We start from the raw sequence: 140234 nt of genomic DNA on the forward strand, positions 1-140234 counted from the left end.
GTTGCCCAGTCCAGGGCCTGGTACAGAATAGATGCTCAATAAATGCTTGAATGAATGGAATACGATCCAGAGATTGTTTGAAGAAAGATCTTAAAGCCTTCTAGGGTAGGCTTCTTTTCTTCTTCCGCTATTCTGGGGGAGGGGAGTGAGGAGGGGCTGGCAGAGGGAATCATAGAATCTGAAGTGTAAGTATGGGACAACTGAGGCCCATAGAGGGTAAGAAATAGGCCCAGGATCACACCGCAGCTTGGGGCAGTGCCCAGACAGCACGCAGCACTGATTCTCCTCCCAGTACCCAATTAGCCAGCCGAGAGCCCACTTCCCCAAGGCAACAAACCCACTCCAGGTAAGTGTGATGGCAACAACATCTTGCCTCCAGGAGGGTGGGGTGGACCTAGGCCAGGAGGCAGAGACCTTGGAGGAAGGTAAGGGTAGGCCCTCCGTCATCTCATTAAGGGATGCCTGCAAACAACAGGTGCTCGATAAATGCTCGGTGAGGGTTGGCTAGATGGAAAAGGAGGCAGGTGGTGGCAGCAGCTCAAGTGTTAATGGGATGACCAGCTCTCCCTCCTCTGGCAGGCTGAATGCAACTGAGAACACACATCATCTTGGAGGGGGATGGACCACCCGGGGCCCGCGGGTGTTTAGATTAGGGAAGATGAAGGATGCATCCGGGAACTCCAGCCTGGGTGGCAGACGGAGGTCAGCGGCCTGTTTGGGAGTCTGTCCAGAGCAGCCCACGCTCCTCTTCCTCTCCAGGGCAGCTGGTGATAAACTAGAAAAGGTCAGGGGCAGATTGCTCAGGGGAGCTTTCCCAGAACCGAGTTCTGGCTCCCCAGACAGCTGGAGGGATCTCCCCCCGACACTGCGCCCCGGGGCCCCTGCTATCTCCTGCTGTCCAGTGCTCAAGGGGCTTTTCCCGGTTGGGCATGATTCTGTTTGCTTCTGCCTGCTGCAGGCTAAAGACAGAGGCTCTGTATAGAGCCAGCGCTGCAGTGCTACCGCTCCAACAGGATGGCTGAGCTCTGGGATTTTAGTCTAGGGTTCACCGATGGCTTTGCAGGGGTCCACGAGCCCTGTCCTCCCATTTACAGGCAAACTTATATGTCTGTGCATTTTTTCTAGAAGGGCTCTGGCTTTCATCAGATTTTTCTCAAAGGAGGCTGTGACCCAAAAGATTTGGAGCTGATTCTGAACAACCTTATGTTACAGAAGGGGATCTGGACCTCAGGGTGGAGAAGAGACTGGCTCAAGGTCACATGGAAATTTAGCAGCAAGTTGGAAAGAAGAAGCCAAGACTCCAGACTGTATAATGCTATTTAAGGTCTGACTAAATGTCACCTCCTCCAGGAAACCTTCTCTGAACTCATCCCATCTTCCTCTGTGTTCCTTTGCACATACCTTGATGTGACACCCTATATCACAACTAGCCGCTTCAGTGGAATCTGTCCCTGCTAGGGTGAGACAGCCATGAGATCAGAGACTGTGTCTTATTCATCTTTGTGTGGTGTGGCTGGTGTGTATTACATAAGCATTGTCGTTTATTGAGTGCCTATTATGTGCCAAGGCACTTACATAATGCTCACTCCTCTTCACAGTTGTCCTGCAAGGTAGGTAATATTGTCCTCATTTTACAGGTAGAAAAAATCTCCTGGAGCTCAAAGGGGTTAAGTGGCTTGCCCAAGTTCCCACAGGGAGTGAGTGGCAGAGCTGGGATTTGAATCCCAAACCCTTTTGCATCACCCACATCACCATACTGCCATGGTGTCTGTTCAGCGACGAATGAATGGCAACCACCTGAGGATCTGGTGCAGCGTGGCCCTCATGGCCCCTCTCAGCTAGATTGTGGAGCATCTGGAAGTACAAAGCCCTGCTCCCCAGGCATCCTGGGAGAAAGGGATTCCAAGGAGGGGAAAGGAATCTGGCCTTCAAGGAGCTCACAATCCACTGGGGAGATACTCAGACACCAGTGGGGAAGCCAACAGAGGAAAAGCAATCCATCATGAACTCTTAAAAAGGTATTGTATGTATGTATGACATCCCTAGTAGAAGAATCCCAGGATTTTGTCTTCTGTGTGTTTCTGTCTTGCTTCCTTGAGGCCATGATACTAGCTGAGGTCATCAGTACAGTGAGTTGGGAAAAGATGATTCTGCCACTTTTCCAGATCTTTGAGTGACACGTCAAATCCGAGGCTGATCCCACTTATTTAACCTGTGTGTGAGTTTCACACTGACTTTCTTGCTCTGTGATCATCAGTGATTTCAAATTTGCTGATGTAGCCATGCTTCATCATCACAATTAGAAACCAGACGATGACTCTGGAGCATGACCTAAAGGAACTTGGAGTTTTTCTTTCTTCTCAGCATTGTTGATGCTCTTAAGAGCATTGGCCAGGATGTTCATGTGCACCATTATAGCAGCATGGGAGTACGGCAGAAAGAGATGACTCACTTTTTGTTCTCCTGTCCATCCATCTGTCCATCCAACCATCCAGCCAGCCAGCCATCCATTCATCTGTACAAGTACCCTCCCTCCCTCCCTTTCTCCTACCTACCCATCCCTCCATCCATCTATCCACTCATCTATCTGTCCATCTATCCATCCAAAAAATACCAGACCCAGCCCATGAGCCAGGCACTAGGCTATCTAACCCAAATAGCATGGTTCTTGCTCTCCTGTTTCTCAGAGTCTAGTGGGAGAGTGAGCTGTGAATCAAAGAATCACATAAAGTATGATTAAAAATTTGCAAGAGCCATGAAGAAGTTCAGGATATCATGAGGGCCTCTACCAGGGGTCCTACCAGGTCTAGGGAGTCAGGGAGGGCTTCTCAGAGGAGGTGACATTTCAGCTACTCCCTGAAGGATCCATAGTCTTAATGTGGCTAAGCCAGTGCGAAGAGGAGCAGGAATGTGCGAAGGCCCAGAGGTGGGAAAGAGCTTGGTGTGTTAAAGCAACAGAGAGGAGGCTGGAGTGGCCACTGAGAATGGATCAGGGGTGAGCGTGGGGCAAATCGAGGTGGCAGGGCCACCATGCAGAGTCTAGCATGGGTTTGGGATTTTTATCCTGAGAGCCATGGGGAGTTACTGAAGGGGATTTAATGCAATCTGAGTTGTGTCTGAAAGAGCCCGACAGTAACTAGACTTTATTGAGCACCTACTGTATGCCCAGTGCTGGGCTAAGTGCCCCAGAGGGGGAAGTGAAGATGTGGGAACCGTTTTCTCTGGGACACAGAACAGGATGGGTGACCCTGAAGACCATACCAAGGTCAGGTATAATCGGGCCATGAGTCCTGGGAGGCAGATGTCACCCCTGCCCTGCACCCCGAAGGGCCAAGTGAGTTCAGACTTTTCCGAATTCTTCTCTCCAGCTCCCTACATCCTGGTGCGTGGACCAGCTGTGACCTTTCCTACAGCAGCGGGGGGAAAGTTTAAGTGGGAAATAAGAAACAGAGCAAGAAAGATTGTTTGGGTGTCTTGGGGACTGAAACAGGGCCCCTGGAACTCAGAGCGTTCTGCTGAAAACAGGGGACTTCCTCCGGCTTGCAGGATGCAGGTGGGGTGGCGAGTGGTACAAGGTCATTTGCTGCCAGCCGAGAACCGGTGGTGGATTTAGAGAAACCCCAGAATGGTAACATACACAGCTGGCCCTGGTGGGTGAGGAGCGTCCACGGGCACAGCGGCCAGGGTGGGAGCTGCTCTGATGGCCACACGTCCAGGTCGTGGGGTTGCTGCCGGGTGAACACAGATCCCTGAGCCTCACCCTAACATTTGGATCCAGCGGGACTTGTGTGGGGCTTGATTATCTCTGAGTGAGACAAATGGCTTACCTTAGAGCTCTGGGCCTCACTCCGGATGCACAGGAGAATCTCCTGGGGAGTGGTTAAAAACTATGCATGTCCCAAGCCCCACCCTCAGGAACTCTGAGTTAGTTGGACCGGGGGTCCTGGCATCAGTAGTTTTTGGCCAGTGGTCCTTTCCTGGATTGGGGCGATTGAAACTGAGAGAGGGTTAAATCAGCCCAGGTAACTGGGCCGATAATACGTAGTATGAGCTCTCAGCTCTCGTTCTGGGCCATCCGCTTGTTCGTCCAATCAGAAGATGTTTATCGAGCATCTACTATGTGTCACACACTGATCTAGGCACTGGGAATACAATAATAAACAAAAGAGTCAAAAACCTCTGCCCTCCTGGTGCTGACATTCTAGTGGGGTGGAGGGCAGAGATAGACAGTAAACAAAGACGTAAGTAAAATACATAGTATATCAGAAAGTGTAAGTGCTGTGGAGAAAAATAAAACCTCCTTAACATTGCTGGTGGGGACGTGAATTGGTGCTACCGTGTTGGAAAACAGTCTGGCTTTATCTCCTAAAGCCGAGCATGTACGTATCCTACCACCCAGCAATCCTACTCCGAAGTAGGCACCGTGGGGAAATGCTGGCCCATCTATACCAGGAATCACCTGGAAGAATATTCATAGGGGCGCTGTCCACTAAGTGTCCAAAATTGGGAAACACCCACATGCCCATCTATGGGAGAGCAAATGAATAAATTCCCATGATGAAATATTACTCGGCAGTCAAAACACAGGAACTATAGCCACACATTGCAATGTGGATGGATCTCTGAGATAGAATAGCCAATGAAAAATGTCCCATTACATAAACACGATATCCTTCCTATCAAGTTAAAAGCAACTAAAAGCATACACACACATATGCAATAATAAACTATAAAGAGGAAACAAGGGAAGTATCACTATAGGATTCAGGATGAAGATTATGGTGAGGGGATTATCATGGGGCGGGGGGAACCATCTGGTTAGATGCAGGTTATTGTCAAGGCTATAGTTTTTGTTTCGAGTGGTGGTTTCACAGGTGTTTATTATATTATTAAATTTAATAATTAAATGCTGATGAGAGTAGGCTGTGAATCAAGGGTTATGATTACCCCCTCTTTATTTTTTGTGAACTTGGGTTAAAGATAAAAAAGCAAGCAAGCAGGAGGGGCTAGAGCACGCTGCTGGTGGGAGGTGGATTGCAATTTTCTTTCTTTTTTTGGCATGTGGGATCTTAGTTCCCCAACCAGGGATCGAACCCGCGCCCCTTACAGTGGAGCCCCTTGCAGTGGAAGTGCAGAATCTTAACCACTGGACCGTCAGGGAAGTCCCAGTTTGCAATTTTCAATCAGTTAATCAAGGAAGGCGCCACTGGGGTGACATCTGAGCCGAGACTTGAGGGAGGGGGTAGTGAACCACAGGAGAGACGTAGGGAAGGGTGTCCTAGGCAGAGGACAAAGCAGGTGCAAACGCCCTGAGGTGGGAGTGTGCTTGGCATGCTCTAGGCATGGCAGCGGGGTCCGTGGGCTGGAGGGAGGGAGTGTGGGCACTTGTCCTGCATGGAGGAGAGAATAAAGCAGGCTTCGGGGAGGGGACAGGGAGAATGGTCCAGGGTTCCCCAAAGAGCCCAGATCCTGGATCTGCTCTTCTCAGCAATTTGCCTTTCGATTTTTTTTCTTGGATTCCATGAGACACTTCAGTTTCCTTGAGGTAGTTTAACTGAGTTTCTATTACTTGCAACCCAGTGAGTCCTACTTGGTTAAATCACTGACCCTGTCTGGTCCAGAAGACCGTGGTGCGGGTTACTTCGGGAGAGGTTTCTCAAGAGATAAGTGCAAACTCGAGAGTGGATGCTGTGCAGTAGAAAACCACCCGGAGATGGGAGGAGACCCAGGCCAGCATCAGATACGGGGCATGGAATGGTGATTAGCCCATCCACCGAGTGCTTTTTAAGCATCAGGGATTTTATTAACTTCTTTCCAGCCTCCTGGGTATTAATATAGATTTTACAGGTGAGGAGACTGAGACCCAGGGAGGTTATGACATGCAAAGTGAGCAGCCGAGTGGGAAAACCCCATGTCTGTTTGACGGTGAAGCCCCTGCACCTGGGATACGAGGTTTCTGACTCTTTTCCATTGGTGTGTCCCCTCATCTTTGGGTAACTTGGGGGCAGGTGAGTCCTTGTCACTTCTCCCTCTTCTCCAGCCCCTGGGCAATCTGGAGGCCCGCGGGCAGCTAGGCGTGGTGGGCGCAGGCCATCCCAGGACCCGCTGTGTCTCCAGCACGGAGGGAGGGAAGGGACCCAGAGAAAGAACAGAGTTCAGAGTCGGCTGTGGCGGGCATGTGGCAGGGATGCGGTGCAGCTCTGGGGTTTATGCAAAGCTGGTCCATCTGAGGAAGGCGGGGAGCAGAGAGGAGCTCTGACTTTCTCCAGGATCCTAGTGCATTTTTTTCCCCCTCTAGAAACGGCCAGTTTCGTCCAGGGGAGGGAAGGGCGGGGAGGGCTGCGAATTGAAATGGAAGCATAGCGCCCCCTGGTGGCCTATTTTGGGTCATTGCTCTAATGCTGGAGGGATTTCCAGGTAATTCATTTTATTTTTGTCGTGGTAAAAACGCATAACATAAAATTTATCGCCTTAACCACTTGTAAGCATACAGCTCAGTAGTGTTAAGCATATTCAAATTGTTGTTCAACCAATCTTCAGAACGTTTTCATCTCATAAAACTGAAATTCTATACCCATTAAACAACTCCCCATTCCTCCCTCCCCCCAGGCCCTGGCAATCACCTTTTTACTTTGTCTCTATGAATTTGACTGCTCTAGGGACCTCCTATAAATGGCCTCATACAGTATTTGTCTTTCTGTGATTGGCTTATTTCACTTAGCATAACTTCCCCAGGATTCTTTCATACTGTAGCCTGTGTCAGAATCTCCTTCCTTTTTAAGGCTGAGTAATATTCCACTGTATGTACACACCACATTTTGTTTGCTTCCACCTCTTGGTTATTGTAAATAGTACTGCCATGAACAAGCGTGTGCAAATATCTGAGATCAAACTTTCAATTCTTTCCAATTTATACCCGGAAGTGGAATTGCTGGATCATACGTGCTATGGACTGACTTGTGTCTCCTTCCCCTCCCCCAATGCATTTGCTGAAGCCCTAACCCCACAATGTGACTCTATTTGGAGACATGGCTTTTAGGAGGTAATTAAGGTTGAACAAGGTCATATTGGGGTCCTGATCTGATAGGACTGGCGGCCTTATAAAAAGAGGAAGAGACAGAGTTCTCTCTCTCTTTTCCCGGTCTTCATTCACACATTGAGGAAAGGCCATGAGGCCACAGCGAGAAAACGGTCTTTTTTTTTTTTTTGTGGTACGCGGGTCTCTCACTGTTGTGGCCTCTTCCGTTGCGGAGCACAGGCTCCGGACGCGCAGGCTCAGCGGCCACGGCTCACGGGCCCAGCTGCTCCGTGGCATGTGGGATCTTCCTGGACCAGAGCACGAACCCGCGTCCCCTGCATCGGCAGGCGGACTCTCAACCACTGCGCCACCAGGGAAAGTGGTCATTTACAAGCCAGGAAGAGAGCTCTCACCAGAACCTCACCAAACTGGCACCCTGATCTTAGATTTCCAGGCATACATTTCTGTTGTTTAAGCCCCCCAGTCTATGGTATTTTGTTATGGCAGCCTGGACTGACTATTACAGTTTGGTAAATCTACTTTCAGTTTTTGAGGAAGCGCTGTATTGTTTTCCACCGCAGCTGCACCATTTTACACTTCCACCAACAGTGCAAAAGGGTTCCAATTTCTCTGCATTCTCCCCAACACTTGTTATTTCCTATTTTGTTGATAGTAACCATCCTCATGGGTGTTCCAGGTAATTTTCCTCCTGACCATTCAGTGAAGGCTTACGTGTGCCCAGTACCGGACCAAGTGGGTTCCATGTTTGCTGTCATTTAATCCTCATGTTAGCAAGTGAAAGTGTTAGCATCGTCCACATTTACAGATGAGGAAACTGAGGCACAGAGGTTGAAGGGACAAGTAACTAACTTTAATGTCACCAGCCAGTAATATTTACATCAAGGCCTCAAACTTAGTTGTGTGTCTCTCTACAGCCCAGGATCTTGACAGCAATCCTATTCATCTTGGTGATGATGGTGGTGATGATGACAGCTAGTGGTCACAGAGCATTATGCCTGTGCCAGGTGCTGTCCTCCACTTTTTAACATATATTTTAACCCATTTAAGTTTTACAACAATACTATGAGATATATTACTATCCCCATTTAACAGATGGTGAAACAGAAAACTCAAGTTGCATGCTCAATGTCAGATGGCCACTAAATAGTGGCCAGGATTTGAAGCCAGTGTCCTATTCTGCCTTCCTATGGGCACACATAGCTTCCAGCAAATCCTGTTTATGAAAATCCAAATCCTCCCAGAGTAAAAATGAGGGAAGGAGTATTTGCTGTAATAAAAGCATCACTACCACAACTCTCCCTCCTGGTGTGTATGTGATGCTGTACAGTTTGCAAAGGATTCTCACGGCTCAGAGGGATTAATCCTCATGCCACCTTTGTTGAAAAAGGACTGGTTTTGAGTATGAAAGTGGCCGTGACTGATCTGAGATCATCTCTGGGTTTCTGGGAGCTGGTACTCCAACCCTGGGCTCCCAAGGAAAGCTCAGGCATTTGTAACAAACAAATCAAGTTTGTACCTGGCTCCCTTTTTCTTTTTTGTTTAAATTTTTATTTTAAATTCATTTTGGGGGGCTTCCCTGGTGGCACAGTGGTTAAGAATCCACTTGCAAATGCAGGGGACACGGGTTCGAGCCCTGGTCCGGGAAGATCCCACATGCCGCGGAGCAACTAAGCCCGTGAGCCACAACTACTGAGCCTGCGCTCTAGAGCCCGCGAGCCACAACTACTGAGCCCGTGTGCCACAACTACTGAAGCCCGCACGCCTAGAGCCTGTGCTCTGCAACAAGAGAAGCCACCGCAATGAGAAGCCCGCGCACTGCAACGAAGAGTAGCCCTTGCTCACTGCAACTAGAGAAAGCCCATGTGCAGCAACGAAGACCCAATGCAGCCAAAAATAAATAAATAGATTAAAAGAAAATTATTTTAAAAAATTCATTTTGAACTTAAAGAGAAGTTGCAAAGAATTCAATGAATTATTGTATATCCTTCACTCAGAGTCTTCAAATATTACCATTTTACCGTATTTACTTTCTTTATCTCTCACTCTCCAGTTGATTGGATGAGGCCCACCCTCATTACAGAAAGTAATCTGCTTTACTCAAAGTCTTCCAATTTAAATGCTAATCACGTCTAAAAATACCTTCACAGCAACATCTCAACTGGTGTATAACCAAACATGTGGGCACTATAGCCAGGCCAAGGGAACACATAAAATTACCCATCCCAGCTATCAAGTTTCTTTCATCCTTCTGCTTTTCTGTCCTAGATGTGTTGACATTTCAGCCTTAGCATTGTCACCTCAAGGTTACAAGATGGCTGCTGAACTCCAGAAATCACAATCTCAGACAACAATACTGTCCAGAGCAGTGGAAGTCTTTTCTTTGCCCATCTCTCTCTTAATAGACAGTCTGGGAATAGACTGGAAGACAGTCTTCCCAGAATCCGTTAGCAGACTTCTCTCTAGGTTTAATTGGACCGAATAAGGTCACATGTCCACCTCTAGACCAATCACTGGAAAGGGGACACAGGATGCCAGAATTGGCTTAGACCAATCAAGACTCATCCCCTGGGACCAGGTGGATGAATTTGGGTAGCAAGGGAAAATAGAGGAATTACTGCTGGGTAGGCAACCAACAGTGCTGGTGTGTGCTCGATGCTCATAAACGCTAAGGAGTGAACCAATGGATGATTTAAACTTGGTAGAGGCAAGAGTCCGATGAAGGAAACCAAGTGTGTAGAGAGTTGGCTTGGGTCTCCTTTGCAAGCTTAGCGTTCATGGCTTGCCCAGTGCCCTTGACGATGAACAGGCTATCTGGGAGACCCTAGCTGGTCAGGTAGACAGGGCAGCCCAGTTGCAGAGGAAGAAGTGGCCACCACCAGCCTTTGTCCTCTCTGATGTGACAATCTGGTTCCGTCCCATGGCCTCCCAGCCTGGGCTCTGGCCAACCCTCTGACACCGGGACAGCCATCTGCTGTTCTAGAAGCTGACTCTGCAGGCGGGAGACCGTGGAGATTTCCCCAGCAGGGAGTAGGGGTGGAAGGAGAGAGGGAAGAGAGGGAGCTCTCAACCCCAAAGTTAACAGCCAGTAAGAGAGGTCAAGGGTGGGGACACGGCTCGGGTCCAGGGCTCAGGGGACACAGGTTCGTGCCCCGGTCCAGGAAGGTCCCACATGCTGCGGAGCAGCTGGGCCCGTGAGCCGTGGCCGCTGAGCCTGCGCATCCGGAGCCTGTGCTCTGCAACGGGAGAGGCCACAGCAGTAAAAAAAAAAAAAGAGAGAGAGGTCAAGGGTATCCTGAACGGGGTTGGAAAATTCAATCCTCATTTATAGGATACTCTCCAAGCCTTTTCACATTTACCGTCTTAAGTATCCCCACAGGCAAGGGAGACAGATATCATTCTTCTCATTATATGGATGAGGTCCTGGAGGTCCAGAAAGTCAAAAAGCCTTGCCCAATGCATTTCCTATTGCTGCTGTAACAAATGACCACAGACTTAGTGGCTTTAAACAATACAAATTTATTATCTTACAGTTCAGGAGGTCAGAAATCCTAAAGTCAAGGTGTTGACAGGACTGCGTTCATTCTGAAGGCTTCAAGGGAGAGTCTGTTTCTGTACCTTTTTCGGCTTCTAAAGGCCACTGTGTTCCTTGGCTTGTGGCCCCTTCCTCCATCTTCAAGGCCAGCAGTGTAGCATCTTCCAATCACGCCGCCTTTCCTCACTCTGACCTCCTGCCTCCCTCTTCTAAGGATGCTTGCGATTGCATTGGGCCCACCATCTGGATAATCCAGGACAATCTCCTCATGTCAATCACATCTGCAGAGTTCTTTTGCCTTGTGCGCTAACATATTTGTCACTTGTGGGGATCAGGATGTGGACATCTTTGGAAAGACATTATTCAACCTATCGTGGTTACCCAGCTGAGGAGAGACCGAGAACTTCTGAGCCCCTACATTGTTCCTTTGCCCTTCTCCTCAGCAGTTTCACTGTGGCTGCAGTCACTGACAGATCCTGTTTGTGCCTTGCACACCCCAGTGGCAGCATTTCAGTGGATCCTGCATTTGCCTTTTTTTTTTTTTTTTTTTTTCGGTACGCGGGCCTCTCACTGCCTTGGCCTCTCCCGTTGCGGAGCACAGGCTCCGGACGCGCAGGCTCAACGGCCATGGCTCATGGGCCCAGCTGCTCCGCAGCATGTGGGATCTTCCCAGACTGGGGCATGAACCCGCGTCCCCTGCATCGGCAGGCGGACTCTCAACCACTGCGCCACCAGGGAAGCCCCTAAAGATCATTTTAACATCTTTATTCATGAATTGTCTGTTCATAGTTTTCGTCCATTTTTCTATCTGGTTTTCACATTTTCCCCTCAAATTTAAAGGGTTATTCATATATTAGTGAGAATGGCCCTTTATCCATGATACATGTTATAAATATCTTCTCCCAGTTTGTCACTTGTCTTTTGACTTCGCTTATGGTGTTTTCGACATGCAAAAGTTATGAAAGTTTTATGTAGTCAAATGTACTAATCTTTTATTGCATTTGGATTTTGAGTCATAGTTAGAGGCCTTTTTTTTCCACACACAAGTTATGGAGGAATTCACCCATACATATACATCTAGGAATTGCAGTTTCATGTTTTACACCTAGATGCTCATCATTTAGGAGTTTATTCTTTTTTTAAAAAATAAATTTATTTATTTATTTTTGGCTGCGTTGGGTCTTCGTTGCTGCACGCAGGCTTTCTCTAGTTGCGGCAAGTGGGGACTATTCTTCGTTGTGGTGCGCGGGCTTCTCATTGCGGTGGCTTCTCTTGCTGTGGAGCACGGGCTCTATGTGCGTGGGCTTCGGTAGCTGTGGCTCGCAGGCTCTGGAGCACAGGCTCAGTAGTTGTGGCGCACGGGCTTAAGTTGCTCCGCGGCACGTGGGATCTTCCCAGACTAGGGCTCGAACCCATGTCCCCTGCATTGGCAGGTGGATTCTTAACCACTGCACCACCCAGGGAAGTCCCAGGAGTTTATTCTTGTGTGTTGTGTGAGGAGTGGATACTGGAGTCAAAAGAAAAGAAAAACAGAGAAAGTATTTTTGGGACAACTGGTAAAATTCGAATAAAGACCCTGTATTAGACAATAGTATTAAGTAAATGGTAAATGTCCTGAGTGTTATAATGGTACTGTGGTTATGAAGGATAATGTCTTTTATCTTATATGACCACCTGCAGTCTTTAGGGTTGATACGTCACTGTCTTCAATTAACTCTCAAATGGTTGAGCAAAATTACATATAAGTATGAAGAGACACTTAATAAAATGTGACAAAATATTAGCAATTGATGACAGGCATATGGATATTTATTATCCTTTACTATTCTTGCAACTTTTCTTGAGGTTCAAACTTTTGAAAAATAAAAAGCCAGGAGGAAGCGTGCCACTGCAAGGTTTGAGTAGGCTGACGAGGGCGCCGGGCCCCTTTAAGATGGCCCCGTCCCTTACGTCCCGCCCCCGGGCCCCGCCCACCCGGAAGGGCTCGGCCCAAGTCCCGCCCTTCCACCGCCTACCTCCTTTTCCAGCCAGCCCTGGCCCGGTCCTCCGCAGCGGAGTGTAGTCACGTGAGCCGGGCTGCGGCGCCCCGCTCCGCACCGTCATGGTGGACCCGATGTATGGATGCCCGGGCGGCCGCCTGGCCCGGGCGCTAACGCGGGCACTGGCGCTGGCCCTGCTGGTCGGGCTGTTCCTGAGCGGCCTGACCGGCGCGATCCCGACCCCGAGGGGTCACCGGGGACCGGGGAGGCCGGTCCCACCCGCCTCCCGCTGCCGTTCGGTGCTCCTGGACCCTGAGACGGGCCAGCTGCGCCTGGTAGATGGCCGCCACCCTGACGCCGTGGCCTGGGCCAACCTTACCAACGCCATCCGCGAGACCGGGTAAGGGTTGGCCCGATCTCGCGCGGACCAGCCGGGGGAGGGAGTTGCGTGGGCGCCGGACCTCGCCTGCCCCTAGGACCAGCCTCTTGCCGGTGACAGAGTCCCATCCTTGTCTCCCTGGGGGTTAGTGTCCCACCTCTGAGGCTGCGGCACCGTAGTTGGGTGGGGCTGATGCAGCATCCCTCAGCTCACGGGGACCAGTCCTTTGCCTTCAGCCAGGGATGACAGTACCTCTGTTTCCCTAGTGATACAGTAACTCTTATCCCCACGTAGGCTGGCACTCTCCCCCTCAACCCTCATCTCACCCCCATGACCAGAGGGGTGGTAATGGCTCTCCAGGAGAGATTCTAACTTCCCCATGGGTGCCAGCCCCCCTGCCTTCTTTCCAGAACCAGAGCAGCAGGATTGAGCTTGGATTCCAGGCCAGTCTGAAATCAGAGGGTCCCTAAATTCACAAAGACCCAGACTGTATCATTGCTTGGCCTCTGCTCCTTGCTTCCCTTCTCTCTCCTGGTCCAGGGGAAAGTCGCTTGGCCAGATACTTAGTATGGAGTCAAGCACTCCATCTTTGGCCATCACCGTCTCTATCCTTATCACCGGGACCCAGGCTGTCATTCTGTTGTATGGCTCTTACCTAACTGCTCTGACTGTCTGGGCTCTCATTTCCCCATCTGTGGCTTGGATTTTGATGATGTGCTCTGGCTGGGAAGTTGGGTGGTGTCCCTCTCAGGCCTTGTACCAGGGCTGGTGCCCATTCATTCATTCACTCACCTGGTGCTCTTGGCTATGGGGACACAGAGCTGAGGGGGTCCCCATTCAGTCAGGGAGACAGTGCCAGGAGGGAAAATCCTGGGAGTGGGGAACATCTGCCTCAAAGCCTTGTCAGCAAGGCCCAGACCCTGGATCCACTCTGTGTTGGGGAATCTTGGGGAACCCTGTGTCCCCCCCACCCCCTCCCCCACCTGCACTATCCCATCCTGGGGTCATCCCAGTGCTTAGAATACATTACCCCCTCCAGCAGGCAGGGCTTCTCCCACTGCTGCCCCCATCCATTTGGCTGGCTTGCATTCATTTCTGCAGGTGTTGGGGTGACATAGGACACTGTGGACACCCCCGTTCTGGTGCTTTGTGGCACTTGGGAGTATATTAGATAGATAGACCAGAGATTGTGGGGAGAGGATTTGCTGCAGACACAGGAGCTGGGTGCGGCTAATCTGGGAAGGCTCCCAGGGAGAGGAAACCACAGAGTGGGCTGGCGTCTGTGGAAGGAATCAGAACTCTGTGGCGACGTGACTCTGGAATCTGGTGACCCAGTCTCTGCTGACTCATATGTTTTGGGCCCCCGCTTAGCAGAGCTAAGAGAGATGACAGTCTCTGGATGCTAGGGAGGAGGCACAGAGGTAAGGCTCAGCATGGGGAGGGGCTTTGGCCCCAGCACTTCCCCGCTAGGCTGTGTTGCTGTCAATTATGGAAAACAGAGAAGTGGGGAGAGGGCTCCCCTGCTTGTGCTGGATGGAAAGTTCTTCCAGGCTCAGCTCTGGCGCTGTGTGACCTTGGGCAAATCACTTCATCTCTCTGAGCCTGTTTCCTTCCTGAAGGTGGAGCTCGAAGTGAAATTCGGGGGATCACAGAAAGCACCTCTGTTTATTTACTAAAGGAAGGAGTGAATGAAAGAGAAAGGAGCGCGTGTCTTCTGCCCCCATTTTGCAGGTGGGGAAACTGAGAAGTGAGCCCTGGTCTCTTCCACACTTCTTGCTCTCACTTCACTGTTCCAGCATCTTTTCTGTCCAGTCTGCCCCTTTCCCTGTGGGTTTGACAGCATTTGGGACTATGATGTAGGGAAAACTGTATGGGAAGCCCCCATTTTATAAGCAGGGATACGGAGGCCCTCAAAGACACCCTCTTGAGAACTCAGGAGTGAGATGTAAGAAAGACATCTGGGGTGTCCTGGCGCCCGAGCAGCAAAATCGCTGATTTGCAGGTGACTGTCTTATTTTTTGGAGGGTGGAAATCATGGTTTGACTCTTCTGTTCACCTAGAATTGGGATCCTTCCTCCTTTCTGGCTCCCAGATTTCACCAGATCCTGGGATTGTCAGGATAACTTGCATGTCTCCTTCCCCCATAATCTTTCCTCTTACTTGTGCTGTATATGACTCTGTACTGACACTCCCCGTGGAGCCTGAAACATTTAGGATTTAATGCTAGGGGATCAGAGATGCACCCAGAGGCAGCGCCTGCGCCAGCCTCGCTCTGGTCTTGGTCCTGGGGAGGCCGAACCCTCCAACCTTACCTTTTCCTCCTTTTCTGACCTGATGCCCCCCAACAAGCTGATTGACCTAAATAGCCTTCGAGCTGGGAGAGGAAGTGAATACCAATAAGAGGGAACTAACCTATAAGGAAACTGGGAAACAACCCAAATCTACCACCCAACAGGCAGAAGCCCAGTCCAGTAAAATAGATAAATACCACCCAACCATTTCTTTATCTATTTTTTTTGTATTTTATTTAATTTATTTTTTATACAGCAGGTTCTTATTAGTCATCCATTTTATACACATCAGTGTATACATGTCAATCCCAATCTCCCAGTTCATCCCCCCCCCCCCCCCCCCCCCCCCCGCCGCTTTCCCCCCTTGGTGTCCATACGTTTCTTCTCTACATCTGTGTCTCAATTTCTGCCCTGCAAACCGGTTCATCTGTACCATTTTTCTAGGTTCCACATATATGCGTTAATATACGATATTTGTTTTTCTCTTTCTGACTTACTTCACTCTGTATGACAGAATATAGGTCCATCCACGTCTCTACAAATGACCCAGTTTCATTTCTTTTTATGGCTGAGTAATATTCCATTGTATATATGTACCACGTCTTCTTTATCCAGTCATCTGTCGATGGGCATTTAGGTTGCTTCCATGACCTGGCTGTTGTAAATAGTGCTGCAGTGAACATTGGGGTGCATGTGTCTTTTTGAATTATGGTTTTCTCTGGGTATGTGCCCAGTAGTGGGATTGCTGGGTCATATGGTAGTTCTATTTTTAATTTTTTAAGGAACCTCCATACTGTTCTCCATAGTAGCTATATCAATTTACATTCCCACCAACAGTGCAAGAGGGTTCCCTTTTCTCCACACCCTCTCCAGCATTTGTTGTTTGTAGATTTTCCATGATGCCCATTCTAACTGGTGCGAGGTGATACCTCATTGTAGTTTTGATTTGCATTTCTCTAATAATTAGTGATGTTGAGCAGCTTTTCATGTGCTTCTTGGCCATCTGTATGTCTTCTTTGGAGAAATGTCTGTTTAGGTCTTCTGCCCATTTTTGGATTGGGTTGTTTGTTTTTTTAATACTGAGCTGCATGAGCTGTTTTTATATTTTGGAGATAAATCCTTTGTCTGTTGATTGGTTTCCAAATATTTTCTCCCATTCTGAGGGTTGTCTTTTTGTCTTGTTTATGGTTTCCTTTGCTGTGCAAAAGCTTTGAAGTTTCATTAGGTCCCGTTTGTTTATTTTTGTTTCTATTTCCATTACTCTAGGAGGTGGATCAAAAAAAGATCTTGCTGTGATTTATGTCAAAGTGTGTTCTTCCTATGTTTTCCTCTAATAGTTTTATAGTGTCCGGTCTTACATTTAGGTCTCTAGTCCATTTTGAGTTTATTTTTGTGTATGGTGTTAGGGAGTGTTCTAATTTCATTCTTTTACATGTAGTTGTCCAGTTTTCCCAGCGCCACTTATTAAAGAGACTGTCTTTTATCCACTGTATATCTTTGCCTCCTTTGTCATAGACTAGTTGACCATAGGTCTGTGGGTTTATCTCTGGGCTTTCTATCTTGTTCCACTGATCTATATTTCTGTTTTTGTGCCAGTACCATATTGTTTTGATGACTGTAGCTTTGTAGTATAGTCTGAAGTCAGGGAGTCTGATTCCTCCAGCTCTGCTTTTTTCCCTCAAGACTGCTTTGGCTATTTGAGGTCTTTTGTGTCTCCATACAAATTTTAGGATTTTTTGTTCTAGTTCTGTAAAAAATGCCATTGGTAATTTGATAGGGATTGAATTGAATCTGTAGATTGCTTTGGGTAGTATAGTCATTTTCACAATATTCATTCTTCTAATCCAAGAACATGGTATATCTCTCCATCTGTTGGTATCATCTTTAATTTCTTTCATCAGTGTCTTATAGTTTTCTGCATACAGGTCTTTTGTCTCCCTAGGTAGGTTTATTCCTAGGTATTTTATTCTTTTTGTTGCAATGGTAAATGGGAGTGTTTCCATAATTTCTGTTTCAGATTTTTCATCATTAGTGTATAGGAATGCAAGAGATTTCTGTGCATTAATTTTGTATCCTGCAACTTTACCAGATTCATTGATTAGCTCCAGTAGTTTTCTGGTGTATCTTTAGCATTCTCTATGTATAGTATCATGTCATCTGCAAACAGTGACAGTTTTACTTCTTCTTTTCCAATTTGTATTCCTTTTATTTCTTTTTCTTCTCTGATTGCCATGGCTAGGACTTCCAAAATTATGTTGAATAATAGTGGTGAGAGTGGACATCCTTGTCTTGTTCCTGATCTTAGAGGAAATGCTTTCAGTTTTTCACCATTGAGAATGATGTTTACTGTGGGTTTGTCGTATATGGCCTTTATTATGTTGAGGTAGTTTCCCTGTATGCCCACTTTCTGGAGAGTTTTTATCATAAATGGGTGTTGAATTCTGTCAAAAGCTTTTTCTGCACCTATTGAGATAATCATATGGTTTTTATTCTTCAATTTGTTAATACCATGTATCACATTGATTGATTTGCATATATTGAAGAATCCTTGCATTCCTGGGATAAACCCCACTTGATCATGGTGTATGATCCTTTTAATGTGCTGTTGGATTCTGTTTGCTAGTATTTTGTTGGGGATTTTTGTATCTATATTCATCAGTGTTATCTGTCTGTAATTTTCTTTTTTTCTGATACCTTTGTCTGGTTTTGGAATCAGGGTGATGGTGGCCTCATAGAATGAGTTTGGGAATGTTCCTTCCTCTGCAATTTTTGGAAGAGTTTGAGAAGGATGGGTGTTAGCTCTTCTCTTCTCTCTTTAATTTTTTAAAAAAAAATTTATTGGAGTATAGCTGATTTACAATTTTGTATTAGTTTCAGATGTACAGCAAAGTGAATCAGTTATACATATATCTACTTTTTTTTTTTTAGATTCTTCTCCCACGTAGCCCATTACAGAGTATTGAGTAGAGTTCCCTGTGCTATACAGCAGGTTCTTATTAGTTATCCAACTGTTTCTTTGAAAAGTCACAAAAGATAAACTTACACCATCAAGAATGGAAAAGGAGTGATAGCCACAGATGAGGTGGTACATCCCGCATAGTAGCGGGTGTCCAGGCCACACTATACACTGAAGGGACAATGATGGTGAGGGGAGATTTGTGACCCCTTGCTCATCTCACAAGAATGGTCTGGCTTTTTCCAAACATGGCCTCTTCATTAGATCCTGGAGTCATCTCAGAGGTATTAGCTGTCCCTGACGTAAAACCACAGTGTGGCCCATACACCTTCCAGAAAAAAAAAAAAAAAAATTGGGGGAAATAGATTCAGTGCAGCCGACTTTTAATTTTTGCCAAGCAAGTGCATTAAAAACAAACCAGAACAATATTTATTGATCTCTGCCCATTTCATCTAATAAAAGATGAGCTATTTTAGAACCAAACAAGCAGGAAGGACATGATCTCTGAATGAAGAACCGTCTAATGGGGACATTTTGCTTTAGAACACATTCTTTCCAGTGGTTTGGTTTTTTGTTTTGTTTTGGCCAGGGACTGGGGTAGAGTCTCCCAAAGTTGTCAGCCAGCACAGCAGTGAGGGATTCCAGAAGCCATTTGCTGATGTCCAAGCCTTCCCGTTTTACAGACGGGGAAGCTGAGGCTGGGAGAGCGTGGAGATGTGGTATGAGGCAGGGTTTCAGGTTTAACATCAGAGAGATCTAGGTTCAGATCTCTGCCCGGACACTTCCTACAGGTGGCTGTCGGCAGCTGCCTCACCCCACTGGGATGAGGATGGCGCCAGCCTTGCAGGGGCCTGGAAGAACATCATTTGATTAGGGCTTAGGGCCCGAGGCAACAGAGGGATCTTCAGAGATCAGCCAGAGGGGCTCTAGCACTGAAATTCCCTCATGAATGGGAATCTCTCTCTTTCCAAGGTATTCTGGAAAGATAGGCAGACACCTACATAGCCAGGTTTTCTGAGAACTCGAGCAAAGTGCACAAACTCCATCCAAACCGAATCACCCCAATCGCCCTTTGGAATAAGGCGGTTCAGAGAGGAATGCAGAAGGCACTCTCTCCAACAAGGGCAGTGACGAATTCCATATTTACCGTACTGTGGCCTGGCTGGGGGTGGGGGTGGTCGGGGGGGAATTGTCACTCTCCACTCATCCTTTTCCTTTCTGTCCAGCTTGAAAGAGTCACACTGCTCTCTTTTAAATCTTTGTAATTATTACACAAGTGCTTAACTTTCCATGGTAAGAAAGTTTAGAAAGGTGAGTTGGAATGTGGGAGGTAAACTGCGCTCCCCACTCTTTCTTTTTATATATAACCACTGTTAGTTCTTTCTTCTAGAATTTTCTGTGCATAAACAGGCCTAAACGTACATACATACATACATGTGTACACGTACTGGTATGTGTGTGCGTGTAATGTTTTTGTACATGGGGTTATCCTGAGTCTACCGTTTGTCCTTCTCTAATCTTATTTTTTTTAAAAAAACTTTGTGTCTGACATCTCATCAGCACACGGCGGTCTGCCACATGGTTCTAGAAGCCCACCGCATATATGGATAGATTATTGTATCAGGCCCCTAACATTGGATGTTTTGGGAGGGTCCTGTTTTCCTCAGCTCTAGTCAAAAATGCTGCTGTGAGCTCTATTTACAATAGCCAGGACATGGAAGCAACCGAAGTGTCCATCAACAGATGAATGGATAAAGAAGATGTGGCACATATATACAATGGAATATTACTCAGCCATAAAAAGGAACGAAACTGAGTTATTTGTAGTGAGGTGGATGGACCTAGAGGCTGTCATACAGAGTGAAGTAAGTCAGAAAGAGAAAAACAAATACCGTATGCTAACACATATATATGGAATATTAAAAAAAATGGTCATGAAGAACCTAGGGGCAAGATGGGAATAAAGATGCAGACTTACTAGAGAATGGACTTGAGGATACGAGGAAGGGGAAGGGTAAGCTGGGACAATGTGAGAGAGTGGCATGGACATATATACACTACGAAATGTAACATAGATAGCTGGTGGGAAGCAGCCGCATAGCACAGGGAGATTAGCTCGGTGCTTTGTGACCACCTAGAGGGGTGGGATAGGGAGGGTGGGAGGACGGAAGATGCAAGAGGGAAGAGATATGGGGACATATTTATATGTATAACTAATTCACTTTGTTATAAAGCAGAAACTAACACACCATTGTAAAGCAATTATACTCTAATAAAGATGTTAAAAAAAAAAATGCTGCTGTGAACAAGGATGCTCACACACATCCGTGAGGGCTGTGTGAGCACCGGTCCCAGGGTGAGTTCCTAGCTGCTGCCTGTCTTCAGGGCCTCAGCACTGTGGCCTTGACTGCGCCTGCTCCCTGCAGAAGGAGAGCTTTTAAGCAGTCGCTGTCTGGAAGGCCACTGGCCTCTCAGTTATAACCAGGACTTGGCATCTGAACAGCCTTTTTGGTTTTATGTAAATTGTGTATGTTCTCCCTTGATTCCCCCGCTTTTTTTTTTTTTTTAATCACAAGGGGAACTACATTCTGTACCCTGTTTTAAATTTCTTCCCATCACCAAGTCTACTGGATTGCTCCAAACCTCCCCTCTCAGGTTCATGATGAGACACATTTACTGAGTATAAAACGTGAGTTCTCTTCTGGCGCCTGCCATGGAAACCCTCTGAAGTGGGAATCGCTTTGCCCATTTTACAGGTGAGGAAACTGAGGCCCAGAGAGCTTAAGCAATTTGCCCAAAGGTACACAGTTGATAAGAGAGAGACCTGGGGATTCAAACGATGCCTGAGGGACCCACAATCCCAGACTCTCTTTGTCCTCCACTCTCCTTGAAATTCAAGACCTTTATTCTAGTCTCTTGTGTTTTTCTGTCCATAACTGTGATTATATTTGAGTCATTAGCCGGAAGTTCATGGCTCTTAGATTTGTTTGATAAGAACTAACTCCTTCACCTTCAAGGACAAAACAATCCCCCACAAAACTCAGTTAAGGTAGAGCCTCAGAGCACATCATGCTCTGTGATGTTAGTCTCAGCTCTGTTGGGCAACTGACTTCACCTCTCTGAGCCTCGGGTCCCACAACTGTAAATTGGGAGAATCAACCTCATGTCATAGGGTCTTTGGGAGAATTTAGAGAGAGAAGTAGACATGTGATGTGCTTAGCACTGGGGGCTATTGTTATCCACCGTAGCAGGGCCTCATTATCAGTCCCCACAGCTCCATTTTATCTTGTAGCTCAAGTTCTTTGCTTTGGAACTCTCAGAGCTCAGGCTTCCTTCTTTTACTTTCCCTCTCCTCCCCCTCAACCCCCCTTCTCCCTGCAAGCTCCTACTTAAACTTCAAAACCTGGAGCAGCTGTCACCTCTTCTGTGAAGCTTTCCTAGATTTCACTCAGTAGCAGCAGGAGCGTACCTCCTCAGGGTACTTTATTCCTTTTCTCGTCATAGCAGTTACATATATTCATTCTTGTATACCCTCGGTGTCTGGTACCCAGTAGGTGCTCAAAGAAGCTTGATTGCTGAAACTATCGGGTGTGAGTATTTTGATAGTCATTTCCTCTCCTGTGTCTTCTCTAGGGCAGAGCTGTGCCTGTCCTGGAGCTCTTTGGTGACTTTTTAGCCAAATTCCTGTGAGACAGTCCTGGCTGAGCCTGGCTCTCCGTGTTGTGTAGCCTCTTAAAGGTCTCATTAGTGTCTTCTGTTGCCCTCATTTTCTTAATAGAAATTGCCTTGCAAGTGTTTTCCTTAGTTACAGAGTCACCTGGGTGAATATTCTTTGTGTACTTGGAGCAAGGATGACATCCAGAACCATAAAGGAAAGACTGACAGGACAAAACTGAAAACTACCATATGGCAAAAACAAAAGCAAAAATCAATTAAAATACAGGTATTTTCAATATTAGTGACAAGCCAAGGGCTAACATGTATATAGAGAATTTCACCAACCAATAAGAAAAGGTGATGGGAATTCCCTGGTGGTCTAGTGGTTAGGATTTGGTGCTTCCACAGCCGTGGCCAAGGTTCAATCCCTGGTTGGGGAACTGAGATCCCGCAAGCCACGGTGCAGCCAAAAAATAATAGTAATAATAAGATGAAAAAAACCACGGTAGAGAAAAATGAGTAAAGGACATGAACCAAAGAACTATAAATGACCAATAAGAAATAGGAAAATATATGTAACTTAACTCATTAAAGGATTATAATTACGTGATTGAATTTTTCAACTGTCACCTTAGTAAGGATGAAAAAGATTGATCTTAAGCAGGGAAGTGCACAGACAGGAGTTCGTATGTTGTAGAAATGCAGTATATACCCCAGGCATCACCTGGGAGCTGGCTTTACCCCAGACCTCCTGATCAGAATCTGCTTCCTGGGAGCCAGCCTGCCTGGAGTTGAATCCTAGCTTTGCCCTTTCTTAGCTCTGTGACCTCTGGTATATCAGCTAGTACTAGGCAACAGTGCTGCGTAACAAACTGCCCCCAAACTCAGTGGCTTGGAATGACAGCCGTTTATGCTCATGGATCCTTGGAGCAGTTGGGGCAGCTCTGCTTCATGCTGCAGTTCTGCAGACCTGGTCAGCAACATGTGTCTCTCATATTCTTGGGACCAGCGAGCTGGCCGGGCATGTTTCTCTCGTGGCCATAGCAGGGACACAAGTTGGAACACGGGAGGCCCTTTGAAGGCTAATCTCATAACTGAGACAAGTCACTTCTACCGCATTCCATCGGCCAGAGCAAGTCATATGACATGACTGAGCCCTAATCAAGGGGACAGGGAAGGACATTTGGCCAGTGGTGGGAGGGATGTAAAGCCACCCAGCAAAAGGCATGGACGTGGGGGGAAGAGGCTGTGATGCCATCTACCACTGCAGGTACGTAACTCTGCTTGAACTACTTCCCCTTCTGTACGATGGAGACAGTAACGGTGCCTGCCTTGCAGGACTGTGGGATTGTCATGAGGACTAGTACATGAGTTAATAGATACGGAAGTGACTAGAACAGTGCCTGGCTCAGAAGAAACCCTCAGTAGATATTAGCTGGTATTATCCTGGGGGAGGGGCGGAGAATGAAGGTTAGTACAGCCCTGGGGGAGGCTGTTTGTCAGTATCTATTCAAATTAAAAATGCATGTGTCCTTTGACCTAGCAGTTCCTCTTTTAGGGATTTAGCCTGACACGTGCAGAGACAGACCGACCGACATTCATGTGAATGGCAGTTCGTCACTGCGTTGTTTTCTATGGTTTAAAACTGCAGACAGGTGCATGCCGAGCTGAGGGCCCGTTTCACGCTCGCCCCCTCGCTGACCAAGTGTCCCCTCTCCTACCCCTGCAGGTGGGCCTTTCTGGAGCTGCACACGAACGGCCAGTACAACGATAGCCTGCAGGCCTACGCAGCGGGCGTGGTGGAGGCCGCGGTGTCCGAGGAGGTAAGGGCCAGACGCGCGCCAGACGCAGGACCCCGGGGTTTCCCCCGCCCATCAAGTGTGTTCCCCAGGGAGCTTTGGAGGGTTCTGAGATATGTGTAGAGGGGGCTCTCCCACCCCCAGCCTTCCCTCTAGTTGGGGAGAAAAGGCTCACATGTATTTGTTAAAAATTTACACTGGGTGCTATTTGATGCATATAAAAACTACACAACACATTCCAAGTTACGAAGCTTAGTAATAAAATGAACACCCACCCAAACTAAACCCTGGAATGTTTCTAAAACCATTGAAGCCCCCTCTCAACTCCATTCCCCTGCCTCTCCTACCCCAGAGACACCCACCACACTACATGTGGTGGCTGTCATTCCCTTTCATTCATTCATTCATTTATATTGAGATAGAATTCACATGCCATAAAATTCACCATTTTATAATGTACAGTTCAGTGGCTTTTAGTATATTCATAAGGTTGCACAACCACTACCACTATCTGATTCCAGAACATTCTCATCACCCCAGAGAGAAACCCCATACCTGTTAGCAGTCACCTCCCTTTTTCCCCACTCCACCCAGCCCCTGGCAACCGCTCATCTACTTTCTGTCTCTACGGATTTGCTTGTTCTGAACAGTTCCTATGAAAGGAATCAGCCAATATGTGGTCTTTTGTGGCTGGCTTCTTTAACTTGTTTCCAGGGTTCCTCCATGTTCTGGTGTATGTTAGTACGTTATTCCCTTTTATGGCCGAATAATATTGCATTGTAGGGATAGACTATTTTCTTTATCCTTTCATCAGTGGGTGGACATTTGAGTTATTTCCACTCCCTTCCTTTGGTTAAACTAGTTTTACTACATGTGATGAAGCCTTAAACAACATATTATTTTGCATTACCTGCTTTTGGGCTTTTTAAAAGTGATAATCACAGATTTCAGAAGGCAGACCGCATCAGGAGTGGGTGAGGCCGCGGTGGGCTGGCCACGCTCCCACACTGTGCGTGAAGGTGTGACACCCACGTTGGAATGTAATTTGGCGTTAACTTGTAGAGTTGAATACACACATGCCTTAGGACCCAGGGGCCCCACTCCTTAGGTGTGTACCCTAGAGGTGACCCAAGGGGTTCAAAGCAGCCCCGAGGCAAACACACTCAAACGCCACTGGTGGGTGCACGGGTAACCGGATTGCAGTAGTGTCACACAGTGCAGGATCATAGAGCAGTGAAAATGAACGAGCAGAGTGGATGGGTGTGAGATGCATGGTGGTGAGAGGGACAGAGCACATCACAGGAGACGGTGTACAGTGTGACAGCGTTTAATAAACTCCCTCTCCTCATTCTGACATCCAGCTGCAGTTTGAGATGCCCTCCTGGGACCTCGGTGTCTGGGGAGGTGTCAGACACTGGGTCAGGCCGCGTGTTTTGGGTGCTTGGTGGTATTTGAGACGAGATTCCATCTCTCAAGGGCCCCGTAGCCTGAGCCAGGAACACTGAGGCAAGGCCCGACGTGGTTCTCATGTGAGGAAGCCCAGACACACGTGCCAAGGGCTTTGCCCACGTTACCTCTCTGAGCTTGCACACCAGCCCCCGAGGGAGGCTCTCCGTCTGTTGGGGTGACGGGGACGATGGGCTCATATGGTCTTTCACCCCCCAGCAGGCTGGCCCAGCTTGTTCATGTGACATCGGGGTGGGGAGGTGGGGAAGGCCTCTTGAGGGCTGGTGGAACTGCCACAGGATTCTCTTGCCACGTTCACTGCTGTGTCCTCAGTGCTCAGGACAGGACATAGTAGGTGCTCAAAAAAAAAAAAAGGTAGTTGAGTGACTGAATACATGTATAGATGGGGGTGGCGGTCCCCAGTAACAGAGGAGGCGTAATCTAGGACAGACTGTGAGTGCTGACGGCTTTCAGAGGAGGGAGGCATCCAGAGGCGTTGGGCCCTGGTGGGGGTGAGAGCTGGCTGGGTGAGAGAAGCCAGCGTGAGCAGAGGTGCGGAGGTGTCCTCACCAGAGCTCCTCAACTCTTTGGAGACCTGGATAGGCGTGAGGACTCTGAGCCCGAGTGGGGGCCAGTGGGGTCCTCAGGGAAGAGCGCAGCCCTGCTGCCCCGCCCCTGTCCTCGCCCACCCTACAGCTCATCTATATGCACTGGATGAACACGGTGGTGAATTACTGCGGCCCCTTCGAGTATGAAGTCAGTTACTGCGAGAGGCTCAAGAAATTCCTGGAGGCCAACCTGGAGTGGATGCAGAAGGAGATGGAGTTGAACAATGGCTCTGCTTACTGGCACCAGGTGGGCATGGCCCCCATGCTCAGAGGGCTGGGGCAGCAGGCTGGGTCTGCTCTGGGGACCTGCTACCACTGCAGCTGCTACTGTTCCAGCTGGCCAACCTATCTGTCCCCTGCCCCTCTTAGCCAGCCCTTCCTCCCTCCCTCCCACATCCATCCATCCATCTACCTACCCATCCTCTACTCATCCATCTACTCATCCATCTACTCATCCATCCAGTCTTCCCTCCCTCCCTCCCTCCATGTCCATCCTTCCCTTTCTCCCTCCCATACATCCGTCTGTCCATCCAGCCACCCACCCCTCCATCCATCTACCCATTCATCCATCCATCTATTCATCCATCCATCCATCCATCTAGTTTTTCAGCACATTCGTCCACCCACCCACGAGTCTATCCATCTTTCACTCTCTTCTTCCCATTTATTCATCTGTCACCAACCTGCCCATCCTAGCTTAGTGGTCAGATATTCTATCCACCCGCCTTGTTGATGTACCCCATTTGGTTGCCTGTCTCTCTCTCTCTGTTCATCATCTACCTGTCTGTCCATCTACCCTCCCATCTACCTGCCTAGCCATCTTCCTGATGGACCAAATTCTCTGCTTCATTCCACCTCTTCCTTCTGGCCAGAGCCTAGGCACCTCTCAGTCTGTCCATCTGTTGGTCCATCCCCTCTGCTCTGTCTCTGCTGCTCGTACATCTCGCCAGGGGCTGCCCAGTTCCCCAGGGTGATGCCCACACTCCTTAATGTGGCCTCAACACCCCCCTGCACCCTCTCCCTCCCCAGCCTCATCTACTGGCCTTCTCAATCTGTGCTCCAGCCTCACTGGCCTCCTCCCAGTTCCTTGAACAAGATGTTACCTCTTCACTCAGGACTTTAAAGTGTGCTGTTCCTTCTGCCTGGAACACTTTTCCTTCTCCCCCTCTGCCTGGCTCACCCCCACCATTCCTCACCTCCACGTCCCCTCCCTGCACTTCTTTGTAGCCCTCTTGTGAGGCATTCAGATTCTGTCTTCAACTGGACTTGGGCCCCATGAGGACAAGGCAAGGACCACATCTGCCTTGTCCACTGTGGTATCCCCAGTACCTAGCACAGGGGCTGGCACATAGTAGGCACTTTAGAAGTGAAGGTTTGTTGAGTATTTACAGATGAAGGAGTGAATCCATCTGGTCCCATCCATCTACTTCAGCACCTGCCTGAACATCTATCCTTCTCTTCACCCTCCTGTCCATCTAGATGATTGCCTTTCTCTCTGTTCTTCTCTCGTTTAACTCAGTAGCCACCATCCATCCATCCATCCATCTGTCCTTTCGTCTATCCATCTTACGGATGCTTGCTAAGTGCCTGGTGTATGCCCCGCACAGGCCAAGGCCCGGTGGGGGACACAGTGATGTACTCCATGGTTACAGAACAATGACAGTGACAGTGGGGAGAAGTCAACCACATGACACAAGTTTGCTGAGCCAGCAGCACAGCCAGTAAACCTCAGAACAGGGAGCAGCCAGCAGTGGGCCAGGGCAGGCTGGGAGGCTTCCTGGAGGAGGTGGATTTGAGTTGGGTTCTTAAGTGGGGTGATTTGGGGTTGCCACAGGATGGAGACGTATAGTTAAATGATGGCAGGAGGGTGCTTGGCATGGAGGGGTGGGTGGTGGTTATGGGGGGGGGTCAGGGTTGCCTGGAGCCTAGAGGGTGCACCTGAGCCTCCCTTGCTGAAGCCCCTCCCATTGCAGAAGGCATGAGCCTGGGGGAGAGGCCTCACCCTCCCTCTGCCCCCTGCCCCCTGCCCCCTCCCCCTCCCCCTAGGTGCGGCTGACCCTCCTGCAGCTGAAAGGCCTAGAGGACAGCTATGAAGGCAGTGTGACCTTTCCAACTGGGAAGTTCACCGTCAAACCCTTGGGGTTCCTGTAAGTGCCACCCCCAGAGTGGACAGGGCAGGGGGAAGTGCCGCACACCTATAGTCAGACAGACCTGGGTTCCAATACCAGCCCTGCCACTTCCTGGCTACATGGCCTCGGACCGGTCGCCCAACCTCCCAGTGCCTCAGCTTTCTCTTCTGTGAAATGGGTATGTAATGGCACTCCCAGCAGGCATGGTAACCCTCCGGCACTCTGACCCTCCTCAGCCTGTTGCAGATCTCTGGGGACCTCGAAGACTTAGAGCTGGCCCTGAATAAGACCAAGACCAAGCATGCTACGGGCTCTGGCTCCTGCTCTGCCCTCATCAAGCTGCTGCCTGGCCAGAGTGACCTCCTGGTCGCCCACAACACCTGGCACTCCTACCAGTACATGCTGCGCATCATGAAAAAGTACTGGTTCCAGTTCAGAGAAGGGCCCCAAGGTGGGTAGATGTGGGTGGGTCTGTGTGTGAGCATGTATGTGGGTACACAGTGGGCATAGTACTGGGAGGTGTGGGCCTCAGCCCCGTATACACTGGGGTCACCATAAGGCCACTCTAAGAGTTCATGTTATTTTTAACATGTCTATTTCCTTTTAATTTTTATCTCACAAGGTGTATCAGTAAGCTACTGCTGTGTAACAAATCACCCCAAACTTAAAACAACAAAGGTTTAAAACATAGCCATTTATTTTTGCTCACATGTCCATTGGTCTGCTGGGTGGTTTTGTTATTCTGGGACAAGCCTGCTGATTGTGGCTGGCCTCACTGATGCTTCTGTAGTCAGCTGGGGTGAGCTGGCTGCCCTAGGATGGCCTCGTCTGCACGTCTGGGGGTTGGCTGTCATCTGGGAGGATGTGACAGCTGGGCCACATGGTCTTTCATCCTCCCACAGGCTAGCTTAGGCTTGTTCATGTGACATCTGGGCAGGCAAGTGTGGAAGGCCTCTCGAGGGCTGATTGAAACTGGCACAGCATTCTGTTGCTCAAAGCAAGTCAAGTGACCCGTGCAGATTCAAGAAGTGGGGAAATAGACCCGACCATGTGATGTAAGGAACTGCAGAGTCACATTGCAGATGACGTGGATACAAGCATGGGGAGAGTTACAGCCATTTTTGCAAACAGCTACACAGGAATGGATGAATACGTTCTTCTTGTCAAATGTGAAAACCTTGCCACTAAGGCCCAAGTGCCAGATAGTGTGCCCGTCATTCCTGGCCCCAGTGTTAAGTCTAGAGGTAGCCACTGCCAGATGTTTGCAGTGCCTCCTTCTTGGCCCAACTTAAAAAAATTAATGTTGCCAGGAGGTGGCGAGAGGGTGGGGAAACGTATACCCTCATTCACTGCTAACGGGAGTGGGATCTGGCACGGCCACTTTGAAGAGGAGCCCAGCTGGCGTCTAACAGAATTTAAAATCTGTCTCGCCTGTGATCCAGCAGCCCTCTGGCTCAGATCTGTCCCTGGAGAAACATTTCTATTTCTGCAAGGGGATTGTGTACGTGGCTGTCAGCTGCATTAGTGGTTCGGAAACAACCTAATGCCCATTAATTTAAATTTCTAAATTGACATTTGTACAGAAAAGTGTGCGCCTCATAAGTGTACAGCTGGAATTTTTGCATGTTGAACACACACCTGTGTGTGTAGCATCCAGACAGAGAAACAACATTCCCAGCCCCCAGAAGCTTCCTTCCTGTCCCTTTCCAGGCAGTGTCCCCAGCCCGTAGTGACTTCTCACAGCCTGGATTAGGTTCGATGGATTTGGAATGTTTTGCGAATGGAATCACGCAGCATGAGCTTGTTTGCACCTGGCTTCTTTCACTCAGTGTAACGTCTGTGAGTTTCATCCACGTTGTCCTCTGTAGCTGCAGATCTGTCGTTCCCATTGCTGTGTATCCACTATCATCTTAATATCTGAAAAACCTACATAAGTCATACATGTATGTTATAGAAAATTGGAAAATGCGGCAAAACACACATACACACAATGAAAGTCACTGGAACACCCCACATCCCACGAGAGGTCATTTCTGCAAACACTTGGTTATGTTTTTTCAGACTTTTAAAAAACGTACCTCACTTTTCCATTTGTTTTCAATATTTTTATTATACTATTTATATGTAAATACATCCTCACTGGCACAGATTCCAGCAACAGAGATGAAGAAAGACATCTCCCTTGATCCCTTCGTCCCAAATTCCAGATCTCTCCTAAGAGGAGAGCACTGATGCCATTTTGGTTTGGATCTATCTAGATTTGGGGGGATGCATTTATATGTGTGTATATATGGACCTTTTAAAAATTAATAGACTTTATTTCTTAGAAAAATTTTACATTGACATAAATTGAGTAGACAGTACAGAGTGTTCCCATATATCCCCCTTCCCGCTTTCCCCTGTTACTAGCCTCTTGCATTAGTGTGGTTCATTTGTTGCAATTGATGAACCAATATTGATACATTATTGTCAACTGAAGTCCATGGTTTACATTTGAGTTCACTCTTTGTAGAGTTTTATGGATTTTTGATGAACGCTCAATGACATGTATCCGCCATTACAGTATTTACAGAATAGTTGCACAGCCCTAAAAAGTTTGCTTTCTGGGTTTTTAAAAAAAAACATAAATGAGATCATGCTATATGGGTTGTTTGCCACTTGTTCCTCTTGCTCCACGGCTGGCCTTGGAGAGCTTTTGATATTGTCATGTTCGGTCCACCTTTTAACAGCTGGACGTTAAATTTTTTTTTTTTTTTTGCGGTACGCGGGCCTCTCACTGTTGTGGCCTCTCCCGTTGCGGAGCAGAGGCTCCGGACGCGCAGGCTCAGGGGCCATGGCTCACGGGCCCAGCTGCTCCGCGGCATGTGGGGTCTTTCTGGACCGGGGCACGAACCCATGTCCCCTGCATCAGCAGGCGGACTCCCAACCACTGCACCACCAGGGAAGCCCTGGACGTTAAATTTTAATTAGTCCCCAGTTGAGGATGTGGGCCATTTCCAGGTCTTTGCTCTTCCTCCCTTCCTTCCTCCCTCCCTCCCTCCCTCCCTTCTTTCTTCTTAAAAAATATTTATTTCTTTATTTGGCCACACCGTGAGGCTTGTCCGGTGAGAGCAAGGAGTCCCAACCACTGGACTGCCAGGGAATTCCCAGGTCTTTGCTGTTTCAAACAGTACTACAGCAAGCAAGTGGGCCCCCAGATGTGTTTCCTGGTGGAAACGCTGGGTTAAAAGATGAGTATAATTAAAATTTTAGTTTCTAGATAGATAACAGCCAAATTGCCTCAAAAAATGGTTGGGCCAATTTACACTCCCACCGCCATTCTGTGAATATGTTGTCTTTCCCCACAGCCTTGCTAGCACTGGGTATTATCGTTCACTTCACATTTTTTTGCCATTCTGCTGGGTGATAAATGATGTCCCGGACTAAGTTTGTTCTGTTTTTTTTTTTAATTCACTTTATTGATGGATAGCTTAAATACACATTTAGAGCATATAATTTGATGGGTTTGGACAAACATGCAGTCACGTAAACACCATTCCATAAAGATATAGAACATTTCCATCACCCTAGAAAGTTCCCTGTGACCTTTTCAGTTAGCCTCCACCCCTCTCCCCAGGCAACCACTCTTCTGATTTCTTTCCCATGAGGTTAGATTTGCCTGTTCTAGAACTTCATATAAACCTGCACTAATTTTTAAAAATTTTCTAAGGGAATTCCCTGGCGGTCCAGTGGTTAGGACTCTGCACTTCCACTGCAGGGGGCACAGGTTTGATCCCTGGTCAGGGAACTAAGATCCTGCGTACCTCACAGTGCAGCCAAAAAAAAAAAAAAAAAAAGGTTTTTTTTCTAGTTTTATTTATTTATTTAATTGAGGTGAAATTCACATAACAAAATTAACTGTTTTAAAGTGAACAATTCAGTGGCATTTAGTACATTCACAGTGTTGTGCAACTGCCACTCAGTCTAGTTCCAAAACGTTTTCATCACCAAGAGAGGAAACCCTGTACCCACTGAGTAATCACTCCCTTTTCCCCCTCCTCCCAGCCCCTGGCAACCACTACTTCCTATCTCTGTAGATTTACCTGTTCTGGACATCCCATAAAAATGGAAAGATACAATGGTGGTTTTCTTACGACTAGCTTCTTTGACTCAGCGTCATAATTTCAAGGCCTCTCCATGTCGTAGCAGCTGTTAGCACTTCATTCCTTTTTCCGACTGCCTAATATTTCGCTGCGTGGCGATACTACAGTTTGTTTATCCATCCATCTATTGATGGATATTTGTGTTATTTCTTTTTGTATTCTAGACTAATTTTCAATAATTAAAACAAATTAATCAAGTCATACATGTTCACTGTAGGAAGTTAGAAAATAGAGCACAAGGAAGGAATAAAAATCACTTGTAACCCACCCTGCCACCAGCCCCTGAAAAACCACCATTGGTGTTGGTTGTTTTCCCTTCCAGTTTTAGCTGTTCATTGATGACTTTGCCCTTTTTACTTTTATCTATTCATCAGTTATATAGAAATAGCTCCTTTGGTCCATCCCCTCATCCCTAGTGGCCCTCATCCCCACCCCAGAACACTTTGTACCGAAAGTCCATCCCTTGACAAGTGCTGGTCTGGTTACGCAGTAACCTTGATTGTAGGCCTACTGGGTACCCACTGTTGTGCTAGAAACTACCTCCACGATCTTATAAATTAAATCTTTACAACTGCCCTGTGTGGGATGAAGGATTATTATTCCCAGTTTGCAGATAAGGAAACTGAGGCTCAGAAAGGCTAAGTAACTTGACATAAATCAAACAGTTGATAAGGGCCTGAACCGGGATTCTGCCCAGGTCTCCTCCCCGCAAAGCCTGTGCTCTCATCTGATCCATCCATCTCACTTCCAGGAAATAAAATCTTGAGGAAGTGTCTGCACTCCTCTGTTCATTGCAGTATTCACCATAGCTGAGATATGGAAACAACGTAAATGTCCATAGCCAGACAAATGGATAAAGAAAATGTACACGTACACACACACACACACACACACACACACACACACACACACACAATGGAGTATTATTCAACTGAAAAAAGCAGGAAATCCTGCCATTTGCGACAACATGGGTGAACCTGGAGGCCATTATGCTAAGTGAAATAAGTCAGAGAAAGACAAATACTGTATGATCTCACTTTCATGTAGAATCTAAAAAAGTTGAACTCGAGGCAATTCCCCGGCGGTCTGGTGGTTAGGACTCTGTGCTTTCACTGCTGCGGGCCCGGGTTCAGTTCCTGGTTGGAGAATTAAGATCCCGCAAGCTGCGTGGTACGGCCAAAAAAAAAAAAAAAAGTTGAACTGTTATAAGCAGAGCGTAGAATGGTGGTTGCAGGCGGCTGGGGGGAGGGGGAAATGGGGAGATGCTGGTCAGAGAGTACCATCTCCCAGTCAGAAGACAAGTGAATTCTGGCGTCTAAAGCACCGCATGGTGGCTGTAGTTAACAACCCTGTATTGTATACTTGAAACTTGCCAAGAGAGTGGAACTTCAGTGTTTTCACCACACACACAGCAGAGGTAACGATGTGAAGTGATGGCTGTGTAAATTAGCTTGACTGTGACCATCCTTTCACAGCATCTACGCCTATCCAAACATCACAGTGTGCGCCTTAAACACAGACAATTTTTGTTTGTCAGTTATACCTCAGTAAAGCAGGGGATAAACCCTCCCCCCACCCCCCAAAAAAACAAAGTCCGTGCTCTCAGACTTCCTGGGTATTTGCTCTGTGAATTAGCTTTTTCACAATAGGTTTTTGCAATTAAAAAAAAAAAGAAAGCAAGCCAAAAAAAGGTACAGTAATCAAGACAATTATATATATATATATATATGTATATGTATGTATGTATATATATTGCTACTAGCTTTTACACAAATGGCCTGGTTTGCTGATTCTCAGAAAGAATGGAGTAGGGGCTTTCTCTGAAGCCTGCTGTTCCACCTGGAGACTCCCAAGTCTTGCTGGGAGGGGGAGTGGGGTTCTCCGTATGTGCTTGTCTGACCAGGCCCCCTCCCCCCCCCCCCCCCCCCCCCGGGCTCACTCTCCCGCCTGCAGAGCAATCTACCCGGGCTCCCGGCAACAGGGTGATCTTCTCATCCTACCCTGGTACCATTTTCTCCTGTGATGACTTCTACATCCTGGGCAGCGGGCTGGTGAGTCATCCTCTGGTGTCACTTTTCTCCCCGGGGCAGCTTTGCACCCAGCAGCTTAGGCACAGCAGGGGGACGCAGACTCCCCCATTCCCGCATCACCACCACCCCAGGGCCGAGGCCAGGAAGCGCTTGTAAAATGTCGCTCCCCAGGTCACGCCCGGGCCACCAGACCCTGCAGCTGGCCTGGGACTCTGTATTGTCCTGCAGCTCCTCAGAAATCCCTGGTTTGGGCCCTTTTGAAATATCCGTGGCCCCAGTGACCTCATTTTGTGTTTATGTATTTAGGACAAGCCATCTCTCTCCCTACCATGACTCTGCTCTTTCTGCCTTCCCTTTTGCTTTCCACAAAACCCCCTCTAAACCTGGCTGGGTTTTCTGAATAAATGTTGTTTACAATGTGTTGTTTTTATCGGTTTTCCTGGCTGGGCTCCAAACTCATTTAGAAATCTGTTCCTGGCACCCCTCTAGACACAGCAAGCCCTGTAGTCGCCAGGGTAACACTGCAGAGGAGAAAAAACATCACTTAAAAAAAAAAATCCTAGATGCAGAAGATGCCAATTCTGGGGAGGGGAGAGGAAGGGGCTCTTTTTCTTCTATTACTTTGTGAGAGGAGCGTGGGATTTAGTTCCCTTAAATGTGGGAAGAAGCATGAAAGGGGCCAGGCAGTGGGTGAGGGGACCCCCTTGCTGCGGTCTGGGGTGGGGAAAGCAGGAGTGAAGCCTGGGGAAGGACAGTTGAAATAGTTTCATCCAGTTACAAAAAGTGTCCGGGAAGGAAATTTACCTTCCATCTGGGTTCTTAACTATTTTTACGCCACAGACTCCTTTGGCGGTCTGGGGAGCCGTGAACCCCTTCTCAGAATAATGCTTTTAAATGCACAAGCCAACATATATGGGATTATAAAGGAAACCAAGTGTATCGACATGCATTTATCGAAATATTATATAAGTAAACTTTTAATGTAATATACAAGTATACCTCGTTTTATTGAACTTTGCAAATATTGCAGATTTTACAAATTGAAGGTTTGTAACAACCCTGCATCGGGCAAGTCTGTCAGCACCATTTTTCTAACGACATTTGCTCATTTTGTGTCTCTGTGTCACATGCTGGTAATTCTCACAATATTTTAAGGTTTTCATTATTATATTCATCATGGTCATCTGTGATCAGTGATCTTTGATGTGACTATTGTAATTGATTTTTTGTTTTGTATTTTTTTTTTCTATTTTTAAATTGAGGTATGTACATTGGGTTTTAAGACATAATACTATTGCACACTTAATAGACTATAGTATAGTGGAATCATAACTCTTATATGCACTGGGAAATCAGAAAATCCACGTGACTTGCTTTCTTGTGGTATTCGCTTCATTGCAGTGGTCCGGAACAGAACCCGCGATCTCTCTCGGGTCCGCCTGTATGTGCTGCTTTACTAGCACGTTAAATAAGAAACTCCAGGAACTTCCCTGGTGGTCCAGTGGTTAAGATTCCGTGCTCCCAGTGGAGGGGGCACAGGTTCGATCCCTGGTCGGGGAACTAAGATCCCTCATGCCACAAGGTGTGGCCAAAAACAGAAAGAAACTCCAGTCGCAGGTGGGCTACCTGCCATAATTTACAAATAGTGAGGAGCATAAACGATATCTTGAGATGTGTGCAATCCTGTCCTGTGGTGGGAAAACATCTGTGATTTCTGTTGGTGACGATCTCAGTTACCGCTAATAACACTGTCATGTGTCACCTCATTAGCAGTGGAAGGAGATGCTGCATTTCGGTTTGACATTAGTGGAAATAAAGATGTAATGTTTCCCCACCCAAGTCTGCAGACTCCCCGAGCACTGCCCCAGGTTGAGAACAACCCCTGGCGCAGAGAGAGGAAACTGCCCTCCAGGGCTTCTGAGGCCATGCGGGTCTGAATCCTGGCGATGACGTGGGACACTAGAGGGATGAGGGTACAAGTGTGGAGGGAGTAGAGAAGCTCTTCCTACCTGGGCATCGCTATTGAGAGGCTTGCTTTGCACATTCCTCTTTGAAACATCATATTTATGGCTACTGCTGTCTCTTAGTTGTTTTCCAGCTTCGTATAAAAAAGGAAGAAGCATGCTAATATCCTGCTGTAGGGGAGCAAGCCCCGATTTAAGAGTTGGAAGTCTGACGGTCAAATCTTGGCCCATCCACGTAGCGGCCATGACCTTTTGGCAAGTCTTTTAGCTTCTCCAGGCCTCAGTTTACCTTTCAAGAAGAAGGGGGCTTAATAGCAGTGCTGTGTTTTCCCCCGGAGGGCTGTAAGAGTTGATGGAGATTGTCCATCAGGCTACCAACCCCAAGCCTCCCAGCTTTCCCTGCAGAACTGCAGGGAAGGGGTAGAGATGGGATGCTATCTCTCTGGGGGAAAGAGTTGACCCACTTGGTAGGGGGAGTGGGTCCCGTAGGAGCAACACCCTGGGCTCTCTTAGGGGCTGTTTCCCAGGGCAAAGGTGGATGCGTGATCTCGATCACGAACCCCCTCAATGCTCATCCAAAGAACTAGTGAGGAACACGCACCTAAGCCAGGACATGAAGTTTTAAAAAACGAGTCAACAGATTTGAACCACGATTGATGCGGCGCTGCCACTTGGTGACACCATGCCCCGGTTGTGAGTTAGGGGGCCCTTTCGTGCAGCGCCCCCTCGGCTCTCCCACAGGTGACCCTGGAGACCACCATCGGCAACCGGAACTCGGCCCTGTGGAAGTACGTGCAACCCGAGGGCTGTGTGCTGGAGTGGATGCGAAATGTTGTGGCCAATCGCCTGGCCTTGGATGGGGACTCCTGGGCCGATATCTTCAAGAGGTTCAATAGTGGCACGTGAGTGGGCTTCTGGAACTGCGGCCGTCCCACCCAACCTCCCCGCTAATGCTCAGACCCTGGGAGACCTGATGTGGCACGAGGGCCACACACCCCACACCCTCTGCTGAGTCCTGTCCTTGTTTTATACGTGGGGAAACAGGCACGGGGAAGGAAAGGATTTGCCCCCCTCTTGCAGGCTTCTCCACCCAGGGAAAAGCTCCCAGAGGAAGGACAGGAAGACACTTGGAACTTGAGAGCTCTGGGGACAGTGGAGAGGGCCGTCTGAGGAGATGGACATGGGTGGATGGGGGCCCCATGAGCCAGAGACGCGGGAACTGGATAGGGCAGGGTCTTAGAACATTGCGCAGAATTGACCTTGGTTCCAGTAAGCACTAGGGAGCCATAGACTCCTCTGGAGCAGGTGAGCAGCATGATGAGAGAAAAGCCTGAGGACACCTGGTCAAGCTAAAGTGTCCGGGTGACGGTCGGATGGCCGGACGCGCCCAGACCACCCCGGCCCCATGATTCCTGACTGTGTGTGGCCCTGGGGGCAGGGGGAGGCCGGGGCGGTGACCCCAGGGTCTGTTCAGCCCTCCTTCCTTGGGCATGGCAGGTACAACAACCAGTGGATGATCGTGGACTACAAGGCATTTGTCCCCGGCGGGCCCAGCCCTGGGAGAAGGGTGCTTACTATCCTGGAGCAGATCCCGTGAGTACCCGGAAAGGGGCAGGGCGTTCCAGCAGAGGGAACTGCCAAGGCAGAGGCCTGGAGGCAGCTGAATCGTGTGTGGGAGGGGAAACCTCAGGAAGGCAATACTGGAGGAGAAGGCAGCCCCTGATTGCTAACGATTGGGGACATAAACTAGCTCCAGGCAATGGGGAGCCAGCGAGGGTCCTTGAGCAGGGCAGCACCCACAGGAGCCCCCTTTCTCACCACTCCTGCCTCGTGTCCCTTCCCGGTCGCAGGGGCATGGTGGTGGTGGCTGACAGGACCTCGGAACTCTACCAGAAGACCTACTGGGCCAGCTACAATATCCCGTATGTCCCCCCTTCCTGGTATTCCCCACCCTTGGCTCAGCTCTCCGTGCTGGGGAGGGGTGCTTCCCAGGTGATTCTTTAACTCCACAAAGAAACCCACCCTTCCCCCTTTTTCTCCAGGAAAGCCCTGACGGTCTTAGGGTACAGTTGTGAGGTCGGCATCCGTTCGGCCTCCCAGTCCGCACCCACCCACCGCAGGGTGGTAGGGGGCGGCCTGGCTCAGGTGCCGACCCCTGCCGTGGCTCTCCAGCTGGCGCTGCTTTAACTGGGCTGCACAGCCAGCACCTCTTGACCCTCACTGTGCTTTACCTGGGTCATCCCCTTTGATCCGTACAGCCACGGTGCGTGGTAGCCACTGCTCCTATTCCCATTTCACAGATGATGAAACTGAGGCCTTGAGAAAGTACCTGACTCGCCCAAGGTTCCATAGGTGGCCAACGGTGAAGTCAGGATTTGAACCCATGCCTCTTGGACCCCAGAGCCCTAGCTTGGCCACCCCACCAAGCCACCCCACAGCACAAACAAAAGACATGATTATTGCTATCCCGACTGTTGTGGTTGTTGGTGTTAATGTCGTGGCACGACCGCCCCCTTCCCCTCCCTGGCCACGGTCACGGCCAGGTGAAGTCAGTGGAGGTCGTGAGTGACCATCCTCGTTCCCAGCAGGTCCTTTGAGTCTGTGTTCAATGCCAGTGGGCTTCCGGCCCTGGTGGCCCACTTTGGGGACTGGTTCTCCTACGACGGGAGCCCCCGGGCCCAGATCTTCCGGCGGAACCAGTCCCTGGTACACGACCTGAATTCCATGATCCGGCTTATGAGGTACATGGGGGACCATGAGCCCAGAGTCACGTGGTGGGGCTTTGTCGTAACTCATTTCAAGTTCCCGCCAAGCCCGGGGGGGCGGCAGGGGTGGGGTGCAACTGTGTAGCAGCCAAGACGGCAGAACCGGGGCAGCGCTCAGCTGAGCCCTGCTGCCGCCCTCATGTCGTGGGTGAGGATGACGGACAGCCGTGGAGTGACCGCCCTGTGCCGGGCTCCGCGCTTGGGACTGGGAAACGGGCACAGAACGTGTCCCCACTGTCCTTGGGGAGCACCCTGTCCTTTGGGGGATGCAGAAATCCCTCCCGTACTCACACTGATGTGGACGTGTAACGAGAACCGTCTGAGCTCCAGGAAATGCTATGAAGGGACAAAACGGGGCCTCTAGCCTGGCCTGGGATGGGGGCCCAGAGGGATTCCCGGAGGGAGGGATGGCAGAGCCGAGGCTGAGTGATACCTGTGGAGTGACCAGCTGAAGGGGGAGGTGGTGGCTGAAGCCCAGGCGGTGGGAGGGAGCTGAGCACACTGAAAGCAGGCGGCTGGGTTAGGGGCTGCCACTAGCAGTCTGGCCTCCCCCGCTCCCCGCACGACTGAGGTTTCCTCTCTTTCCACATCCAGGTACAACGACTTCCTGCATGACCCCCTGTCATTGTGCAAAGTTTGCAACCCCAAGCCCAACGGGGAGAATGCCGTCTCGGCCCGCTCTGACCTCAACCCAGCCAATGGCTCCTACCCCTTCCAGGCCCTGCACCAGCGCTCGCATGGGGGCATCGACGTGAAGGTGCCGGGCCTGGGGCTGTGGATGGGGTCCAAGTTGGGGCAGGGAGCAGCAGAGACTCCCAGGTTGGGACAACTCAACGACCTGCCCTCCCCTCTACCCCCAGGTGACCAGCACGGCACTGGCCAAGGCCTTGCGTCTCCTGGCGGTCAGCGGCCCCACGTGGGACCAGCTGCCCCCGTTCCAGTGGAGCAGCTCGCCCTTCAGCAGCCTGCTGCACATGGGCCAGCCCGACCTCTGGAAGTTCTCACCCATCGAGGTCTGGTGGGACTGAGGCTCCATCTCTACTCTGCTGACCCCAGCAGGGCCACCCGACTGGCTGCCACCCTGCCCTCCTGCCTGGCCCCCCGCCCCGGTCCCCCGTGTGAGCGTTGCCACTGTGCCCAGGTTGGGGACCTGGGTCGGCCAGGTTCACTCTCGTCTGGGTGGCCTCCTGGGTGGGGAACGGAACCCGATGGGACCCAGGACTGACTCTGTCCCCCTAAGTGGGTGATGCCATCCCCGTCTCCCTCTGCCTCTCTGCGTCTCTCTCTCTCCCCCTGCTTTTCACTCTTTTCCAGCCTTGGGCCCCCTCCTCATGCCGCCCCTTCCTGAGGGCGGGAGCCGGATCCTGGGACCAGGTTCCGGGGCCCCTAGTGGGGCCGGCAGGAGAGGCCTGTTCCAGTGCCTGCTTCCCAGTGCTGTTTCTAACGGCGGCTCTGGAGCTCCAGCCCCTGAGACCCAGGCGTTGCCTCTGGTTGGCATCTCTCCTCCCAGCTCCCGACCCCAGCCCCACTCTGCTCCGTCTGGGAAGTAGCTCCCCTGTTTCTCCTCCTGGACAGCCCCCTTGAGGACAGGAACTTGAAACCAAACAAGAACCAAAGTTTCTGGCCACTTGTGGGTGGAAGGGCCTGAGTGTCCTTCTCTCTCTGGGGGCAGGCAGGAGTGTCAGCCCCCTGCTCCAGCCTCGGCCCGTGCCCCCTCAAACCCAGGCCTGCCCCTGGCCTCAGGGCATTGCCCACAGGTCCCCTGCTACAGGAACCAAATTGCAGGCTGTGCTGCCATTAAAAAGAGAGGCCATGGCCCCCGTGCTGTGCTTCTTGGGGCAGTGGGGCAGGCTGGGTTGGCGCCCTCTCTCTTCTCAGGTTTGGGTTCTGACCATTCACCTATGCATCCTCCTGTCCATCCTTCTGTCTGTCCATCTATACCTTCATTCACCTGCCAACCCACCCACCCCTTGTCCATCTGCAGTCATCCATCCATCTATCCTTCCATTTTCCAATCTTCCATCCGTCCATCCGTCATCCAGATACTGACCCATCTACCCATTCATCCATCCATCCATATCTATCCCAGCATCCGTCTATCCATGTGTTTATTGAACACCTACTTTGTTCTGGGTCCTGTTCTAGGGCTCTCTTAACCACCAAGACCTTCCCAAATCCTACTGGTGGGGCGGGGACAGATCAACACAACACAGAGTCCCTCCCCACCTGATCTTACCCAAAGCCTACAGTGGAGACTCGCACAATGCGATGTGCTTCGGGAGAGGAAAGCACACAACCCGGGAGTCCGAGGCCTGGGTTCGAATCCTGTCTCCACCTCCTACTAGTTATGGGACTTAACCTCTCTGAGCCTCGGTCACCTCATCTGTAAAATAGATATAACCACGTGAGCAGCATTTTCCCACGCGTGTGTCTGCACGTTTGGTGGGAGGAGGGTGAGGATTTGCTGCAAAGGTGGCTGTGACGTAGCCCACACGGGGCCTCACACACGCAACGTTCATTCATTAGCGAGAATTTATAGAATGCTTAGAACATTCCAGGCACTGTTATAAGGTCCTGGAGATACCTCACAACAACAGGTATTCCCCCCCCCCAAAAAATCCCTGCTCTTGTGACATTTACATTGGGGAGGTAGATAGTGAAAATAGACATACAGCGTGTAAGATGCTGGTAAGTGCTCTGGAGAAAGTAAAGCGCAGTTGAGGGCCGGGGATGGGTTTGCTATTTCTTTTTTTTTTTTTGGCCTCGCTGTGTGGCTTGTGGGATCTTCGTTCCCTGACCAGGGATCTAACCTGTGCCCCCTGCAGTGGAAGCACGGAGCCCTAACCACTGGACCGCCAGGGAAGTTTGCTGTTTCTCACCATAGCTTTACAATTCTTGTTATCTGGGAATTGACAACTTGTGGTTCTAAAAAGTAACTTTTCTGCCGGTACATTTCCCAGCTCCCTTAAGAGTGTTGTCTTTCCCAGGTCTCTTGAGCTCACAACAGCCCTGTTAGGCGGGGTAGGCCGGGATGTTCACATGTGAGGATGCAGACTTGGAGAAGGGAAGTGACGTGCCTGAAATCTCAAGTCTTGGGCCCTTCAGAACTAGGACGGGGGCGCAGGTCTGCAGACTCTCCCACAGGACACAGCTCTCCCTCCCCACCTCCTTGTGATGGCGCAGGCCCCAGCAGGACAAAGGTCACCACCCCCCACCACCGTGCGCCGGCCACTGGATCTTCCCAGCCACTCCTGAGGCTGAGGCTTTTATGAGGCCCACTTGGCAGATACAGTCAGTGGCTCAGGCTGGCGGAACTCAAACAGGGCCACTCTCTAGGAAGGGGCAACCCTTGTCTATTCCCTAGAACGACTCTGGTCCCTCTTGCGGCTTTTCAGGAGTTAAGGGTAGGCGTGAAGCTAAGGTGACTGAACAGAGAATGCGGGGCCATGCAGATGGTCCCCCACTGAGCTTCAGCTGATCCAGTAAAGGCAGAACCCACCTTCGCAGGGGCAGCCTGAAAGGCAGTTTCCCTCAGCACCGTTGCCCTGGGGGTTTCCCACAATCTTCAGCTTCAAGATGGCAGCCGCAGGCTCATCTGTGACTTCTGCCCTCCCCTGCAGGACAAGGGTCTGGCCAGCTGGTTGACCCTGGCCCACAGCGGCTCCTCCTTTAGTGGGCAGAGATGTCTGCCTCCCTTCTTTGGGGGTTTTGTACCTGATTCAGGCGGGACAGTGGAAGCTGGAGACTACTGGGGCTGATGATTTCCCATCCCTGCCTGCCCTTTCCTGCTGTCCTCTCTCCTGGGTTTTTAAAGTACATGTGCTGTCCCTTCTGGCTGGAAATCGGCATGTAGGCCTGTCGCTGGGATGGGTTTTCCCTGAAATTTCACAGCACCTGCTCTTTGTCAAGGCATGCAAGCCCATGTGGATCTGTGTGGTATCCCAAAGGGTTAGGTTGGTTCTCAAACTTCACTTTGGACTTGGGGGTCCACTAGTGTCCCAGGGGCTGCTATAGGTAGTGCAGGGGTGTTCCTGAGTGGCTATGCGGGACTCCCTTCAGGACCTCCAGGCAGCCCCGGCAGTTCCTCTTCTGTCCGTTTATAGGCTGGCTTCAGTAATGTGCTGTCCTTGGAAGAGAGGGTTTGTGTTTGAGAGGGTTTGCTTGACGTTGACCAGACATGGGTGTCCAGTGTCAGTTTACAAACCCCCACGAATGGGGGGCTCACTACTCCGCTCCCAGTGGTTCTGTGATAAAATCATTCTGTTATCAGGAAGGACTTCTGAACAGAATGAGGTTGGACTCTTCTGCCTCCACTGGAGGCCCGCATCCCATCCCAAACCCCTGGTGTTCAGCACAGCTCCCCCTCACCTGCTCCCTGCCATGCAGGGATGCCCCCTCCCGGCACACAAGCCCAGCGGGAGTTGGGATCCTGGCCTCCAAGTGGGAGCCCGGGGTTCCCAGGGGTGGGGGTGGGGTGGAGGATGTAATGGTGCTCAGTGTTGAGAGCTGGGGGTGACAGCAGGCATGGTGGGGTGGGAGGGAGGGAGGGAGGAAGACAGCCATGTTGGAAAAACTCAAAGGAGCTTCATTTCAATAAATAATGCTTTTCTTCTTCAATGAAAGTTTGCACATTAGAAAAGTGAGTAAGGATGGACTTTGGGCTTTCTGGGAGGAGAGACAAGATGGTTCTTCCACCCTGGACTGTGGCCCTGTCCACCTTCCCAGGGAGAGGTTACCACAGCTGCAGAAGATGATGCTGGGGCGTCTGCATCAGGGGACATCTCATCTTGAGGAGGCCCCGCTGCTGTGGTTCCTGTCCCTCCTGCCCACCCTCTCTGGGTACCTGGTCTATCCCACGTGGGCAGTTGTCACCCTAGCAGGGGTGGATAAGAGTGGGGGGCGGGGAGAAACCACAGAGCAGTCACACAGATACCAAAGAGGGCAGTTCACAGCCTTGCTAGCTGCTTCCCTTCCGGGCCTTCTGCACAGTGTTCTCATGAGAATGAGGTTACCGGCTGGCCCGGGCCACAGGCTCCCAACAGACACGAGAATAATATTTCACAAGTCACTGGATAAAACTCCAGCCCTTCCAGGGGTCTCCCGGGTAGGGGAGGCGTCCTCACTGGGGCAGCCCGCTCTTCATGCCCAGCTGTTTCTTGAGCTCCGGCAGCTGGGCCAGGCTAATGTTGCTGCCCCCACAAACGATGACCACGAGGGAGGACAGTGGGGTACAGAGCTTCCCCTCTCCTTGCAGCTTCTGAACCACGTTGCTGTAGATGGCGGCCAGGGCTGCCCCACAGGCGGGCTCCACCAGGATCTTCTCCTCATCTGCCAGAGGAGGGGGATGGTGAGGGTAGAGCCAGAGTTCCGCAGGGTGCAAGGGAACAGTCGGGCCACTGGTAAAGCATAAGCCACTCAGCTCTCAGCCCTGGGCACAGACTCTGGTCCAGGACCAACCCCACCTGCCATCATTACCCTACACTGAACTTCCAAGGTCTGAGCCAGGGCTGAGTTTCATCATCAGTGCTAACACTGAAAAGATGATTGTAATTTCCTGAGCACCGTGTTGAGGATTCTGAGGAATCATCTGAGCAAGAATGCCAGGGTTGATTAGCCAAACTAACTGTGAGTATAGGAGAATTAAGTGGCAGCTTAAGTGTGTGTGTGTGTGTGTGTATGTTTGTCATCCCTGTCCCAGGATGAACCCGGTAAGAGTCCAACTTAGTTACAGACCCACCTCTGAATCCAACACTGAGGCCCATAGTTTCCTTTGTTACCCTGGCTACCAGGAAACTCAGAGCCAACATTTTAAATACTTCGTTATTTTTCCTTGCTGTTATGTTATCAGACTTACTTCTTCATTTGTCCCTCTGGTCTTTCTATTTTTACCACCGCATTGCATTAACTTCCATTAATGGGAAATTCCAGGGAGGGACGGGAGACAGAACTGTGAATGGGATCCCTTGGCACGCCCAGTGGACAGCCACTTAGGTCCCGAATCAGCAGGTCGGGTCTTGAAAGGACTTGGCACATACCCACAAACTTCTCAACAGCGGCCACAGCCTCCTGGTCCGAGACAACTTCAGAGAAAATGGGGTGTTCCTGAAACACCTTCATAGCCTGTGCTGTCACAGTGGTCACGCCCAGGGCTTTGGCAACACTGGGAGAGGCAAGGATGGAGAAGCGGGGGAAGAGATAGGAGAGAGGAGGGAGGCAGACCATGTGACTACCTTCTGGCCAATGAGAGGTAAATGGAAGTATCGTGTCTTTAAAGGGAGGGGGCATAGCTTCTGCCCTGACTTCTTCCTGCTAGATGGAGTATGGGTGTGATAGCTGGCACTTAAGCAGCTATTTTGGGCCATAAGTCTACATGATAAGGATTATGGAGAACAAACTCAAGGATCCTGGGCCCCTGGCTTCGTGGAGTTGCCCCTGGACTGCCTACCTCCAGATTTTTTTTATATATGAGAGGAGATAAAGTTCAATTTTGTTTAAGCCATTGTTATTTTGGGCTCCTGTATAATGCGGCCAAACCTAATCCTAATCAAACACCATCTGTCAAAAGTCTGGGGCTTGGATAAGAACTCCTTGGGACCAGGAGCTGTGTTTATTCACCACTGTCTCCCCAGGATCAGCCAGTGTCTTGCACATATTAGGGGCTCAGTAAATGGTTGGTAAATTAGTGAGGTGTGTAAAACCCTGCCACAGAGGAACCCAATAAGTGATTAATCTTAGACTTTTCATGCAAGGAAGTGTGATGTTCATGGTACAGAGTCACACAGACTTGGGTTTGGTCCCAGCCGTACCACTCACTGGCTGTGTGACTCTGGGCAAGTGACCAAAGCCTCAGTTTCTTCACCTATAAAATGGGACTGGCATCGGGATCTGCCTCACAGCCAGCACCGAGGGGGGAGCTCCCCAACGCTCATGGAACATAGTGGCAGCACCCCTGCCTACTTACCTGGTGATCTGGGGCAGGGTGACAAGTTTGCCGGCCTTGGTGGAAGCGTGGAAGCTGTTGGCTCCGATGGTCTCCATGGTGATGATGGGCACGTCTCCCCAGCCCACCTCCACCAGCCCCTGGGCCACTCCGCACAACAGCCCTCCACCCCCCACCGCCAGCACGATGGCCCCCGGCTTTGCGCTCATCGTCTCCTTCAGCTCCTTCACGATAGAAGAGTGGCCTTCCCTGGAGGAGGGGGGTGGCAGGTCAGGGCTGGGCTTCCTGGAGACCCCAGGCAGCCCTGAAGATGCCACTTACCCTCTGTATTTGCCCTCATCCCAGGCGGCTAATGGGCCTCGGGGCTGGTCACCTCGTCCCCGACTCTGCCCTGATTTCCAGCTGGCAGAAACTGCATCTCTACCTGAGGGCTTTCTCTGACCACTGGAGCACTATGACTGTGGCAGCTGGCGGTGCCAGGAGACGAAACCCCCTGAGAGCAGCCCTCAACCAACTATGGGAATTAAGAATTACGGGAGTCGATGCACAGACGCCCCAGCATCATCTTCTGCAGGTGTGGTAACTCTGGTTCATGTTCCACACTGGCTTCCAGGGGCCCCCGAGGGACTGAGCGCCAGCTGCCCACAGTGGTCACTGGCCCATCAGTGCTTTTTATTGGCTTCCCTCCTCACTCCTCTAATGAGTCACCTCCCAAGTCAACTGCTTTCCCTGAAATCTTTGTCTCGGGGTCTGATTCTGGGGGACCCGATCGCACACACCTGTGTATCTGAGCCCATGTGTTTGCTCACGGTCAAGGAGAATGGGCATTGGTGCACGTGTGTGTGGGCACCAGCTGCCACGCCTGTGCGTGTGCTTCTACATGGTGATGTGCACACACGTGTACACCGCTGTGTGTGATGGTGTGCATCATGGCAGGTGTCTACTCGGTGGGGTGGTGGGGTGGTCACTACCCACCCCGGGTGACCCTGGGCTCCACGTACCAGATGAGGGGGTCATCGAAGGGAGGGACGTAGATCCAGCCTGAGTTGTTTTTCGTCAGGGCCTTGGCCACCTTGACAGCCTCATCCAATGTCTGCAAGATCACAGAGGAGGCGGGAGGGGTGAGGGGCTGGGGGACCTGGCCCTGCTACCAGGTGCCCTCCGTGGCCCCTGCCCCAGGTTGGCACTCACCTCACCCACCACCTTGACCATGGCGCCCTCATTCTTGAGCCGCTGGATGGTGAGGGCGGGCGTGGTGCTGGGCACGACAATCGTGGCGGGAATGCCCAGCTTCCTGGCCGCATAGGCAGCTGCCATGCCTGCGTTGCCTGCTGCCAGGGGTGGGGGGTGGAAAGTGTTAGTGGGACTCCCTGACCTCCAGGCTCTGAACCCTCCCTGGGTGGCTGCTGGCCTCCAGCTGGAATTCTAAATTGGGACTTCTGCAGATGTTTGCAGGGCCCAGAGAGGTGGAGCCCCTGGCCCCAGGACACACAGCAGAGGACAGGAGGAGGCGTGCAGGCCACTTACCCGAGGAACAGACAAAGTGTTCACAGCCTCGCTCAGCCCACTGTAGAGACAAAGAGGGAGGGGATCAGGCCGTACATCTTCCCTCCCCAAAGAGACTGGCTCAGGGAAGGGTGAGGGAGAGTCAGGCCACTGATGGCTCTGGGATCAGTCCACAAGGGGACCCTCTGCACTGGCACCCCTGAACCAGAGGAGGCGTTAATGGTGGGTGCTCAGGCCTTGCGGGGAAGTTGCAGGGCCTAGCCTGTAGCTTCTAGGATTTCACACGGCACTGGCCCTGGCCTGTCCAGAAAGAGGACCTGCTGCACTCTCCCGGATGATGCAGAGCCCGTGCTGTACCGTCTTGCAGAAGTGTCCGATGCCCCGGATTTTGAAGGAGCCGGAGGGCTGGGCACTGTCTATCTTGAGATAGACGGTGGTACCAGCCACTTTGGACAGGGTCATGCTGTCACGGACGGGGGTCTTCACGTGCAGGGGTTCGCCTGACATCATTGCTGGGAGAAAGGAAGGAAACCCAGAGGGTCAGGGGAGCTGGCCCTGGTGGCAGCTGCTGCCATTCAGTAGGCGTGTGGCTGGGAGGGACCTTGTCCCTAACTTCCCAGGAGGCCAAGGACAAGGCCCAGATTATAGCAACCTGGAGACCTGAGCTCAAATCTCAACTCGGCCACCTACTTGACATGGGACAAGGAATCTCCCTTCAGCCTCAGCTGCCTCATCTGTAAAATGGGCATAAGGGTCATCTGCCCCCCACCTTGCCCACCCCAAGACACACATACGCTATGCTGGGAAGCTACGAACATCAGAAATAACATCCAGGGAATTCCCTGGTGGTCCAGGGGTTAGTACACCTCGCTCTCATTGTCGAGGGCGTGGGTTCGATCCCTGGTCAGGGAACTAAGATCCCACAAGCTGCATGGCGCGGTGAAAAAGAAAAAAAAAAAAGAAAGAAAGAAAGAACATCCAGACTTTGTAACTTTTGAAGAGCATGAGGTGGAAATAGATTTGCAGGTGCTGATGCAGAGTGAGCCACAGGATGGCTAAGTGGCTGAAGCAGGGGCGGGATATCAGATCTAGTCTGTGCAGGGACACACGCACACACACACAATCCACATGCTCCTGTGTGCACAGAACATCTCAGCAAACACACAAGAAACCAGTCAGGGTGGGGACCTCTGAGGAGAACTGGCACTCGGCATCCCCTTATGTACAATTTGAATGTTTTGCCATGTGCATATATATTACTTATTTAAATATGCATTTTTATTTTAAAAATTATTTATTTATTTATTTATGGCTGCATTGGGTCTTCGTTGCTGCGTGTGGGCTTTTTCTAGTTGCGGCGAGCCAGGGCTACTCTTCATTGTGGCACGCGGGGCTTCTCATTGTAGTGGCTTCTCTTGTGGAGCACGGGCTCTAGGGCACGTGGGCTTCAGTAGCTGTGGCTCGCGGGCTCTAGAGTGCAAGCTCAGTAGTTGTGGCGCAAGGGCTTAGCTGCTCCGCAGCATGTCGGATCTTCCCAGACCAGGGATCGAACCCGTGTCCCCTGCATTGGCAGGTGGATTCTTAACCACTGCGCCACCAGGGAAGTCCAAAATATGCATTTTTTAAAAACTAACCTTCAGAAAGCCCTGTACCCAGTTAGGGGAAGCTTTTTATTTTTTTAAATTTTTATTTATTTATTTATTTTTGCAGTACATGGGCCTCTCACTGTTGTGGCCTCTCCCGTTGCGGAGCAACAGGCTCCGGACGCGCAGGCCCAGCGGCCATGGCTTATGGGCCCAGCCGCTCCGTGGCACGTGGGATCTTCCTGGACCGGTACACGAACCCGTGTCCCCTGCATCGGCAGGCGGACTCCCAACCACTGCGCCACCAGGGAAGCCCTATTGTTATTTTTTATAATAATTATTATATTATTTAATAATCACTTCTAAAGTGATTACCATGTGCCAGACACTGTCTTAAGCTTTACAGATATTAACTCACTTAATCCTTTTAACAGTCCTAGGAGGTGTCATTATTCTCCAGTTCTGGTGAGGAAACGGACTCTGACTCTGTTTTTCAGGTTGACCACATGTACCTCTTATGATGCGACATTGACACTTTTCTAGATGGGAGGTGGGGTGGGGTCTATGCTTCCTCCTCTTGAACTGGGTCGGAGGTGGGAGGGGCGCTGTGGCTGCAGTGGAAGTGACGCTATGTGACGTCCAAGCAGTGAGGTGCTGGTGAATATTTAACTGTGGCTTCTCCGAAGGAAAAGAAAGTCCTGATTTCTAGTGTGTGGCTCTAGCCCAGTGTGGCTCTCAAGGCTGGTCCATGTAAGGTGACCCAGCTTCCACCTGGCTGGTAAGCTCCCTGTCCTAACCCAGATGCCATGATGGGCGCAAGCCCAGGCCGCACGCGGAGGCCACAGGTAGGTGTCGCGCCCGACAGTTCCAGCTGAGATTCCAGCTGATGGCCAGACATGGGGTCTGACTTAGGGATGACTCTAGCCCAGCTACCGTCATCACACTGCAGCCCCCAGGTGAGACCCAAGTGGGAACTGCCTAGCTGAGTCCAGTCAAACCCCAGAGTCATGACAGGTAAAGAATGGTCTGCTGCTGTTTTCAGTCACTCACCTTGGGGCAGTTTGTCACAGCAATAGAGGCTGGAGTATTGACTTGCCCAAGGTCACACAACTAGGGAGTAGGGGAGGCAGGACTTTTTTTTTTTATTTTTGGCCATGCCGCGTGGCTTGTGGGATCTTAGTTACCCAACCAGGGAATGAACCTGTGCCTTTGGCTGTGAAAGCGTGGAATCCTAACCACTGGACTGCCAGAGAATTCCTAAGTGGGGAAGACAGGATTTGAACCAGGCAGCCTAGGCCCAGAGCCAGGCTCTCTCCAGGACACATGGGTGTGGCTCAGGGTCTCCTGTCTGCACGGATTCTGGGTGACTGAGAAACTAAGGTGGCCCAGATTCTGACCACGCCCCCTTTCCATCCTGCCTCTCCTGCTGAGTCACAGGGGAAACTGATTCTCCCCAGCTTGATCGGAGCCAGAATTGATCAGCGGGTGGTTGAACAGCCTATTTGCTCCTCCCCTTCCCCCCACCCCAGAAGGCCAGGCAAGGGTGGCTACCCCCTCCCATCCCCCCACTACATTTCCAGTGACTCCACTGGTCCAGCCCCTGGACCTGGGTACTCCTGGCCCAGGCATCCCCCCTCCTGGAATGGTCCAGATATGCCTGGCTTGGAAGAAAAGTGGGGGATGGCATTCTGACCACCCCAGCAGCGTTAGCACCCCCCAAATATGGGCCTCCCATGTCTGTCTGAATTAACTGACATTCAGGGCCTGGGGGGGGGGCCCAAACACACACCACCTCTCCCCTAGATCTGCTGAATAAAAGTCAGAAACAGGAGGCACTCCAAACCAGGGGCATCCCCACATCTGTTTGAATTAACTTTTAGTTCCTGGAGGTTATTCCTCAAACAATGGCATTCTTGTTCTGGTTGACTGGACCTTAAGGTCTTATGCAGGTCTTATGCAGGTAGCCAAGTCCTGGCCTCAGGGAGCCCTCCTGGTGGGGGTGGGGGAGGCACCCACCCCTTTCAGGTGGATTCGGAACACCCGCCCCCAACCCGTCTCCCACTGTGCCATCGGATGCCCGCAGGTGAGGGGGCAGGGTCCCTCCAGCACAGTGCCCTGTGGAAAGGGGGCGTCTGTAAACTGCACTGGGCAGCCATTCCCACCTGCTAAGACTTCAAAAAAGGAGGCTGAGCCAGGTGCAGAGGAGGGAGAGGGCGCGGGAAGCTGTTGTCTGCCTACCTGTCACCCGGCAGTCAGAAGTTACAGTCTCACGTGACTCACAGTACGAGCTCAGTAAAAATGAACTATTATTATACATGGACTGAACACTTTAAGTGCACTATCTCATTTCACCCTCACAACAACCTTAAGAGGAAGGTTCTGTTATTATTACCCCCACTTTACAGATGAGGAAACTGAGGCACGGAGCTGGCAGTGCACCCAGACAGTCTGGCTTCAAAGCATGGGTTTTTATGCTCAACTGACTCTACCTCCCCCTCTTCCCCTGGGAAAACCCAGGCTGGCCGCAGGCACTCCAGTCGCAGGGATGGAGCTGAGGATGGATGGGGCCGCTTACCGGGCAAAGGCGATGAGCTGGCGGCTGCACAAAGCGTGCGAGCAAGGGAGGGATAGATTGGAGATGGTCTAGATGGGTAGACGGCCCACGGACAGATGAAGTGCAGAACAGGTAGAGAGTGTCTTCAGAATCGTCCCGGGGCTAACGGGTCCGGGCTTTATCCCCCCAGGCGCCTCCGGGCAGCCAATGGGGCCCCAGGACAGGCCACACCCCCTCCAGGCCCCGCCCCCTGGCCCAAGGCCGGGGGCTTCCAGGAGGGGAACCAGCAGCTAGCGGCGCCTCTCTCTGGCAGCTGCTTCTGTCTTTTTCCCAGTCCCGCTAGCCACCTCCCCTTCCCCATCCACAACCTCACTTGCAAATGAGGACAAATACCTACTTCCCTAGGGATTTTAGGAGGCTGCTGGAGGAGGGTGTGCGATAACGCACTTAAAGTCGCTAGCGCGCGTGCTTGGCAGTTAGTAGGCACCCAAGAAACAAACAGTGGAGAAAGTGGATACTATTATCATCCCGTCTTACAGAAAGGGAAACTGAGGCACACAGTAAGAGGGATGAGCTGGCACTTGAACGCAGCAGTCTGACTCCCAAAACTGCAATCTAAACACAGTTTTTAAAATTGCCGTCCCCTGTCATCCTTTATGACCCCTTTGTCCTAAAGGGGCAGACAGCCTTATGGGTAAGACCCAGGAGGGTCAGGGTTCAAATCCTGGCTCTGCCCTTTACTAGCTGCGTGGCCCTAGGCAAGTCACTTTGGCTCCTGGGGGCTCTGTTTGCTCATCTGTAAAATGGGGATGATAATGGTACCTCCCTCCTAGGATTAGATGACATGATAACGTATGTATGTATGGAATTGAGTGTGAGTGTTCAGTAAGTGCTGGCAGCCATCACCATCATCCTCACCATCATCTTCATCATCACAGAAGTGGAAGGTCTTGCCTCCCTGCCCCATGCCAAGCCTCGGATCTGTCGCTGGCTGTCTGCAGGGGTCTGCATCCCCACAGGGGTGGTGCGCGCGCGTGTGCGCGCGCGCGCGCACACACACACACACACACACACACACACACACACACACAGAGTCGGCTTTCTCCCTGGCCCCTTCAACAAAGCTTTCTTGTCCAACTGGCCAGGAAAAGAATATCGATGAGACAGAGGGCAGAGAGGGCACAGACAGACCACACAGCCATCCCCCTCCATGCGACAAGCTGTCCCCCTCTGACTATCCACAGGCCATCCCTGTAAGGCCAGCAGGTCCGGGGAAGGGCCCAGGGAGCCAGACGGAACCCCCACCAAAGTGGCTGATGCAACCGACACCTGACATTGCCACACCACTCGGCCCTGATCTTCCCACTCCCCGAGGGGCGGAACCAAGGGCTCTGAGACTGATGCAACCGACACCTGACATTGCCACAACACCCGAGAGATTACCAAAAAAGGGCTGCTTCACACAGCAAGCACCTCCCCTGCGTCCACCCCTATAAATTTTGTTCGCGCCCACACCCGGGCGCGACTTCTCTGGCCCCTTTCTCTCGGACCAGTGAACCTCGCCCGGGAGCGTTCCCAAATAAAGCTTGCTTAAGCTCGCCTCCATTTTTTGGTGCCGTTCCTTACAATCCCGAGCCCCCCTTCCTAGTGGGACATCCACAGCTGTGTGTTGGGGATCCAGGGTGGCGGAGCTGAAGGGATGTGAGCATCAGGAAGCTCACGTGTAGCCACAGCCTCCTGGTGTGCATCTGAGTGTATACAGCTGGCGCTCACTTTGCCCGAGTATCTGCTTGTGCCTGATTCCATGTCAAGTGTTTCCTATGTGGGTTTTCACTTAACCCTCAGACAGCTAGGGGAGTGGGCATTTTGAATCCCACCTCACAGGTAAGGAAACAGGCTCAGAGGTGAAGTAAAACTGCCCAAGGTCACCCAGGAGGCAGGGATGAAATGAGTCAACTGAAATAAAACCGCACAAGGTGAGAGCTGTGAGTTTCAGTTTTATTTGGGAGCTTACTGAGGACAGTAGCCCGGGCAGGAGACATCCTCCCAGATCGCTCTAAGGAGCTGCTCCAAAGAGGTGGGGGCGGGGGGGGGGGCGCGGAGAGGTCAATACATATAAGATATGGTGAAGGGGGTGCACGCAATCCAGCAAACATCTCGGTACAGCGTTGCTGCTATTCACCAGGAACAGACATCTCCGTTAATGACTTTAGTGCTTTTCTAGGTATGAGAAGATACAAGAAATTGGGTTCCTAAAAATTTTTCCTGAAAATATCCAACTGTCTGAAGGCCTGTTCTGCCAATTTTCCCAGAGCACAGAGCGCCTCATTCCTGATCACAGCCCTGAACTCCTTTTGGGCAGGGTGTGTTGAAGGTCAGAGATTGCAGTGGCTAGCGACGTCACTCTTGTAGAACCAGGTGACCAGTGATATTTTTTAGTTGTCAAGTGCAAATTCAGGAATTCTGAGTCCTTCATGGATACAAGGCTGATGGAGGGGTTGGAGGTGGGGGTCAGGGAGGGCATCTGGCCCAGCCTGGTCACAGTCAGAAGTCCCAGATTTAGGCTTTTGATGCTGCCTCCACACGGGGGATTAAGCTCCATTCCAGTGGAACAGCACCCTGACTGGGCGGTGGGAAGCTGCAAGTGGTGGAAACAAGGTGATTAATTCGTTCTTTTGACCTCTGTGTATTGGTCCATTAATTTCAACAAGAATGGATCACGGCTGTGATTTGAAAAACACCAAATTAAGAAAATCAATCCTATAAGAACCAAAAAGAGAGGAAAAGACAAAATATATATCATTTTTGATATACCGTCTGGGCATTTAAAAAAAAAGTAACTTTACTGGGACTTCCTGTGCTTCCAATGCAGGGGGCATATGGGTTCCATCCTTGGTCGGGAACTGCATACCATACTGCACAGTGCAGCCAAAAAAAAAAAAAAGTAACTTTATTGAGATATAATTCACAAGGCATACAATTCACCCATTTACAGAGTATCAGCTTTAGAACATTTTCATCATCCCACAAAGAAACCCCCGACCCAATAACAATCACTTCTCCTTCTCCCCCCTCCCTCCAGCCCCTGGCAACGATCAATCTGCTTTCTGTCTTTATGAATTCTTCTATCTGGACATTTCATATAAATGGGATAATATACTATGTGGCCTTCTGTGTCTGGCTTCTTTCACTGAGTATTCTGTCTTCAAGGTTCAACCACATTGTAGCATGTGTCAGTGCTTCCTTCCTTTTTATTGTTATTTATTAATTTTAATTTTTTTTTTTAAATTCAAGATCCATTTGTTCTCTAGTTCTGCCCACACCCTCCTTGAAAGGGCGTTGAATCCTTCCGTTCACTTTAACACCTTGTGCTGAAAACACGTGTTCCGAGGTTTCGACTATGAGATCCACATTCTTAAAGCACTAATTCTTAAACCTCATCTAGATTTCTCCCCTTGGATGGGAGGAGATGACCCAAACACAGCGAAGAACAGCTAGGACTGTGGGCTCTGCTCGCCCAGAAGACCTTGTGGCTTCCCTGACCACCCGGCTGGAGCCAGGATTAGGGCCCTGAGACGAGGGGCACCTGCTGGGCTGCTGCCCCCGCCTCCTGTCCTGTTCACTAGGCTGGCTGTCACCTCTAGTTTCCCTGGAGTTCGGGCATTCCGGACGGTCTCTGCTCATACTTCTGTGACACGCCTGCTGCCTCAGCATCGCTGATCCACACCAAGGGGGAAAGGCACACAGAACTGCTTTTCAGCACACCAACGTTCCACACAGAAGTTAAGCCTGCAGGTTCTTTGTCATCAGAGGACATTTTCAAGGCCATGACTTTCCCGGGCTCTCCACTGCTCTTGCCGGCAGACGGGATGCGCGTGCCCGTGGTGCTGAGTGGGCGCACCCCCCCGGCTCCACTCCGGTTCACTCTCCTGGAGAACTGAGGGTGGTGCCCTGGGCTCGTCAGCAGGCTCTACCCTGAACCCAGTCCTAGAGTGACAAGAGCCACACCTGCAGGTCTGTTCCACTGACCAGCTGCACAGGACCGAGCTGAGCCACGGACCTTGGTCTGGATTGTGTTGGCTGGTCGTTCTTGCCTAGGTTCACAGGCCAACAGCCGCTGCCCTCCCTTTCCTGCTCATCACCGCACCAGCGGCTCACTCCTACCTGCTGCCGTCACACGCCTGCCAACCTCGTGTTCGGGGGCCAGCCAAGAACTGAGACCCCAGCAGGCCCCCAGTTCCCAGCAGGCAAACTCCCCATTAAACTACTGCTGCCTAGCGGTGTTCTCGAGGCTTCAGAGCCGGGAGAGTGCGGAGAGCTGCTGGAGGGTCTTAGGGGGAGGCTGGCCGCTGTCATTGTACAAACCTCAGAGAGATCAGTTCATGCCCATGACTCTAGCATCCAAGGCGTGTCCGTTTCCAGATAGCAAGTGAGTCAGTTTCCTGACAGAACCAAGTTCAAATCCAACTTTTGCCATGAACTTGCTTTAACGGGTAGTAGTATCCACCCCTTAGATTTGTCGTGAGGATTTAATGACTTAATTGATGTAAAGTTGTAAGGACAGTTGTAAGCCCAGCATATACCAAGATATTTGCAGGGGGTTTCAGTCTCAGAACACAAACCGCATGTGCACCAAATGAAGACTTTTTTATTTTCCTCTAACTCTGCTTAATTTTTATTTCAAGCAGGTAAATAATTGGAGACCATGAGGGGTTTTCCCTCCCCCCTCCCCACTAGGGGTGGCAGTGACATTCCAGGGCTGAGTCAACACAAGATGGGGTGGGGATGCTGCCTGGTCCTCACTTGTCTGACCCCCGCCCCAGCTTGCTGGGGGGGCCCTTCCTCATTCCCTGCCATGTGAATCCTTGTCCCATAGTCTGGGGGCCACGGGCAACCATTCCAGAGAAAGGTTGGAGACTCAAGGTATCTTCACTCCCCTCCCTGTTTTGGCCACTGCCTTAAACTTTCTCTTATCTCCATTCCCTGAGGCAAAGTGCACGGCCCCTCTTCCAGCAGCGGAGTGTGGAGTAGATGCCTATCAACTGTACATCTGCAGGAAAGTTTGAATAAGTCGTTAAACTTTGGTAGCTTGAAACTATCCGCTGGAGCCTATTGATACCATGAAAATCAACAAACGTTACAAATGAGGACTCCTTCCTTCTTTCCTTCCTTCCTTCTTTTCCTTTTTCTCTTTCTCTCTCTTTCTCTGTCTCTCTCTGATTTGCCTCTTTGTCTCTCAATGTCTCTCTTTCTTTGTCTCTGTCTCTCTGTGTTTGTCTCTGTCTCTCTGTTACTCTCTGTCTCTCACTGTCTGTCTCCTCCCCGGGAGAGGGAAGTGAGGGGGAGGGAGTGATAAGTTAATATTCTCAAAATATTATTCCTCCATGATACATGCCTCTGCTATGCATTTCCCCTGATTATACAGAAAAATAACTCTGGCAAAAGGGAAAAACTTGTTACTGCGGATCCCGGACTGGCTCTTGTTCATTGCCTCCTCTTTACTGAATGGTTGCAGTCAGTTTCTTTTCCAGCTTTTTCTCTGTCATCGGCTAGCTTCTCAACACCTGCATCCATGCAGTGGGCCTGTTTCTCCCTCCGTTTTAAAACATAGGACTTTAGTCAGTTAAGCGTGCTTTGAATGAGAATGAAAAAAAAAAAAAGCACCTCGTTATTTAAGCACCCTCTGAGGAGAATCTTTCTGCAAAGCAAAGAATCCTCTTGTAAGAAATATTGTTATTTTCCACTACTTTTGCAGGTTTGGGTATAGGGACTTAAAAAAAAAAAACCTTTTTATTTTAGAATAGTTTTAGATTTACAGAAATGGAAATCTAAAACTGCATAGATAGTACAGAGTGTTCCTATATACCCCACACCCAGTTTCCCCTATTATTAATTTACATTAACACGGTACATTTGTCACAATTATTGAACCACTGTCGATATATTATTATTCAATGAAGTCCATATTTTACTCAGAGTTCCTTAGTTTCTCCCTGACGTCATTTTTCGGTTCCAGGATCCCATCCAGGACGGCACGTTACATTGAGCCATCCTGTCTCCTTAGGTTCTTCTTGGCTGTGACAGTTTCTCAGACTTCCCTTGTTTTTGATGACCTTGACAGATTTGAACAGAACTGTCGTGGATTTTATGTTTTTTCTCATGAGTGGAAGGACGGGGGTTATAGGATTTGGGGAGGAAGACCATGGAGGCGATATCTCATCCCATCCCATTAAGACCATGCCGACTCCCAACATGACTCATCGCTGTGGATGCTGACCTCGATCACCTGGCCCAGGTGCTGGTTGTCAGGTGTCCCCCCTGTAACGTTCCTCTTTCTTCCAGGTGTGGAGTGTTTCTGAGTTGCGTCCATGTGTATGGCGCACAGATCCCATATTTACTTGGGGGACTTCCTGTCCCTGTGTTGTGGTTGTCCTTCTGTCTGCATGTCACTTGGATCTGTCTGTCTCAGTGGGGGAATCATTACACAAAGCCCAAGGACTGACTAACACGCTTTCCCCTCCCCTGGTGACAGTAACGCCTCTCGTGTTGGGTCCACACTGCCTCCTAGACAGATTCTCTAGCTCATGCTCTCCAGTATGGTAGCCCCTGGCCACCTCTGGTTATTTACATTAAAGTAAAATTTTTATTGAAGTACAGTTGATTTACAATATTGTGTTAATCTCTCTTGTACAGCGAAGTGATTCAGTTATACATATATATATACATTCTTTTCTATTATGGTTTATCACAAGATATTGAACATAGTTCCCTGTGCTATACAGTAGGACCTTGTTGTTTATCCATCCTAAGGTTATTTACATATCGATTAAACAAAATTAAACAAAAGTTACAATTCAGTTCCTCAGTTGCAGAATCACAATTCAAGAGCTCGGTATGCATGGGTGGTGAACGGCTACCATATTGCACAGCGGAGATTACGGACCATTTTCATGCCATGTTTCCATGATGGCCCCCGCCTCCTTGCCCCACTCCGCCCTCATCCCCACCTCTCCCATTTCCCCAGGACAAATGATGTTATCAGTATTGTTCTCCATGAACCTACAGGTATTGATGCAGTCATAGACTGGTGTATCAGGAACTTTTTGTTCTTGTTGTCTTTTTAAAAGCAACATTGTTGTTTGTTTAAAAAAAAAGTCATCACACCCCTGTTTGAGGAAAGCATCCTAAGAAGTTGTTTGGAAAATCTGGGATTTTTGAAGAATGCACTAATCATTCCATCTCTAGACCACTGTTCTAATCTACAGATCCTGGACTTGAGCTGCAGCATCTAGATTTCCAGTCTCCAGCCACCCTGCTCACTTCAGACTGGCTTCTACTGCCAATCCTAATTGGCAAGAGCCAATTCCTTAATATCTACCCTGCTGCTACTGTCTGTCTTGAATTCAGTGCGTTTTATGTACTGACCAACTCCTAGGTCTCAGGTGTGAATTCACAGGGAGCTTCTATCAGTAACAGAGGACCACTCAGTTCAGTCCTGGGTTTTTCCTCCAATCGCATGGCTTGTCCCTACACTTGTGCTATTAAATGTATACAAGTGTATCGAGTTGTACCACCTCCTATATTGTGCAATATTTAATACACTGCACTCTTAAAGCTGGCTATCCATTTATCTTTATTTCAAAAATCTGAACATAGGGCCAGAACTGTTCCCCTTTTTCCTCTGGGCCCCGTTTTCCCCATCCACTATAAGGATGGCTTAGATGGCCCTGACAAATTCTTTCAGCTCAGATATCATGGCTGTGAATTTGTAAGTCTCTTGGGACAAGAACACCTATGTTGGAAGTGGGATCCCTCAGTGATTGGTCCCATGGGCTATTTGCTGGGCAAGTGACTTAACCTTTCTGTGCCAGCTTCTCCCTTAATAACTGACTCCTTTCCTTATCAGGGCAAGAGGAGAGAGGGAAAGTTCCTCTGCACAGGGTTTCAAACTCAAAGAACTCCAGGAACCAGGCAGGAGCCTTCTGGGTCTTAGGGATGCAATAGAGAAAGATGGGGACAGTGGCAAATAGAACAGTCCCCCACGGGATAGCTCTACAGAGGACAGAGTGAATCAGCTCCAGCCAGCAAAAACGTGGCCCCCTCGTTTGAGACCCTCTCTGCTCTAGAATGATTGATCACCTTGGCAAGGGTCTGAGACATTAGCTAAGAGGTATTGGGTGTTAGAAGATCCAGGGCAAATCCCAGCTGGGCTACTCAGCAGCTAGACTGGATGCTTGACTGCATGAACTCCAGTCCTTTTACCTGTTAATGGAACTGAACCTCTGTGCCTTGGAAAGTGTATGACGCAGAGCCCAGAGTTAACCTGCAAATTCAGAGGGCCAGTTAACTGTGTCCAAGACTCCATCCCTCCCCTTTACGCAGTTCCCTTGCCCTGGGAACAAGAAGGCCAGCTGGGGGTGAAGATGGTGAAATGAAGCTTAATGAATAATCCGGGAGACTGGCCAGGGTGTTTGGCAGCCTGAGGTGTCAGGGACAGGGCCTGGCTAACAAATGTGGATCTGGGAGGGGATGGGTCAGTGACTTGGACCCCTCTCCAGCCTCATCTGCTCTCTGATGCAGCCGCTCTGGCTTCCCCACTCCATCCTCTTCCAGGTCAGGAGCTCTGAGTCTAAGCCCTGGCTCTGCCCCTGCTGTGTGACCTCAGGAAAATGACCTAGCCTTTCTGAGCCAAATCTGATTCCACAATGTGGAGTTCATTACAATACCTACCTCCCCCAGGGTGTTGTAAGCGTCCTGTGATAGAACGATGTCATGTTCCCAAACTTCGTACATTCACGTGCTGCCTTTGCAATTTTTGCCACACTGTTGTGTCACACCTTTTATAATACTGATAAAGCAACACTAGCAGCAGCAGCAGCAAACACAGGATACTTCCTACTGTTCTAAATAGTTTACATCTGTTAATTTTTTTTTTTTGTTTTGGCCGCACTGTGCAACATGGGGGATGGTTCTCTGACCAGGGATCGAACCCGTGCCCCATGCATGGGGAGCGCAGAGTCTTAACCACTGGGCTGCCAGCGAAGTCCCCATCTGTTAACTCTTTTGATCCTCACATAAACTCCACTAGGGAAGCAGTATTTTTTTTTTCTACGCACCAAATGGAAATTCAGTATTATAATCAAAACTTCAAAGTCTTCCTCCCATACTGCTTTAATGTAAGGAAAAATAGCTTTTAATTTAATTTAATTTTTGGACAGGAAAGTAGTATCTATTGGTGGGCATGAGTAAGGAGAGGACAGTGCCAAGGCTCTCATGAATGCAGGACCTGCCATTTGTCCAGGGGGCCACGATTAGGGATGTATTCGACCCCACAGTCATCTGGGATAAGCCACTTTTCTGCCACCATGTTTTCAAATTCATCTGCTTAAACTTCGTAAATCCCCACTCCTTGGATATGTGAATCTTCTGGGGGCCAGGGAACTTGAACTCAGCCTGTGTAGGGCCTCAATCACATGCTCCTTGCTCTGCAGCTCGGTGAGGATGAACATTATGACTTGGCCAATGTGGACCCTGGCCACTGTGCCCTGGGGCTTTCCAAAGGCACCGCGCATACCTGTCTGGAGCCTAGATTGGGGACCGCATGCCGGACATGAATGTCCACTGGAAAGGGCTGTCTCCAAGGTCCCTTAGGGCAACCCATACAGGCAACAGGCTGCATACACTACTGGGGAAGTAGTATTTTATCCCCATCTTACACTTGAGGAACCAACGCACAGAGAGGTTAAGTAACCTACCCAAGCCACAGCCAGTAAGTGCAAAGCTGGTATTTGTACTAGAGGCTGGCTTCAGGGTCTGTGTTCTAATTGTTACTGCCTCTTCATGCCAGAAACTTACTGCTACTATTTAATATTAAAAAAAGAAAAAAACCTCCATTTTTAAACTTTAATACATGCCTTAGCTTCTTCCTAAGCAATAACATCCATAAAATTATGTGTATTATTTTATATGCACACACACACACACACACACACACACACACACACACACACACACAGAGGATATAAATACCCAACTAGTAAAAAACCTTTGGGAATCTCTCATCAACACAAAAGGGCTGGCATACAGTAGGCGTGCAATAAATGCAGCCATCATGCTTCTTGTCCAAACCTGAACTATATGCTAAGGCCCCACTCCTCCAGGAAGCCCTCCCTGATCACACCCACCCTCAGCTGCCCTATGGGGACCTTCTGCTCTCTGTTCTCCTAGGGGGTGTTAGGGTTGTCACTGAATTAGTGACTTCCTCTCCCCTCCAGGCTGGGGGCCACCTCAGGGCATGAACTGGGTTTATCACCTCTGTGTCCCCAGTGCCCAGGCCAGGACAGGACACCTGTCAAGGATGGTGTTTGTTTAATGTGAGGATGGGGATGAAACTGCTAAAGTCCTCATCAAGGATCATGACCAAGCAGTTCCTCTTGACCCCAAGTGGCCAGGAGTTAATCATCAAACCCGGGGAGGTCACACACAGGTCAAGAAGGGCACAGACCATCTGGGCTGCCAGGTGCTGCCTGGACCTCACCTCCCATTTGATATATAGGGAAACTGAGGCCCCCCCCAAATTAATGTGACCAGCTCAGATTCACCCAGTGAGATGCTGATAGAGACAAGACATGAATGTGATCACGTCATTCCCCTGCCTAAAGCCTTCCATGGCTCCCTAGTGCCCCTGGGGTGAGGTCCAGACTCTGGATTGGCACAGGCATCCAGTGGACTCTGGTCCTTGCCCACCTCCTCAGCCCCAAACCCACATGCTGTCCCATCCTTGCCTTTTCTCTTCGAGTCCTCCTGCACATGTCTCTGTTCCTGGAACACCCCATGTTTTTCAGTTTCAGACCTTTGCTTTCCCTGTTCCTGATTCCTGACCCCTCTCAGTCTCCTCCTCCAGGAAGCCTTCCCAGCCTTCAAGGGCCAGGTGAGGTACCTGCTCTGGGCGCCCACAGCCCTACCCCACCTCTTCTTGCCAACATCTGACAGCATTGATCATAGCTGCTCTTCAGTGGTATCTTGGGGCTTCTTGAGGGCAGCGGACATGCTGTCTTGTTTGAAGCTAAAGGTCCCAGGACTTGACACATAGTTGGTGTCCAATAAATATTCTTTGAGTGAATGAATCGGTTGTCAGAGTCATTCATTTGAACAATAAATAATTGTTTGAGTCCCAATGTTGGGTATAAAATATCACAGATGAGGAGGAGCTTCAGAAGAAAACATGCCTTTCTCATGTGACAGATAATAATTGTTCCTTTATTCTTGTTTTCTTGTCTCAGACCTAAGTTGACCTTGACAGTGGTCCAGGGGAAGTGGCTTGGCATTTGGTACAAGCACTGGGCTTGGAGGTGTCTATGTCACAGCAAAGGTGGTCCAGGGTGAGAGCTAAAGGGTGCCCCTCGCTGGCTGGGTGGCCTTGGCTGAGTGAGTCCCCCTCTCTGGGCCTCAGTTTCTTCGTCTGTGAAATGGGACCAGGTAATCACATGTCTCGGACAGCAAACCGGGAGGCAATGAAGGCTGATCTTGTCCCCTTTCTCCTTCAGTGGGGAGCTGTCCCTTTAATACAGGAGGAGGGGCCAAGGCCACAGGAAGCTGCAGGAAGCTGGCAGAGCCAGTGCCCAGGCAGGCTGGTGGGCAGTGGGCTGGGGCTGAGCTGGTCTGGGGACTGTTGAGAAGGAAGGTAAGGGGGTCTGGGGCCCAAATAGGGCCCTGGGGCTCTACGTACATTTGTGAATGTGAGTAGAGGCTAGTCTGGAAAGTTCTGGGGCCAAGTTCCAGCTGAGTGGACAGAAAGTGGGAGGGTGAGACTGTCCGAAGTCCTCCCAGGAACATGGGTTCAGCTCAGGGTGCTTGTGGCCCGTCTGCCTTGGACTAGAAGGCTAGGGATCTGGGACCCTGAGGATCGCGGAGCATGTCCTGATCCCAGTGGGGTGGGGCTGACATTCTGCCAGCCAAGGGGTGGCTGAGGTTTCCCAGCCCCGGCACCAGAGATCTGACTGTTGAGCGTCACCAGGTGGCCTCTGGGGAAAAGCGTGAGGGACAAGGGAGGTGGAAGAGGTAGTCAGTTGGTCTTTTACCCCAATTCATAGGAGTAGCAGGTGCCCTCCTGGGCGTCTGGGCTTGATAAGGCTGTTGGCAACTTGGGGTTCATTCATTTGACTGACGCCTGCTGTCCTCTTCTGGGCAGTCGGTATAACCAAGAGGGCTGGGGGCGCCTGGGGACTGGACAGGAGCATTTAGCTCCTAAGGACAACCGAAAGCTAAGTACTAAATGCTCACCCCTTTAATGATAATAATGCTAATATAAAAGAGAAAGTAAAGCATGGTGGGTAAGAACACAGATGCCAAAGTGCACTGCCTGAGTTTGAATCCTGGCCATGCCATTTCTAGCTGTGTGACCTTGGACAAGTTACTTAACCTCTCTGGGCCTCAGTTTCATTGTCTATAAAGTGGAGTTAATAATTGAACCTATCTCAGGGTCATTGTAATGATTATACGAGATAAAATATAAGGTGGTTGGTATAGTGCCTGGCTCAAAGTAAGTCCCATATAATTATTAGCTATTATTATATGTGAAGCAGAGTTGATGCCTTTACTTTGTGGTCTCACGTAATCATCACAATGATCCTGTGATGCACAAGCTCTTCTCCCAGTTTGTTGTGTGGTTAGTTCCTTTTCATTTTTCAGGTTTCAGTTTTAATGGTCACCTCCTCCAAAAGGCCTTTCCTGACCTCCTGACCCAAAGTAGGTCCCCTGTTCTTCTCTTCAAGACTCCGTATATGCCTGTTTCCCTTTTAGCAGTTCTCACCATTTCTGATTATTTGTTTGTCTGTACAGTTATTTGTTGAATGTCGATCCCCTTCTGAGATTATAAGTCACCTCCAGGAGTAGATATCTGTCTGGTTCACCATGGTGTCCCCAGTTCCTAGGTCAGGACCTACACCTTGGAAGCATTCTAGAGTAACAATGAGCCCACCAGCACTGTTAGAAGACCCCAATGAGATAATGCCTCCAGAAGACTCAGTCAGTTTCTGGTAATTGGATTCCACAAAGGATAGCTATTATTATTATTACTATTATTATTAATCTGCCCCAAAACCTGTGAGTTGGGATGTTATTATTCCCATTTTACAGAAGGGGAAATAGGCACACAGAGGTTGAGACACTTGTCTGGGTCACACAGCCAAGAAGTCATAGCTAGTTTCTAACTTTGGTCTCTGATTGACCCCAAAGCTCACATTCTTGGGCTCTGGGGCTGAGGTGAGGCCCAGGGCTGGGTATGAGGGATTTGGGTGACCCGTGGGCTACCCTCCCCCAATGCCATGCCCCACTTAAGAATTGTCCTGGATGGAACTGGGTGGAGGTGGTTCAGGCTTTGCCATGCCTGGGGAACCCCAGGGCCATCCCAACAAAGGCCCAGAGTCAAATCCAGGGACAGGAGACCTGGAAACCTCTGAAGCGGGGAGCCCAGCTCTTGACTAAGCAAGGGTGGACGAGAAGCTTGGGCTTGTGGTGGGCGGGGGAGGTTGCAGCGCTCCGCCTAGTGGCAAATAATGGAACTGCAGCCCCACTATTGGGCGGCCCAATGCTTTTCTGCGCCAGAAAAAAAAAAGGGAGGTGAGTGGGAGGGCAGAGCGTTTGCTCCTTAAAAAAAAATCCTTCTATTGTTCTCCCTTCTAATGTCCTCCCTCTCTGCTTCTCGCCCTTACACACTGGTTCATTCACTCACTCACTCATCCGCACTTTGGCTTAAAACTTCCCAGCGGCTTCCCATAGCAAGTAGAATTAGAATAATATCCCAACTCTTCACCGTGGGCTGGAACGCCCTCCCCAACATCCCTGACCACCTCTCCTTGCTCGCCTCCTACTCTCACCTCCACCAGTCCCTTCTCTCAGCACCAGGAACGCTCTAAGTTCATTTCCTTCAAGGCGGTGGTTGTACCTGCTGTTCCCCCTACAGAACGCTTTTCCCTTGCTTCTCTTCTTGTCATTCATCTCAAAGTTCCCCCTTTGAGAACTTGCAGGTCAAAAGAAAGTAAATTACCTCTCAGCCAACCAAAAATGCACAAAACCCTAAACCATCACCAACAGCAAGACGGGTGGTTTATTACATTTAATAAGATGATTGGAAATTTGAACACTTAGCAGATATTTGATGATATTAAGAAATCATTTTAATATTTTTAGACGTGATAATGGCGTTGTGATTACATTAAAAAAATAAACATCAGTGAGGCATAATTTCCATAAAATAAAATTAGCTTACTCAAGGTTAGAATTTGAAGAGTTTGGACAAATGTATACTGTTCTGAAACTGTGGCTACAATGTTTCAAAAGAGTTCTTTGCTTTTAGAGCTACATGCTGAAATATTTACAGAAGAAATAATATGGGAGGAAATTTATAATAATCATAAAGGAGGAAAAAATAATAATACAGCAAGGAGGATTAGGCACAGATATGGAGAAAACAAGGCAGGCCACGCGTTGATGATTGTTGAAACTAAGTGATGGCTACACGGGAGCTCCGTCAGACAGTTCTTGACACTTTTGCTGTGTTTAAATTTTCCATAATACAAGTTTCTTTCCTGGGAGACGGCTTTGCTGACCACCCTTGCTAAAATAATACCCTCCCCTCTAGGTCACTCCTGTTTGAAATTCTGTGGTTCTGTCTCCCCAGCTAGACCGTGAGCTCCGGCAAAGCAGGGGCTGCCTCTGACGTGTCCCCTGCTGGGACCCAAAACCTGGAACCGCCTGGCACATAGTAGGTGCTCAGTAATGTCTTTTGAATGAATAATGAATGGTGAATGAATGAATTCTCCCACTCTCATTCATTCATCACCACTATTGGCCACGTTCTCCATCCCCAGCACTGTGAGCAGCCCCAGTTACAGAAGAAAAGAGCCCCTAGTCCAAACCTCCTTGTCCAGCTGGTGAAACTGAGGCCCAGAGAGGCGCGGATACTTCCCTGGAGCCTCACAGCTTGGCAGCCATATGGCACTAAGGGCGCCAAGCGGAGGAGCTTCTCCCTCTCCCCGTTCCCTATTCTGGTCACAGGGACTCTTGGCTGGAGCTGCCTGGGCTATGATGTTTGCGCCCTCCTGCAGGCCCTCTAGGTGGCTGCTGGCATGGAGGGCCCTCTGGCGGAGTGTGCCGAGGGTGAGCACTTCCACATCGTCACGCCTCTGCTGGAGAGCTGGGCACTGTCCCAGGTGGTGGGCATGCCTGTCTTCCTCAAGTATGAGAATGTACAGCCGACTGGCTCCTTCAAGATCCGTGGCATTGGACGTTTCTGCCAGGAGGTGAGGGTGTGTGGGCGGGAGGGGAGAGTGAGGTTGTACGGATGGAAGGGGACAGCTGTGGGCAGGACGAGGGGTGGGGAGAGTTGGCCTCCATGACACCTGCTTGGGTCAGCCCCCACCCACATACCTTGTCTTCCCAGGTGGCCAAAAAGGGATGCAGACACCTGGTGTGCTCCTCAGGTGAGCCCACCCCTTTCTACTTCATGCGGGTCCTCAGGGCTGGGTTGGGGGAGGAGGACCTGGCTGGAGCAGCAGTAGATGTCCAGGGCTTGGCCTCTTTTTTTTTTTTTTTTTTTTTTTTTTTGTGGTACGCGGGCCTCTCACTGTTGTGGCCTCTCCCGTTGCGGAGCACAGGCACCGGACGCGCAGGCTCAGCGGCCATGGCTCACGGGCCCAGCCGTTCCGCGGCATGTGGGATCTTCCTGGACCGGGGCATGAACCCGCGTCCCCTGCATCGGCAGGTGGACTCTCAACCACTGCGTCACCAGGGAAGCCCCTCTTTCTTTCTTTTTTTTTTAATAAATTTATTTGTTTGTTTTATTTTGGCTGCACGTGGGCCTTCTCTAGTTGCGGCGAGCGGGGGCTACTCTTCGTTGCGGTGCGCGGGCTTCTCATTGCGGTGGCTTCTCTTGTCGCAGAGCACGGGCTCTAGGCGCCCGGGCTTCCGTAGTTGTGGCACGTGGGCCTCAGTAGTTGCAGCATGTGGGCTCAGTAGTTGTGGCTTGCGGGCTCTAGAGCACAGTCTCAGTAGTTGTGGTGCACGGGCTTAGCCGCTCCACGGCATGTGGGATCTTCCCGGACCAGGGCTCGAACCCGTGTCCCCTGCATTGGCAGGCGGACTCCCAACCACTGCGCCACCAGGGAAGTCCTTGGCCTCTTCTTAAAGGTCCAGTCTCATCAAGGTTATGGTCAGATGGCTGCTTTGTATGTCCTCTCCCAGCCCCCTTCCCATCATTCAAGCCTCCTGGTAGTAAGTGATAAAACCGCAATCATGCGGGTTTAAGTTACAGGCTCCAAGAATTGAAGAATTCTTGGGATAATTGGCTTTCAGGCACAGCTGGACCCAGGAGCTCTCCTCTGTATCTCTCCTTTTCTTGGCTTGTCGTTCCTCTGTACTAACTTTACTCTCATATAGACCACATGGTAGCAAGATGGCCATCCGGAGTTTTAGGCTTGCCTCCTACCATCCTACCAACCCTGGTGAAAAGGGAGTACCCCTTCCCAATGGCCTCATCAATCCATGAATTGTTTTTTTTGGCCCAGCTTGTCCCGTGTACTCATCCCTGAACCAATCATGGTTCAGGTGAGTGCATTCTCTGATTGGCTCCACATAGATCATGTGTCCACCTCTGGGGCCAATGGTGGGGCATATAAGTGTCGGGAAGGCGGGACTCCCAAAGGGGAACGGAGGGGGTGGGAGAGCAGTGTGTCAACAGGCTAATGCAAATGCCCACAGCGCCCCCTTCTACTGCCTCCACAGGGGGTAACGCAGGCATCGCTGCCGCTTACGCTGCTCGGAAGCTGGGCATCCCAGCCACCATTGTGCTCCCCGAGGGCACCTCTCTGCAGGTGGTTAGCAGGCTGCAGGGGGAGGGGGCCGAAGTTCAGCTGACGGGAAAGGTAAGGACCTCAAGAAGGGGAGACCAGCTGAAGGGAGCTGTTCCCCCTTTACTCTCACCTCAGCCCCAAGAGATCCTGTTTCCTTTTCCGTTTTGTGAGCTATGCCTGGGACCCAGTCATCCCCGAGGATGGCTGAGCTGAGGGGTGAGTGGGATGTGTTGTATATTAAGGGCTGGGATCTGTCAACTTGCCTCTCCCCACCTCGAGGAGACTTTTCCTGTGTGATCCCAAGAGAAGCAGGAGGCTGGTGGTTACCAGGAGTGTATCTGTCTCCCTGCACCCTCACTAACACTTGGTACTATCCACTTAAAATTTTTGCCTTTCAATAAGACAAAAAGTATAAAGAAAGATGGTGACAGCATCATCCCCCATTCTGAGGCCACCCCGAAATGAAAGGATATTCATCTGATAAGGATATCATTGGTTCACTTTGTTACCCAAGAAACAGAGACCCAAACATGTCATCCTTCCCCCCTCCTGGGAAGAAGAAGAAAAAAAATCCATCCATCCATCCATCCATCCATCCATCATCCCTGGAAAACAGGCTTTTAAAAACCATCAAGGTTAAAACTAAAAGCCATATCATGGTACCCAAAAGCTGGTCTGCAAATACTTAGTGTATACAGTTTCCTTCCTTCCTGCCTGCTTTTCTGTCTTCCTTTCTCCTTCCTTCCTTCATATATTCATCCATCCATTCATTCACTCACTCATGCATTCAACATCCTTCCGTCCATCACCCTTTCTCCCTCCCTCTGCCTTCTTTTCCACCCCTCCATCCGTCCATCATCCATCCAACAGATATTCATTGAGCACAGACCATGTGCCTGCACTATGTTAGGCAGTGCTAAGAATACAGAGGTAATAAGACGTGGGCTCTCCTCTTACAAAGCCCCAAATATTGTTGGGGAGACTCGCAGGTAACCAGATGATGAGAATAGAACACGATGGGTCCTGCCTGCATTGTAGAAAGCACATGGCATCCATTTGTCCCCTTGGAAGCCTCTGCCTTTGTCCCAGGAGGCTGCTGGGTCCACACCAGCTCTGGTCTCACCCTCGGGGGTCTCCTCAGCCCACTGGCCCCTGGAGCCATCCAGGAGACCTCAGGCTCTGCTCCAACCGCCATAGCCGTCTGACTCCCGTCTTCTGAGGGCCTCGGTTTCTCTTTAGGTCTGGGACGAGGCCAATCTAAGGGCACAAGAGTTGGCCAAGAAGGACGGCTGGGTGAACGTCCACCCGTTTGACCACCCCCTGATATGGTAAGGCTGGTGCCCCTCTCCCCATGGAACTCAGCACTGAGAGACCCTCGTTGAGTCAGGGTCCTCTCACTGGACAGAGGGGAAACTGAGGCCCCAAGAGGAGAAGAGGCTTGGCAGCCAGGCACATGGAGGTCCAGACCCCACCTCTGCCACTTGTGACCTGTATGACTCTGCAAAGCATCTCACCACCCGTGCCTCAGTTTCCACGTGTGTAAAATGGAAGTGCTAATAATAAATCCCCTTGACTGAGTGTGTACTTTGGGACACATTCCATCCGTTTAGTCTTCCCCAAAGCCCTAGACATGGTTTTTTTAATGTCCATTTTACAGGTGAGGAAACTGAGGCACAGAGGGGTCAAGCTCCTTGCTGAAGATTACACAGCTAGTAAGTGGCCGAGACCTTGGGTCCCAGGTCCAGGACTTGAGTTGGGCTGGTTCTGAGTGTTACTCTGGTCTCCCCTTAACCAGACACAAGAACGCTGCCTCTTTCCAGCGTTGTGGAATGGATTAAATGGATTGAGAATGTGCCTGGGAGGTTGATGAAAGGCGGAAAGAATGAGTGAATGAATAACCTGAGTGGATGAAAGCTGAGTGAACTAAGCGTGGCAGGATCTCCCCTCCACGTGCCACGGGTGGGGAGGCGGATGGCGACGCGGGGAGTTTGTGTGGTTGTGAGCCTGTGGGACTGGGGCCTCCCTCACCCCTGCTCCTCTCTCCTGCTCCCTTATCCTGCAGGGAAGGCCACGGGAGCCTGGTGCGGGAGCTGAAGGCAGTGCTGGGGACCCCACCGGGTGCCCTGGTGCTGGCAGTGGGGGGCGGAGGCCTCCTGGCCGGGGTGTCAGCTGGTCTGGCGGAGGTGGGCTGGCAGCACGTGCCCATAATTGCCATGGAGACCCAAGGGGCACACTGTTTCAATGCGGCCGTTAAGGCAGGCAGGCTGGTGACACTGCCGGACATCACCAGGTAGGCATAGGCTGGGGGCATTTGTGGGGCGCTAGGCTGCCCTAGGACCTCCCAGTCCCACTTAGTGGAAGTGGGGCACTCAAGGGGGTCACCTTTTTTTTTAATTAAAAAAAGTTTTTTTTTTGCCACACCATGGCATGCGGGATCTTAGTTTCCTGACCAGGGATCGAACCCATGTCCCCTGCAGTGGAAGCACAGAGTCTTAACCACTGGACCACCAGGGAAGTCCCCTCAAGGGGGGGGTCTCCTTAATCCTGCATGGCTGAGCTATAGGACTTTTCATTCCCCGCTTAAACCCATCAGTGTGTTCCCTACGCTCTCAGGCCCCAATCAGACTCCTCCCCATCCCACTTCAGCCGCTGGCCTGTCTTCCTGTCCCTTGAAGGGGTCATGCTCTTTCCTCCCGCCATGCCTTTGCACGGGCTGTGTCCTCGGCCCAGAAGTCCTAGGGTTCCCTCTTCTTCTTCTGGCTGTTTTCTCTCCCCTCAGAGAGATTCTCCCCACAACCCTGTCATCGGAGTTTCCCCTCCCAAGTTCTCCCTCATAGTGTCTACCTACAGTGGGCATTTATTTACTTGTTCTTGTGTTTCCTTACTCACTGCTGTCTCCCCTCCCAGACTTGGTTCTTGATAACAGCAATAACGATAATTGCAACCAACACTTCTGTAGAACTCACTATCTGTCAGGCTCTATTCTAAGCACTTGAAATGTTTTAGCTCATCGTCTGCGACAACGTCGTGAGCCTATGGTTATAAGCTATCGTTATCAGCTATTGTTATTAGCCCAGTTTTTCAGATGAGGACACTGAGGCTCAGGGAGGCGAAGTGACTTTTCCAAGGTCACACAGCTAGTTTAGAGCCAGGGTTTGAAACCAGGCAGCCTGGTACCAGAGTCCGTACTCTGGGCCACTTAGGGCTCAGAGCCAGTTCTTATGAGCTCAGCAAAGCCTCTCCCAGGCCTGAAACACTGCCTAGCTCAGGGAAATACCAGCAGGTAGGTGATCCCAAGCACGGAGGTAAAGAGCGTGGACTCTGGAGCCAGACTACCTGAATTTGAGCCCACATTCTGCTATTGACTAGCTGTGTGTCCTAGAGCAAGTTACTCAACCTCTGTGAACTTCAGTTTCCTGACCTATAAAATGGAACTCATACATTTCTAACTCCAAGGGACAGCATAAGGATTAAGACAGAAAATCCAGGGATTTCCCTGGCGGTCCAGTGGTTACAGCTCCGTGCTTCCACTGCAGGGGCTCGGGTGCGATCCCTGGTTGGGGAACTAAGATCCCACATGCTGCACGGCACAACCAACCAACCAACCAACCAACCAAACAAAACCCCTGTCGGGAAATCCGAGCATCCAGCACCTTGGAAACATTCAGTGAATATTAGCTATAGCATAGACATGGTAACTGGTTATTCATGAATAAAATGAAAAAATCATTTTCTAGGCTTGGCTTTCTGGGGTCTGTGCAAGAACAACACAGTCACGGCTGCAGAGCCAGAGGGGGTGATGTGCATTCACCAGCTGTTCACGGGACACACAATTTCTGAGTGCTGCCTCTGAGCCAGGCGCTGCTCGAGACTCTTGAAATGCTGGGCCCCCGGCCCATTGCAGGATGGGAGGGGGGCCCGGGGCTGGGGAGGGTTGGGGCTGTGCGGGGAGTAGACTTGAGTCCCCAGCTCTTCTCCGCACCCCTGCCCTCCCTGCCCCACCTGCCCGCTCCTGCAGTGTAGCCAAGTGCCTGGGTGCCAGGACGGCGGCTGCACAGGCCCTGGCATGTACGAAGGAGTTCAAGGTCTTCTCTGAGGTGGTGGAGGATGTTGAGGCCGTGAGCGCTGTGCAGCGGTTCCTGGGTGAGTAAGCACTGCCCCCCACCCGGGCTCAGAAACCAGCAAAGTCCCTGGATCCCCTGGAGAGGGTGTGCTCTCTCTTGCCTGTATCCTCAGTGCCTATCGCAGGGCTGGGTATACAGTAATCATGTAGTAAGTGCACGTTGAGTGGATGGAAAGGGTGGGGGTGAAGAAGGGGTGTGTCCTGCTGTCTCTAGCCTCCGGACTTCTGCACCCACTCTTCTTCCCTCTTGCTGCCCATCCTGGCCCTGCTCCCTATTGGTTTCATGTAACTAAGGGCTACTCAGCTATCATGGCACCTCCTCCAGGAAGCCTCCTCTGATCTCTCACCCCCACCCCACCTGGGTTGAAGACTTCCTATGCACCAATCCCAACAGTCTCATAACTGCCAGATTCTTATCCAACTACATCCCTAGACTGTGAACTCTATGAGGGCGGGGGCTGGTGTGTCTTGTTCATTGTTGTGTCCCCAGGGCCTTCCTAGCACTGGGCCTGGCAGGGAGGGGGCGCTCAATAAATATTTGTTGAGTGAATGGATGAATGTATGAGTGAGTGGAAAGGTGGATAATGAATAGGTGGGTGGGTGGGTGGATAGACGGTTGGATTGATGGGCAGTGGATTGACAAATGACATGGATGAAATGGATGGAAGGATGGGTGGACACATTGATTAATGGACACATTGATGGATGGACAGACAGACAGTCAAATGATGGATAGGGGATGAATGGATGGATGGATGAATGGATGGATGGATAAAACAATGATTGATAGATACACTGATAGATGGACAGACAGACAGTCTAATGATGGATAGAGGGAGGGATGGATGGATGGAGAGATGAAAGGCAGATGGATGGAGGGATAGATGGTCAGATTGATGGATGGAGAGAGAGTCAGACAAATGATGGATTGCGAGATGGGTGCCTGGATGGCTGGCTTCATGGAATTGCAGTGCCCAGAGCCTGCTGAGCACTAACTGGTTCTTCCTCCCTTTTCCACCCTCCACCCCTGTTCCCCTGCTCTGGGCAGATGATGAGCGAATGTTGGTGGAGCCTGCCTGCGGGGCAGCCTTAGCCGCCATCTACTCAGGCCTCCTGGGGAGGCTCCAGGCTGAGGGCCGCCTGCACCCTTCCCCGGCCTCAGTCGTGGTCATCGTGTGTGGAGGCAACAACATTGACAGTGGAGAGCTACAGGCTCTGAAAGCCCAGCTGGGCCAGGGCTGAGGGCTCCTGGTTTAGGAGGGCCGGCTGGTCCCCAGTGATCCCCAAGAGGCTCCTGGACACCCCTGGAGGGGGTTGCTGGCTGAGGGGCCTCTGTGCTCATGGATGGCAGTGGCAGCTGCCCTGTGCTGCTACGCTGGCTGCCTCCTGCAGGAAGCCCTCCTGAACTGCTCCCTTTGGCTTCCCTGCAGCTCTGGCCAATAAACCCTTTCTGAGTTGGGCCTGTAACTCCAGCAGGTCCATTTTTTCCGCCTCCATGAACTCAGAGAAGGCACACAGCAGCCTGATGCCAGCGCTCTGATGAAGTGACTCTCTTCACATGACACAGCTTGTGCAACAAAGCCAAGAATTCAGAACTCCGGTTCCTGAGGGAATCCGGCCATGCTGAGCTCCTAACCGGGCTTCCCTTCCCTGGCGGACCTGCTCAGGAAGGGGAGGGGGACATTCTGTCACTTCTCAGGCCTGGGCTGGAAGGACAATATTACCAATCTTTATCAAGTGCTTGTCATGGGCCAGAAATGCTTCTAAGAACTTTCTATTCCTTGGCTTCTTTAACGTTCACAAAGGCACTATGAAGTAGAAACCATTATTATCGTCCCTGTTCTACAGATGGGGACACTGAGGCATGGAAAGGTGACATAACTCACTCGAGGTCACACAGGCTGGAATGTAGCCCGGCCAGTTTCAAACCCTGTGATTTTCGACATGACTCTGTATTTCTTGGACCTCTGCCTTCTTTGTGTGGTGGGACATTGGAGAAGGAGGTAGGGCCTCCAGGTCGGTCTGGACACAAGGAGGGTGGACACTGGTCCTGAAACTGGGCACCTGCAGCCCCTGGGAAGGATCTCTTCGGAAACCGAGAGAAAAGTAGAATCCTTTGTGGCCACCAGGGGGCAGCAAACTGTCTCCAATGGGGAAGCCCGGCTCCAGGCAGGTGAGACCTGCCCCCAGGGTCTTCCTTGACTCTACCCAGCCGGGGAGTGCTGAGGTCCCAGAGGCGAATGGGCCCATACAGTCTGGGCATGGGGGGAGCCCAGCGCTGCAGGAAACAAGGCTCAGAGAGGGTGGGGGCCACCCTGTGTCACAGCCCATGGCAGAACCCAGCTTCCGGCTCCCGCTGAGGGGCTGCCTCATGAGGGCTGTGTGACCTTGGGCAAGTGCCTTCTCCTCTCTGGGCCTCAGGCTGCCCCTCTGTGCTGGAGGAGGCCCACTTGCTGCTTCCCACCTCCTTTCCTGTGGCCAAACTCTTCCCTCCACCAGGTGTCTCCTCCTTCTCTCAGGCTGAGGATTTGAGAGCAGCAGTGGCCTCCCTCTGCGTCTCCCGCTGCTTCGGTTTCATCCTCCCTTTGACCGTAGACGTCGACCTCGGTTGCCAAGGTTGTCCCTCCAGAAGGCTCCAGGACCCAGCCCTATGTCCTTGTGGGTTCCTGGAATAGACACTGAGCGCTCCAGAGCGGGACACAGCCAGGCTTGAGCCTGAACTTTGCTCCTACTCACTACCACAGTGACCTTGAGTAAATGATGGTCTGGTTCAGTACCTCAGTGTTCTAATTAGTAAAATGGGTTGTTTGCAGATTCCGCCTAGGACCCGGCACAGGTGTCGTCTTTCAGTAACTGCTAGTTCTTACCATTTCCTGAGTGTTCCTCCTGCAACAGTGAGGGGTGCAGAGGAGCTAGTAGTTATTCTTGTGTTGAGCACCTACTGTGTGCTTCGGGTCTCAGCAGTCATTTCAGTTAATCCTGCAGTAACCTATGTGGTAGATACTATTATAATCTTCATGTTTGCAAATGAGGAAACTGAGGCACAGAGCAGTCAAGCACTTACTCCAAGTCACACAGCTGAACTGGAACACTGCTATGTAAACACCTGGGCTTGTGCCTCTAACCACGACTGCTCTCCTACCACCTTTCCTTTGCTTAAGCCATGCCTCCTGCATGCCATGCCCTCTATGCTTCTAAATCCTACACATTCTTCGAAGCTCAGTGTAAAGGCAGCCTCCTCCCTGAAGCCCCTGGGATTGCTTCAGCCAGAGACCGTCTCCCCAACCCCACACTCCTCCAGGTGAGTGGCAGAGCCCGTCTCCACTCCAGGTGCTCCGTCTCCCACTCAGGCTTCCTGTCCTTGGCTGCACTCTTGGGAGACCTTTCAGCTGCCATTTGCTCCTCTCCTGGTCTCGGCAAGCTTGAGATAAGAACCCGAGGGGCCTGTTGACCCTGTTCAGATAACACATGTCAATTACCTTGGAGTAGCCCTTCCTGGTTGACATCCAAGGAATGCCAAGGGCAGGGCGGAGGCACAGGGAGAGAGCAGGACGTGGATGGTTGAAGCTGAGGTGATGGTTGTTATGACCTGATGTAGCAGGATGGGCACTGGAGCTGAGAAACTATTGCCATTCTGCCTTTGCTCTCCTGGACCACTCAGTGGGGGAAATGGGGAGCCTACGAAGAGCGTCCTGGGAGCACGAGATTTTCTGTATTGGTCCAGGGCTCTGTGGAGAGCACTGAACACTGGGTCACCAGGTGTGTGTACCTGCCTGAGATACACCCAGCTTCCCCATCCCAGCTGGGGCCCCTCTCCTGGGAGGGGGGCCCTTTGGTTCCCTGTGGGTCCTACCAGCCGAGGTTCCCTCTGTCTTCTCATCAGGCGGACTGTAAAACCCCTGCCTCCAGAGGCTGCCTCCGTCCAGTCCTTCACTCCAGCCTTAAGCCAAGGTGACGGTTGAAATCCAGCCTTTGGTTGGCAAAGGGGGTGTTTTTACCCCAGAGCTGGCCCCAGGCATGGCAGGGGCATGGGAAGGCGGACCAGGGTTATGCCACTGCTGCTCTCCTTTCTCCAGCCTGGGCAAGAGCCCAGTACAAAGCAGATACGTGCTCCAGTACCTTCAGAGAAGGGTCTGACCCTCAGTTGTGGACACGATGACTCAGACTGGCTTTATGTCCCAAGTCATCTGTGCATGGCTGTGTGCTTTTGTACCTGTGGGCATGCATGTATGTTTGTGTCCATGTGTGGGAGAGTGCATGCACTCATGTATTTATGAGGCAACACTTGCAATTCATTGAAGGATTTCCCTCAAACCGTGTAGAGCTTCACATTTTTGCACTTGGGACTTATAATCCAGTCACTAGCCAGGCATCAAACTCAGATGTATACGATGAAGCAGGTTGGGGGCTAGACATGAGGGAGTGGTGGGGATTGGAGCAAACGGGGAAGCTCATATTCTGCCTAAAGGAGGTGGCCACTGCTCAAGTTTATCCAATAGCAGGTCCAGCATAACAGATCCCCTAATTGCTTGGTGTTAGCTCAGATTCAAAGCAATTTAGGAAAAGCCTGCATATTTATAAAAAGGCTCTGGACAGGTCCTGCAGGGAAGGAGGAGGAACCTGTGACCCCAACCTCAGCCAATCCAAGCACTGCATTCTCTCTGGCCATGGTGACTGGTTCAGGGCAGGCCCAGGAGCCAAACTGTCCAATCAGAGCAGCTCTCAGGATGTGAGCTGGGAATTGTTTGGCAAATTCTGGAGACATGTTTGATTGCCACAACTGGGTTGGGGGAGCGTGCCCCTGGCACTAGGTGGATGAGGTCCAGGGAAGTTGCCCGACACCCTACAATGCACAGGATGGCCCCCACGGCAAGGAGTAACTGGACCTTAGAGCAGTAGAGCCGAGGTTGGGAAACCCTGCGTTAGGCAAATCTCATCTCTTCTGGGCCTTTTTCTTGGGAGGGCGGAGGTGTCTCTGGATTATTTCTATTTGTGTATTCCTGGGAGATGGCATGCTGTTTTAATTGTTATCACTTTATCAAGCAACTACTCAATGCCTGGGAGGATTCCCTGTCTTACACATGAAGAAAGGGATGCTGAGAGAGAGGCAGAACCCAGGCCCACTCCAGAGTCAAGGACCCTAATTACCATAACAGCCAGAGTAGCCAGGGGTTCCACAGTGGAGGAAGGGAGGCAGGTGGAACCACGGTCCGCCCCCTGTAGAACCTGGTTCGCTGAGCTGTGATGACGGGCAGGTAGTGAACCCAATGAGGCAACGCATCTCACCAAGTCCCTAAACCCGCTGGACTGCTTTTTTTTTAAAAAAAAAATTATTTGTTTATTTATTTATTTGGCAAGCCGGGTCTTAGCTGCGACTTGCCAGCTCCTTAGTTGTGGCAGGCGGGCTCCTTAATTGTGGCATGCGAACTCTTAGTTGCAGCATGTGGGATCTACTTCCCTGACCAGGGATTAAACCCGGGCCCCCTGCATTGGGAGCGTGGAGTCTTAACCACTGTGCCACCAGGGAAGTCCCTGGACTGCTTTGAGGAAGAAACTTATGGAAAATTTAAATGATCCCACCAATACCTCACCAGGGCAGCGGCTGAATTTACGGAATCCATTTACAGAAGCTCTTTATATGAAGCTGGGGTTATTGATCCTAGTTTATAGCAGAAGAAACAGGTTTAGAGAAGCAGCGCCAGGAGCCTCCAGTCACACAGCGGGTTGATCTGTTTCCTAAGTGTCTTAACCTTTTGGTTAGCTGAGATAGGATGGTTAAGAAAGCTTCTTTGAAAAGGTGACATTTGAGCTGAGGACTGAAGGAAATGAAGGTGTATGTGGGGGTGTATGGGGGAAGAGCAGAGGGAACAGCATGTGCAAAGGTCCTGAGGTGGGAGCCTGTGAGGAGGCCACTGTGAATGCAGAGGGAAGGGCAAGGGAGAGAAAGTAGATGATGGTGGAAGATGGACAGGGAGGTAAGGAGTGTGCATGGGTGGAGGGAAGGGCCACCAGATCACGAACAGCCTTGCGGGCTGTGGTCAGTACTTTGGTGTTTACTCTGAGGACGATGAAGAGCCCTAGGGGAGTGGAGCATGAGATCATATCCCTGCCTCCCGTCTCCCTCCGCTCTGTCCCCAGCCTCGATCTTCATCTCCTGTTCTGAGAAACCTTCGCTTACGATTGGTGTTCGCCTCACCACCGACTCGAATCTCCTGCATCAGGTGGGTGCAGCCATGCCCCCCAGCTGCTGAGAGTGTTGGCTGCTGACGGCCCACAGCTGCCCCCTTCTCCAGAGAACAGCCAGTGGGAGCCACTGTGTTTAGAGATGCAGTCTCTCCGGCAACCTCAAGGTGGGGGCAGCTCTGTGGTCCCATCCACAGAGCAGAGCTCCCCGTGGGATGAGGCTGAGACCCGATTCCGCCTGAACCCTCCCCTCCTCCTGTTCACCTCCCATCCCCTTCTACTCTTGATAAATCACGTGCCAAGAACCCCCATCTCAGGCTCTGCTGGTGGAAAACCCAACGTAAATGGACCCTCTCCCCCTGCCCCCATCCCACTGGCTTCTCCCTTCCCCAGTGTTTGTGCTTTTTAAACTCCACCAAAAATGTCACGGGCAGGTTTCTTGCCTGGTTTCCAAACTCCCTGATAAATTCCACTGGCTGGGCAACCCCAGGAGAGGTTTTCTGGAGCAAGGAACCCCATAAATCACCCTGCTGCCATTCCGGCATGGGCAATATCTTATGTAAAAAGGTGTTTCCTGGGAGCGCCACGGGCAGGAGAATCCTATTACAAGCCGCCCCATTAATTATGAAGAGTCAAGTCGACCCTTTGCTGTGATTTTTTATCTTAAGTCCGAAAACTGATTGCCTTCACCAATCCTTCCCCTTCCAAAAAAAACCCTAAAGAATAAAATAAATGTTTGAAGAATAAATACCAAAGTTTCTCCTTTTAGGGGAGAACCAGCAGAGAGACAGAGAGAGAGGGAGAGAGAAAGTGGTGGGAAAGGGTCTTTTTTCTTCCTTTTAAGGTAAAAGTTATTGAGAACTCAGCCTGTGCAGGGCATATTCAATTTTCCGGACTCCTTCACCCCAGGAAGTGGGTGCTGTCATTCGTCCCATGTTACAGATGAGGGAAACTGAGGCTTGCCTGAAGTTACGTGCTAACCCTTTCTTCTGAGGTGGTAAGGTGGGCAGAGAATGGACCAGGCTGGGTATTTGAAGACCTGGGTTCAAAGCCTACCTCCGCTTCTTACTAGCTAGGACCCTGAGGAGATGAATTAACCTCTCTGAGCCTCAAAATTCTTCTCCTGCAAAATGAGGAATAAAGCCGGGAAGGCTTCCAGGGAGAAGACATGCGACCGCAAACACAGAGGGCAGAAGCTGGGCATGTCCCTTGCCCGGGTGACTAGCAACCTCCCCACTGGCTTTCCTGCCACCAGTTTTGAGGCTGTCCTCACTCCCATCCCCAACCTATATCGCACTCAGCGGACAGAATAGATTTTTGGTTTGTTTTTTTTGGATTTTTTTCAGCCGCACCGTGCAGCACGTGGGATCTTAGTTCCCCGACCAGGGATCGAACACGTGCCCCCTGCAGTGGAAGCTCAGAGTCCTAACCACTGGACCACCAGAATAGTCTTAAGCCCAAGGCAGAGCGTCACCCCTTCTGCTGAAACCCTCCCGTGCCCCTGGCTGCATTTCAGATAAAGGTCTGGCCCCTCACCTAGGCCCACAGGGTCCCATGTCATCTGGCTTTTGTGGACCTTTGGGGTCTCAGCCCCTCCTTCTTTCCCCCAGCTCCTGACTCCCTGAATTGCAGCCACACCAGCGTTTTTCTCTTCCTAGAACTCACCAAGCTTGATCCTGTCTCAGGGCCATTGTCAGTATTGTTCCCTTTGCCTGCCACACCCTTCCAGAGCTCAGCAAAGTTGGCAACTTCTCATTCAGGACTCAAGTGTCACCTCCTCAGAGAGGCCCTCCTGACCCACTGCCTGCCACTCAGGGCCAGGACGAGGGTGAGGCGAGCAAGGGACTCACTTTGGGAGGAAAATGGAAGGGGTGCCGCAAAACTCGAAATCAATTTACAAAAAGGAAGAAAAAAACCTCAGAAATCAAGAAAAAGATTGTAATAAAACAACTTTAAAATGAAAATTAAGGCAACAGAAATTCATGGTGAAAAACATAGGGACATTTTACATAAAGGTAGGATCTCATCTTGCACTTGGATGTCTCATGCCCCCTGAATGGCAGATCTGTCGGATCCTGTCTTTATTTAAAATGTTGCCGTTTTGTTCATTACGGATTATTTTGCATTAATTTTGAGTTTTCAAAATATTATATAAAAGTACTATTTATCTTGACTCCTAAGTTTTTGGTGTGCACCCCCTTTAAATTTTGCACTCGAGTACCCCAGTTGCCTCACCCTAGCCCAGCCTGGCTGACTGCCTGTTTTAACACCCAGTTATTCCCAATCTCACCACCTTCTTTTCTTACCACTATTTGGAATGACCAAGTATTTTCTCCCTTGGTTACTGTCTGTCTCCCCCACTAAAATATCATCTCAGTGAGGGCTGGGATCAAGTCTGTCCTATTCACATCTGTACCCCAGAGCCCAGAAGAGCGCCCAATGCATACTATTTCAACTAATATTTGCTGAATGACCGAGTGAATGAATGAAGAGCAGATTCAGGAAGGCAGGTAGAGGTCTGGATAACTTGATGGCAGGGTCTTCATTCCATGTCCCATCCCCATTTTTCAGACGAGGAAGCTGAGGTCCAGAGAGGGTGAGTAACCTAATCATAGTCACACAGCACAGCCACATCAAAGCCGGTCCAAAACTGAAAATCCCATGGGACTGTGAGTTCATCAGAGAGAAGTCTCCAGTGACCTGGAGTGGGCCTTTAGGGACCAACTCTCTCTGAGTGCACACATTCCTGAAATATCTCCAGACCCATCTTGCCACCTAGGGTTGTGCCAGGTCCATGCATCATCTTTACTATTACCTAATTCACACGTTTCTTGAAACCTTAAATGCTGTTTAGAAAGGGAACAGGTATCACCACTCTAAATGGAGAAACGGTATCACTTCCCAGAATTAGATACATGTAGCAATATATAAAAGGATAAACAAAACGATGCCATTACATGTAGCTAGCTTCTGTCCCGCCGAGACTCCACGCCTGCCTGTGTAAGCCAGGGTTAGCAAGCTAGCACCAGAGACTCTCCCTAAAACGATCAGAAGGGCTGACCAAGAACCGAAAAGACAGTGACTTGTTCATGAGGCATCAGGCACCTGTGACAATGCCTGCTTCCTCCCGTGGGTCCGTGTCCCACACTGTTGGTTAAACAATAGCGTGGCAGCATCGCACAATGATACTGATTTTGATCTCAGGGACCCGCAAAGGCATGTGAGGCAAACTCTTCCTCCAGCAATTTCTGCCATTGGGAAGCAGCGACAGCCCGAGTGCCTGCAGCAGGTATGAGCAGAGGTTCCCACGCTCTCCGTTAGGTACCAGGATTTCTTTTTAAGCAAGGTTTGGATGTCCTGTAGGTCCCCGAATATAGTAAAATTGCATTCCTTTTCCCCCCATATTTTTAAAATGAGCTGAACCATAACATAAAACTGATCCTTTTAAAGTGAACAATACGGAGACATTTGTTACATTCACGGTGTTGTGAAACCACCTCCTCTATCCAGTTCCAAGATATCTTCGTCACCCAAAAGGACACCCTGCACCCATTAAGCCATCACCATACCTCCCTTCTCCCCAGCCCCTGGCAACCACCAATCTGCTTTCCGTCTCTATGGATTTATCTGTCCTGGACATTTCATACAAATGGAATCATACAATATATGGTCCTTTTGCAACTGCCTTCTTTCACTTAGCATCATGTTTTCAAGGTTCACCCACGTCTTAACCTGTACCAGTACTTCCTTCCTTTTTATGGCTGAATAATATTCCATGTAGGGACATGCCACATTTTCCCTTTTCATCCATTGGTGGTGCATTTCTTTTTAAAGAGATTGCCAGGGAATTCCCTGGTGGCCCAGTGGTTAGGTCTCCACGCTCTCACTGCCGAGGGCCCAGGTTCAATCCTTGGTCGGGGAACTAAGATCCCATATCCCACGAGCCACAGAGTGCGGCCAAAAAATAAAAAGAAACAGATTGCCAGATTATTCTTCATTAGCCCTTGATCTCTTACTATTCTTATCTCTACAAGTCCTATAATTTTCCATTAGATAACACTGATATCTTGAGGTATGTTGTGGAAAGTAATAAATTGCATCTCTGTCCAAATGGGCTGTGAAGTTAGTCCTGGATTTAGAATATGTTTTAAGCATTTCTTCAAAGAAGAAAATGGGATCATGATAACAGTAGCTACAGCATCCGATACACAGCCATTGTTATTATCCCTGTATTATTATTATTTCATTCAGTGTTTATTAGTCAATGGTATGCTCCGTGCCAAGCACTGTGTTTAGACCATAACATATGAAGACTTATTTAGCCCTTGTGATGACTCTTTTTTTCTTTTTAATATTTGTTTATATGGCTGTGCTGGGTCTCAGTTGCGGCATGTGAGATCTTAGTTGCAGCATGTGAACTCTTAGTTGTGGCATGTGGGATCTAGTTCCCTGACCAGGGATCGAACCCAGGCCCCCCGCATTCGGAGCACGGAGCTTTAGCCACTGGACCACCAGGGAAGTCCCAACCCTTGTGATGACCCTTGAAGTTAGATCTTATTGTGCCCTTTTTATAGATGGCAAAGCTGAGGCTCAGAGAGGTTGAGTGCCCGCAATCAAGTCACATACATTTCCTGGTCTCAAGTTGCTCACAGCCTGGGAATCAGGACACAGACACAGTGTGGGTTTGAGGTGTTATAATGGAAGAAGCAGTGGACACAGTGCTACGGGTGCCTAGGTGGGTGACACTGGTTTGGCCGGCTGCTTCACCTTCACTCGGTATGACCGTGGAAGCGGGGTCCCTGCTGCTTCTGAGCAAGGAGAATTTACACCATAAGGTTTTCCTCCAGTGAAAAAGGGATTATTGAGAACCTGCGTGTGTTTCTAAGCTAATGCTTCGAAAAACCGAATGTGCACCCTCGTCTCCTGGGGCTTGTGCCTCTTTGGCTCTGAAGTTCTGGGGTGGGGCCTGAGATGCCGCATTTCACTGCTGTTGATACGCGGACCATACTTTGAGTAGTATCAAGGGGCTGGAGATTTGAATTCAGATCCCAACTTTTGCTGTAAACTTTCTCAGGGAACTTAGGCTAGTCTTTTGCCGTCTCTGAGCCTCAGTTTATTTCCCTGGTCAATGGGGGCATTGCCCTCCATCTGGAACATTCTCTGAGGCATAAAAATAGGAGTGGTATCATCACTTTCTGCGTGCTTGCCTGAAAGCATGGACGCCTGCTGGGGTGAGAGGTTTCCTCCCAGACCCCTGGAGCCCATCAGCAGGTGCTGGGGGTGGTCCTGAGCTCCGGCACACGGTGCAGAAAGAGGAGGCTGGAGGCGGCAAGGCCCCGGAGAAGCAGTGGGAGAGGTTTCCGTTCATCACAGAAATGGCCCATTTGCAATGATCGGTTGCCCAGGTGTTAATAACGCTAATGGCATAGGAAGGGTAAACTCGGTCACTTGGCCGAGCAGGAGAAATATTCAGAGAAGTGCTCGGGTTTCCATAAATCAGCCGGATGCAGCGCTACGAGGGAGACAGGACTTAAAATTCTGGTCAGGAGATGGGTATTCTCATAATCCGAGCTAGAGAGGTAATTTATTCTGTTTATATCTTTTTACTGCACGACAAGGCTTGGGAGCAGGAACCCTCCACAGCCATTCTGCATTTTAAATATTAGTCCTAAGCACAGTGGGTCAGATCTCAGGCTCGGGCTCCGTGAGGTGTTCATTTCAGCGCAGGAGGACAGAGGTGGGGGCGGGGCAGAGCATGCATGCCGGGGGCTGGAATACATGTGGCTTCACTGTCCAGTGCTGGCCAGAATTACAGCCTCGGGGCAGCAAGGGGGAGGCGATGTCCCCCTTTTCCCAGAGCTGGAAGGCGCAGCCAGGGGCTGGCTAACCTCCTTACCTGCACAGCTCACAGTATTTTTTGTCCTCTCGGAGATCTTTTATTTTTAAATGATAATAAATACAGGCAATGAGGAGATAGAGGAGATGAACAGATACATTAATGTAGGAGGAAAGGGACGAGGACGGGGGAGAGAGAAAGAAACAAGGACAAACGTGGAGAAGCTGGAAGTCCTCTGTCTTTTGACCTTGGCAATTTTCACTGAGCCCTTTGCCCTTCTGACTGGCTTTGTTTAACCCCGGAAGGGCTTTTAAACAAAATCCAGTGAGGTTGCTACCAGGAAGAATTAGCATTCATTAGAGTCTTTCTTGAAGCTCTTTTTACGGCAGCTGGAGCACATTGCTTTCATTTCATTCATTCGTTCATTCATTCATTCATTCGTTCATGTAGTCGTTAGACACAGAATTAGGTCTTACCTGTGCCGGGCAACGTCCTGGGTCCAGGGACAAGGTGGGCTCTGGAAGCAGAAGCTCTTGATTCAAAACTACTCCATGTCTGTGTGACCCCAGGCAGCTCATGAGTCTCAGTCTCCTCATCTGTAAAATGGGGATAACGACACTCATCCTGAAGGGGCGCTGTGAGGACCATATTAGACTCTGGACGAGACGATTTCAGGCAGAGGTCCTGCAAGTTTGGGAGACTTCAGAAGCAACGGGGGAGCTTGACAAATGTGAAGCATCTTGGGCACCATGCCAGAGAGCAATTCCAGCCATGAGCCAGGGGGCCCAGGGATACGTATTTTTAGCAAGCTTCATCTTCTGACCACACTTTGAGAAAATGGTTGTTGGTGTGTAGGGACAAATGTCCCTTTCCAACTCTCTTCCTTCTCCACTCAGCCTTCCTTAGGAACTGCCTCCCTAATTAAGTGCACCCAAGACCATGACAGTGACACCTGCAGGGTCACTGCTGCAGGGTGGAGTAGGGGTGGGATTTCTCCTCCCAGAGCCCCTGGGCCCAGCAGGCACTAGGGGAGCTGAAATGAGCTCACAGGAGTGGGGGTGGATTTGAGCTGATTTTGACAAGCGTCCCCTTCTCTCTCCCCTTGTCATCGTCCAAGGAAGCTGGTGTGTGTGTGTGTGTGTGTGTGTGTGTGTGTGTGTGTGTGTGGCAGAGGGTGGGGATGAGGATTGAATCCAAGACCTATATTTCCTAAACCTTGCCCACGGGTTAAATTGCATCTCTCCAATGTGGATGAAATGCCATTGTGAGCCCATTTCACGGTGGAGCAAACTGAGGCTCAAAAAGGTGATGCAGTGACCAGCCAGATAGTCTCCCAGACCCCAGGGCCCTTGTTCTGTTCTTCCCTCATCCCACTCTTAGGTGACCTCTGCTCCCAACCCTCCTAACTAACAAACACGCAGAGGAAGAGCCCCTGGGGAATTAGTCTCAAGTCCAGATCGTGACGCCAGAGATCACATCCCTCCTGGACTCTGGTTTCCGAAGCCACCCTCCTAGATCCTGATAGGGCCACCCCAGGGTTATTCCAGGATCCCCTGACACAAGAGTGGGCCTCTCCCATGCCTGGTGCCCTCAGAGTTGTGAGCGTGCCAAGGGCAAGTCTATGCTCTGTGTCTATGTGTGCACGATCTCTACTCTCAAAAAGAAAAAAAAAAAAAAAAAGACTGGAAGGAAACGCATCCACTACTTTACTTGAGATTCTGGGTGACTGCCTTTTCTTCCTCTTGCTTATCTGAAATTTCTAGATTTTCCACAAGGAGCAAGTAGCATTTGTCTGATAGAGATAAATATGCTATAAGGAACGAAAAGGAAAAGCCAGGTCACCTCGAATGAATTCTTGTGATGTCCACACAAAAGAAGGACAGATGAGGAAAACTCTTAGCATGTGCCCATTGGTGGTTCACTACCCACCAGTTCCTTGTCCCCCCTCTTTTCCTGCTGCTGCTAAAATGGGCAAGCTCCCCCCACCCTAAGCTTGGGCGAAAAGGCATCTAAACGCGGGACACTCTTCCATCTATTTTTCTCTCCTCATCTGCTTTTCTCATCTTACAGTGTTTGAGCAGAAAGGAAATGAGGCATAGGAAGCCCTCCCTCCAGTCCCCACTTTTGAAAGTAGGGAAACTGAGGCAGAGAGAGGGAGAGACTTGTCTTTAGGGAGTGGCCTCAGGCCCATTAAGTCTCCTGGAGGACCCCCTTCCGTCATGCTGGTTTACCGAAGGGCACACGCAGGCACTGCATAAGAACTGCAGGGCAAACAGCCTTGCTCTCCCTGGGGGCATTTTCTGTCCTAATACAGCCTTGCAGATAACTAGCACTGGACCTACCAGCCTGTTTTTTTGTTTGTTTGGTTTTGTTTCTGCTACCTGGAATTACATGGGGGTGCAATTAGGAGTGAAGCTAGAATTCTTCTGGGGACAAACAAATCACACATCCATTCAGTCATCAAATATTTTGAAGGCCTCCTATGTGCCAGGCTGGCTTGTGTTAGATCGGGGTATTAGGTACAGGGGGAGATGCTATTGGTGCATAGTAGCAGTCCAAAAAAAAAAAGAAAAGAAAAAACATGACAGGCACCTTCCTTACCTGGTAATAGCCAAAAGACCCCCCTGCCACCCTTCTAGATGAGGAGAGGTCTTTGCACCCATCAAGTCTGTTTTATGTCAGAAACAGGAACCAGAATAGTTCCATTCACTCTGAGTGACTGAAGACAGGGGCACAACAAACAAACGAAACAAGGAAAGAAAGAAAGAAAACCACACAGCACGGAGGGAAAAAGAATTTTTTTTATTAATCTTTCTTTTTAAAAAAGTTGATTTTTTGTGGGTTTTTTTTTAGGTAAACCTCTTTCTGCTTCCCCTCCCTCATTCTGCCCACCCTCCTCTTAAAAATATAAAATGTCCAACCCCAGATAACTAGTGTACAATAAATAAACAGTAAACACAAAAACATACTTTATTTGTTTCTTCTTTATACAAAATAAGGAAACTAGAAGCGTTCAACTTCCAAAAAAGTATAATACTGTACATCCTGACCACCCAGCCTCCAGGACCCGGGCACGGAGGGTGGTCTGTGGGCCAGGGCCCAAGAAATCTTGGCGCCTTGCCCAGGGGGAGCGCAGGGTGAGCGAGTGTTTGAGTCTGGCCTGGACCCCCGGGGTCAGAATCAATGTCAAAGGAAGGAAGAGGTGGGGGTCTGGCCCTGGGGCGCCGATGTCCGCCCCCCGCCCCTTCCTAGAGAAGCTGACCGTGATCCTCAAGATTGGCCACCAGGGGGCGTCAACGCGCAGGTGGATCTGTCTTCCTCCCAGTGACACCCTCATCCAAGCGTGTTTCTCACTCTCTCTCTCCATCTTTTCTCTCTCTCTGGCTGGCGCTCTCTCCATCTTCTCTCTAACTCATTTTGCTCCCTTTCTTCTCTTCGATCTCTCTTTTTCTTATTTTTTTTTTAAGAGGGGAAAGCAGAGTGAGAAATAAGATTACAAAATGCCACTCGGATTGCAAGGAGGGGGAAAAAATTGTCTCTGTCCCTTGGCTTCAGCCCTCTCTTGGTCCAAAGAGGTGCGGGGTGGTGCTGGGGGTTCGGGGGAAGTCTAGAGCGTGCTTGAAATCTCTTGACCCTCCGTATTCACTTTGGTCCCAAGAAATTGCTCGCGGCTGCCGAGGAGCGCTGGCGGAGGGCAGGGGGTTCCCGGAGAGTCCCAGGGGTGGATGCAGATGCGGGGGTCGGTACCCCTCCGCGCCCAGCCGAGAAGCAGCTGCCGGTTGAGTTCGGACTCGAGAGAGAGCCCCCGAGGGCGCCCCGCGCCGCGGCCGCGTCGGGCGCTTTGGTTTCGGGAGGCTGCGTCCCGGGCGCGGGGGTGGGGGGGGGCGTGGGGGGGGGGGGGACGGCCGGGCGGGGCCCCAGGGCCGAGCGCGGGGGGCAGGGGGCGGCCCGGCCCGACGGCCTTACCACACGGCGGCCTCGTTGAGCTCGGGGTTGGGGTGCGACAGGGGTCCGCTGTAGCCGCTGGTGCCGCTCATGGGGAAGGGTGGGCTGGGGCCGCCGCTGAACACCTCGCCGGGCATGGGGTGCAGCGCGCCCGGCAGGCCCGGCTCGGGGCTCGGCGTGTCCGGGTGCGAGATCATGTCGGTGAACCTGGGGTTGTCGGCGGCGTGCGGGCCGGCGAGCGGCGGCTCCAGCGCGCCCAGCGGCGTCGAGCCGGGCCCCGAGGCGGCCAGGAAGCTCGAGTCGGCCGGGGACTGCGCCTGCGACGGCGGGCCGTGCGCGAAGAAGTCGTAGTTGCCTCCCGGCGCGTAGTAATCGCCCTGGTAGTCTGCGGACGGGACGGGGCGGGAGAGGGGAGAGTGAGAGATGCGAGATCGCCGAGGGACTCGAGGGACCCGGCGGAAGAGACTCGGGGGAGGGAACCCGGGGAGACGAAGGCCAGAGACGTGGGACGTGGTGGGGGCCACCGGGACAGGACGTTAACGGGGGACCGCGCGACACTGATTCGAGGTTAGAGAAAGACCCGTGGAGAGGCCTGCGGCGACCAAGGGAGGCCGGAGGGGCGGAGGACCAGCCCCGGAGCTCGTGCTGGGCAGAGAGACAACCAGAAGTACGGAAAGGCTACACTCAGGGGCCAGAAGAGGCTCAGAGACGATGAGGAACACACAGAGAGGTTCCTTGACAAAGAGAGACGGAGGGGAGACAGCGGTGGCGGGAGGCGCAACACAGTGACGATTCCTGACAGTGACTTAGAGTTGGTGAGAGATACACAGAGAGCGAGAGTCACGATGACTGCCAGATAAGGAGACAGGGAGAGATCGGCAGAGGACAGGGTGAAAGGGGGTTGGAGAGGGGATGCAGCAGGGAGCCCCCAGACTCATAGTCGGTGTCAAGGCAAGAAAAGCGCCTCAGTCACCGAACCCACGGCTGAGCCGGAGACCCGGCTTTATTCGACTAAGGTAGAGACAGTCTAGGCGACGCAAAGAGAAAGATGAGACGGCCGTGTGGTTAGAGACACGGGAAAAACCCGGCAAGAGACCCAGGAACGAGACGGAAGGTCGGGAGAGACAGAGGCGCCCAGAGACGCGCGAGATGAGTCAGAGAGATGGCCAGAGACGCTGGGGCTGAGAGGCCGGCGAGAGGAGTAGGGCGGGGATGCAGGGGCGACGGACGGAGACCAGAACGCGAAGGGACTGAGATCGGCCCGAGACCCCGTCGGGAAGAAGCACGGCCGGAGCACCGAGGGGCTGGCGAGTCGGGCCCCGGCCGCGGAACCCTGGACTCGGAGCGCGCAAGGCGGCCTCAGCGCCCTCTCCTTCTCCCCCTGCGCCCCGCCGACCTGGCGCGGCCCCGTGCCCCGCGTCCGTCCCGGTGAACGTGGGACTCCGACCGTTTGTCCTGGCCTCGCCTGGCCTGGAACGGAGGAAGTTGAGGCCCAGACACTCGGGAGAGGGGAAGAGGATGAGAACACTCGCCGGGCCACGTCTAGAGTTCCCTGTGCCTCGGGTCCTCCAGGCTGACCCCGGGCGGGTTTGCCAGGACCCCAAGGTTTTGGAGTATTTGGGGACATGGAGCTCTTTTGATAAAGTGATGATAGCTATGGGCTCTCTCTCCGGAAAAATGCACAAACGCGAATTTTGCCCACAAATTCAGGGAGCACAGGGGCTCCAGATGACAGGCTCGCCCATTCTCAACAAAGTGTTTCTGCATCAACCGTGTGACCTCCTCCTAGAGCCCCCTTTCCTGAAGTCCTTCCGCATAGCATCTTCCCCTCCCCCTGGGTCGGCCCTGAAGGAGTGGGGTGTGGGAAGCCAGGAAAGGAGCACCGTGTAGCCCGCACTCGTGACAATAACCCGCTTTGTACGGCGGGAAAACCGGTGCGCCCGGAAGCTGGGGTCTCCTCTGCAAACCCACGCCTCCTGCTTAGTGTTGGGGGTCTGTCACCCGGGCGAGTTCTGGACGCCCCCTGCCGCCCCCTTCCCTCTCCAACCCCCCCCTGACATCAGTCCAAATGGGGAGTGTCCGGAGGCGGGCTTGGAGACGGTTTAGGCCACAGCTAAAACGGTCGCCAATTACTTTTTAAAAACCACTCGTTCCATTCTCCCCGTAAGGGAAGAGAAAGGTTGGAAGCGGCGAATTTGGGGCCCCTAAGGGACGGGGATGGGGGACGGCCACGGCGCCTAGCAAGCCGGCTAGCCAGGGAGGGCCTCGGCCCCCGCGCGGAGCGCGCCGCCTCCGCCCATATGGCGGCCGGGCCGGAGGTAATTGGAACAAACGCCGTCTGAAAAGCGCACAAAAGCCGCAGCTGGGGCTTTGTCCGCGCTCCCACGGGGAGCCGCCGGCCCCGCCGCCCGGCCCCTTTCTCGCCCGCTGCCGGCCGCCGACGCCGGGATCTCCCAGCACGGATTAGGAGGGGCTGCCTCCCTGGGATTGGGGGGTCCGCCCCCCCCATTCCGGGGAAAGAGGGGTCCGCGTGTCCAGGCCGTCACCCCATCCAGCAGCCACACGGGTAGAGGAGGCGGTGGGATTGGTGAGAGGCACACTGGTCCTGGGGGAAACCTTGGTTAATTATCCAGGCGGGGAAAAATTCCGGACTGGTACAGCCCCGCCAGCCTCCCTGCGCCGGGCGGAGATTTTGCGCTCAAGGAGCCAAAGATAGGTGAAGAGAGTTGGTGAGTAGAGGCCCCAGGACAAGTCCACCATCCCAGCTGCCTCTGGTGTCTGTAGCCCCCCAACCTGGGCCCTGCCATCTCTGTCTCTCCCGAAAAAGCACATCACCACATTTCATCCACAATTTCTGGGGCCCCTGGCCAGGCCAGAAGATCTAACCTCCCAGGCCTGCGGATGTACCAAGGCGAGTTATAGGGTTCTCTTCTTTTCCCTTCTGGGTCTGCCTGGGCACCTGGCTCCTGGCCCTCCACATTGCCACCTCTCCCCAAACTGGGCTACTAGCCTCTGCCCCTCCTCCCCCAGGCTGGGTGGCACTGAGCACAGATTCCCCTCAGGCAGAGGCGTTCCTGGGGGCTCCCCAAATCCAGAGGCTCTGGAATAGAAGGGGAAGGTGCCTTCCTAGAGTCCACAAGTCTGAAATGTGTAGGATGGTGATTCAGTGCAGTAGTGCCCCAAAACAACTGGGTCTCAAAAAAAACCAAAAACCAAAAAACCAACAACAAAAACAAAAAACGAAAAACGGAGGTGAGGGAGTCAGAAGAGGTAATCCAGGAAGGAGAGTGAAGTAAGTTAACATAGTGGGGTGAAGGGAGGAGAGAGGAGGGAAGGAGGAAGGGAAGGGGTGACCTAAGAGGAGATTTCACCCAGGCCTGAGCCTCGCAACACCAACCAGGAAATTCCTCTGTGCAAAGCGGGCTCCTCGCCCTCTGCAGCCCCAGAGACAGAGAATGCATAACTGGGTTGGCTCAATCCTTGCCCACCCCAGCCCTGATGAACCCTGGTGCGCTTGAAGCTGGAGGGTGGGCGGGGGTCCAGAGCAACCGCCAGCATCTGGGCTAACCGGGCCGGATGCTGTGCACACAGTCCCCGTAGCCCAACAGGAGATGCAGACTTGGAAGACTGCAAGGGGGCAACCCCAGATGAATCCTGACCCCTCCATCCCTACTGCCGGTGTTGCCCTCCAGTGCCTGCTTTCCTGCTGGTGCCAAATACACCAGGCTGTGGGCCAGGGCAGCAAGGGCTGTGTATCAGGTTGGGATGCGGTGCATGCAGAAGTGCCTGACTTGGTATGACGTGTGAGAGTGCCAGGATATCTAGGCGGTGGGGTATACCTGTGCTGGTTACGGGTGACCATGCGTCTAGATGCGTGTCCCCGAGGTCTCTGAACTCCTGTGGTCCTGCATGGGTGAGTGTGTCACTGCTTTTCTCACGTGTTTATTATCTGTTGGTACCACTGCATGGTTGAGTGAACGCATGTGTCTGATTTTCTGTCCAGGAAGTATCTGCGGGTGAGTGTACCTGTGTTGGTGCGGTAGAAGGGAGGGAGGGGTCCAGGCGCAGCCTGAGATCACGGCTATCCGGCCCTGCGCCCTCAAGCAGCATTGACCTAGGTGTGGGGCACCGCGTCCTAGGAGGTTGCTTACCTCCGTAGTAGGTGTACGGAGTGGACCCCAACATCTCAGACTCGTCCAAGCGGCCGCCCAACGGGCGCATGCGCCTCGGACTCCGGAAGAAGGCGTGTCTCCGGGCGCCCAGGGCGCTCAGCTGTTTCATCCGACGTTCTTTGGACCGTCGGTTCTGGAACCACACCTGGGACAGAGGAAGGGGTTGTGAACTCTGTTCCGGGTCCCCTTCTCTCCCTGCCCGGGCCACCCCCGCTGGGTCCTAGCGCCTCCTCCGCACCAAGAATGCCCTGAGCCGGGGGCCGGGCCGGATTAGACCAAAGGGGTGGAGAGGGGCCTCGGCGAACCAGCCAAGGATGAAGGATTTCGCGGACCCGTGGGGCGACTCATAAAGACTTGGGCTTCCTGGTCCTCGGCCCATCCGCGGCCTGACGGCTTTATAAAGGCCCGCCGCCCGGCACGGCTCTGGTCTCGGCCCCGCGACTCCCCAGCCGGGCTCTGGCCGTTTGTCTGTCTGCCCGCGCGTCGGGCGCAGGGAAGGAGCACGTGAAGAGCATCGCCTCCTTCTCTGCTCAGAGGACGGGAGGACAGGAAAGGTCCTGTCCTTTAAGCGAGGCTTAAAACCTTCCCTGAAAGGGGCGGGGGTGGGATTCAGAGATGTGAAGTGACCCGCCCAAGATGACGCCGCCGGAAGCCAGCAGGGCTAGGCTGAATCTTTTGGCTCGGAGTGTGACCAGCCGGCCCCGATCTCCGGCGCACCGTCTGCCCCTAGAGCGGGCTCGGCGCGCTCCTAGCCAAGGAGGCTGGGTGGGAGGCTCCTCCGAGCTTCACAGCTCGCGGACGCAGCGGGGCTGCGTTGGGGTGACCCGGCCAGAGCCGACCCGGGCCGCACCTGGATGACGCGCATGTTGAGGCCGGTCTCCTGCGCCAGCTGCTCGCGGATGTGGCGCGTGGGCTTGGGCGTGGCGGCGAAGGCGGCCTTGAGCGTCTCCAGCTGCTTGGCTTTGATGGTGGTTCGCGGGCCGCGCCGCTTCGTGCCCGAGTTCTGCTCCTCGTTCTCGTTGTTGGCCGTCTCCTTGTCCGACGACGTCGAGTTGTCCGTCTCCTTGGGATCGTCCTGGAGTGGGTCCTGGAGGTCCGGGGACAAGCTGCGGTCCGTACAGGACGACACTGCGAGAGGACGGAGCGGGAAGGGGACAGGGTGTCAGCGGCGGCCCGAGACCTCTCCCGTCGGGTAGCCTGTTCCTGCAGGCTCAGGCCACCGCCAACCCCGGCGGGTTCCCTCCCAAAGCCGGCGACAGCCCCTCCCCCAGGGGCCCGGCGCCCGCCCACTCCCTCCAGGCGGGGCTGGGCCTTTGGAAGCGCCCTTCTCAAGCCCTCTCGGCACTTTTCAGCTAGTGCTTGGGAAAGGGGGAGTCGCGCTCTCTGGAGAGCCCGGCCTTCTAGGAGAGGGGACGGGAGGAGGGTACAGATGCCTTCCGGGCCGGGGATCTTCCTCTCCCTTCTCTCTTTCCTCGAGACCCCAATTAGTGTCCTCCCAGTGCAGCTAGAAATTACCAGGAGCTGAAAAGACTTGGAAAGGGGAAATTGTGCGGTTCCAAACTTGGGGAGGAGGGCAGCTTGGAAAAGGCTCCTGAACTGGAGGAGGGCGGGTTAGAGCTGGCAGTGTAGGCATCCTGGAAGGCTGGCTCCAAACGCTGACTCTCTTTCCCAGCCCCCGCACCTCCCCCCAACCTTGACCTGCCCAGCGCGAGTGGAGAGCTCTGAGCCGTGCACCGCGGGCACGCAGGGGGCAAAGGAGGGGAGCGCAGGCAGGTCTTGGCTGGAGGGCGCTGGGGCCTGGCCTGGGGAGGGGCAGGGGGCCTCCTACCTGAGTTGAGGCTACCCTCTTTGAGGCTGGACGAGCTCAGGTAGTCGTCCTTGCACACGAACTTGTTCTCGTCGATGACGTAGAGCTCCTCGCCCGTGGACAGCTGCTTGTTGCAGACCATGCAGGTGAAGCAGTTGAGGTGGAAGACTTTGCCGCGGGCCTTACGCACCAGGTCACTGGGCGAGATGCCTTGCGCGCAGCCTGCACACTTAGTGCCGAAGCGCCTGCAGACACAACAGGGCCTGTCACCCAGGGCCAGCCCAGTGTCCCATCCTCCTGAAGCCCTGACCTCCCACCCTGCCCTAGCTTCTGAAAAGCCTCCGTTTCCACATCTGTCAAATGAGATCCCAATCCTGTCCTCCCTGGTCAGAAGGCAAGACGTGAGACAAATATCCAGCTCTGTTCTTGGGACTGGGACTGTCATGCCTCGGGCAGGTTTATTTGGACTCTGCTGGGCTTCCGGCAACGGGCGCCGCAGCCTTCAGCCCAGCAGACGGCCCAGAGCACCTCAAGTGGCGCCCCTCCCCCACCCCACATCGCTACCAGATGGGCCGGGGCTGCTCCTGGCAAACTCTGCTCTGGAGGTCGTGAAGCATTTAAAGCCAGGCAGGCCGGGTTTGGACCATTTCTCGGCTTTGCCTCCTGGATCCTTAACAGTCTGCTGGGGTCCAGGTAGGGCCAAGGAGCCTGGCTGTCGGGTCCTAGCGATGGAGCTGGGGGGAGCCCCTCTTCTGAGCTGAACCTTAGCAGGAAGGAGGGAACCTTCTGCTGGTCCTCAGGCAGGCAGCGGGAAAATGTGACCAGAAGGCGATCCCAAACCTGCCCGGCCAGAACACGGGCTCTCTCCCATGCCACCTTTTCTGTGTCCCTGGTCTAAATCCTCTTCTCTCTCCCTTGAGCGCTGGGAGAAGGCTGGCCTCCCCCGAAATGGATGGTGCAGACCGGCACGGGGAAGGGTGAGGTGCCGGGGGAGGGGGAGGGCGAGGGCCCAGGACGCTGGGGCCCCACGGCTCCTCGTACCCATGTCTCTAAACAGGGCGAATTTGGGTGACGTTGATGTAGTGAGGGCATTAGGAGCCATAAGTCACTTTGGGCCTTATCCGGCAGCGTAATTGGCCACATGCACCTTATCAAAAATCATTAGGTGCTTTGCAAGCACCACCACATTAGGGGCCTCGGGCCTCTGGGGCCGAGGAGTCTACACGTGTAAAGGCGCGTCTGACCTTTTCTCCTATTCAAGTTCCCTAGTGCCAGGTACTGGGGCCTGCGAGCAGCCTTTCTCCAGGGCGTTAATCACGCCCCCCCTTCCCTCCACGCAGTTGGCGCTCACAAAGCCGGGGGAAGCGGGCAGGGCTGAGCTGCCAAAAGCCCCACAGCCTCCCAGGCCGACCTTCGTCGTTTCTCAGCTGGGAAAGTGAGGCTCAGAGAAGTGATCTGCTGTGCCCTGCCTGAGGGCGCCCGTGGGCAGCAAGGCTGGACTCCGGAGGTCCTGATTCCAGCTTCCATTTCATTTGTACTTTCAACAGAGGAGAAAATGTTTAAGGAGTTGGTGGGGGGAGTGAGGAGAAGATTCCCTGCCCCATCACCAGGGGAGGCCTTTCTGGCTGAGTCCCCTCAGGAGCTGGGAAGTTTCTGTTTGTCCAGAAGCACTCTGGGGGTCCCACCTGCCTGGAGCCCAGCTTCTGGACTCCGCACTCTGCCTGCCCCTAACTTCGCAAAAATCCTTAGTCTCTCCGAGCCTGGCTGGAAGCTTCCACCCTTGGGGTGGCCTCAGCTAGCAAGAGGCAGAGACGGATGGGCAGCAAGTTTGTCAAGCTTCCTCCCCCTGGCCCACCACCGATCCAAGCTGGCCTGGAAAAGCCAGCTACAAGCAGCCCAGCAGCGTTCTTCTCACTCTGCCTGGGTTCAGGCCCTTGTTGGACCGAGGGCAGGAGGAGAGTGGTGGGCTCCCCGGCTCCCCATTGAATCTGGTGGGCCTGGGAGGCTGGGATGGGTTTCGTGGTGTCCCCTTCCCCGGCGCCCCAGCGGAGCGCCTGCAGGGCGGGCGCTCGGGCAACAGGGCGGCGCGGCTTCTTACCTGAAGAAGTCATTTTTGCAGTAGAGCTTGCCCTCGCGCGAGAAGCACTTCTCCGAGAGGTTGGTCTTACACTCGCAGCACTGAACGCATTTGATGTGCCACGCGCGGTCCAGCACGTTCAGCAGAAAGCGGTCGAGGATGGGCCGCTCGCAACCAGCACAGTGCACCATCATAGCCCCGCGCCCCGGCGGCTCGGGCCGCCTTGCCCTCCCTTTGGGCCCCCGGCCCTCGGGCCCCCTGGCCCCGCCGCTGCTCTCCGCCTCTTCTCTTGGCCGCCGCCGGGCGAGTCCGGTCCGAACCAAGACTCAACCGGTCAAGTCCTTGGGTGATTGCTGGCCTGGCGCTGGGCTGCGCTGGGCGGGGTGGGGAGTGGTGGCGTTCACAGCCTCATGCCCCGGGCCGCGCGCCCCAGTGTATCTTGGGTGGCCGCGGGCTTCGCCTCTGCCGAGCGGCTTTCCCGGTGGCGGAGGCGCCGGCACTTTCCCCCACTTTCAAGCGGTTCCTATCCTCATCTTTGTCTGGCCGCCGCCTAATTCGCGCATCCTTATTCAGATTTGGTGACGTGGCGAGGCACGTAGGGGGCCCGGCGGCCAATGGGTACGCGGTGGCCATGGCAACCTCTTAAATTTATAGCATATCTAAATTGGCTACAGCGTTGCGGTCCGGACAGAGCAAAAAAAACAAGGCATCAGTATTGTTGAGTATTAGCTTGTACCTGGTTCGGAGGCTAAGTAAGTATTTACCTTCCAGTTTGGGGCTTGGGGCTGGGGGCCGCGCGATCTGAAAACTGCGTCTCTCTTCTCTCTCTTCACACATATTTGGGGGGCTGGGGTTCGAAGGCCTAGTGGGAGGGGGACCTCTGCCCCCTTCACAATCCACGGAACTTGCAGAAGTTGCCCGAGGCCGGGATCGCGCTCTACGTCTGCCTCCTCTTCCCCAGCCCAGCCCGTCGTTTTGGACTCCCCCATCCGCGCACCCCTGGGGTCAGCGCCCTGGAGCTGCGGCGGCGATGTTCTCGGGACTCCCGGAGGCGGCACCGGCTTCCTTTGTCATATGCGGGGGCTGGGGCCCAGCCCGGCCTTTCTCAGGGAGAGGGAGAGAGAGAGAGAGAGAGAGAAAGGCCGAGCAAGCCCAGACCCATGTTGGCGGGGGATGTCCTCTGGCCCGGTCTCAGACCGCGGAGTTGTTTCCAGCCGGAGCGCGCTGGCCACGGGGCTCGGGGGAGATGTGGGGAGGGGGAGATCCAGGATGCACCGGTCTTCCCGAAGCCAGCTCTGAAGTGATGTTCACCGCGTCTCCGCTTTCCTCGCTGCACCTTCCAGATCCCGGGTCAGCCAGTCGGGGCGCCGCGGTGAGTGGGTAGCGCGGCCGAGGAGGGTACGCTGGAGATTGCGCGGGGCGCTGTTTGCACACGCTGGGCGTCCGGGCGGAGTGTGCAAGTTCGATCCATCATAGGAAGCAGGAAGTACCATTCCACGGGGCTCGGAGGGTGTGTGGGGCGTTCGCAGGTGTGTGTGGAGGGGGAATGTGACTCTGGTGGGGGGAGGGAGAGGGCCATGCCTCCTTTCCCAAGGTGCCAACCCAGCGCCTGACCGGGGTGCTCTAAGTTAGGGAGGGCAGGCAGGCAAAGTGGGAATTTTCCCTTCCCGGTCCAGGAAAGAGGGCTAACGGGGTCTGTAGGGCCTGGGCCCACAGGCTGGGGGCCAGAGGAGCATGTGTGTGCGCTAAGGCTCGCCTGTGGATGTGTGCTCGGGTGTGTTTGCTGAGTTTGTTAGTATACATTTGCTGTGTGAGAATCTGTTTTTGCCTCTCTTTAGACTTACTCACGAATCAATCATGTGAATACGTTTTGGCACGTGTATTTTTGTGTGTTTGTATCTGTGCATAGTTCTGCTAATATTTGTGTGTATTAGTCTGTGCGGTCCTGTTTTTGTTGGTCAGTGTGTATGTATATATGTGCATACGTATCTGCAGTCACATGAATGTGATGGTGTTTGCCTGTGTGAGTGTGCATCTGTGTAAGATTATTTGTACAGGTGTGTGGTAACATTGATGTGAAAGTGGACTTTGAAACGTCGGAATCGCGTGCAGGTGAGAGTGCGTGTATGTGACTGACTGAGCCGGGCTGGCTGTGTTTGTGAGTGCAGAAGTTTTTGGATCTGTGTTTGTGGGCCAGTCATTATGTGTGTGTCTGCATGTATGTATTTCTGCAGATAGCAGTAGTTTTGGTTATGTGACTCCTGTCGTGTTTATTTTTGAGGGGAGGTGTATGTTGTGTGTGCACTTCTAGTGTGCTTGCCTTTGTAGATTTGAATGGGAGCACGATTTGTGAATGCCTGTATTGGGGCAGTTGGTGGAGGCGCAGAGATGTTCCCTTTCCCCCCTGGTTCCTGTCCAGACCTCCAGCTTCCCCCCACAGTCCACAGTTTCTGTGTGAAGTGATCTGGCTTCTGACAGGGAATTGACAGGTGCTGGTCACTGGGTGGGGCATTGACCCAGAAGCTGGGCTTCTGAAAAGGAGTCCCCGGACTGGGCAGCTTCTGCTGTTACTCCAACCTCCAGCTTGCCGAGCAAGGGACAGGTGTGGCTGGACGGAGCTCGGCTCGGCCAGGAAGAAGCAGGCCGGATCTTGTCTGGTCTCCCAGGCTGGGCTGGGAGAGCTCCAGGAGCCCCAAATGAAATCAATTGCAGTTTCTGGCAGTGCCTGGCCCTGCCCTCCTGGGGTGTGAAGGGTCCTTGGGCTCAGACAGGGCAGGGACAGAGAAGCAAGAACCTGAGAGGAGAGAGGCACCCGGGCTCCAAGTGGAGGCGAATTGCGCTGCGTACTTGGTCTTTGTCTCGCTGGGGTTTCTTCCTCTCTCCTGAGTTCTCTTCACTTCATTTCCTTTCTGTCTCTCTTTCTTGTGTTCAGCCTCTGTTCTTCTTCTGTTTCCCTTTCCCGCTGTTGCCCCATTGCTTTCTTTTTCGGTTTCTCTGTTTTTATTTCTCTGCCTCTGCCTCTCTCTGGGCATCCAAGTCCAGCATCTGGCTCAAAGGCTGAGATGAAGGATTCTCACTGTGTTCCAGGCGGATTTTGGGGTGTGTGTGGGGAACTACTCTACAGTCATTAAAAGCCGGCATCTAGATGGGAGGCTTCTCCCTCGCCCTGGACTAGGTGCGCTGAGCCTAGCTGCCACCTCCACCCCCAAGTGGGTATCTGAAGAGCCGGGTCTGCTGTGTCTTTCTAGCCCCAGCTCTGCACACCATGCTGGCTGCTGGGTGCCTGTGTGCCAGGCTCCCTCTAGGACAAATACACCCACCCTCACCTCCTGGATGTGCTTAAATGCCAGTGCACAGCCTGGCCCCAGCTGCTGCCGTGCCAGGCCGGGGAGGTAGGAGGAATGTGGGCAGTCTCAGAGAGCAGCTCTGAGCCTGGATGCGGGCGAGTCACCCGGGGCTGGATGCCCGGTGGCAGGAGATGAGGTCTCTGCTTCCAGAAGCCCCGGCCTGGCCTCCTCCCTCCAGTAGCTGAGCTTACGCATCCTGTCCAGGTCACAGACCCTTGGAATCGCCCTGGGAGCCTCAGCACAGCCCACCCTCAGTCCAGAACCCCCTCGCTCCAGCCCAGTCTCAGGGGATACTGCTTGGCCCTTGTCAGCCCTCCACCTTCCAGGGCGCACAGCCTCCGAAAAACGCCAGCAGACCAACTATTAAACGAATTATCCCTCCCTAACAGCGCTAACAGATGGCGACCAGGCAGCGAAATCCCCTCCTATATGTAACTAATAAACCGCTTGTGTCTTAACAGGGTAATGCATGGAGACGCAATGTCACTTATACAAGATGTTGATGGAATTTACTATATAAAAATCTTCCTCCTAGAGTAAAGAGTATCAACATTACAACTCGACAGACGGCAGCGGGATAAGTAAAACAGACAAAAGACAAACAAGATAATAATCTGTTTCCAATCACTTAAGCCCTGTAGAGTTAGTAATATGCGGTTTGCATATTCCCCCTTGAGTTCGGTAATTAATTACCGGCGCGGAGGCACACAGCCGCTCGGGGTGGGAGTTTCGAGGCACGCTGAGCTGGGGATTGGGGCGGGGTGCGCCTTTCCCGACTTCTGCAGCCTGGGACACGGGGCAGCGGCCGGAATGCGGACTCTTCTGGGCGTTTGGAGCCGACCTTCCCGCAGGTCGTGCAACACCTCCCGGCTCCTCACCGGACTCTCCAGCCTGGGGAGATTCTGCAGCCGAGCAGAAACGGGGGCTTTTCTGGCGGCCAGAGTATCTCCCTTCGCCCCATCTGAAGACAGCCCCTCCCTTTGAATAGACTGGAGTGGCCTGCTTTCTCGGGGAGCGCGCGCGTTGGGGGGACCCGGGAAGCGCGCCCCTCGCCCTCGTCTCCCCGTGGTCTCTTGGGCGACTCAGCCCATCCTCTCCCGAGACTTCCATCATTACCGCCCCCCACCCAACACGCACACTCCACCCTTCCCCCCCCCACCCCGCCCCCGCCCTTGCCGGAGCCAGCGCGGCTTTAACATTAAACAAACGCAGCGAGCGCCTCAGAGCTGAGCTCTCGGCCGGGTCTGCGCGGCGGCGGCGTTACAAATTGTAAATTTAAATTGCTCGCCGGATTCATTACCTCCCCTCTTTGATTTCAGCCAGCCGTGAAAAATTATACTGGTGTACCACTGAGAAACTGTTTTGCCGCAAAGAACCCGCGCCTAATCACTGGCTTTCTCCCTCCGACAAAAGTGTAATTATTTTGTTTGGGGTGTAAATATAGGCCGCGCTGCGCACACATACTCAGCGTCCCGCCGCGCCGCCGCGAGGAATCGGCCCCCGGGTAGGAGCGGGCGTGGAGGCTGGGCCCTACCGCCCGGAGGCCGGAGAAGAGCGGCTGGCTTGGCGCTCCGGAGAGACCCAGAGAGCCGAGACGGCAGGTGCAGTCCACGGTCCCTGCCCTCGGGAGTTCGGGTTTGCCCGATGATCCCCGGACCGTGTGCGCCCAGGCTGGCCTGGGTGGACGTCCACCGGGTGCGTCGCGTGGATCGGAGCGAGGGCTCGGGCCTAGGCATCCGGGCAGGGATGTAGAAGGGACTGGTGGGGGAATGGGAGTGAGGGGGCAGTGGAGGAGCTTTCTGGGATACCCGCGGGGGCGGCCAGCTGGGGGCAGCCCCGAGTCCAGGCTGGGAGAGTGTGCGGGCCTGGGCGTCCCCACCAGGGCAGGACATAGGCTGAACCCTGGAAGGCAGGGGCGACGAGGCCAGTGTGTCCCCTCGCACTCTGCTGTGGACTGCTTGGTTTCCAGAACATCTCTGCGGGGCGCAGGGCCTTCCTGTCAGTTGAATCGTGCGCGGCTTAATTAACGGTCTCGTTAACTGGGCTGGCCCGACCTGGAACGTTTAATCAAAAAGGCAGGGAATCCCTCCCCTCCCCTCCCTCCCTCCCTCCCTTCCTTCCTTCCTCCCTCCTCTTTCCTTCATCTATTTATTCATCCATCAACAATGGCAAAGCTTCTCCCCTCCTTAAACACCCCCTCCCAGCGCTGGGGAGCGAGGCTCTGAGTCCCCAGTCCAATATCTGGGGCGGGACTTTAAGGGGCCTGAGGGGCGTGAGTGGGTGGCAGGAGCTGGGCAGCACTGTTGTGTTCAGTGGCTTTGGGACAGGCACTGAGGCCAGAAGGCGTGGTCAGCTTCATGGGGCAGAGGCTGGTGGGAGTCTGCTGCGGAGCCCTACGAGCCACCAGGGCCAGGCCCGGCCAGTGTTTCTGGGTGGGAGCAGGTTGGAGGCCAGCGGCTGCTCGCACTTGGCCGTTCGGGGAGATCCAGCTCCAGAGTGAATGGGTGTGTGTGTGTGAGCGCTGGCCAGCTTAGAGACCTGGCTGGTTGGGGCCAGGGTAGGGTGGAGCATGGTGTCCCCTTTCTCCTTCCAGCAAGACACCCCTTCCTGGAATGCATCTCTCAGAGGCCCCACCCATCAGGCTGCCCTGCCAGCTCCCGCGGGCTACATCACTCTCTTGGGCGCTGCAACCCAGGGCCCAACGTAGGCAGCAGTCGCAGGGAGGGTGCAGACTGGAGCTGATCCCTGGGGGCCCGAGGGGGGCCTGGGGAGGACAGAAGGAAAGGTGCGAGCCAGTCCTCCAACTTGTGGGGGGCAACGCTGACTCTTTGTTCAGAGAGGGAAAACCCCATACTTTGTGCAGAGCTGGAGGCTGCCCCGACAGCTGCCCGGTGAGGCTCAAATCCTAGGTGGCCAGACTAGCCGAGGGTTTGAGCTGAGAGCCGCTGGCATCTTCCGCATTCTCGCCGTGGCGGTTTAGCCTGGACGGCCGCCCCAGCCCATTGATGTCCGAGAGCAGGCAGCTCTGGGGCGCGTGGGGTTGTGGTCATGGCCTCTCTGGCCCCATTGAGGTAACCGACGGTGGAGGCCATCACCGGAGCTCCGGGAGCTGTTTTTAAGAAGATGCTTGCAACTCTGCTCCATCTCTGGAGCCCAAATGGGGAGCGCTAACCTCCAAATTCAGCATCCCGCAGACTCTCTAATTATCCTCCCTCGACTAGTTAGCTAGTCTGAGTTTGAGTCTGTATCTTGCTTCCCCTTTCTTTTATCTTGGTCTTTTCCGTGGTCTCGATAGCATTTCTCTTTCTCTCTCTCGTTCCCTTTCCGGCTCTGGCTCTCTACCTCCTTCTCCTCCTTTCCCCATTCTCTCCCACCTCCTCTCCGCCCCCCCGCAATATCCCACCTCCTTTTTGTTAGCCTAATATGGGTTCCTTTAGAAATCGCCCAACTTTGGCAGCCCGCGCGCGCTGTGTTTGTGTGTGTGTGTGTGTGTGTGCGCGCGCGCGCGCGCGCGTGAGTGTGTGTATTTCTCGGCTGCTAATGATTGTGTGTTGATAGAGCAACGCAGTGGCCTCATTAGCCTTTGTTTAGAAGGTGTTAAAAGGGAAATCTGCATCGGAAAGCAGCGGTTTACACCGCAGCCTGGCTGAACAACGCGCTGGAGCCGGCTGGGGGGTGGAGGGGCTGCCCACCGCCCTTGGACCCCGGGAGGGGGGAAGGGCTCCGGGAAGGCGACCCCCAGCACCCTCCTCCCAAGTCGAGTATGTTTACCCTGCTGCGCGCCCCTCTGTTCCTCGGGGACCACAGCGGGGATCGCGCTTTTCTCTAAAACTCCTTTGAGCTGCCCAACAGTGCGCGGTGGCCTTTCTCCTCCGTTTCTTGGGGGAAGAGGAGGGGAAGGGCAGAATGCTGTTCCGAAAAAAAAAATTCCAGGGATTTTTTGAGGCGGGGGGCGGTGAGAGGTCTTATTTTGGAGGTGAATACCAATCAGTCCGCGGCGGCTGGAGCTGGGCTCCGGGTCTTTGGCTGGTTGGTTTGTGGCAATATCGCTGCGGCCTGGACGCAGGTGTGGAGGCCCCAGGCATTAGAAAGTCTGCAAGAGTTCTCTTTCTTTCCTCCCAACAAATTGGCAGACGGACTGAGGAAGAGTCTTCTTCTCGTGGTTAGACTCATTCCTAAACTTCCCCTGTGTACCCCTATCCTAGGGCTCATTTAGGGAACGAATTCTGTGAGAGTACATCGTAGCTTGGCTGGCCGACTTCTCTGAAGGTTGGCGGAAGCGCATAACTTTATTGGCCATGGGCTGGAGTGCGTGTCTCTGTGTGTTTATGTATGTGGTTGTAGGAATTGGAAAATGACCGTCACACGCGCGGCATTTCCCACTCCCTCGGGGAAGCAAGGTTTCAGGCAGAGGAGAACGTGAGAAGAAATTCTTTTTATTCTGGCTTCTACGAAGGGGCCCATAAAAAAAAAAGAAAGAAACATTTTGAGACGCCTCTGTGGGTGAAGCTTGTTGAACTCGGAGAAAGACGCCTTTCCTGGCGAAAGGGAGAAAAAACTCTGCGGAATTCCAGCGGCGGGATGTACAGTCTCCGATCAGAGCATAATTCATTCCTTTTTGCTGGGCCTTGGTTGCATGGGAATCAACCCTTTCTCATCTCTCTGACTTCCCTCTCTGAGCTTCGGTTTCCCCTCCCTTGGATTTGATGCTGCGGGTCTTGGGGTCTGGGTGGTCTTGCGTTTTCACAGCCCCGTATACCCACGATAAAGCACTAGACATCGCTATTTCCCCCCTCTTTGGTCGAAGGCTAGGCTAGGTGTTGTCTGGGGACAGATTGTGGGCGGCTAGGGCCTGGGGCAGTGACAGTGAAACGAATTCCAAACCTAATCTGAACTCGCCATGTGAACTTCCCTGGCCCCCAACGGTGTGTAGACAGAAGCAAGGTTCCGCGTGAAACCAAGTTAACATCGACCGCCGTAATGCAGTGGGATGGGATCAGGGCCGAGTTCGGACGATGCGGGGAGAGGATGAGAAAACCTCTACCTGTCCGCTCTGGTCTTTCTCTCTTTTTTCCCGAAGCAGGTTTGGCGGAGAAGGCAGCGGGTGCGCCCCCGGTCGCAGCCTGGCTACGCGCGGGCGCGGGAGTTTGGACCAAGACAAAGACGGGAGCTGTCCGCGGTGCTGAACCTGACGCGCCGCCGCGAGGGCAAATGGGCTCCTGTAACCCGCCCTCTCCTCCTTTACGCCCTCGTTCTAGCTCTCCTTCACTCTGTGATTCTTGTCCTCTCCTGCGTTTATTTCCCCTTTTTGTTTTTCCTTAGAACTAGCGTCCTGTACACAGATGTGTGTGTGTGTGTGTGTGTGTGCGTGTGTAATCAAAGAACAAAACAATTGATTAAAAACGGTGTCTTCTCCTTTCTTCCCAAATAAATGATGAAAGAAAGGTTTATTGAAAATGTACTCTAAAGCAGATACAAACAGCTATCCCGACCCCCAAAGAAGTGGAAATTCATGCTTAAAACAATAGATACAAATATCCTGAATCTGTCCTTTGCTTTATTCTGAAGAAGAGGTAAGGGGTTTAGAATATTTAATTCCAGGAATATCATATCCTTGGCATCTTAACTTCTTGAGTGGGAAAATATAAGAGCTGGGAGGATTGGTGGTCAAATATGAAGGTGAACAGGCTAAGGAGCTTGCCTGTGAGTCAATAGATGGCTTAGGAGGGTGAAAGCGATGGACATTAAGTTGCCTTAACCCTTTGAGGAAAAGATGAGATCTGTAAGGATAACAACCTTCTGGATTATTAACAGGGAAACGATTCCCTTTGAAAGTTTGGGTACAAAAGTGTTAATCTGGTTCTTCATTTTCTAAATGTGCGCGGTGTTATCTAGACTTCTGGCATGGTGTATAACCAAGCATTGATTCCTCCGCTCATATCTGTATGCAGCACTTGTCTAAAGAAGTTTGCGCAGGGGAGAAAAAAATTACCTACTCCCTCGAAGGGGGGCACACCCATTTTAGTGCACACAGAAGTATTATACACAATCCCTCTGGCGTCTCATAGATACACTGCCTCCCAGAGAGCCCAGATGCCCTAGGGCCACCTCTTCATTTGGTCTTCTCAGCACCCTCCAAGCCTCCCCACCAGCTAAGCCCCGTTGTCAGCATCACCAATACCTATGGAGAGGGGTCCCTGAGAATTCAATGGAATAGATTCATTCCTTTCCCCACCTGGACATTCTAGAGATAATTTGCCCATAAAGGAAGAGGAACTAGAATTCTCAAACGAGAGTGATTTGTAATAAGAGGTTGCATTTTGGGATTGAGGTAATGGCACCCCAGTTCTTCCACACCCTGACTGTTATCTTCTCACCAAAACACTCACAGATCTTTTATTAAGGTCAAAACAGTCATCCCTTTGGATCACATACTTTTCAACCTCTTGGAATGCAGAACCTCATCATGCCAGGAGAGAAACCCTTCCCTTGGGTGGGTGAAGGAGAAATGAAAAAAAAAGCCACTTATTGAATGACCGTTATGTACATCTGATTCCTTGATTTTCATTGCAACTCTGAAAAGTGATCGATATTTATCATGGCTTCATTTTACAGGTGATGAAATAGAGGCTCAGAGATGTTCATTAAGTTGCTTATGGTTACACAGTGAAGACCTGTGATTTTAACCCAGGTCTCATTGGTTATGGGGCCCGTGCTTGCTCTAGGGGGCCACACTGACAGTTATACAGGGGATATTCCAGTGGTTACTCTGCTAAGTTTCTTTAGTACAATCCCTTTGGGTTTCCAGGCCATTATGGCCCATGGTCTGGATTTGGAAGTTGGTTTAAACCTTAAATGTGAACGCAAGAAATTAGAATGAAGAGGAAACAGGACTCTTCCTTCATGTGGGTTGGGTGGGTGTTTCACAAAATAAGAATAGTTTTCCGTGAAAAGCGTCCTGGACCATCTCCTAAACCCACGCCTAAGAGTCATTCTTGATTCCCCCTTTCTCTCCTGCCTCATATCCAATCCAACAGCAAGTTCAGTTAACTCTGCCTCCAAATATGTTCCAACCCATCTACTTCTCATCTTCTTCTCTGTTATCACCCTAGTCTAAGCCGACATCATCTCATCTGTTTTAGAGCAGTAGCCTACTGACTGGCCTCCCTGTTTCTTCTATCCTTGCCCTCCTCTGCCATCACATCTTGTCATTCTCCTGCTTTTAACTCTCCAACGACTCCCCAATACACTTAGAATAAAATCCATATTCCTCACCGCGATCTGCAGGGGCCTTTGTGATGGGCTCCTGCCCACCTTTTGTAACACTCCCCCTCCCCTTCAGTGCCCCACCTTGTTTAGCCTCACACACACCTAGTTTTTCTCACCTAAAGACCTTTGCACTTGGTTTGTCCTTTTGCCTCCAGATCCTTACAAGATTGGCTGTGTCTTGTCACTGAGGTCTCGGCTCAAATGTCAACTTCTCAGGAGAAGTCTTTCCTGACCATCTTATCTAAAAGCACCCCATCCCCAGCGACTCTCTAGTCCACCTCTCTGTCTGTTTTCTTTGTAGCCCTCATCAATACCCAGAATTATCCTATTTATATGTTTAGGTGCATATTGTCTATCTTCCTTAATAAAATATTAGTTCCATGAGGGTAGAGACTGTGTTTGTCTTGTTCACTGTTGAATCCCCAGCGCCCAGCTCAGTAACTGGAACATAGCTGTTCAATACGTATTTGTTGACTGAATGAATAATGAAGGAGTAGTACACAGACGACGAGAGAGCTACAGAAATGAATGGAGATGGATGGGCAAAGCTGAGAAGGGACTGAACTTTATTTGCCTATCTTCTGGGCTCTGCAAATGGAGCTGCTGCCTGGGTGGGTTCCCAGCTTGGAAAAAGGAAGTAAGAAAAGTTTGCCCAAGGACCCCAAGGGGGTGTAGTCTTTGCAGACTAGATATCGAGTCAGGATGGAGAAATGGACCTTTGACCTTGGAGAGTGATTTTTATTTGTTCTTGTTGGGTCTGAAACCTTCACTTGGTTACAAACAAAAGGGTGATAATGGAAAAACACAGCAAACCAGGAATTTGTCTAAGTTACAAAATCTTTTTCTTTCTTTTTTTTTTTTTAAAATCTAACCAGTCCTACTTTCAGGGAAAGTAATACAGTGTTGTGTTATCAGTTCAGACTCTGGAGCCCAATTCCCCAGGGTTAGAATCTGGCTCCGCCGCTTACAGGCTGTGTGATATAGGGCAAGTCATTTAGCCTCTCTGTTCCTCAGTTTGCTCATCTGTGGAATAAGGATACAAGAGTATGCCTGTCTCAGAGAGTGGCCATGTGGGATTGTTTTAGTCTGTTTTCCTTGTGTCAGAGTTTGGTATAGGAGAGGAAAAGGGGAGCAGAGCATGTTTGGGGATGTGGGTTTGGGGAGGGGATGGGGCAAAGAGACTGAATTACAAAGGGAAAAAGATGAGACTCACCTTCAAAGATCTCATTTTCTTCTTCAAGAGCTCTTCTCTTGTCTGTCAAGGTAGAAGAGGGTCTGAAATTAGAGGGTTTGGCTGCGTCCTAACTCCAATGTTGACCAGCTCAGTCATGGCAGGTAGGAACTCTCAGCTTCTCTGAGCCTCAGTCTGCTCATCTGTAAAGTGGGGCAATAACTGTGCCTGCCTCATAGGGTTTCCTGGAGCACTGGGGGAGATGTTCGGGAAACTGGAAAGCAGTAGACGGCTGCTGTTACTGGGCCTTATTTGGTTGTGGGGGGGGAACTAATTTCTTTATCCTTTACAAAGTGTCTCCTTGAGCTGGTTAAAGTGAATGAATCCATTTTTTTGGGCCCTGGAATAGATAGAGTAGGAGGTGAGGGTTATCCTCTTGGAGAAAGGGGTAAATAATTATGTGCTTGGAGTCATTAAAGGGCCTTCCAATATCCAGTCCCAGAGCTGGAGCTGGCCCCGCTTCCGACAGAGCTGCTTCCCAGAGGCATTATCTGGGCCACTGTGGTCACTGTCACCCTTCAGGGGGAACCACCCTTTACATGCTAGAAGTGCTCTACGAGATGTGTCTCCATCCCATGATGGCCAATGTCACTAGATGTTAAACGCGCTACTGGAATGTGACTTTAAGGTAATTCTCCCGGCCAACAATCCTTTTGTTAAGTTAATGATCACTCCCTAATCTGTAAGCATTAAAAAGTCATTGAATCTTTGTAGGTGCCGGATCTTTTGCTATGGAGTGAGATGATTCATAGAAAACACAACATCTTTTGGCACTCTCACAACAGCGCTAGGACCGAGGGGCTGTTATTAGCCCCATTTCACAGATGAAGAAAGGAAGACAGGGGAGTCACACAGCTAGGAAGTGTCAGAGCCTGCCCAGCGTTGTTCCCGGATCTGATGACTCACCATGATGTAAATGTACCTTTCCTTTTTTTTTTTTTTTTTTTGTAATAGTTTTAAACAGAAACTGTCACAATATAATATGGACTGTCTGTAAAAGCCTTCTGAAGAGGGATGCAAAAATATTAGTTGTGAATAGAGCAGAAATACTTAAAATGGGGCCCAGCCCTGAAAGCCATACTTCTTTCAATGTGTTTCCCCTGTTGGTGTACCTAACAGACGAAAAGATCACATAATGATGACACTAAAGAGGGACGGTGTCTCCCTTTCTCAGAGTACCTTCCAAGGCAGTGTTCATTCTTCTTCTTGGGTTCTTCTCCCTTTGGCTGACTGCATACACCTCCCATTTTTCACTCAGCATTCTCGTGTTGCCCATCCTTACTGGAGACCCCAGGAGCTGGTAAGCTTGGTGGGGGGCCGGGGTTGAGGCTGGGTCATATTCATCCCTGTCTCTCCCTTACCCACTCCTTCTCATGGTCGTCTTATATCAGAAGGTTTTGATAAAGGTGTTCTGAGTGAGTGAATGAATAGCCAGGTGACCCTAAAGCATTTTGTCCCCCAGCATTTGTAACGGCCCCGCATCATAATTCATCTGCTGATACAAATAGATCAGGGTTTATCCACCTTGGCACTCTGTACATTTCGGGCTGGGTAATTCTTCATTGGGTGGGGGGCTGTCCTGTGCATAGGCGGATACTTAGTGGTATCCCCAGCCTCTACCCACCAGATGCCACTAGCGCTTCCCCCTGCAAGTTATGACAACCAAAGTTGTCTTTAGATGTGTCCTCTGGGGTACAAAAATCATCCCTGCTTGAGAACCTCTGATCTCAAACCAGATCTGCCAGACTTCTTCAAGACCCAGGATTCCAGAACCTACCCTTTTTCTCCTTGAACAAAACACAGTGATACTGAGCCTCTGCTACGGACCAGACCTGTCCTGGGTCTGGGTGGTGGTGTTTATAAAGGTAAATCAGATGTAGGCAAAGAGCCTTCCTTCATTCGATCGTTTGATAAACATGTGTCGGACTCCTACTGTGTCAGAGGCTGCAGTTAGCGTGTGAACAAGCACCCCTTTTCCCCTGGCTCCTAAACTTCTCTCAACCTAGCAGGGGAGACCTGCCATCAACTTGAATTTCCACACGATGTCTACATGTGACTATGGACACATAGGAAGAGTAAGAGCTCTGCTGCCTGTTCGTTTGTTCATTCATTCATTCATTCATTCATTTCCCACAAAATGTATCAAACTGGGTGCTTTGGGCTTAGTTACTTAATCTGTCTGAGGTTCACTTTTCTTATTTGCAAACCAGGAAAAATAATAATGCTAAAAGAAATGAATAAGTTCATGAAGTTGTTGTGAGGATTGGATGAGATGATAAAGGTAATGTGCTTAGCACAGTGCCTGGCGCAAGGCATGTGCCCAAAGAAATATTAAGTAATAAGAACAGTACAGATTTGTTGAATAATTGTTTGCAATGAGTGCATGAGAGTGCCTTGTCTATGAAAAGCAATCAATAAATACTTACAGAATAGAATCATGCCCCCTTTTAAGAAGAATAAGGAGTGATCTCTCAGAGTAAAAGAGGAGGGTAGAAGATCTCTTACCTGAACCAGATCCCTGGGGCTACTAGATGCGATCTGTTAGGGATCAATTCCCCACCACCACCTTTTTTTTTCCCCTAAAGCCAGCAGGTATCTCTGCTCTCCCTTTCTTTTCTCTCTTTCTACCCATCACTGTTAACCTGGGTGTCTGTTTCTCCTTCCTCTTCTGGGAAGCCCCCTTTACATCAGAGGTTCTCAATCGGAGGTGATTTTGTCTCCCAAGGGATGCTTGGCAATATCTGGAGACATGTTTGGCTGACGCAACTGGATGGAATTTGCTAGTAGTGGGTGGAGGCCAGGGATGCCGCTACACATCCTACAGTGCACAGGACAGTCTCCTCCAACCCCAGAATTATTCCGCTGAAAGTCTCAGTAGTGTGGAGGTGGAGAAACTCTGCGTTACATTCTGAGGCTGGAAGGAAGCCCCCATTCCTCTGCCAACGGTTATGGCCCTGGTGCCCCAATCCCTGCACTAAAGGCCCCCACTGGGGGAGGGGTGTCATGCTCAGCCAGGCTCCGCCCACTCCCTCCTGAGCCAGTAGGGAGTCCCCCGCTGGTCAGGGTCTCAGGGCCAGTGCATGGGCTTCTCCGGAGGCTCCTCCTGGTAAGTAAGTGTTTATGGAAACTTCTCAGAGCCTCTTTGCCTTTCGCCTTCTCTCCAGGAGGCTTTGACAGCCTCTTTGCCTTTCGCCTTCTCTCCAGGAGGCTTTTTGAGGTCTCATGAAACCAGACCTGAGAAGGCTTTGTTTTTAAAGATGCTGTTGGGTCCCTCTGCTGGGAGCTGATCCAGCGATTGCACGTGTCTCTCAGCCACACTATGTCCCTGCAGAATCTTGCAGGAGAGGTCAGGGCAGAGGTGACCAGGTGGTCTGGGAACAGATGCTTGTGAGTTTTAAGGGGCACCAGAAGTCTTGTGGTCTAAAAGATCTCCCAGGGACCTGGGTTCGATCCCTGGTAGGGGAACTAAGATCCTACAAGCCGTGGGGGGTGGGGATGGCGGCCAAAAAGAAAGAAATAAAAACCTCTGGACTTCCCTGGCGGCCCAGTGGTTAGGACTCAGCGCTTTCACTGCCAGGGGCCCGGGTTGGATCCCTGGTCGGGGAGCTAAGATCCCACAAGCCACACAGCACGGAAAAAGGAAAAAACAACTGCCCCTCCCCTCAAAAACAACCAACTAACCAAGCAAACAAAAAATCCCCAACCCAAAAACCAACCAGCCAAAAAAAACTGTAAAAGATCTCCCAGCCTTGTGTGTTTCAGTGCAAGGCATTCCCACCATTATCATTGTTCCTCCAGGGCCTTTTGAGAAATAAACAGTGGCAACAACTTATCTGGAGATTGTGTGTGCTGGGAACTGTGCAAAGCACTTCACGTGTGTCTTCAGGGTAGGTGCTATTAGTCCATCCATTTTGCAGATGGGAAAACTGAGGCCCAGGGAGGCTAAGCAACTTCTCCAGGATTTTATGACCTGTAACTTGCAAAGCCAAGATTGAATCTCAAGATGTCTGAGGCTGACTCACCAAGACACTTTTCCAACAGAGATGCTTTTATTTGATTAATCTCACGCTGCCTGACTCTGCCACTCCCTTGCTGTGTGAGCTTGGGGGAATCATTCTACCACTCCGGGCGTGAGTCTGTGAGGTGGAGCCGGTGAATCAACCACCCCGAGCCCACATGGACTTGGACTGGGGAGTTTTTATTTGAATTGGTCATTCTCCACTGTAGACAGTGGCAGCCCTTTCTGGGCTCTGATCTCAACAATGTTTGAAGAGGAGAGAGTAGACATTGGCAGTGTCCTGCCCCTCTTGGTGATGGCAATGATTCTTTTCATGTGAATTCTGACTGCTTAAGTTTCAAGCCCTTCCTTCTATTGTTACTACAGTTTTATAGACATCCAAGGCCTGGAGCAGATGGCTGCTTTGGCATTTCCCACATGGTGGCAAGCAGGGCAGGGATAGAAACTCAGATTTCCAAAGGGAAATTCAGGGTTGTGGGCATTATTCAGTCAGTGGTTTGTTTCTCCCCCGCCTCCAACAACTTCTCCTTTTGCACCTCATTGAAGGATCAAAATGAATCAGCAGACATTTACTGAGCTTCCTCGGAGGTTCGAGGCACTTTGTGAGGGGCTGGGGAGCAGGAATATGAATCAGACCCAGCTCTTGCCCCAGGAGTTCAATGAAGAAGATTAAATATGAAACCAGAGAAAGATACAAAGTGCCCCGGGAAGGAAGAGTTTGCGGTGACCAGACTCGTCGGTGTAGATAAATAGAGTGATTGCTGACTGTACATGTTCCCTGAAGAAATTGAGAAGAGAGGGAGAATAGGAATTTCAGTTTCTGCTCCAATGAAAAAACGCCCTGCCCTTTCCTAGTTGCGAGACTGTGGGCAAGTCTCTTTACCCTTCTACACTCTTCATGGCTTTTCTAATCTGAGACCCTCAAGGGTCCTCAGAGGCAAACTTTGGAGAGTGTAGGCAGAGGGAAGATTGGCCAGTGTTGAGGACAAGCCATACAGCATCGGGAGGCCCGATTCTGCCTTTGGATTTGCTACGTGGCCTTGGGAAAGTTACTGAACCTCTCTGTTGCACCCCTCAGTCTTTGAATTGGGAGTCCTGTGTCCCCAGCCTAATTTGCATAGACTGGCGCTTCCTGGAGAACTATGCTGGAGCTGTCTGCGGCGTGATGATTAGTACGTGGCAGACACAGAGTTCTGTTTCCTTCTGAGAGCAAATTGATTATGGACAGGGGGAGGCTGACCAGAAACCCACTCTTTCCCACGAACGGGGAGCCCGGGTGGGGGTCATGGGGAGGACTTGGTGCAGTTGGCCCATGGGGATTTAATGTTGTCCTTCATCATTGCTGTCGCCTAGGGCTTGTCCCCGGGAGAGATGGAAGCCTCACCAACAAATAAATAGTTGTCCTCTGAGCCTGGGTTTATGAGTACAAGTCTGGAGAGAGAACTCAGCAATGAGTCAATCGACAAGCATCTGTTAGGAGAAAATGATGTGTCAGGCATTGAGTGCCATCTGTTGTGGATGCAAAGATCTTCAAGGATCTCATAGCTTCTTCCAGGATCTCATAACTTAAGGAGAGGACGCCAAGATCTGCATGGGCCTTCCAAATGTGAGGCCCGTCTACTCAGCTCTCCTCAAACTCCCTCCCTGCCGTGCCTGCTGCCTCTCTGGGCACTGCATCTGTCCAGCTCCCTGAGCCAGAAATCATGCTGGCACCTTCTCTCTCACTCCCCTTCTAATCTCTCCCAGATCCTGCTTATTCTCTCTCTTCCACGTCTCTCTCCTATTCATGGCCAGACCTTCATTCAGGCCAGAACCTTCTCTTTCCAGGACACACTGCTCCCATCCCATCTCCTCCAATTCATTCTCCATGTCCCAGCCAGAGCAATTCTGTTGTAGAACAAAATTGACGAGGTTACTCCCATGCTTAAAACCTTCCAGGTGGGGCTTCCCTAGTGGCGCAGTGGTTAAGAATCCGCCTGCCAATGCAGGGGACACGGGTTCGATCCCTGGTCCGGGAAGATCCCACGTGCCGTGGAGCAACTAAGCCTGTGCGCCACGACTACTGAGCCTGCGCTCTAGAGCCCGTGCTCCGCAACAAGAGAAGCCGCCGCAATGAGAAGCCCGCACACTGCAATGAAGAGTAGCCCCTGCTCTCCGAAACTAGAGAAAGCCCGTGCGCAGCAACGAAGACCCAATGCAGCCAAAAATAAATAAATAAAATAAATAAATTAAAAAACAAAAAAACCTTCCAGGTGCTCCCTCATTGCTGCCAGGACAAAACCCAAACCCTTTGGTTGGTTTCCAAGCCCCCGGCCCCCCGCCTTCCTCACCTCTTGCCCACTCCCTCCCCATAGTCCACCTGTCCTGAGCTTTGACTGGATTTGCCAACACGCTCTCTCCCTTCTGAGCCTTTTATTTTGACTTCCCCACTGGCACCTGCCTATCTCACCTTTCACATCCTCCTGGATGTGTTTCTTTCCAGGAATCTGTATACTCCCACAACCCCCTTGTCTGTTTGCCCACAGGGCTCTGAGCTCATTGTGGGCTGGGGATTGTCCGTAGCATTCAGCCCAGTGTGTGGCTCATAGTAGGTGCTCAATTAATAGTTACTGAATGAATGAATGCCGAAGTGCCAACAACCAGTGCTCAGGCATTTTTAGGAGGTGGGGAATCTGAAGATTTTGTGGGGAATTGGGTTTTCTGTTTGTTTAGCTTTCTTTAAATCCATGTGTAATGAACCGCGCATGTTTAAAATGTACAATTTGATGAGTTTTGACATATGTATACACCACTGAAGCCGTCACCACAATCAAGGTAGTGAACATACCCAACATTGTGAAAGTCCCCTCACGTCCCCTGGTAATCCGTTCTTCCTTCTCTTCCCCTCCTCCCTGTCCCCAGGTAAGCACAGATCTGTTTTCTGCCACTATGGATAAGTTTGCACTAAAAATGTTTTTATATAAATGGAATCATACACCACGCATTCTTTTGTACCTGGCTCCTTTCATTCGGCATAAAGGGGGAATTGGTTTTGAGTTGTGCTATGAAGGATGGGGGTATGACTTAGAGAGGAAGCAGAGAGAAGAGACTAGTGTGAAGAAAAACTCAAAGGTAGAAAAATGCAAGGTACCTAGACTGGGCTGGATCAAGGGTCACTCACTCATTCATTCATCCAATATTTGTTGAGCTCCAACTACGTACTAAGCACTGTGCTAAGTGCAGAGCTAGAATGTGTGTGTGTGTGGGGGGGTCTTCTTGCTCCTCTGGATTCATTTTCCATCCTCCTCCACCTGCTCTGTGTTCCAGGAGGCGGACCCGTGTGGACACGTCATCCCTGGGCTCTCTTCCCTCTGGCTTCAGGTTGGGCTTGGCCAGGGGGATCCCTGGCAGGAGGTCAGAGGGACGCTCTGGACTCCTCTTGGGAGCCACAGCTCCCGAGAGCGACTGTCTCTACTGCCTGACAAGCCAACACCCCAGTTGTTTCTCTGGCATGTTGACAGAAGCTGATGCTCACCTCTTGAAATCTTGGTAAAAAAAGCTCTAAAAAATGGTCTGGGGGTAGGGATGGGTTGTTTTCCAGAGTCCTCACCCCTTAGCATTCTGCGAGTCTCCTTGGATGACACTAGACTTGTGACCTCCTAGGGAGAACTTGATGTAACCTCCAAACCTAACTCACTCCAAGACCTTCCCGCAGCGGTTTCTGGGAACTGAAGTCCTAGTCTCACCCGCATGAACAATTTCCAAATGGTCAGAAAGATATTTCTGAATTTGCACCCGGCCCTGTTTTGATCAACACGCTCCTCCCAACAACGCAGCTAGGACTTGGTGCTGAAAATTCCCGAATTGGAAGCAACAGTCCCTTACTCTGTCTTTTACAGAACCAAGTGTTTGATTGGTCGAGCTCACCTGAGGTTTGTCATAAAGACGGTCTGTGACTCCCTGAGTGGACTTCGCAGGCAAGGACACACATTTTCTTTTCTTCTTTGGAACCAGACTAGCCTCTTGCAGAAAGATCCTTTCATCCCTGCATTTTCTGTGACTTGCACTTCTCATGACTTCTTATCCTTCTAGACCGTAAAGAAATGTGTTTTCGGTTTTAGGGGTGGTGTGATGTGGGAGGAGAGAGATCGCCCATAAATGCCTGTTAGTGTGAATAGGGTTGTTTCTTGAATACTTTTCTCCCTGATTATGGAAGGAATCCAAGTTCATGGTGGAACATTTTGGAGATGAAGCCAGATATCAAAGAATAATAAATGGGAAGTGTCTAATCCAGAACAGGCTTACTTCAATTAAAACCTGGTCCTCCCTCAGGAGAAGGGAAACTTAGAAATGAGCCTTGTTGAGGAGTCTTGGGAGGTGAAGGTTTTTGAGGGGCTATGGTTTGATGGAGGAATTAAGTCTGTTCAGAGGGGACTTGAGGGTTGGATAAGGGCCGGTGGGTGGAAGCCATGGGGAGGCAGATTTAGTATCCATAGAGGGTCAATCCTGCCAACTGTTAGGTCTGTTGAAAGAGGGAATAAGTCTCCCCATCATGGAGGGTGTGCAAGAAAAGGTTGACAGGATGTAGAGGGGATTCCAGCAGTGACCAAACCAGACCGCTGGCTCCCAAACTCCCACAGACTGGACGCATCAGAATCACTGGGGCATTTGCTGAAAACCCAGACTCATTCACTCATGTATGCAATTGATGTTTATTGAGCACCTACTATGTGCCAGGGACTGGGCTTGGCAGTGAGGCCACTATAGTGACAGGACAGATGAGATCCTGGCTCCCACGTAACTTCCATTCTAGTCGGGGACACAGGCGATAAGACATAAATAAGGTACCTTCTTTGTGTTGTGATCAGTGCTCCAAAGTTAACCAACTCAGGCCATTGATGGAGAGCAACAGGGGTGGCAGACCTGCTTTATATTTAGGCTTCAGAGGTTGACCTTTAAGCTGAGACAAACAAGCCAGCCTTGGGAAGATCCAGGGAGAGCCTTCCTGACAGAAGAGAGGAGCACTGAGGTGGGGGCTTGATAAGAGGTTGTTAGCAGGGGATGGTGTGGGCACGGGCCAGATGGCGTGGCGTCCTTCGAGGAGTCTGGACTTTATCTACTTGTAGTGGAGTCATCAGAAACCCCCTGGAGGTGGTGGGGCTGGAGAACCCCCTTTTTCAATCTGTTTTCCTGGTGATTTTGATATGCACTCAGTTTACTCTTGTCTCCAGACAAGAGGACCTTTGAGGCATCTCCTTATGCCAACTGTCTTTCTCTTCCTCACTACACCTGTCTCCAAGGTACCCAGCATCTCTGGAATGAGCTACAGGGAATCTGGAGTACTGTCCTTGTTTCTTCTCACCCCTCACCCCCTGCTTTCTCTGTTCTTCCAGAGAAGACTTTTAAAGTAGGGAATGAGCCATGAAATCGGAAATGAATAGGACTTGGGGTGACCTACTGTGTCCAGCTCCTTCCGGCCGGGAGTTCTAGGAAGACTTTCCTGCAAACCAGAGCTGGGCAAAGTGGTACTCTTCCTGGGTGAGGGTCTGGACAGGCGGGTGGCAGGACCAGCCAGTGCAAAATGGAAATGAGGGGCCCCTTGCTCAACAATTATTAAGAATTTCAGGATGGCGACAGCAGAGCGTCAAATCAAGTGCGGGGCCCTGCGGGACTTCACAGGTTGCCTGCCCACGAAGCCCATCCGGGAGGGAGGAGATAAAAGGAGGAGGAAATGAGAAAAGAAGAAGAAAGTGGGAGAGAGGTGAGGGAAAGAGGAGCAGGGAGCAAAAGGGAGAAGGAAGGAGGGAATCTGGGGCTGGTGATCCGTGGCCTGGCACAGTGACCCCTGCTCAGTAGTGTTTATGGAGGACTTTCTGCTACTAGGCAGCGGACAAACCTTTACTTACCTTACGCCAGTGAATCCTCCCGACAACCCCTGAAGTATGTGTTATTATGATTCCCACTCAACAGATGAGACGAGTGAGGCCCAGAGAGGTAAGGTCACAAACCCAAGGTCACACGCTGGGAGGGGCAGACCTGGAATCTGAACACAGGTTCCCAGAACTGGAACCCACACTCTCAGCCACTGCTCTACTCCTGAAGTCCCCGAGGCCAGATGTTTCTGGCACAGGGAAGGGTGTGGGGGGCAAAGACCTGGGTTTGAGCCCTGGTTCTAATAGGGTTGCTGAGACTGGTCACTACAGCCTCTCTCTTGACAAAGGCAGTAGCCTTCACACTGCCATCTTTGCCCCTTTCATTCTCTACTCAAAAGTGTTTTGTTTTGGGTTTTTTTTTGCGGTGCGCGGGCCTCTCACTGTTGTGGCCTCGCCCTTTGCGGAGCGCAGGCTCCGGACGCGCAGGCTCAGCGGCCATGGCTCACGGGCCCAGCCGCTCCGCGGCATGTGGGATCTTCCCGGACCGGGGCACGAACCCGTGTCCCCTGCATCGGCAGGCGGACTCTCAACCACTGCGCCACCAGGGAAGCCCCAAAAGTGTTTTATATTTAATTTTTTTGGCTGCCCCGCGTGGCCTGCGGGATCTTAGTTCCCCAGCCAGGGATAGGACCCTAACCCCCTGCAGCAGAAGCGTGGAGTCTTAACTACTGGACCGCCATGGAAGTCCCCGAAAGTGTTTTTTTAAAAAAATTGTTATTATTATTAAAACTTGCCATTTTAACCATTTTTCAGGGTACAATTCAGTGTCATGGATGTTATGCCATCATCATGAGTATCTATTTTCAAAACTTCTTCACTCCAAACGTGAAGTCTGTTCCCTTTAAGCAATGACTGCCCCCGCCCTCACCCAGCTCCCGGTAACCTCTGTTCTCCTCTTTGTCTCTATGGATTTGACCATTGTAGATACTTCGCGTAAGTGGGATCACACAACATCTGTCCTCTGTGTCTGGCTCCTTTCACTTAGCATCGTGTTTCTGAGGTTCCTCCAGGCTGTAGCCTGTGTCAGGGCTTCACCCCTTTTTCTGGCTCCATGTTATTCCATTGTCTGGCCTGCCTACATCTGTTTATTCATCTGTTGACGGACACTTAGGTTGTTGCCACCTTTTGGTGATTGTGAATAGGACTGCAACGAACATTTACGTTCAAGTATCTGTTTGAATCCCTGCTTTCAATTCTTTTGAACACATACCCAGGAGGTGGTGATGTTTTTAGTGTAAGTCAGATCCTATCACTTCCCTTCTGGGAGCTGTCGGTGAGGGTGGCTCCCATCACACTTGAATAAAATCCAAGCTGCTTATGTGACCGGTCTCCTCCCTGCCCCCTGACCTCATTCCCCATCCCTCTCCTCTCACCCCTTCTGTTCCTGCCACTTCCATCTCCATGCTGCCCATCACACTCCTGCACATTCCCGGCTCTGGGCCTTTGCACCGGCTGTTCCCTCTGGCTTTTTTTTTTTTTTTTTGGCTACGTTGGGTCTTCATTGCTTTGCACGGAATTTCTCTAGTTGTGGCCAGCGGAGGCTACTCTTCGTTGAGGTGCGCAGGCTTCTCATTGCGGTGGCTTCTCTTGTTGCAGTGTGAGGGCGCTAGGGCGCGTGGGCTTCAGTAGTTGTGGCTCGTGGGCTCTAGAGCGCAGGCTCAGTAGTTGTGGCGCACGGGCTTAGTTGCTCAGCAGCATGTGGGATCTTCCTGGACCAGGGATGGAATCCGTGTCCCCTGCATTGGCAGGTGGATTCTTAACCACTGCGCCACCAGGGAAGTCCCTCCCTCTGCTTTTAAATCCACTAGCCCCAGGGACATCCCTGGTGGTCCAGTGGCTAACACTCCGCGCTCCCAATGCAGGGGGCCCGGGTTCGACCCCGGGTCAGGGAACTAGATTCCATATGCTGCAACTAAGAGTTCGCATGCCCCAACTAAAGATTCCTCATGCCACAACGAAGATCTGAGTGCCGCAACTAAGACCTGGCGCAGCAAAAAAAAAAAAAAAAAAAAAAATCCGCTAACCCTAGATACTCACGGGGCTCAGCCCTGCTTCAGTTAGACCTTGGCTCAAATGTCAGCTTTCCAGAGCGGTCCTCCCTGATCCTTGTCTAGGGGTGTCCCACCGCTTCCTATCGCACCGCATCCCCTTGTCCCATGCTCTTTACAGCACCTACGACTCCTTACAAGTCCATACCCCTATCTCACCTACTACGGTGTCAGTTCCAGGTCCATCTCTGTATCTCCAGGCCTAGCCTGGTATCCAGCACGAGGGACGCACTCACTGAATATTAGGATGCACCATTTGAACTTGCTGGTATTTGACTATTGTTGACCTTGCAAAAATGGCAATTCCAAGTGGGTCCACCTAATCTCGAATGAATGAATGAACAAATGCATTTCTCCTCTCTGAGCCTCCACCTTCTCCTCTGTAAGGTGGGGGCAGTGATCACGGAGCGGGGGGGACAGGATTTGAGTCCAGACCCCCAGGAGTGGCTGTGGCTACCCCTCCATGCAGAAGGGGCTGGCGTCCGCGGGAGGCCCTGCAGCTGGAGATACAGGCATGATGAATGGATCGTGGAATAGGTCCTAGGAGGGGACCGAAAGGATGGGAATGACACTATTTAGCTGAGGAATGACCTCCTGACACGCTTCAAATAAATGCAGCCTTGTTTTAGAGACGGGGAGGCAGCTGCTTCCGTGGCTGCTGCCTCTGATTCTGGCATAAGAGAATAAAAGGGACTGGAATTGTGTGCGCGTGCGCGTGCGCGTGCAGGCATGTGCACAGGAGAGTGTTTCTGTGTGTGTCAATCTGTGTGTCCATGAGTATCTATGTGTGTCTCTGTGTGTCTGTCTTCTTTGTGTGTCTGTATGTCTTTGAGTGTGTGCATGAGTACCTGCCTGTATTGTGTGTGTCTGAGCATGTCTGTCTATGTGTCTGTCTTTATGTGTCTGTCTTTCTGTATGTCTTTGTGTTTGTGTGTATAAATGTGTCTATCTTTATGTGTGTCTATCTGTGTGTGTCTTTGCGTGTGTGTGTGTCTGTCTCTGTGTGAGTGTGCAGGTGACGGTGAGAACTGCCTGGATGCCCGAAGGAAGCTTCTTCGCATCCCCTGAGCTGTTTACGTTCCAATTTAATTAAAAATTCATTGGCTGACCATCTACTATGTTCCAGGCACCGTCTTGCTGGGAGTGACCTGAGAGTAAAACCAAAACCAAAACATCTGGTTAGCAAAGAGCATGCCCCTTGGAGTCTAACCAGCAAGTAAACAGAGTTGTGAACACAACAGTTAGTAATCAACCACTAACTGGGTGTCTCAAGTACTTTATGTGGATGTTTTGAAATTGCATTTCTACTCCTACGAAGTGGAACTATCAACATTCCTACTTTGCATATGGGGAAAATGAGGCACAGAGAGGGGAATGTACTTGCCCAAGGTCACACAGCAAGTGAATGGTGAGATGCGGGGGGAGGTGGTCAAACCCAAGAAGTTGGATTCTACAACTCACATTCTTTTTTATTTACACTCAAGATCTTAACTGATTGACAATAAGAGCAACCACTGGGGAGAATTTGTTTTTCCTGGTTTGGAAGGACAGTTAAAAACAATCCCCCCACCGCCCGCCTGTCCCCAGAACTAGGCAATAAAGTTACACACAGTTGCCCCAAGGGCCGCATGGAAGCCCACTGCTCACAGGCAGGAGTGAGGGGACCCACGGGGCTGGGGTATCGGGGGGAAGGGTCCCCATTTACTCCTTCCAGGCAGCATCCCTCACTGGAGATGCTGGGGAGGAGCCCCAGGCGGGAGATGTCAGCGGACCAGTCCCAAGCCAGTGCTTAGGCCAGGTGGAGGCAAGAGGGAATTTCAGCTCCCAGGACAGGGCCTCTTACAGAGTGGTCCAAAGACGACCCGTAACCATGTCACCAGGGATACAAGCTAAAGATGCAGATTCCTGGGCCCACCCCAGACCTACAGCAGCAGAGTCTCAGGGGGATGGGGCAGGAATCTGTATTTTAACAAAGGTGTCAGGTGAGTCTTACCTTCACTTATATGTCAGAACCACAAACATTTGGCGTGTGGGGAGAATCTGAGGGAGGTTAGGTAGTGCCAGGTCATAGATGGCCTTGAATGCTATACGACATTTGGGCTTTGCCCCGAGGGCCGCAGGGAGCCATGAAAGGTGTCTGAGTAGGGGAGGGCCTGGTTTATTTCTCTGGTGGCACAGTGAAGGCCGGTTGGAAAGAAAGAAGGCAGCAGGCACGGAGAACTGATATAGGACATGGGTGCAACAATTCTTGTGAGAAATAATAGGACCTGAACTTGGACAGGGAAGTCTGGGGAGGGGGCAGAAAGTTATTAAGCAGATCATCTATGGAGCTGGAGAAGTTGTGGAAGGTCTTGTATGGAAGTCAGGGATTTGGAGGGGTGCAAATGCCGTGATCATCCAATATCGGGCTCTCTTCCGGTTTAGATCCACCTATTGAATGTCACCAAAGCAGAGAAGGCTTCCTGGAGGAGGTGATCCTACCCCCAGGCCTCAGTGAGGGGTGAATGCAGAGAGAAAAGAAAAGGGATTTAAGGAGAAATGGTCCAGTGTTCAAAGCTACTCCCTCCTGAGGGGCTTCCTGCATCCCAGGCATTGAGAACTTCTCCACCAAGAGTTTCAGAGACCCCTCCTGTGTGTGTCTCTTCCATCAGGACTGGAGAAAGTTGATTAGTGTGGGCAGCAGCCAGGACTGGTGTTTCTAATTAACACGCAGGCAGGGAGAATGCCTCTTCTTCCAGAGTCTGTATTCAGCTGATTGAATATCAGGGTTGGGGCTAAACTATGAATCGTGTGTCAAAAAAATAAAGCCGGCACTCTTTCTCTCGTTAAAGGAACAGCGTCCCTGTTTCCAGTCCTCTGCCGGGTTGAGGAATCTGATGGTGTGAGGCTTTGATCCCTGGAGCTGGGTGAGGGGACTGGGGGCTCCAGGCAGGGATGAGAAAGAAGGGGCACTTAGAGGGTGGGGGACACCAGGCTTGGATTGGGAAATGCCAGAGGAATGTGGAAGAGAACCCCAGGTGGGTTTGGGGAGCTACCGGTTCCGGAGGAGAAGGAAGAGAAACGGGCCATAAAAAGAGAAAGGCGGCTCGCGTGGCAGGGGAGAGAGAGAGAGGGGCGAGCAAACACAGGTTCATTAATCTGTAGTTCGTCTGCCTTTTCTGTTAGGAGGATGAACTTGATGAGTTAATTAAGTCGCAGTCTGTAAAACCAGTTTATTTGCATAGCAAACTCCTGGGCCAGTGTGCTGTGAGTTGAGTGTGTAGGAGCAGACAATTCGGGGGAAATTACAGCCTCATTAATATGCTAATCTGGTTGCAGGCCTGGAACGGAGTTTTGGGTTGGTGGTGCTCGGGGGTGGTGGGTGTTTTGTTGCTTAGCAACCCTTTTCTCCAGGTAACCCTTCTCTGGCTTGCCCTTGATATCCCCCAAAGGATTGCAATGTGGAAGAGGAGGTAAGCGGGGGAAAGCATTCTGTTGTCACAGAACAGTGAGCAAAATAAAAGGCAAACACACACACACACATTCACACACACACACATTCACACACACACACATTCACACACACATCCACATTATGCCGGTGTCTTTACAAACAGGCTTGGGGAGGGGGCAGGGAAGGCTGTGTGGGTGTAACAGACAGACAGCAACTTGCAAATGCAGTGTGTGGTCTGTGGAAATAAACACAGGGGTAACACCCCCCTACACACACACACATTTGTGTGTGCACACAAACACAATTGATAAATGCGTTTTGTTTAACAAATAAACTCACATAATGAGATTCTCAGTTTATGTAATAATACGTGTTCTATGTAATACCCTCCCATCATACACATATGTACACATGCATGCACACACACATGCAACCATATACTGTGTGCAGAATCTTTACCAACAACACAATAGGTACAAATGCACTAAACACAGTGTAATATTCAGATTATGCAAATGATAAATAATAATCGACTGTAAAATGCACACACACACACACACACACACACACACTTCACAGAGCTTGTATAAATAGGCCCTGGTAAAAATGACAGGTAGGTGTGTGCCTATGCGGAGGTATGGAAATGTACATGTGCCGAGTAGGATGTCTACGCAAATAGACATTGAGCGTAATATACATGGTCATATACACCATGTATGACTAGGTATACCCCCACACACATGCACAGAGACATGACACAGAGTCCCAGCCCTTTTCTCTCTCCTTTGTCACTTCTAATCTGAACAAAACCTGCCTTTTAAAAACACTTTTTAAAAAATTTATTTATTTTATTTGTTTATTTTTGGCTACGTTGGGTCTTCGTTGCTGCGCGTGGGCTTTCTCTAGTTGTGGTGAGCAGGGGCTACTCTTCATTGCCGTGCATGGGCTTTTCATTGCTGTGTCTTCTCTTGTTGCAGTTGCAGAGCACAGGCTATGGGCACGTGGGCTTCAGTAGTTGTGGCACATGGGCTCGGTAGTTGTGGCTCTCGGCCTCTAGAGCGCAGGCTCAGTAGTTGTGGCGCACGGGCTTGGTTGCTCCGCGGCATGTGGGATCTTCCCTGACCAGGGCTCGAACCCATGCATTGGCAGGCGGATTCTTAACCACTGCGCCACCAGGGAAGCCCCAAAGCCTGTTTCTGTATTATACACCATTGCATCTCTGGATCCCAGGCTCAGTGACTACCTTTATCCCTGGTTTCCCCCTTCCATTGTCCCTTCCTCCTCCACCCAGCTGCAACATTATCTTCTTTGGCCCATGTGTATCTGATAGCTAGCATGCATGACATCCGGGCTTCCCCAGAAAGAGCAAAATATGGGATCAAGGGTGTTAATGCCTCATCCTGCCATAAGGAAAAAAGTACCATGCCCAGATGGTTTTACAGGTGAGTTCTACAAATATTAAGAAGCAGATGCTTCTTGTATTATATGAGTTGTTCCAGAAAAAAAAAAAAGAAAAAAGGAAAGCTGCCCAGTTCACAACCTTGACAGTAAGTCTGGATAAGCATACCTGAAAAGAATCAACAGTAATCTGAGAAACACACTAACCCTAAATGGTATGGAGTGTATTTCTATCTCATTGGTAAAAACCAGAAAGTTGAGAACATCAACAGCTGGTGAGCATGTGGGAGAACGAAATCCCTGATGCATGCTGGTGGGCAGTTTGAGGAGTAGTTTTCCAGTATTTTATGATGTTTAATGTTTGCATACAACATACTGCAGAAATCCAATCCTTGGGTGTTAACCCCAGAGCACCAGTCACGCAGATATATAAGAACACCTGCGTGAGGCAGTTCATTGCAGCGTTGTTAGTGTTGGCAAACAGGCAAGCTGACTGTCCTTCACTAGGTGAATGGACAGAGGAAATGAGGTGCAGGAAGGTGTGGATGATTCTGCAGCGGCCAGAAAAGCAAAGCAGAGCTACACATAGCAACATGATGGCCATAGAATATTTTATATGAAAAAGTAAGAAACAGAGTAATATGTGTAAAGCCCTATCACTTATACAAATTAAAAAAATACCAAAGTCTCTCAACAGTTGAATGGATTAATACACTGTGGTACATTCATTCAGTGGAGTACTACTCAGCAAGGAAAAGGAAATGAACTGCTGATTCAGGCCACAACACGGATGAATCTCAAAAGCATTACACTAAATGAAGGAGGCCAGACACAAAACACTACATGCAGTAGGATGGTTCCATTTATATGAAAGTTGAGCACAGTCAAACCTGATCTACAGAGGCAGAAAGAAAGCTGGGGGCAGGGGTGGTAGAGTTGACTCCAAAGAGGTACAAGTGAACTTTTTCTGGGGTGGTGAAGTGTTCTATGTCTTGACTGTGGAGGTTACACGAGTATATACGTTTATTAAAATTTATCAAACTAGATAATCAAAACAACTACCTGAATTTACTGAATGTAAATTAGTCCCACCAACGTTTATTTAAAACAATATTTTATTGTAAATAATAAAATAAAAAGTAATACTTTAGAATTTTAATGACTATGTATATATTTGTATGTATATCTTGGTGTCTCTATCTCTCTATGTGTCTATGTATGTATGTATCTATCTATCTATTGGACATACATAAGAGTAGGTGCCTGTAGCAGGGAGGAAAAAGAAATTGTGAATGGGGAATTGGGGTAGATTGGATCATTATTCTTGATCCTCACTGCCTTCTGTTATAGAATAATTCTCCACCTTGCTATCTTCAATATGGTAGAGTGAACTTCTCTGCCCCTTGACTTTGAATTTGGTCATGTGACTTCACCAATGAAATGTTAAAAGATGTGGCACAAACAATGGCTTTGAATGCACATTTGGGTTTGCCCTCTTCTCTTGCACGTCTATGATCTGCCATGATAAACTCACGCTCTAGGCACCTGCTGTCAACTCAGTCTGGCACCCATGGAGCAGACCTGTGCCCATCAGGAAGCCTGGAGCCAACCTGACCCAGCTGGGCTCAGCCTGGATCAGCTAAACCGCTGGATCAGTCAACCTGCAGACCCCCATGTATGAAAAAAAAATTGTAAATGTGTTGTTGGAAGCCTCTGGGATTATGAGGTTGTTTGTTATGCAGCAGTATTGCTGTAGCAGGTGACTAATACAAGAATAAAAGAAAAAAAATAATAAAATAAAAAGCAAAGGAGAGCCTTGCATGAATAAATGGTGGTAACACACCCTACGAATTGAGAACGGTCAACTTAATTGCAACACCTGAGGTTAAGAAGAATCCAACCCACACATTCACAAACTCCCTGTATATATCTGCAGGGCACCTTCACTTCCTGGCAGACCAACCAGGCCCAGAATCTGTCTTTCCGCATCCTAAACTGGGGAAGTCCTACCTCCCTTCCTACATGCTGGATTGCCTAGTCTTAGAGTCTCCAGTGGTAGGGGAGGAATTTATTTACTTACATCTGTCTGATCTCCCCCAGAAGGCTCTGCACAGCTCCTCAAAACCACTCTCCTTCACACCCTGAGGGCCTTTGCCCAGGCTGTTCCTCTTGCCTGGTATGCAGTTTCCGTGGCTGTATCCTATTCACCCTTAAGAATCAGATCAAATAGACACCTAGGAAATGTTTGTTATAGTAGATTTCCCCACGTGCTGTACACCGTGTAAAGTACTTCACAAATATCATCTCACTTTATCTTCCTAAGGACCTCATGAGATAGGTACTGTTGCTGTTCCCATTTTACAGATGGGAATCTGAGACCAGAGAGGTTAAGTAATTTGCCCTTGGTCATACAGCCAGCAGGCCATGGAAATCTATGAATCTGACCCCAAAGTCTAGGTTCAAGATTAAAGAACTTTGCTTTGAAATGTCTTTTAGGATTTTCCTCTTCCATTGGGTGTTTCTGTCCTAGCAAGAGGGTGGCAGGAGTCAGGGAGACTGTTCCGTGACGAAAGCCTTAATGTGCTTGAACCTGAGAACATCGCCTTGGGGAAGGGCTTTGTACCTTAAGAAATTATAAATATTTCATTTTCCCCTCTTCCCTCCCGCCTTGTCAGTCCCGAGATGGAGTTATCGACAGGAGCCTGGGTGATGGACAGATTGGCGGGGTTCTGTATTGATGAGTTAATAGATTGTTGGCTATTTTTTTCATTCTCTGAAAAAAAAGAATTCTTGACAGCTGTCTCCCCTGTTGCGGTGGTGGTGGGTGGGAGCAGCTGCAGAAGGTGGTGGAAAGCAAGGCCTGGATCAAGGTGGTGTCCATCAGACAATCATGTCACCTCGACCTTCAACTTTTATCCCAAATCCCACCAGCTTCCACCCTCTCCACTGCTGCCCCTGGTCCCAGCCTCCATCATCTCTTGTCTGGTCATCGCAGCATTCTTCTCACTGCCTCTTAGTCCGTTCTACACCCAGCAGCCGGAGCTGTTTCAAAGCATAAGTCAGATCCCGTCACTCCTCTGTCCCAAGCCCTCAGATCACCACCATCAAAGCTGAAGCCCAGAGTCCTTCCTGTGGCCTCCAGTATTCTTGTCCCCACCCCTTACCTCTGTTCTCTTCCTCACTCTGCTCTAGCCACAGCCTCCTTGCTGTTCCTCAAACTCCCCAAGGATGGTCCTGTCCTGGGGTGTTCACACCTGCTGTTCCCTTTTGCCTGGTTTGCTCTTCCTGCAGCTGCCCACATGACTCTCACCCTCACCTCCTTCAGATTTCTGCTCAAATGACCACCTGCACAGCCTTCCCTGACTGCTTTGCATAAATACCCCTGTTTCTCATCCAGTTTTATGTTTCTTCATGGCACTTATAACCTCCTGACATTATTCCTAAGTTATTTATTTGTTCATTGTTTCTCTCCCTAGAATGAAAGCTCCATGAGGGCAGGGACTTTGAATGACATATTCATGGCTGTATTTTTATTACCCGGAACAACGATGGCAGATTACAGGCTGTGGACAAAGGCAGCTTGCAGCCTGTTTTTGTAGATAAAGTTTTATTGGAACACAGTCACGCCCGTTCATCTCTATACTGTCTGTGGCTGCTTTTGCTCTACAGCTGCAGAGCTGAGTAGTTGTAACAGAGACGGTGGGGTGTGTGAAGCCAAAATTAATTACTATCTGGTCCTTTACAGAAAAAGTTTGCTGATCCCTGACTTAGAACACAAACTGACACACAGTAGGTGTTGAAGATTTATTTGCAGAACCAAGGAATATGAGACAATCTTTTTAAGGTTAAGTAACTGAGCATTATAGCCATGTGCAATCCTTGCCTTGGGGAAATGAATCCCTCATATTATCTTCCTAAAGGACTTCCATGTCCTCCAGAACTTTCTTGGTTGCAAGTAACAGGAAATCCAATCTGATTAACTTGATCCAAAAAAGGACATTTGTTAGCTCATGCACTGAGAAGTCGAAGGTAGACTCCTTCAGGCACAGTTGGATCCAGGGGCTCATCCTCCTAGGTTCAAGGTCAGAGAGAGGGAGAGTCTCTACTTTTTCTGGGAGTGTGATCTTGGATAAGTTGATTACCTTTCAGAACCTCAGTTTTTTCATCTGTGAAATGGGGGAATATAGTGTGTCTCCCTCATAAGGTAGCTGCAATGGTGAAGTGAGTCAAACCAATTATGGCAGGCTAAAGGAAAAAGATGTCCACGCTCTAATCCCTGCAAACCGTTAACTGATACGGCCAAAGGGACTTTGCAGATGTGATTTAGTTAACAGTTTTGAGATGGAGAGATTATCCTGGGTTATATGTGTGGGCCCAATGGAATCACCAAGGTCCTTATAAGACGGAGGCAGAAGGATCAGAGTCAGAGAAGGAGACGTGAGGATGGAAGTAGAGATCAGAGAGAGAGAGAGAGAGGAGAGAAGATGCTACACTGCTGACTTTCAAAAAGGAGGAGGGGCTACAAGCCAAGGAAAGCAGGTGGCATCTAGAAGCTGAAAGAAGTGAGGAGCGGATTCTCCCCTAGAGCTTCCAGAATGAAACCCCTTCCCTGTCAACACCTTGATTTTATTCACGAGACCCGTGTCACTCCTCTGACCTACAGAATTATAAGATAATAACTTTTGTGTTGCTTTAAGCCATGGGGTTGCGGTCCTTTATAGCAGCTCTAGGGAACTCATGCTCCAGGTAAAGCCCCTATCACAGTGCCTGGCACAGAGTAAGCCCTTGGGTAGATGGGAGTTGCTATTGTTATTGGTCAAATTTTAGCATTCTCCCCACCTTTACCATTAAGGTTCCTGTTGGATCAGCCCAGCTGTTTCAGACAAAGCCCCCAGGGTAATTCCCAGTCCCTGAAACCCATCCCGGCAGATGCCAGGATTGGGGTGAGAGAGCCCCAAAGCCTCATCTAGGAGCCACAGCTGACCCGGATCTGCACAAGGTCTAAACGCTGCCTCCTGACTCCCCAGCCGGCGAGCTTTCCTTCCACCAAGCATCCCTGTCACCGCTCCCCCCTCCCTCCCACGCTGTCTCTTTTAATCCCCTCCCCACTAAGCTATTTTTAAACCACTCCCCTTCCCACTCCCTATTGATCGTCAGCCTGTTACTCCCTGAAAGCACTTTGTGGCAGGGGCCCAATAAATGAGTCAGATCTTTTGTCACCATCTGTCCCTTTGCTCATTGAGGTCAGCAGCAGGTGCCCAGGCTGGAGAAGGTATAATCTCGGGGTCCTCCAAGCAAAAGCTTTCAGGGGTTCCACTTCCTGATGGTGGAATGCATTCCCCCTTCAGTGTGCAGGAACCATCCTTCCGGCATTACAGCTGAAGGCTGGCGCCAGAAATGGCCCGTGAAGTCCTGTGTCCTCATGCTCATGGGCTGGGGGCAGCGGGCAGCTTCTGCTCAGAGGGCAGGTGTTTGAGGCTCCGCAGAGGAGGAGGCTGCTGGCAGGGGATGCCTGAAGGAGATGCAGTATATGTATTTATTTATTTAGAATTATAAATTTATTTATTTCACATTTACTCGTATGGCATTTACTTTGTACCAGGCACCATATTTTAAGTGCTCTCTACGTATTAACTTATTTAATCTTCACTGCAACATTGTGGGGTCAGTGCAGTTACAGTGTCCTCTCCATTTTCATGTGGGGAAATGGAGGCACAGAAAGGTTAAGTAACTTTCCCAAGGTCACACAGCCAGTCAGGGGCGGAGCTGGAATTTGAACTCAGGCAGGATGTGTGTTTCATCACTACAATCTGTGCATCTCCATCAGTGGTAACAAAAGTTTTTCTTTTTTTCTTGAGGTGTGACTCTCCTTTCTAGTTCTCCTCCTGGCGTCCTCCTCTTCCCTACTTATGATGACCCTGCCTCATCTGTCATGGATGGGTTTCCATAAACCTCCAGTCTAGGGCCAGCTGCCGGGAACTTGCCTGGTGCTCCCCAACCTTCCCTATCATGGTCATTGTCATTTTACAACTTGCCACTGATGGGCTGATCTTCCCAACGACCCCGGGAAGCAGGTGCTGTGATCATTACCCCCATGTCTCAAATGAGGAAACCAAGGTTCAGAGTGGTGACGCTATTGCTTGCGCAAGGTCATCCAGTTAGGAAGTGGCTGAGCCAGGACTTGAATGCTGGCATTCTGGCTCTGAAGCCGGGATCTGGGCTATGGTGTCCCTCATACTCCAGGATGGCCACTGTGTTAGTTGCCTAGGGCTGCTGTAACAAAGTACCACAAACTGGGTGGCTTCGAAAAACAAAAATGTATTGTCTCACAGTTCTGGAGGCTGGCAGTCCAAAATCCAGGTGTTGGCAGGCTTCTGTTCCCTCTGAAACCTCTAGAGGAGAATCTTCCTTCTCTATTCCCGCTTCTGGTGGCTGCCGGCAATCTCTGGCATCCCCCAGCTTGTAGAAGCATCGCTGACGTCATCTGTGTTCACATGACATTCTTCTGCGTGGGTCTGTCTCTCTGTCCAAATTTCCAGTCATCCTGGATTGGGGGCCACCCTAATGACCTCATCTTAACTTGAATACCTCTGTAAAGATCCTATTTCCTAATAAGGTCACAGTCGGAGGTAAGGGTTAGGGCTTCCATATATCTTTTTTGGGGGGACATACTTCAATCTGTATCGGCGACATTGTCATGAGATGCTTGGGGGAGGGAGGAGGTTTGCTGAGCACCCTGTATCCCAGGATCTCTCCTTCCTAGGAAAGCGATCAATGGAGTCCTAACAACTGGGTTTTTGTATTCTTTTGTCTGACAGCTTATCTTTCATTGTGCTGTGTGCCCTGTGTTTTACATAGAGACCGTAAGCTCTGTGAGGGCAGGGCTTGTGCCCCCTTAATGCCTAGCACAGTGCCCGGCATTTAGCAGGCCCTCATAAACACTTGAATGAAGGAAGGAATAAGTGAATGAAGGGCCACCTCCCAACCCCAGCGAGCACAGAGTTCCAGTACTTCACCTCTCCCAGGGCCAAAAGGTAAATTGACTTGTCAGGAGTCCTGAACCCGCAGCTGAGCTATTCACTTTTCAGCATCGTAGGGACCCCTACCCAGCTGTTAGTCCAGCAATGCTGAAACTATTAAACGTCATTACGGATTGGATTTTAATCTCCTGTAAATAGTCCTGCCATTCTAGTGTCATGGGAAGCAGTTAGGACTCCCTCTCTTCCTTCTTTCTTTCCTTCCTCCAGATACAGAGACTTTCTGATCTCCCCAACTGAGTTAGGGGTGGGGACTGATGCCCAAGGGAATTTACTAGTTCTGGCTAGGCATGTCCTCACCTACCCACCCACCCACCCATCTAGTCACTGGGAAGGAGCCCAGGGCAGGGGCTAGAGGGTCTTGTGAGGGTGAGGGTCTAATGGAAGGAGCTGGAGACACCCTTTGCTATGAAGATGAAGCTTCTAAATCAGGGGTTCTTGGGGATCCATACCAGGGCTTTGGACGGGCACAATGTCCCCTGTAACACTCTGGGTGGGTGTGCGGTGTGTAGATCTCTCCAGCACTGCTGTGATGGCCTCAGACCAAGCCCCCATCACCTTGACCCTTCCAACGGACCTCACTTTCCTCTCCTCCCCTCCAATCTCCTCTCCGCACAGCCACCAGGCACAGTTCCCACCCACAGAAGCCAAATGTTGGCAGAGGGGGAAACGGAGGCAGAGAGTAATTCCATATGTTAGAACAGAGTCCGGAATGCTTGGAGGAGTCAGGATAAATGGTACCATTTCCCTCTTCTAGTTCTCTTTTATCCAAGCTCCTCTCTGCAAAGGCCCCACCCAGAAAGGGATTCCTTCCCCTGCTACCCCTGCTACCCCTGCTGATCAAGGAGGGGCAGGGGATTCTGCGGGGCTGGGGCTGAGAAACAGCAGATCGGGACCTTGAATGGTAGGGTCTCTAATGTAGGGGAGTAGGCAAGCCCCTTGGCCATGAATTCAGGAGGTTCAATCTCAACCTTCCCTCTGATTAGCTGGTGACCTTGGTCTTTCCTCTCGCTGACGCTCAGTTTCCCTGTCTGCCAATAGGGAGGCTGATAACACGCCCTGGAAGGTGGAGGTGGGGGAGTTACTGTTCAGCGCCCCCCTCCTTTCTCCCCACAGATATCCCTGCAAGAAAAAAGCAGGACCACTTTTTTTTAAAATTGCGATTTTATTTTATTTTTTTGGCTTGCAGTATCTTAGTTCCCAGATCAGGGATCGAACCCGTGTCCCCTGCAGTGGAAGCTCAGAGTCCTAACTACTGGACCGCCAGAGAAGTCCCTAAAAGTGGACCTTTAGAACCTGAATCTTGGAACACGTGTGTTGAGGGCTTTTGCTCATTCACTTACGTTACGTTTGTGGGATTCACCCATGTGGTCCTGCATAGCTGCGGATTGTTTTTTTTCCCTCATTGTTGTGTAATATTCCATTGTATGAATGAGCCATATTTGATTTATCTATTCTACTGTTGATGGGTATTTGGGTAGTTTCTAGTGTTGGGCTATTCGTCTATCCTGGACCACCTTGTCTTCCTACCCACATGTCATCTCACCCCATCCCCCTATCTTCCCCAGAGACAGAGCTTGGCCAATTTGCCAATCAACAGTTATCATTGGCCAGAGCTGAGGAATGGTGCCCCCTTCAGGCGGGGCTGTGCTCTGCACTGGCTGTGGTCTCCTCCGCTGCCTGCTGATTCACACTCTCCAACCAGTCTCACTAATCTACTGGCATCTGAGATGGCAAGGGGTCTCTGATCCCTGGTGGGGGCAGCCAGTTGGAGGGAGCCATCCCCCAAGTCCCAGGCCCCTGGGTGTCCCCTAGGGTGCCCAGCTCAGAGCCCAGCCCGAGGAAGGCAGGTGCCCGTGGGGTCCATGGAGTTGGCTCACACGGATCCTCCCCAAGGCTTATCACTTCCAACGTGGGTGCCCAGGGAGGAGGAAGAGAGGGGAGTGGGTGGGTTGAAACAACAGAAAAGTGTGTGTGTTGGTGGGGGGGAGAAAGCAGAGCTCTGTAATTATAGAGGAAGAGGCAGTGCTAAAATGATAATGGGCGCGTTTTGACCCAGGCTAACCAGTCCCGGAGCTGTGAAGTAACTCTGAGACGCGTGATGGAGGGCAAGGGGCTGCTGCCCAGGCTGCAGCTGAAACAGCGCTTTCACAAACAAGACGTAAATTGGATGCAAACATCTAATTAACCTTCTCCCTCGGTTCCCTCTCCGCGGAGGGGGAGGCAGCCCTCCCAGGGCTCCCTGCCTTCCCTCAGGGGCTGGATTTGGGGGAAGAGGAGGGGAGGTGAGAGAGGGAGAGAGGAGGCCAAGCTTTTTTTTTTTTTTTAACCAGCTCCCCTCCCGGCTGAGCTAAGCCTCCAGCAGTGTTGGTTTTCTCAGTGGCCTCAGGCTTGATCTGAGATCTGCATTCCTGTTTAATCGGCCCCAATCAGCAGGGCCAGGTATGTGGCCCTGTAATCAGGGAAAACGGAGAATTTGGTTTTTCTTTTCTGTCTTTGGTGGGGATGCGGTGCTGCAGAGCCTGCTTCCTGTGGGAATTCTCTAGGCTTTGAGTCCTCAGAACGCTGAGTATGGGAGTCATCTGATGTAGTAGCTGTAAGAGCGTGCATCTGGAGCTTCCCCAAACTCCACCCCTGATAGCTGTGTGACCCTGGGCACTGTGACTCATCTGTCTGCACTTCATTCATTCACTCAACAAATATTTACTGAGCTCCCACTGTGAGCCAGGCTTTGCCCTAGGTGCTGGGAATACAGAGGTGAACAAAACAGATAAAAGACAAAAACCAAACCAAACCAAACCAAAAAAATTGTCTTCCTGGGGCTTTGAAGCGTGTGTGGGTGGTAGGCTGGAAGACAGGCAATGAAGGGTGAGCTGGCATGTGTCTGAGAGCATGAACTGCCTGGGTTCCAGCCTTAGTTCTTCCACTTACTAGCTGCGTGACCCTGCCTACGTCGTTCAGTCTCTCTGTGATCAGTTTCATTTCTTTTTCTTTAATTTGAAAATATTGACATATAGGAATCTTGAAAAAATAGTGCAAAACTCCTGTATAACCTTAAGTGTTAACATTTTCCTGCTCGCTCTGTCTCTGTCTCTATTTTTTTCTAAACCTTTTTGAGAGTGAGTTACAGACATGTAATTCACATACATACCTCTTTACCCCTAAGTGCTTCGATGTCGGTTTCCTAAAAACAAAGATATTCACTTATATAACCACAGTACAACAGTCAAGATCAGGAAATAAACATTGATATAATATTATTATCTAATCGAGATCTTATTTAGAGCTCCCCACTTATCCTGATAACATCCTTCACAGCAAAAGAAATTCTAGGAGCATGCATTGCATTCAGTGTCATATCTTTTCAGCTTCGTTTAATCTGGAATCAGTTCTTCAGTCTTTGGGTTTCAAGACATTGACGCTATTGAGACATCAGATGTTAAGGTCCAGATGTAAGATCTGTAAGATGTCCCTCAACTTGAGTGTATCTGATGTTGCCTTATGGCCGATATTCTATAAGGTGATGCTGTGTTCTTCTTAGTACGTTGTATCAGGAGGCACAAGATGCTGATTTGTTCCATTACTGGGGATGTTAACTTTGGTCACCTGCTTTGGGTGGTGTCTGCTGAGTTTTCCCACTGGAGACTTGCTATATTCCCTCTGTAATAAGAAAGAACATTGTGGGGAGATGCTTTAAGACGATATGAATAGCTAGTTACTCTTCAGACTTTGGGTGATTGGTTTTAGCATTGTTTGGTGATTCTTGCCTGAATCAATTATGATGATGATATTTCCCAACCGTAAAGAAGAGAATTCCTTAATCATTTATTTACTTACTATGCTCAGCATGGGCTCATGGACTCTTATTTTATTAAATGAGCAATAATCCTTTACTATTACTGTTTATTCGGATGCTCAAACGTCCTAGATTTGGCCAATGGGAGCCCTTCAAGCTGGCTCCTGTGCTCTTTGATGGGTCCCCCTCATTCTTTGAACACTTCCTTACTGTCTTGCACAGGAAGGTATTTCAGACTCACTTTGTGCTTTCCCTGCCCCAGATCTGGAATTAGTCATTTGTCCAAGGGGCCCTGGTTCCTTTTAGTGGGGAACGGTATGTAGACGCCATGGTCTGGACTCCAGGTGTGCTCACTGCTACTGGGGTGCCACTGCATGTAGGCCCTTTCAGCACACATAGCTGGGTGCCACAGTCTCTCCATCTGTTAAATAGGGAACAATCATCCTTACCTCCTAGCTCGTATGAGAATTAAATGAGCCAGTGCCTGAAATGTGCTTAGAACCACGCCTGGCCCATGGATAAGTATTAAATAAATAAGAAATACACATATTGTTTTAGACAGTGATAAATACTCCTGAGAAAACGCAACTGTGGAAGTGTTCCAATATTATTGATATATAGGATAATCGAGGAATGCCTCACTCAGAAGATGACATTTGAGTGCAGACCTGAGGAGGTGAAGGGAAGCAGGCAGGAGAAACAGCCAATGCAAAGGCCCTGAGACAGGGAAATGCCTGGCCTGAAAGTAGATGCCAGCTCCCCAGACTCCAGGAAAGCCAAATTTCTAAGCAGAGGCACCATTTTTTGAGAAGGGAGGGTAGTCTGTGGGGGGATTTGAAACCTAGAACCTGGCATGGGAACCTCCAGGGCCATAGTTATCATGGATCAAAGGCGCACTCTGTGCCTCAGACTGGGCTAAGCGTTTCCCACGGATTATCTCACGTAGTCCCATAACACCCTTAGGAGCTAAGCAATATTATTACCCCATTTTACAGTCGAGAAGTTTGAGGCTTAGGCTGGATGATTAACTTGGCCAGGATGCAGCTGGTAAGCAGGGACAGGGCAGAATTGGAAGCCAGTTTATCTGACTCCAGACTTTGCCAGAAATGGCAAAGAGGTGTGAGCTGCTTTCCCATCTCTGCTCTGGTACCAAGACTACTGGCGACGTGGGCCTCAGTCTCCCCGTTTCCCCAAACGGCAGTACCTCATGCCCTGGGTAGTGCTGGCTGGACTCAAATGAAACTAGAAGGCGAGGTGTGCAGGGCGGGGGCAGCTCCTTCCCGGACTCAGCGATGGGCTTCTCCGCATCGCTTCCCTGCGGCAGCCCCTCCCCCCACGGCCCTTCCGACGGCGCCCCCCTTCCTCTTTTTCACCCCATCTTCCCCAGGGGCAGCCAGCCAGCAAAAAGAGTCCCTCGGCAGCAATGATGAAGATGGATGTGTGATTGATTCAGCCCCCCTTCCCTCTGCCCTTCTGGTAGAAAATTAAAAGACCATTTGTTAAGGGGCGAAAGTCCTCAGGTGCATCCTGAGGCCGGACAATTTGTCTCTGTGAAAAGGATGCTATTATGAGAGAGGCTGGATGCAGGCGGAGGGCGGGCCGGAGGGGCGGCTGGGGAGGGGGGAGGCCCTGAGGAGTGAAGGGGCTCGGGCAGGGGTAGGAGGAGGCCCAGACAATGCGGGGGGGGGGGGGAAATAATAAATACATCGGAGCGTGCCAGCCGCGGGGCTCCTGGCTAGTGAAGCGTGGGGGGAGGGGGCCTGCTCGGGGCTGGGCGGACTCATGTGCTCGGGCCTCCGAAGCCAATTCCTTTTTCATGACCCTTGTCCGGTACCAGAAGGGTGTCACCCGGGAGCCCTGCCTCCCTCCATTAAGGAGGGTTTGTAAATGACCCTCTTTAAGGAGCGAGTTTCTCTTTATAGACCCCGGTGCGGAGAGGGGAAGGAGGAGGAGGGCCCTGAGTGGCCCCCCCCCGCGCCCTCTTGGGGGTCATTAAGTGATTAGAAGGAAGGGGCCAGTTCTCCAGCCGCCATTCAGGTGAGGGGATGCATTTATCACGAGCGCTGTTATTTATTGTTTTTTTAAAAGGTTGCATTAGGCTCCCCCTGCTGTCTCCTGGCTCCCTTTGTGTGGTCACCTTCCTTCTGGGGCTGCCTCCCTGAGGATCCCCAAGGCAAGGTTCCCTACCACCCACCCTGAGCCCGCACCCCATCCTCTCTCAGTGTCGCTGTCCACCCCACAACATGCCTGCCCTACGCCTCTCTCGATGGCCCCCTGCCCTCCTGGAGGCCACTCGCTGCCCTCCGTCAGCCCCATGTGCAGGATAAGAGGCAACATCACGATGAGGACCTTGCCGCACCAGCCTGGCCCCGGCCCCCTCTCTCGACACAGGATATCTGTCAACTTCTTCATCCTCTCCACCAGCATTGGAATTTTTTTTTTTTTGCGGTACGCGGGCCTCTCGCTGTTGTGGCCTCTCCCGTTGCGGAGCACAGGCTCCGGACGCGCAGGCTCAGCAGCCATCGGCATCGGCAGACGGACTCCCAACCACCGCGCCACCAGGGAAGCCCAAGCATTGGAATTTTTTGAGGGCAGCAGCTACAGCGTGTTCATGGCTCTATCTCAGATGCCCAGCACAGTGCCTGGCACAGAGTAGACTCCCAGGGAAAGTGTGCTTGCAAGTGCCCCACAGGAGACCTCACTTGCCTCCTCTGGGAATCGGAAAACATTTATCCCATTGGACAGATGGGAAAACTGAGGCTCAGGGTTGCTACAGAGTTGTGTAGACTATGGGGGCAGAGGTGGGACTTGAAGCTGGCTCTTGGCACTCATGAGAGGGAAAAAGACATTTGAAGGAAAGGAGGTCTGTCCAGCCCTCTGATTCTAGAAAACTCTTTGCTTTTGGAAGAAGAAATCTGCAGCCAGCCAGGGCCAGAGGAACTAACTTCTCCATTTTCTCATCCGTGATCGTTGAAACATACTAACTTGAAAGTTTCTCTCCTCTGGTTAAAACCCAGCTCCCCCCATGGCCCACAGGACTGGCTGTCTGACGGCTGTGGCCCTACAGATCTTACTTCCTGTCACTCTCCCTTCTTTCTGTTCCTCCAAGTGGCAAGCTCTTTCAGTTCCTGGGCCTTTGCTCAGGCTGACCTCCTTGCCTGGAAAGCTCTTCTCACTCTCTTTGTCCAACCTGTGCTTCCCAACTTTGCATATTAGAATCCCCTGGTCAAGTTTCTAAAGCTCACCAGCCCTTGAACCCCACACCAGACCAACTGAATCAGATTCTCTGGGGTGGCACCTGGGTGTGGGTCATTTTAAAATCACTGTAGGTGATTCTGAAGCTGTGGGAGGGTTGAGAAGCTCTGAGCCAGCCAGTTCCTACTCCCGTGTCCGATCTGCGCCCCAAAAGCCAGCCCAGGTCACCTTGCATTGTCTCCCGGCCTGTTCAGACTCCTCTCTTCATTTCTTTGTAACCACACTCTTATTTGCACGAGTATTTGATTTACACGTGCGTGCCTGCGGCATTCGCCTATGAAAGGGCAGGGACTCGTCTGTTCGGTTAGAAGCTGTATCCTCGGTGCCCGGCACACCACGTAGTAGGTGCTCATCAAGGTTTTGGTGAATGAAGGAGTAAACCCTGAAAGAATGCACGACCTTGAAACAAGACCTTGGAACAGAATCAAAAAGGGGCTTTTATGTGCTTCACTGATGCGCCCTTTCGCTGCTCAGGGGCTGAGGCATGGGTGGGGTGATGAGATGTCCAAATACTACCTTGCTTCGAAGCCTTTTCCAAGTGTCCCTCCTGACCTCCCCCACCTCGCCTCCTTGCACCCCTCTGCTCCGTGCAGCTCCCTTGCCTTCCCATCCCTCCGGCCTGTTCCTGTCATCATTCGCACCCCCAGGCCTCTGCCCCCGCCACTCCCATCTCTGGGGTGCCCTCTCCAGTTCTCTCTGCCAGGGGGTGGGGCTAGGGGCCAACCCCCAGGGCCAAGAAAAGAACCTTCTATACAGTAGGCATTCAATGCCTTTCTGCTGCATAAACAAATAGGAGTTGGATTCGAATCTTGAAGGAAAGAACGGGTGAGGTGTGTACAGTGTGAAAAAGCATTTTCAATCTTGTCGTGTAATTTTATAACGTTATTTTATATTTGGAAAGCAGAGGAGAAAAACGTAAGCAGCATAGTGGAAAAATGAAAATCACTGGCACTGGAGTCAGGCTGCATGAGTTCAAATCCCAGTTCTTCTTCCATCTATGTGCTGTGTTACTACAGGCAAGGAATCTCTCTGTGCCCCAGGCTTCTCATCATAAAACTGTGGTCTCTGCCTTACGGGGTTATTATGATTATACAATAGTACAGATATTATATATAATATTAAGTAATGGTACTTGTATACTATATACAATACATTGCAATTATTATATGATCATTGTTCAATGAATGGTTATAAAGCC

General features: G+C 51.1%; 4 protein-coding genes, 1 long non-coding RNA gene and 1 other non-coding gene across 7 annotated transcripts; 2 read left to right on the forward strand and 4 right to left on the reverse strand.

Moving 5' to 3' along the window:
- The first annotated feature begins 12599 nt into the window (after window positions 1-12599).
- On the forward strand, window positions 12600-41668 carry PLBD2 (phospholipase B domain containing 2). Of its 2 annotated transcripts, none has more exons than XM_027124665.1 (12): window positions 12600-12950; window positions 23563-23656; window positions 25775-25933; window positions 27733-27833; window positions 28052-28266; window positions 33911-34008; window positions 36693-36853; window positions 37449-37544; window positions 37802-37873; window positions 38537-38692; window positions 39311-39473; window positions 39577-41668. In XM_027124665.1, exons 1-12 carry the CDS (start codon window positions 12673-12675, stop codon window positions 39742-39744), a joined length of 1761 nt encoding a protein of 586 aa, XP_026980466.1. In that variant the 5' UTR covers window positions 12600-12672; the 3' UTR covers window positions 39745-41668. The 2 variants fall into 2 exon arrangements, with proteins under 2 accessions (XP_026980466.1, XP_026980467.1); XM_027124666.1 differs by having other exon boundaries at window positions 12601-12950; window positions 38540-38692.
- LOC113629834 (uncharacterized) lies at window positions 36449-55480 on the reverse strand. The gene is made up of 3 exons (XR_003436709.1): window positions 55356-55480; window positions 43796-43802; window positions 36449-36459 (listed from the first exon to the last, which is right to left on the reverse strand). It is a non-coding gene; the product is annotated as an uncharacterized LOC113629834 (long non-coding RNA).
- On the reverse strand, window positions 43480-48086 carry SDS (serine dehydratase). The gene is made up of 7 exons (XM_027124667.1): window positions 47520-48086; window positions 47184-47223; window positions 46848-46987; window positions 46658-46749; window positions 45678-45905; window positions 44752-44876; window positions 43480-44044 (listed from the first exon to the last, which is right to left on the reverse strand). The coding sequence occupies exons 1-7, from the start codon at window positions 47670-47672 to the stop codon at window positions 43836-43838; spliced, it is 987 nt and encodes a 328-aa protein (XP_026980468.1). The 5' UTR covers window positions 47673-48086; the 3' UTR covers window positions 43480-43835.
- A 5448-nt stretch (window positions 55481-60928) lies between the features above and the next one.
- On the reverse strand, window positions 60929-61065 carry LOC113630099 (small nucleolar RNA SNORA70). Its single transcript, XR_003436819.1, has one exon. It is a non-coding gene; the product is annotated as a small nucleolar RNA SNORA70 (small nucleolar RNA).
- A 4775-nt stretch (window positions 61066-65840) lies between these two features.
- Window positions 65841-73730, forward strand: SDSL (serine dehydratase like). Its single transcript, XM_027124668.1, has 8 exons — window positions 65841-66063; window positions 66407-66601; window positions 66742-66781; window positions 68082-68221; window positions 69389-69477; window positions 70212-70439; window positions 72168-72292; window positions 73321-73730. Exons 2-8 carry the CDS (start codon window positions 66428-66430, stop codon window positions 73512-73514), a joined length of 990 nt encoding a protein of 329 aa, XP_026980469.1. The 5' UTR covers window positions 65841-66063; window positions 66407-66427; the 3' UTR covers window positions 73515-73730.
- A 13508-nt stretch (window positions 73731-87238) lies between these two features.
- Window positions 87239-96878, reverse strand: LHX5 (LIM homeobox 5). Its single transcript, XM_027125263.1, has 5 exons — window positions 96314-96878; window positions 94237-94460; window positions 93259-93536; window positions 92388-92553; window positions 87239-88621 (listed from the first exon to the last, which is right to left on the reverse strand). The coding sequence occupies exons 1-5, from the start codon at window positions 96484-96486 to the stop codon at window positions 88254-88256; spliced, it is 1209 nt and encodes a 402-aa protein (XP_026981064.1). The 5' UTR covers window positions 96487-96878; the 3' UTR covers window positions 87239-88253.
- Window positions 96879-140234: the final 43356 nt, after the last annotated feature.

This window comes from Aethalodelphis obliquidens, unplaced genomic scaffold (genome assembly GCF_003676395.1).
Source record: "Aethalodelphis obliquidens isolate GAN/ISIS:26980383/991018 unplaced genomic scaffold, ASM367639v1 scaffold28, whole genome shotgun sequence".
NCBI lineage: Eukaryota > Metazoa > Chordata > Mammalia > Artiodactyla > Delphinidae > Aethalodelphis > Aethalodelphis obliquidens.

Excerpts from the sequence above, each read along its gene's own strand:
- SDSL (XM_027124668.1), top strand. The coding sequence starts at position 66,428 with ATGGAGGGCCCTCTGGCGGAGTGTGCCGAGGGTGAGCACTTCCACATC. Across the intron at positions 69,478-70,211 it reads TTTGACCACCCCCTGATATG|GGAAGGCCACGGGAGCCTGG; the intron begins GTAAGGCTGGTG and ends CTTATCCTGCAG. Across the intron at positions 70,440-72,167 it reads ACACTGCCGGACATCACCAG|TGTAGCCAAGTGCCTGGGTG; the intron begins GTAGGCATAGGC and ends CCGCTCCTGCAG.
- LHX5 (XM_027125263.1), bottom strand. The coding sequence starts at position 96,486 with ATGATGGTGCACTGTGCTGGTTGCGAGCGGCCCATCCTCGACCGCTTT. Across the intron at positions 94,461-96,313 it reads TGCAAAAATGACTTCTTCAG|GCGCTTCGGCACTAAGTGTG; the intron begins GTAAGAAGCCGC and ends TTGTGTCTGCAG. Across the intron at positions 93,537-94,236 it reads AGAGGGTAGCCTCAACTCAG|TGTCGTCCTGTACGGACCGC; the intron begins GTAGGAGGCCCC and ends GTCCTCTCGCAG.
- SDS (XM_027124667.1), bottom strand. The coding sequence starts at position 47,672 with ATGATGTCAGGCGAACCCCTGCACGTGAAGACCCCCGTCCGTGACAGC. Across the intron at positions 46,750-46,847 it reads TGGTCAAGGTGGTGGGTGAG|ACATTGGATGAGGCTGTCAA; the intron begins GTGAGTGCCAAC and ends GTGATCTTGCAG. Across the intron at positions 45,906-46,657 it reads TTCGATGACCCCCTCATCTG|GGAAGGCCACTCTTCTATCG; the intron begins GTACGTGGAGCC and ends CCCCTCCTCCAG.
- PLBD2 (XM_027124665.1), top strand. The coding sequence starts at position 12,673 with ATGGTGGACCCGATGTATGGATGCCCGGGCGGCCGCCTGGCCCGGGCG. Across the intron at positions 27,834-28,051 it reads GTCAAACCCTTGGGGTTCCT|CCTGTTGCAGATCTCTGGGG; the intron begins GTAAGTGCCACC and ends GACCCTCCTCAG. Across the intron at positions 37,545-37,801 it reads ACTATCCTGGAGCAGATCCC|GGGCATGGTGGTGGTGGCTG; the intron begins GTGAGTACCCGG and ends TCCCGGTCGCAG.